The sequence below is a fragment of the Orcinus orca genome, chromosome 13, assembly GCF_937001465.1.
Source record: "Orcinus orca chromosome 13, mOrcOrc1.1, whole genome shotgun sequence".
NCBI classification, from domain to species: domain Eukaryota; kingdom Metazoa; phylum Chordata; class Mammalia; order Artiodactyla; family Delphinidae; genus Orcinus; species Orcinus orca.
The window spans coordinates 79,507,067-79,651,245 of NC_064571.1; the positions used below are offsets into that span (position 1 = coordinate 79,507,067).

The window sequence follows — 144,179 nt, forward strand, 5'->3', positions numbered from 1 at the left end:
GCCACAGGCAAGGATTTTCAGCCATTACCAAGTTTCTCTACAAAGTTTGGGCTGTGACGTTTTGCAACAAGGAAGTGTGCAGTGTGTCAGCCATGAAAATTGGCCCAATATTCATCATCAAATCTACTATGCTCCCTCTGAAGTCTAGGCCACGTTTCTGTAGAAACCTTTAGTTACATACAGGAACCCTGGCCTGTAATTGGCAAGAAAACCCACCAGCTTTGGAAGCCATTATAGTAATGCCAAAGGGAAAGCACTATAGAATTCCTGGGGAACCAAGTGAAGTGGAAGGGCAAAATAAAGACTCCTTCCCGTGGAGTAGCAAGCAGAGAGAACTGTAGGGGTTCAGCCTCCACTCGAAGTCCTCATCTATGAATCAACCCACCAACCACCAAGTCTGAAATGAGCACTTACTGTATGGCCAGCATTATTCAAGGCACTAGGAGGCAACACACACACACACACGCACACAGGCACACAACTATTCTTTCTTTCACAGCTACAAAGAGTTGACATCAGCCCTCACATCAACCTTCTGAGGTAAGTTTTATTAGTATAATTTTAGAGATGAGAAAACTGAAACTCTAAAGGCCTAAGTAACTTGGGTTCACACAGCTAGTGAGTGACAGAATCAGAATTTATGCTCAGCTTTGACTCCAAATAAAATGGGGGTTTTATCTGTGTCTCAGATAAGGTCCTTGTCCTCAAGAAACTTGCATATGTGATGAATTGAGGAGTAAGTGGCTCAGATTGTCAACTTTATAGGAATTCAGAAGAAAGAAGTGTGAGCCTGTACTCCACCACTGTCCTGAAGGCATCATTAGCATTGGAACCAGTGGTCTTCAGTAGCTGGAGATGGAGGAGGGAGACATCCGAGGTACGTATATATTTATACACATGAGCAAAGGTTCAGAAGCAGAAATGTCTTTCGAAGGAAGAAGAGGAGCTATGCTGCGAAAGGGAAATCTAATTTGTCCAGGGATTTAGAAGGAATGTTCCACCTGTCCTAGGATGGATCTCAGTGGATGGAGAGGAGCCCTGGATGGGATCAGCCCTTGTTGTTTTGTCTCCAGAGGGGATGCCCATCATTTGCAACCTTATTGTTCATTCAGTAAATATTACTGTGTACCAGTTTGTGCCAAGTATCATTCTCAGCACTGCAGATGCTTCAGAGAATGTGTTTCCAAATGTGAAGGAGCGGAACCTGGTGCATGGAGAGCGGCGCTCAGCCCCTGGTTCATGATGGTAGTTCTCTCCTGATCATTCTCACTGCTGCCTCCTTTTCTTCCTCCAGCCCCCTACCAGTCTCTTTACTTGTGGCTCCAGTCAAGGCTGTCTGGGCCCCGGGAGCTCCCAGGGTCAAGTGCAGCCTTCTCAGGCTGCTGTTCAGGGGCTCTACTCTCAGCCTCACTTTGTCCAGCCCTTGGTACTGTGACCACACCGGACCTCTTCCCACCTGAGCGCCTCCTTTGTCCCTCTACCTGGAGTGCCCTTGACCCCATTTCCTGCCTACTGAAGTCTTATCATCCCTCAAGGTTCAGCTTAAAAGAATCTGAACCCAACTTTCCCCAATCACAATGAACTCCTTCTTGTCCTGAGCCCACAGAGCAAATACCTCTATCTTAGCCTGTTTCCTATTCTGCCTTGTCATAAACTGGGCTGGCAACCAGTCTGTCTACTCCTCAGGCCAGGGACATGTGTCCTGATACCATCGTTTAGCACTGTGCCTGACACTTTGTCCAAGCTCAAGACATCTCTTTAAAACAATAAATACATGACAAGGATGTCCTTGAAATTAGAACAGTTGGGTTTAAATTTAGTTTAATTAAGACATTAAGGTTCATTTTAAAAAATGTATATTGTGAATAAAAACCACTGAAATTTAGTCTCAACCTACTTGCCCCCTCATTGACAGTTTAATTTCACTGTCATCTTTATCATGTATGGTGGTGTAGCAAGAAGGATTTTTCCACAGAGCCACCCAAAGTAAAAATGGATCGTCTTTGCGGGGATTCACAACAGGGTCTGGTCCAGGTACCGGCACCTTGATTGACACAAATAAAAAATGGGGACGTGTTCATTCTGACCCGAAAGACCCCTACCCATTGGGAGACTGTTTCATTCTAACTAGACCATGCCCTCCTGGCCCTTGTCTGAATTCTTGCCAAAACTCAGAGCATGAGCTGTGCTGAGCAGCTCATGGAAGCTCTTCAGACTGATTGTCAGAGTCTGGAGGAGGCTGGGATGGCATCAAGTCCTGCAGGGGACCCTGGAACTCAGAAAGTAAAAGGACTTGGCCAAGGTCTCCTGAAGCTTTCTGCACTCCAGGACCTGGGCGTCTTATGTTGCAACCCGCACATTCCTGCAGCAACTGACACAGCCCCCAGCATATGGCTTGGCCCATTGTAGGGGTTTGATAAAGTTTCATGATTGACTGGGAAAGGAAGCAGGAGAGGCCTGGGCCTGCAGAAGGGCCCCCTCAACAAGAGCTCTGACTCACAACCTGTTTGGCACTGCGCAGCCCTCTCTGGTTTCCTGAATCTCTCTCTCTAATGGCAGATGTTTTAAAACAATGATCATGACAATGACACTGTAATCCCCTACTTTCCCTTGCCTCATAGAATTTTTTCAAGTGTTTTTGCAGACTTGCTCTTAAGGGTAATTACATTTTTTGGACTAAGTATTTGCAAAAACTTTTTTTGGTGGTCCCATCAGATAACGGAGGCCCCCAGGGCTGGGAATCTGTTAATAGTACGTGCGGGGAGGACAGGGCAGAAAGCTGGGATCAGGAGTCAGGCTAATTAGGGAGTGGGGTGGAGTTTGGGACGGCTTGACTGGGTGCATGAGCAGTAATGTGAGGGCGGGTGTGCGTCCAGGGGTGGATCAAAGGGCCTTTCTCCCGTCTTTTTTTTTTTTTAGAGGAAGAGTGGGTACGGAGGGATTCCGTGTGTAGAAGCAGCAGGGGCACATCCGGGCTTCCTCCTGGAGGGCAAAGCCAGCGGCCAAGGCCTAGAAAAGGGCAGGGGTTTCTGCGTGCGGAGATGGTCTGCGCAAGGGATCTGGCGCGGGTCTGCGGACCCTGCCTGGAGACGGCGGGGGTGGGGCTCCCCGGGGGCCGGGGCGGGGCGGCCGCAGCCGGCGGGGCTGGAGGCGGGGCTGGAGGCGGGGCGGGGCGAGGCGGGGCGGGGCGGGGCTCTGGGGCCGTCTCGCAGGCTGCGGCGGCCGCGGGAGAGGCGTCCACAGCGGTGGCGGCTGGGGCAGCGGCAGACCGGCGGCCGAGCAGGGCGGCGGCGGCACGGGGTGAGCGGGGCGCGGGCCCGGCAGGGACGCGGCGGGGAGCGCGGCCGGGGGCCTGCAGGGAAGCGGGCTCGGGAGGCGCCCGGCGAGCACTGCCATCCTTCCCCAGCTCCGGACGCAGCCTTCGGGGGAGGGCGGGAGGGAGAGCCGAGGACCCAGTCCCTTAGCTCTTCTCCAGAGATCGCCGTCCAGATGTCCGACTAGGCGCCCCACTGCCCCTTCTCCCGAGGACAGCCTCCTGCTTGTGTTCCAGGTCACCTCCCTCGCCCCTCAGCCACTCAACCTCCTGCCCCAACCCCCAACGCCAGGTATCTTCAGCTCCAAAGCCATTCTTCCAGGAGAGCCCCGACGCTGCTTCCCCATGCCCACCACCAGAGGCCCGGCTCCCCAGCACTCTCTACAGCCCCAGAGGCAGAGATGACCCCCGTCCCTAGGGCCTGCACACCTGGACTCTAATGCTGCCACCTGCCAGGGACTCTTCCTAGCCAGCCAGCCAGCTGCTGTGCACCGCACCCAGGCCTCCTTGCCATCACTCTCCTCCATCTCAGAATCCCAGTCTGAAGAAAGGGACTTGACGGATCCTGAGCTTTGGGAACAATTTGACCCACTTCCCAAAGGCTGATTCCGGGCCAGCCCGGCTGTTTGGTGGAGACACCTGTCTTGCCTGCCAGCCGAAGGACCGACCGGTCTCTGGCAAGACGGGCCAGCGGGTCCCTGGGTCCTCCTCCAAGCTGTCCTGACTTGCTGACCAGTGACCCCAGAGACCAGGACCAAGAGCTTTGTCATTTAAGACCTCCAGGTCTCTTTGCTGACCCCACCCCCAGTTCCCCAGAATTCCGCCCCTGCTGGTGGGAGTGCAGGGTCCACCATCCTGGCCCTGGCCTCCCCTCCCATGCCCTTGTTTCCCGGCTGCCTGCTCCCCGGGGAACCCAGGGCAGAGTAGTGGAGCTGGGATTCAGGGCCTCGGTCTCCCCCCCAGCCCTCTGGCCTTCCTTCCTTTCCCTGTTAGAAACTTTTCCCCTCTTTTGCTGGTCACCATCACTCCGGTTGGGCCTGGGCCATCTGCACAGTGCTGTGTCCCCAGGGCACAGAAAGCTGGGCTGGGACCACGGAGGGCTGGGACGTGTGCTGGGCCAGCACGAGGAGGGTGGCTGCTAGCCAGGTCGGGCTGGGCGTCTGGGCCCGGGGGCCAGAGCTTTAGGGTGGGTCGTTGGCTTTCACTGAGCCCCAAAGGGGGTCCGAGGGCTTGCTTTGCTGTGAAGAGAGAGGGCAGAGCAGGGGCTGTTTTTCCTGCCTGCTTCTGTCTTGTGTTGCTATGGTGACAGTTTTGCCTCTCTTCCTTCTTCTGACTCTTCTGGGAGCTGGTTTTTATTGGTCTGTTGTTCTGTCTTTTATGGCTCTAATTTCTCCTTTCTATTTGCTCTGAAATAAACAGTCATAAACATGGGCGCTGGGCCCAGGCTGGGGGCTGGCAGAACTTCACCTCTTCCTGGCCCCAGGCTCCTGTGAGAGGAGAGTCGGGGAAAGAGGTGGGGACAGACCTGGCCACACTCCCTCCTGCCCCCAGCTCTGGGAGGGCGGCAGAGGCATCACAGTCTCAGGCACACAGTGGGTAGCCCGCTGCCTCGGTGCTAATAATAGACCCAAGTGTGATGCAGAAGCCCGCTAATGTTGATTTCCTTTCATCTTCAAGGCAGCTCTGTGGGGTAGGGGCCGTCCCCACTCTGCAGATGACAAAACTAAGCTCAAAGTGAGCTATTTCCCTCAGGTCACTCTGCTTTTAGCACATCGTCCGTGCTGAGATTTTGTTGAATGGATGGAAAAGTGATGGAGCTGGCGCACAAAAGCCCAGCTCGCTGCCTGGCCACCCCGAGGGCTTCCAGGTCCTGCTCCCAGAGGACCAACAGAGCTCCCCCAAACCCATGTGCTGGGAGACTCATTGAAGGGTTTTCCCCCGTTTCCCCACTGGACTCCCATGGAGGCCACTGCCAGAGAGCGGCCTGTCAGGTCCCTTGCGCACCTTTGACCCCACTGTTGGGGACTCAAGTTGGGAGGAGAGTCAAGGCACTTGTGACTTCCTGTTTTTGCTCAGCACCCAGAAGCGTTCAGTTTGCTTTTACTCTCAGGGCTTAGATGCAGCCGGGTGAGCCGGGGACACTGAGAACCCAGGAGACCTTCCCAAGTCAGCCCTGGGCGAGGAGTTCAGAGCTGTCCGGCCCTGGGTCACCGGCGGTCAGCTGTCAGCGACACCCTCCAGAGAAGCTGCCCCCCTTTTCCCTTTTATTTTTCCCTTCACTACACACTCTTTTCTTTCCCATCCCTCCCCTTTCTCCCTTCACATTGCCAGTGCTCTAGGCCTGTTAGTAATGAGCTGGAAAAGCACCGTGGTAGCATGAAAAAACCAGGGAGTCAGCAACCTCATTGTCAAATTCCAGCCCTGGGGCAGTCAGTTCACTCACATGGGCCTCAGTTTCAACCTTTCAAATGGGGTTGATAGCATCTGTCTGAATGGTTACATTTGCTTGTTTTTGTAGGATTGAATGGAGTAGTTTACAGGGATTGCTTTACAAAGTTGAAAGCCTGAAGGGCGCATAATGTTCTTCTCCTGTTGGGAGGTGTCAGTGTTAAAGAGACCCCAGACCACTGCCCGGAGATCAAGAACTGATTTAGGAATAATTAAACTATAAAATCTCAGGAGCAGAGGCATGCTCTAGTCATCTTGTCCAGAGTCGATGCTGAATCAATCCATTTCTTTATTATGCACCTTCCATTAACTGAGCATCTACTCTGTACCAAATACACTTTGGGGAACTGGGGATTTAAAAAACATGAACACTATTCCTACTTTCAAAGAAGGTAGTCTGGGGGTAAAGACAGTCATGAAAAGAGATCCTTATGATGCCTTCGAAGAAGTGGTGTGATCGGGAAAAAGGCAGGGAGATGTGAAGCCCAGAGATGATGACTTGACTAGCCACCCACCCCTTTATGGTTGAATCAGGCAGCCTGTACTTTGCGGCTGAAATACATCTCTCTTAGCACCGCCCACCTGGCAAGCCCTCGGTCAGGCCCTCGCAGCGAAGGATGGGTGATGACTCCCGAGCCCCTCAGTTCTGTGAGCAGTGTCGGGGGAGAGAGGCATGTGGCAGGAGCCAGCCAGCCCTGCCTTCCTTGCTGAGTCTTTTTTTTTTTTTTTTTTTTTTTAATTTATTGGCTGCGTCGGGTCTTCGTTGCTGCTCACGGGCTTTCTCTAGTTGCAGCAAGCAGGGGCTGCTCTTCATTGCAGTGCGCGGGCTTCTCATTGAAGTGGCTTCTCTGGTTGCAGAGCACGGGCTCTAGGCGCAGGGGCTTCAGTAGTTGTGGCGTGCGGGCTCTAGAGCGCAGGCTCAGTAGTTGTGGTGCGCGGGCTTAGTTGCTCCGCAGCACGTGGGATCTTCCCGGACCAGAGCTCGTACCCATGACCCCTGCAGTGGCAGGTGGGTTCCCATCCACTGCACCACCAGGGAAGCCCCCTTGCTGAGTCTTCACTCATCCACTCATAGTAGCCTCTGGCTCCTATTTCATCTTGGTCAAAATCCTTTCGCAAAGGCTACATGAATTACCTGACAAGGCAACATGGTGTTTGGGAAGAAAGCGGACTTTGGGAACCAGCCATGAGCTCAAACTGTACTACTACTGTGTCCTAAGTGTGGGATCCTGAGGGAGTATCTAAGCTCTCTGAGCCTCAGTTCTTGTACCTGTAAAATGGCAATAATGAGACTTGCCTTCTAGGAAGTGAATGATCTTATGTATTTATAGGGTCTGGCATGGGGCCCACTTCACACTTGCTGTTATTTAGTTATACTGATTAGGAAAGAGTTCTCAGTTACTGGGCCTCTGGGTCCTCTTAGAACCATGGTGGGGCGCTCTTTGGACTAATTCTGGCCTTCAGAGATCCATTCATTATCTGGGAAGGTTAAAGATTGCCCACGCTCAGGTTCTAAGCACTGCTGGTTAATCTTTGAGTTATCTCTCACCAGATAAAACAATGTTCTACAACATGGCGATACTGCAAATCAGCAACACTTTGATTTCCTCAAAGGGGAACAAATTTGAAATGGCAACAAACACGCTGAGTTTCAAAAACATGTTACTCTGAGAATACTTTAATTTGATGTAATCCCACTTGCTTATTTTTGCTTTTGTTTTCTTTGCTTTTGGTGTCAAATCCAAAAAAATCATTGCCAAGACCTACATCAAGGAGATTACCACCTGCGTCTTCTTCTAGAAGTTTTATGGTTTTAGGCCTTGCATTCAGTCTATGTTTTGAGTTACTTTTTGTGTATGGTGTAAGATAGTGGCCCAGTTTGGTTCTTTTGCATGTGGCTGTCGTTTTCCCAACACCATTTATTGAAGAGACTGACCTTTCCCCGTTGCATGTTCTGGCTCCTCTGTCAGGCAATACTTTAACATGAATGCTTCACATTTTTTATTCTGGGCATGTTTAGCTTCCTGTTCTTTTTTTTAAGTTACCCTGTCTATGGATAGACATTTTCTCAAACCATCACTGCAACTCTGTGACATTGGTATTATCATGCCCTTTTGACAGTAAAGGAAACTGGGAAAGGTCCCTTGCACAGAGTCTGGCGGCTAGCAAGTGGCAGGGCCAGAATTTAAAACTGGGCCCGACTTGCTCTTCATGCTGGCGTACACAGCCTTGTCATCTCCTTGGCTGGCATGTCAGTGATTTAAAATAATTGCGTTTGGAGTATGCAAGCAGATTCTAACGGCGGTGGAACCGGTCAGGGCTGTGACTCGGACCCATAGTAAATATTTAGAGACTTTATTAGGGTTTTGTTCTCAGCACAGCATGAACGAGGCTTTCGGCAGTTGGCTGAGGCTTGGTTCCTAGAAGTGGTGAAGAGAAGAGGAGTTCGGCGTGTCCTAGTTCAGAAAACATGTTTGGTGATGCTCAAAGTAGCTTCCTTTGCCCAAGAACAGGTTGCCAGTTTGTCGCTGAAATAAATTCAGTTGATCTTAGAACTGAACGTATGAACGGAAAGCATGACAGGTGCACCCCAGGGATCTAGGAACAGAAGCAAGAAGGTCAGAAAATGTGGGTCAGTGGCCCTACAGATGCAGGGGTGGTTGGGATTCCGTCTGTCAGTGTAAGTCATGTCTAGGAAGATGGAGGTAGAAAAGCGATTACAGAATGGCTCACTCCTAGCCTTTCCTGGGTAATTTAGAAGCCGAATTTCCCTGGTCTGAGAACCCATTGTCCTGAAAACAGTGCCATGTTTGCCAGCAACACGCTTACCTGGTCCAGCTTAGCTCTGCAGACAGATCCGTTTCTATTGGCAGTTATCTCAGGGCCTGAGTCTGGTGTCCGCTTATTTAATGACTTCATTGAATGAAACTGGGGATATGGGGATATATGTATACGTATAGCTGATTCACTTTGTTATACAGCAGAAACTAACACACCACTGTAAAGCAATTATACTCCACTAAAGATGTTAAAAAAATAAATAAACTGGGGAAATGGGATGCCCCCAAAGAGCTGAATTGCAGTTTTATGATGGATCAAGCATAAAAATAAGATCATTCACTCATTTGCTTAGCAGATGTGTACAGGACAGGCTCCTGCCTTGTGCTGAGCTAGATGGAACACAGTGATCGAGATGGCTTTGTCCCTGGCCTCAGGTAGCTCTCACTCCAGGCAGGAAACACACACCTAAAATGGAGCTTGGAGAGTGTCGGAGAGAGTGCGGAGGGCGGGGAGGAAGGGGGAAGTCATTGTTTCACCTCTTACGGCAACACCGCCCCCTGCCTCCCCATGGGTGTTGTCTGTGGTGCACCTGAATCGCACCTGACACGTTGCAGGGAGAGGAAGCCTGAAAGAGAAAAGTACAAGCCTGGACGGCGAAAAGCAGGCTCTGCTCTCAGCCCTGTCCTCGCTGCCTGCGTGGAGGAGGAGGGGCAGGCACGGTGGTCCCCCCACCGCCCCGGGTTTAGGTACCCACGGTCAACTTCGGTCTGAAAATATTAAGTGGAAAATTCCAAAAATAAACAACTCAACAGTTTTTTGTTTGTTTTTTGCGGTACGCGGGCCTCTCACTGTTGTGGCTTCTCCCGTTGCGGAGCACAGGCTCCGGACGCGCAGGCTCAGCGGCCGCGGCTCACGGGCCCAGCCGCTCCGCAGCATGTGGGATCCTCCCGGACCGGGGCACGAACCCGCGTCCCCTTCATCGGCAGGCGGACTCTCAACCACTGCGCCACCAGGGAAGCCCAACTCATCAGTTTTAAATTGTGCACCGTTCTGAGGAGCGTGATGAAATCGAGCACCTTCCCGCTCCGTCCCCTCGGGATGTGAATCATCCCTTTGTCCAGCGCACCCCTCCTGTGAGTCACTTAGTACCCATCTTGGTTATCAGATAGACTGTGGCCGTATCACGTTGCTTGGGTTCAAGGAACCGTTGTTTTACTTAATAATGGGCAAGAGTAGTGATGCTGGCAATTCGGATGCGCCGAAGAGAAGCAGTAAAGTGCTTCCTTTCAGTGAAAAGGTGAGAATTCTCAACATAATAAAGAAAGAAAAAAAATCTTTGCTGAGGTTGGTAAGATCTAGAGTAAGAAATTCATGCTGGTTTTGCTGTCACACCTCATACGGCAAAAGTCACGGCTACATAAGGAGTGTTTAGTGAAGATGGAAAAGACATTAAATTTATATAATAAGATACTTTAAGAGAGAGGCCACATTTACATAACTTTTATTACAGCATATTGTTATAATAGGTCTATTTTTTATTAGTTACTGGTGTTATCTCTGTGCCTAATTTATAAAGTAAACTTCATCACAGGCATGTGTGTATAGGAAAAACCATAGTATATGTAAGGTTCAGCACTATCTGTAGTTTCCACTGGCGGTCTTGGAACATATTCCCTGAGGATAAGAGGAGACCACTGTACTTCACTTTCACTGTAGGTAATATGGGAAGGTTGGATTTGGTAACTTAGAAGGGTGCTTCCAACACCTAGCCGATGATTCTAATAAACCCTTGGGCTTCTGTCCCAAAGTGACAGGTGCAGAAGCAAAACCTGGCAGCCTTAGTCAGCAAGGTTTCAGAGACAGAGCTGGGATGGGGAGAGCCGAGGGTGTTTTCAAAAAACAGAGAAACCTTGCGCCCCCTCGTAGAAAGGGAGCCAAGTCTGATTGAGCATCCGAATAAATAGTTGAAAGTCAAGGCTATCGACAAAAGGGAGAGCCAGGAGGGATGCAGGAGCTCAGCAGCGGTGGGAAGGACCGTCACCAGCTCACTCCCACGTTCCAGGATCTCCACCGCCTGGGATGTGGAGGGTTGACCTCAGAGATGCTTTGGTCACTGCAGAATGCCCTTCTGTTTTAAGTTAATGTCTGTTTTAAAAAATCATTTGGTTTGATGATTTCCGGGTTTTAGAATAAATTAAAATGCATAATCGTTTTAGGACCGTGAGGAACAGTGCCAGACACACAACTATCTCAACACACCGTCAAGCTGTGTCATTCCCAGTGGCATCCAAACTCAGGCTCTTCCAGTAGCAACGGTGAGGCCAGATGCCTGGCACCTGGAGTAGAGAGACAGAGAAAACCCACTTGAAGCAGCCTGGGCTTTCTCAAGTTATGCCATCTCTGAGTCTTGTGTTTCCTTGTGTAAAATGTGGGTGGCAGCAAAACCTTCCGAATAATGAGCATTTAATATCCACTTTTAGCAATCCCCTAAAGAGCTTTAAAAAACAGATATCCCCATTCTGTGGATGGGGAAACTGAGGTCCACAGGTGTTAAGAAACTTGCATAATGTCACATCATGAGGAAGGTTGCACAGCTGGCACCTGAAACCATGTCTGTGTGCTTTCAAAGCGTGGTCTCTCCTTACCACCCACCCTAGGAAGGAGAGGATGCCAACGCTTTGAGATCCAGAGAGGTGACATGTGCACCTAGAAGTTCCGTGAGACCATCCCAGGGCTGCCGGGTGAGTGCATCTGAAGTCCACAGACCTGGCTGGAACCCTGGCTTTTCCCGTGGGCAGATGTCTTAGGCTTACTGAGTTTTCTAATTTTGGAACTGAAGTTAATAATATTTGTGACCCAGGAATATTGCAAAGAATACAGGCATACCTCATTTTACTGTACTTCACAGATATTGCGTTTTTTTTACAAATTGAAAGTTTGTGGCAAGCCTCAGTCCATCAAGTCTGAGCCATTTTTCCAACAGAATTTGCTCACTTCATGTCTCCGTGTCACATTTTGGTAATTCTGGCAATATTTCAAGCTCTTTCATTTTTATTAGATTTGTTTTGGTCATCTGTGATCAATGATCTTTGATGTGACTGCTATAACTTGCTGAAGGCTCAGATGATGGTTAGCATTTTTTAGCAATAAAATTTAAATTTTAAAAATTAAGGTATGTACATTTTTAGACACAGTGCTCGTGCACACTTAACAGTCTACAGTTTAGTGTAAACATAACTTTTATATGCACTGGGAAACCAATTCATGTGACTCGCTTTATTGCGGTGATCTGAAAACGAACCCACGTGATCTCCGAGGTGTGCCCGTAAATGAATTAAACATTGTCAGTCTCCCTTTTTGCCTGATCTTTTAAGAAAACGTGTTTGAAAAGTTCTCGATCTACTTCCTTGAGGCTCCTTTTTATTTGTTGTTTTAAGTTGGAAACAACAGGGAACTTCTTTCTCTGACAGACGCATTCCGGAATTGCCCCGACAAAGCCCCCCAAATCCACTCTTCTGGACCTATACTTCTAGCTCGTAAGCCTTCATTTTAAACTTGAAATGAACCTGGCCGTGTTGCTTACTGGAGTGTAATAAGGATAAGAATTCCAGTCGGCATCCAGCATTGCACCTACTGTATGATCTGTCTCCCATCCTGTCTTTCCTATATTTTGTAAATGCACGTGTATGTTTTTTTTCCCCTGAACTGTTGAGGTTTGAAATCTGCGCCCTTGAGTACTTTCAGAAGTAATCAATGGAGCCGTAAGCTATTTTCTGACATTCCCTTATTTGCAATTCCAAAATCCAAAATGCTCTGAAAATGCAGTGGTTGTTTTTTTTTCATATCTCATCTGGAGGCAAAAGCTGGCCTGATGGTACCTGAGACTATTTTTAGTTTGTATTTATCCCACTCAGGATGAACAAGTTTTTCATCAGAAGGATGAGTGCTCCAGACTGGGGGTACATATAACATGCTATTAGCTGTACTCTATTACCTTTCTAAAATCTGAAAAATTCTGAATTTGGAAGCACATCTGAGCAAGGAGTTTCAAAGAAGCATTTGTGAATCTCCCTTTCTAAAAGCCCAAAGGAACTCACAGCACCCCTGGGATTGGGGCGTTGGGGAGGCACCAGAGGGACCCTCCAATGTCTACCTGATACCAAATGCTGTGGTGACATGATTCATCGTGTACTCATCAGAAGCCTTCATGGCCAGTTTTCTATTTCCTCAATTTAAATAATAGGAAATAAATGAGCAGGCTTGGCACAAAAACAAAACAAAAACAACAATAACAAAACCTTTTAAAAGCGTGGGTTCCAAAGTTTCATTGGGACAAAGTAGTTTTTAAAAAATTCCATAGAACTAAAATAAGCTGGGAATTTTTGATCTAGCGTGGCTTATAATCGAGTTTCACAACTGGCCTTTGGGGGGAAGATAGAAGGGAATTTTTAAATCCTACTCATCATTTTAGCCTTGGGAGGAGGAAGCAGGGCTTGGAGAGCGAGCAGGAGGAAGTAAAAAGGCCCGAGTAGGAGTGAGAAGGTCTTGGTTCTTATCTTGGGTCTGTTCTTGACTTGTTGAGTGATTTGGGCATGTTGCCTCCCTTCTCTGGGCTCTAGGAACTCCGTTTTGAAGTCATTTAATTCTTTCTGTCTCTCAGAGTCTAGGAGTAGAGGCTGGGGCCCCCAAAGGGAGTGAAAAGCACTGAGCTGCCCCCCTGGGTGCATTCTCGCAGCTTCCATCCATCTGGCCTCCAGCCAGACTGGAGGGAGGTGAACAGCTTCCTCGTGCTCTTCGTTGGTCTCCCCCAGGTCTTTCCTTTCTCCTGCTCTCACAGCACGACCCTCTGACACTGTAGGCTGGTTTGTGTGGGATTCACTTTGTCCCCAGCACCTCCCCTGATGCCCAGGGAGGGCTCACGGGATGTTTAACCGAGCACTGCAGGTGAAACTGCCCCGCTGGTGATGGCCAGCGCCGAGGGTTGCACTGGGGCTATGGTCAAGGCCATGCTAGGCACTGCTGAGGGGGTGTTGGGAAGGAGAGTGGCAGTTCCCAGTTGCAGAGCACAGGACCAGTGCAAGTTCTGCCCATGGAGATGGAATAGGTCCCCGCAATGGCCTGTGTGGGCGAGGGGTTGGCATGTAGCGCATTTAGGTAAAGGGTGTTGGGGACCCATCTACCTCCCTCTCATTTTCTCCCTCTCTCCCTCCCTTCCTTCCTTCTTTCCTTCCTTCCTTCCTCCTGCCCTGCCTCTCTCTCTCTCTCTCTCTCTCTCTTTCTCTTTGGAATTTACTCTTAACCTATCATAAGTCTGACTTTTGCCGGGTTGAAAGTTTCTGGAGAATCTAACGAGGTTTAAAAAGTTGGTGATTCTGTCTGTCTCAGAGCCCCTGCCCTGCCCACCCAGGAGATGCTCACTTAGCAGTAACCCACGATAGGAACCGGGCCCCTGACCTTGGATGGGGGTTTGCACGATGGAGAAATGACCTTGACTTTTAGGGTCCTGAAGCCCTTCAGGTCGCACAGACTGTGGGATCCACCGGGCAGCTGTAAATCTGGTTGACACCAGGGCACACTGAGAGGAGGGCACCTCTGGGGGTGGCTCGTCCTTATAAATTAGCGAGGCCTGGACTCCTGTGTGTGCGCGTGTGAGTGTGAGTGTATGCCTGCTGTGTGGGTGCGTGAGCGTGCACGATGTGTGGTGTGTGCGCGGCATAGGTTGTGTATGTGTGAGCAGGTGTGAGTGCGTGGATTCCCGGGTCCTTACAGATCCTGGGAGGCGCTACCAAGGCCCGGGCCTGGCGTTGTCCGGTCGCGGCTCCCTGCAGCCCGACCCGCGGCCTCTGTGTAGCTCCAAATGGAACTGACCACCTAGCGGCTCCCTAGGGCCTGAAGGACCTTTAATCTTTCAGAGACCAGTGACCACCGACAAAGGCAATTCGGAGGTTAACTGGCAGGAAACAACTAAATTATGTTTTCTTAGGGAGAAATATCTAATCCTTCTGCTTTGGAAACCCAGAACCCTGTCAAAGCTGATTTTATACATATTTGAAAAGACACAAGTCATTTGAGCATGAGACTTTAAAAGTAAAGATAAACAAGAGAAAAGCCTAATATGGGTTTTAAAAAATAAAGGACTAGGGATACGGTCAGTTTCATTTGACAGCCGGGTGGAGGAAGGTAGGAAAGGATTATGAAAGCGAAAAGGAATGGAAGGAGAAAGAGAAACACAGAAGAGAAACCGTTTGAGCTGCCTTTGCCCTGTGACAGGCGCCGGGCCTGTCTCCTCGTCCGGACTCTTCCAGTCCAAACCCAGGCCGGGCTTAGCAGAGTCGGGAGGCTGGAGGGGAGGGAAGCGGATGGATAGAAGAAGGGGGCTGAGGATCCTTGCACGGTTTGCTTACTAAGCTCCCGAGATCAAGAAGACCTCTCGGGGTGGTGGACAGCACCCTGTCCAGGGAGTCCCCTGGGAGCTGAGGTCTCTCACTGACCCACCTAACCTTCTGTAATCCCGTCCCTCTCTGCGCCTCAGTTTCTTGGCCTGCAGTTGCTGTGGCTGAGAACTCTCTTGTCCGTGTGTGCAAATCGGGGGCTTCCTCCCACGTAACTGGGGGCGAGTGTGCACGTTCCCGCTGGTGGGGATGAAATGCTCTGTGCATCTCCCCTATTGTTTCCTCCTTTTAAACCACCTGTGTGTGAAGTCCCCTTTCACGCTGTCCACTCAGTAATCTGCTAGTAAGGCTGTGGGTTGTACAGATATATCTGTTCCACCTCAAATTCAGGAAATGATTTGGTAGCTCCTATCAGCTAAAATAGCAACTGTGTGCTCACGATTTCGTCGTATGTGCGCTTGAGTTGGTTTTTTCTACATAGTTATTTCCAGGTTACCCAATACCGACATGGCCCCTGATTTTTCAAAGTGTACCACATTTTCAGTTGTGTTCATGACACTGAATTGTGATCTGCAGCATGCTTTTAATACCTGTCAGTTCTCTTTTGCTAGTCTGTTTGTACACATCCCTCACCCTACAGACAACCTTGCAAGGTAGAGATATATTTTTTTCTCTTTTGCAGATAAAGACTGAAGCTAAGACAGTTTTAAAAACTTGCTTTAAGGACATAGGATTGAAAATGGGGCACCAGGATTTTGAGTCAAGTCTGTCTGGCTCTCAAAGCCCTACCGTTTCCCACACCACATAGTTCCCACTGCTTCCAGGCCACAGTTTTATTTCTTTTAGGAAAATCAAATCTTTTTTTTTTTCCTGCGATGGTTCTACTTAAGCCTCAGAAAATGCAATCATAGCTGGAGTTCTTCGCCTCCTTGCAGAGTGGAGTCCCATGGTTCTCCCTCCCATGATGTAAACTTCATGCAAATAATATATGCCACATAACACACTTTTGCCATGCACTCCTCAAGTGCCACACACTGTTCTAGAAACTTTCATGTTTCATTGAATGGGAGATGTTGTGGACTTTATTTTATAGAGGTCAAAACTAAGTCTCAGGGCTTCCCTGGTGGCGCAGTGGTTGAGAGTCCGCCTGCCGATGCAGGGGACGCGGGTTCGTGCCCCGGTCCGGGAAGATCCCACATGCCGCGGAGCGGCTGGGCCCGTGAGCCATGGCCGCTGAGCCTGTGCTCCGCAACGGGAGAGGCCGCGGCAGTGAGAGGCCCGCGTACCGCAAAAAAAAAAAAAAAAAAAAAAAAGAATGTTAATGAAAGTTTATTTGTGATTCTTTTGATAACATGGGGAGTTTGAAGGCATGCCACTTCTAAACTCCAATTAGCAAGTTCCTTTTTGGACAACCTTCAAAGGGTTGCTAGGGAAAGAATGAGGGGCCAGGAAAAAGCTGGAAGTGGAAGCTGTGGCGAGGAGGGTGTTAAGTGGAGGAAGAGGGCTTCACCAGAAAGCCCGGGATTAGGGGGGCTGCCAGGACCCCTGCTGGGGACCAGTGTTTACAAAGAGTGGCCAAGGCTGGAGCAAGGAGCTCTCGGGAAACCCTCAGAGTGTGTCGGGAGTCCAGCCAGGACTTTCCACTCACCACTTTGCTGACTCAGAGGGACCTGGAAGGCCTTGTCTCTAGAGACCTTTCAGGAAAGAAAAGAGCATTCTCCCTGCTGGGGAGTTTCCCTCACAGAGCTGAATACTGGTCTCAGAGGACTGGGCTTCTTCTGAGGCAGGGAAAGAACCTAGGAAATGCAGATCAGCTAAAACGGGGTGAGAAGAGGGCTGAGCAGACACACTTGACCTCCGTGTGACTCGTCAAGGTCAGGGACCTCCTCTGGCTGTCAGCTCCCACCTTCACGTCTGCTCCCCGTCCCAATCCTGCATCCTCAGGACAAATGGAGGCTCACACCTTCTGTCCCAACTCGGAGCGGTTGGTCCAAGTAGCTCAGTAGGGTCGGAGCCCTGGGGGAAGGGGTAGCGATTAGCGGATATTGAGGCTGGAAAACATTCTGAAGTCCTTGGGAAGCCATTAGGGCATTTCAACGAGGCAGTGATGAAACTGGGTTCCCAGCCAGAGGTATGTGTGTGTCAGAGTGTGTATGACATAGTTATAAAATGATGGAGCGTCCATCATGGAGAGATGGGGAGGGAAGCGATTCCTTTTCCACTGGTGTGTCAGGTGATGGGTTGGTTTAAAAATAAAAAAAAAGAAAAAGCAAAGATTCGTCTTGCCATTATTCAACAACTCTCTTGACGATGGGCTGTGCACAGGTACCGAGCTGGATGCTTGTATAGACACAGCAGATCAACACAGCCCTTATGAAAAACCATACTTCAGAGCACATGGGATAAGATCCCTTGAATGACCTGGCTGCAAATGCATGTTGCAAAGATTTAAAGGTGGGGAAATAAAAAGTCACAGTACCTGATTTTTAAAGGATGGAGAGTTACTTCTGTACCTGCCAATGATCTGTGTAAAGCAAGTGACAGTCTCTCTGGACCTTCGTCTCCTCACCCACCAATGGACTTGATCTTCAGTCCTCCCAGGGATATTAGAACACAACAAGCTTTGTCAACAAGTAAAAAGCTCTGTACGAGTTGCAAGGTGTTGCTTACATGGCCGTGAGGGTTTCTGTTAGCAATGTGGTACCTACCGGTAAGAGGTTTGGATGAAGTCTAACATTCATTCACAACTTAATTTTTCTAAACTTTGCTTCTCCTGGTATGTCTCTGACTGCCTGTTTGGGCTTTCTTCCAGCTTTCAGAATTGTTTTTCCTGATTTTTTTATTAGTGTCTGGTTTCTGCAGTTCAGTGCAATGCTTTAAAAATGTATACGTGTACGTGTTTACCTAAACACTATGGGGCCGATGGTTTTCTTTGGCTGATATTACACTAATGGAAGAAAAAGGCCAGGATAGTTGCTCAGGATATGAAAGGCCTTGGGTGCTGTATGAAAACAGCATCTGTGGGTAAGATAGGAGGAGGGTGTCAGAAGTTGGCCTTGCATGGGTCAGGGTAGGAAACCGGCAGTGTGAATTACCATGAAAAAGCATGCAGGGTGCCAGCTCTGTCAGACCCCCCCCACCCCACAAAAAATAGCTGTTGAAAATTGAGCTGTCTCGTGAAAAGATCAGCTGCTGCAGAATGTAGAATGCTTTCCTTATATGTCAACAAGCTGGGACAGAGCTTTGAGCCAGCCTGAAATGTGTCTAAATAAATGATTAAGGTGACTCACTCATTCGCATTGAAAGGAGCTTTTTTAAAAAGTGAAAGTAAGAGGGAAAGAAGGGAATAAAGCAGAGGCAAAGAACAATAGGATTTGAATTTAAAACAATAGGAACAAGAAAATGGAATTAGTCACTTATGTCAGATCCTGTGAGCCTCTGTCCTGAATGAATACCTCCCCATAAAGGTTTTAAGGTCAGGGTCTCTTTATGTTTGAATTTCCTGGTGAAATAACACACCATTCCCTGGGCAGGTTCCAGGCCTGTGATGGGCATTCTGGGGATATTTGTCACGTAGCTGCTGCAGAGCTACACTGTCCAGCTCAGGAAGCCTTCCTACAGCCAGGGAACAGCCTCTCAGCCACCGGCAGAAGGTCTGAGGCTAGGATCCCTGTCAGTTCAACGGAGATGGAAGCCCTGCCCTTCAGTTCTGCATTTATTTTATTAAGTGTCTCAAGTACTTTTGCTACATCATCCCTGATACCAGGAACTGACCCAGAGACCGATGAAATCTTTATGATTGGCTAGTGTTTGAATTGATCTGTAGTTTGCAAAAAAAAAAAAAGAGAGATTTTTTACACTAAAGATGAGCCAGTCCTGTTTTTAATTATAATCAGGTGTGATAAAGTATATAGTTTTGTTTCCATGGCTTTCATCTCTTTGCTGTTTGATTCTGGACCATCACTTAACCGCCCTTAGGTCTTCGGGACCTTAGTCATGGAATGGATGTGATTTCTTCTTTGCTGACCTCAACATAATATCTGTGAATATGAAATGACTTAATATGGCATCAGGTGGTGTATTAGTCAGTTTTGCCGCAGTAAGAAATAACCCCCAAATTTCAGTGGTTGGTAGCAATAAGTCTCTCACTTATGTCACATGTCAGGGGCTACTGGTTGGCTTCATGGTACTGCCCCACATTTCTTTTTTTTTTTTTTTTTTTTGCGGTACGCGGGCCTCTAGCTGTTGTGGCCTCTCTGGTTGCGGAGCACAGGCTCTGGATGTGCAGGCTCAGCAGCCATGGCTCACGGGCCCAGCCACTCCACAGCATGTGGGATCTTCCCGGACCGGGGCATGAACCCGTGTCCCCTGCATCTTCAGGCAGACTCTCAACCACTGCGCCACCAGGGAAGCCCCCCACATTTCTTATTCTGAGACCTGGGCTGAAGGGGCAGCTGCTTCTTGGAAAGTGTCCTCCTCATGACAGGGAAGAGAGTGACCGAGGTGGCAGAAACTTGAGCTGCTTCTTGAAACTTCTGCTTTATTCTACTCACATTCCATTTGCTAAACAGGGCCAATGGCCAAGTCCTATATCAATTGTGACCGCCTGCCACGGGAGGGGAGGAGGTACATACAAGTCACATGGCAGCCAGAAATATATTCTTGTTACAACCCATATACTGTAAACATGTTAAACAGGATGTGAATGTTCTTAGTAAAATAATATTTGATGGCCTAGTAGGAACTGAGCTCATATCTGATGTTGATATTTAAGTCAACTAGACTACACTGCACCAGCCAACATTCAATTACATTCGAACATAGCTTCTCCAGGATGGAAGAAATTTGGGGTCATTTGCCTACGCTAGGGGTAAAACCTAGCAGTGTACCTGGCAAATAGTAGGCATTGGATCCATGCTGGCTGTTCTGAGTAACTCCATGAGGTCACAGCTGCTCCAGTGCTCTGGGAGCCCAAGAGTCAAATAGAATTAAGGTTTCCAGTCTGTTTAAGATGGGAACATTTGACAAAGCATGTATTTTAACTGTATGCTAGATAAACAGGTTTATCAATTTAGTTCTTAAATTCAAATATAATTACATTTCTGAAGCCTTTTTGCCCCTCACACTGGAACTCATATCATGACATCAAAGAACTCTCAGGGTGCAAACGTAACTCAGGGTCCCCAGTATTGTTGATGATCACCGTACTTGTGAGGGACAGTAATAACCGCACTTTTGACTGTTGTTGTGTCTCTCTTTGGAGCTTTCCAAAACATTTTATTTTGTTGTTGTTATTGTACCTTCCTGTCTTGCTGGGAGCAATGGTAGTCTCTTAAATTTAAAGAAACAAAAACCAAGGCACGAAAATGTGAGGGCAGGGCCAGAGGCCAAGCAGGAGGCGTGGACCACCACTCCTCCCCTCCACAGCTGTGTGACCTTGAGCTAGTTACTCAGCCTCTCTGTGCCTCGTTCACATCTGCAAAATATGGATGGTAATAACTCCATCTTCCTCCTGGAGGTGCTGTGACAATTTAATGGGGTGATGCCTGTGGTGTGTTCGGAGGCACGCTTGGCACACAGTGGGGGCTCAGGATCCGTCTTCGTTGTTAGCTCTGGGCACAGGAGGGAGAGCGGCACGCAAAGAGCAGCCGTCTGCTCCTCGGGCACCGTCCTCCGTGTCGCTGGTCTTTGAGAAGGGAGAGCACAGGTAGCGGGGAGGCCTTGGATTGAGGCTGGGGTGTGGGACTCCAGGGATGGTGAGAAGGAAGGGACGACATGGCCGCGCTCCTGTCCTGATGTGGTGCAGAGAGTGGAAAAGTCTTCAGGGCCCTTGCCCCTGCTGTACCTGAGCCTGAGTGGTCAGGGGCCCGCTGGGCTTCCTGGTGGGCAGGACTTCTCGTCAGTTCCAGCCTCAACCTGCTGCGGTGCTGACTCAGGCAGGAACTTCCCAAAGCAATGCTCACTGGAGACACAAGGGACATTCATAGGGACGTTTGTCCGGGGCCCCTGATCGTGTCTCGCTGACGCCGTGCCGGGCCAGCCTGTCGAAGGCATGGGGTCTCTATGCATGAAATGCAGCTCAGGAAACACACTGCAAGCCAATCGCAGGCAAGAGGGGACCCACCGGACCCCAGGGGGCGGTTAAAACACAGGTGAGCGCCCACACAGCAGGCGGCGCTTCTCACGTGTATAACATCCTCTGGGGGTCCTGGCAAACCATCATCGTCTATTTTCCCCTCAGACCTCGAGAAGGCACCTTGTGAGAGGCCAGTGTAAACTGCATTTTTAACTTGCAAATAATGAAACGTCGTTTTGCTTTTTATTCTGTAATTGAAATTTACCTTTTCTCTAATGCCTTTAATGTAAATAATTTCATCCTGAGTGTCCAGGAATTTCACAATCCACTTCAGCATCTAACCCTTTCGTCACCAGCATTAACAGGTTTTTGCAAGACAAAACAGCTCGTTTAGAATGCTGTGTTCTAGTAATAATGGGGAAAATATAGGCCTTATTGACATCTTAATCGTTTTCCTTTCTGGGCATTAGTGGGGGAAGACGTTCTGTGTGCAGCTCCGATATGTGTCATTCAAGTTAAAGGACATGGATTTTCGGTTTCCCACCTGCATGGTCTCCCTTACTCTTCCTAGAAAGCACACCTTATTACTTATGCCCATTTTATGGAAGAGGAAACTAAGGCTCAGGGCCTCATAGGAGCACTTGGCTCAGGTTATGATAACTGGTAAATGGAGCGGCCAGGACTTGAACCCAGGTGTGTCTGACTCAGAGCGTGTGTTTTCGGCACCACATAGGATAGTGGTCAGTTGTGTGATGACTGGACCAAGCTTTCTGAGGACACATTATCTCCCTGGCTGCTTAGGCCAAGGAGGGTGAGGATGTGTGTGTATGAAAACCTTTCCAGTGTGGCTCCAAGTGCTTGTGTGAGGGTGGTCCTCGTGCTCAGGAGAGGTGGTCCCCCGTACAGAGGCCCTCTGCACCCAGCCGTGGAGAGCAAGGAGAGCTCAGCGTTAATTAAGCCAGCTGGGGCTCCCCGGTGGGTGAGTTCCTCCCATCCACACCCTGTCATCAGCTTCGATCCAAGACTGAACACCTTGCTTTTGTACTTCTGCACATGTGCGGTGGCAGCGGGCTGTGATGACTGAGCCTGACTCCTTCATTCCCTCATTCCATTCTGTCAACAGACATTTATTGAGCACCTACTATGTTGCTGGACTGAACAGTACAAAGGCCCTGCTGTTAGCTTGCATGCATGCATACACACACACACACACACACACACACACACACATACACACACACACACACACACACACACACTGTTAGGCGGTGGTGAGAGTTACGAGGAGAAGTAAATCCGGGTAAAGGGGGTAGAGAGTGAAGAGGTTCATGTTGATATGGGTGGTTCAGAGAAGGCAGTCTGATTAGCAGATGCCTGAGAGAAGTGGGAGGGGAGGCACATCCACACCTGCAGGAAGAGCGTGGATCGTACAGGCAGAAGACAGGGAAAGGGGGGCCACCCCGAGGTGAGAGTGTGCTTTGCCTCATCAGAGAAAAGAGCCTGCGGTCTGTCTGGGAGAATAAGTGAAGCGGGCAGCGGGGAGGGGTGAGGTGGAGGCCAGACTGCATCCGTAGGGCCTTGTAGGATGATGGGTTTTTAACGGGAGACAGGAAGCTGACATTTACTGACACCCATTGTGCACTAACCTCTGAACTGCCTCTAAGCTTTATAATAACGTGACAAGAGTATCTGGTACTGGTGGTACAGGTGAGAAAACTGAGATGCTTACTTACCTGCAGTCAGACAGCTCACAAATGTCAGAACCAGCGTTTAGACAAGGTCTTTTGGATTTCAGAGCACATCCCAGACCTACTTCAGATTTAGACATTTGTTAATGATTTATGACATTTGACATTTATTTAGACATTTGTGAATGTATTCGAATGTGTGTGTTCATTTCTCTGCTTCATATCAACTGTGATGACACAGGAAGGCTCAATGTCTAGTCACTCATTGACGTTAATACATTTAATAACTATAAAACATCTTTTTGGAAGGGAAATTGTACCAGATGTAATTTCATTTCTTGAGCAAATTAGCATGCCCTGTTACCTGGTATGTGTTAGCGTGAGTTCTCCAGAAAAACAGGACCACTCGATGTATATTATATATAAATGTATAATATATATCTCCAAGAAGTCCGAGACCTGCAGTCTAAAGGCTGGAGACCCAGAAGAGCCGATGGTATAGTTTTAGTCTGAGTCCAAAGGCCTGAGAACCAGGGGAGTTGATGATGCAAGTCAGAAGGCAGGAGGAAAGCAATGCACAGCTCAGAGACAGAGAGTGGATTCTCCTCTGCTCAGTCTCCTGCTCCATCCAGGCCTTTAATGGATTGGATGAGATGCACCCACACTGGAGAGGGCAGTCTGCTTTACTCAGCCTACAGAATCAGATGCGCATCTCAGCCAGAAACGTCCTCAAAGACACACCCAGGATAATGTTTAACCAAATATTTGGGCACTCTGTCATCCAGCACGTTGACACACAATATTAACCATCACAGAGACCATTTTTAAAAATATAAAACCAATGAAAGAAAACGGAACATTACAATGAGGAGGCTTCAGGACTTTATGTGCCTTACTTGGTCTTCAAGGGAGGCCAGAGCTCACCTGCCAGGGCTATGCCCAGAGCCCTAGCTCCCCTTGCATAGACCAGTTTGGCTTCTGCTTTTAGCCATTTCAAAACCTCTCCATTTTCAGGGCCATACTCAAGCTCTGCGTGATAGGTTGACCAGACAAGCAGGATTCTTTGACATCATCTAGACTAGGGATTTTCAAAATGTTCTGTTTCATAGCCACATGGGAAATGGTAATATTTGTACAGCACAAATTTTAAAGGATGGATGAGGAAATGGATGAAGCTGCTTGTGGCCCCAGGGGCGTGGCCTGGCCACCCTAAGCCCATCAGCTGTCCCCCTAGACTAAGGACGTAAATTAGCACGTGTTTGCCACATGGTTGGATCTGTTTTACAGATGGGAATACTGGCACCCAGGAAGGAGAAACCAGAGCTCCCCGGTTACTACTTGAGACCTTCTTGCACACTAGTGACTGCACTCCATGGCCTTCCTTGCCATTTCAGTCACTCCAGATTTCTGAATTATCCATCAGCCATTTGTTACAAATTGTCAGGGACAGCTGACTTGTGTATGTGTGTATACACGACTTCTTCCCAACTGGGTTATTAATTATCTAGAGACAGGGTTTTTGTCATGTTCTCTTCCTTTTCTTATACCTTCCAAATAACCAAGCATAATGGCTTGGACTTTTCTATGTACTAAAGTATAAATAAACCGTCCTCCATCCTTATCCTTTAAAATAAACTGTGACATCCTGTTCCGTTGAGTATCCATTCTTCCAGAAAGCATTTCCGAATGTCCCTGGCTGTAAATAATGTCTGCCTTCTCTGACCCTCCAGAGCATTTTCTTTGTGATGTCTTAGAGCTTTCACTAGTTTCTCTCTCCCGTTAGAGTTGTTGGTGCGTGTATTCCAATCTCCCTTTCCAATAATATAGACCACTTTGAAGTCAGAAGTACATGTGGTTCAAGTAACAGAGTAGCATTTACTTAACAGGCATTCAATTCAGATTCAGTGTTGCTCCAGGGCCTGTGACATATCAGATGCTGTGCTAGGTCTGTAAGACAGGAGCTCGTGTAAATTTCAGCAGCCACGTGACGTGGGGGTGGCGCTTAGCTTCATTTTACTATATGAAGAAACTGAGACTCCAAGAGAGGAGGTGCCTGTTTTAAGACTGTTTAAGTTGAAGCCAAGGCCCCTAGGCTCCAAATCCCACACCCTTTGCACCACCCAGAACATGTCCTTGCTCACCTCAGCTAATGTTTGTTGAATAGATATACAAGCCAAGAAGAGGGAAGTTCATTAGTTTAGAGGCTCATAAATGCCGGGCATAAGGCTTGTGTGATTTTTCTTAGTGGCCGTAAGAGTACCCTTGTATTGGAAAACAAATGAAAGGAATGTTGGTTCTCATGAATGTGTTCCACTCTCCTGCCAGTGGCCCCCAGAACATTTGCAAGTTCAGTTGAAATATGACTTTCAGATGAAAGAATGTTCTGACCTAGGTCTTCCTCCCTTGATTTCTACCACAGTGAAAATGGGAATTTATACTTTTTCATTCTGCTGTTAATCAGCTTCCTTGATAATCAGTTTCTTTGGTAGATGAGGTGAATCTGGTCAGCTGCGACCTCCAGGAGACTTAGTGGCTGTGTGTGTGTGTGTGTGTGTGTGTGTGTGTGTGTGTGTGTGTGTATGGGTAGCAGGGCTGTGAACATCCTGCTTTAATTTTTCTGCTCTACTTTCCCCTTATTTTCCATGGCAATCATTGACCCCCTTCCATGTTAAAGACCCCCCAAAGGTAGAAGAAAGCTTGCACAGCAATGCCAGATTGATCTTCCATGTGATTATCTAAGTGTGGTCTCCAAGGAAGTCACTTCTTCAGCCCCGTTAATTCCTGACTCTATTCAGAGCCCAGAAGCCCCTAATCATGTTTCTGAGTTTGGTAACGGCAAGTGTCTTCACAAACATCAGCGAAGAAAACATGCCTCGAGGAAGCTTCTGTTGGACAACAGTAGTTAAGCCACAGCATCTGCTGGACAGAGGCATCTTGAATAGCAGGAAAAGCCCCATCTCCCTGGGGGACATGGCAGGGAGCCCCCGGAGAGGAAATGGTCATCCAAGGCTACAACTCAGTGAGGTCAATCTTCCAAGGGGCTTACCAATCCTCACGTGACCTACTGGTGTGGTAATTCCCTTTTTACAGATGCAAACACTGAGGCTTCTGTGACTCAGCCCATCCACTAAAAGGACTCCTTGTAGAGTAGAGCCTTCCTGATTCCAGCCATAACCTCCCTGGATGACAGGGTGGACACCACGCCCAAGTGCTTCACACCAGCTCTCTACCCTGGATCAAATCCCAGCAACAGAGTAGAGATGCTGAGATGCTAGCACAGGGTCAAGAAGATGTACATTAGCACCCTTTCCCACTTCCAGGTCTGCATGTACAGTAAGTCCCCTACATGCAAAGGAATTCCGTTCTGAGAACACTTTCGTAAGTCCAATTTGTCCGTAAGTCCAACAGAGTTAGCCTAGGTACCCAACTCACACAATCGGCTATAGAGTACCATACTCTAATAGGTTTATAACACTTTTCACACAAATAATACATAAAAACAAACAAACACAAAAAATAAAACAGTTTTAATCTTACAGTACATACCTTGAAAAGTACAGTAGTACCAGCTACATCATGCTATTATGCTTGTTTCCAGACATCCTGGGCTTGAAATAAAGACACTGTACTACTGTACTCTATACAGTACTGTACAGTAAAGTACACAAAAACACAACCACTTGTAGAGGATGTACTTACGTGATTGGACATGTGAACGCACATTCGCATCTTTGAAAGTTTAAAACTGGAAGGTTCATATGTAGAGGACTTACTGTAGATGAACTTGACTTCTAGGCACTGAATCCTTCTTGAATGTCTGCTGGAAACCAGGCCCTGGGTAAGGCGCTGGGTGGAAGTGAGGGCTGGTGTATTTTCTGCCTTGAGGACAAGTCTCAAGGCGCATTCCATTCTTTCTCAGAATATATTCTTACATCGTGGAACTGGTCCTGGCAGGAGACAGTCAGAAGGCATTTATTCATGTCTTCATTCATTGAACAAATAATTTTAAAACACTTACTATGCCTGGGTGGGCACAGAGGGTATGACAGGGAGCAGAATTGACATGGGCCTGGCCCTGAACGTGTACTTACAGGATGTCTAATTATGGGTGAAAATGGATAGAACCAGGGCTAATGTCTTTGTAATATTTTAGTGGGAAAAAAAGTGAGAAAAACGTGTAATGTAAATAAAATTGTACAGGGGGTGTTTCTACACAATTATTTACCAACTTTCGTGTCTTCCATTTCCATTTTGATTGTATGTCTTTTTCACAAAGAAAACATAGCTGTCCATTGAAGTCCCTTGAAAACGTTCTTGGCTGGTACAGACAAGCTGAAAACTGCTCAAGTCTGGCTTCTTTCATGGTTTTGCATCCTGCAGGCAGGCTTTCGCGACACCATTGCGTCTGAAGAGGTTGAAGAAGGTTCTCTCTATCTCTAGGGCCTTGCTCCTCCAGTCGCCCTACCTACAGATGCCTTTCAGCTGTGGTTGCCTTTCTTGAGGCTAAATGCTACTTATTGTTTAAGCTACAGTTCAGAGGTCATCAGCTAAAGTCATTCGTTCATGCATTTGACAAATATTTGTTGAATGCCTACTTTGTGCCATGCATTGCTCTAGGCACCAGGCATATGAGACATTAGTGAGAAAAAGCAGATAATAAAGTTATTATAACTCAGGCAAAGGTAATAAAATAATGTTTATTGCTTTCTAGTTTACTAGGAGGTCAAAAGAGCATGGGACAAAATGAAGCAGAGTAAGGGGGTACATTTGGATGTGTGCTGGATATATTTTAAGGGTAAGGCCAAAAGAATTTCCTGAAGGATTTGATGTGGGATATGAAATAAAGAGGAGGCTAAGATGACTCAATATTTTGTGCTAAGAAACTGGAAGGCTGGAATTGTCATTAGCTGAGATGAGAAACACTGTGGATGAAGTAGGATTGGCAGCAGAGACGAGGGAGGAGTTCAGTTTGGGGCCACTTTAAGTTTGAGCTCGGCATCCAAGTGTGGGTTTTGAGCAGGCTGTGATTAGCGCAAGCAAGGGAGAGTTCAAAGCTAGAAATAGGCATTTGAGATTTATGAAAATATAGGTGATATTACAGCCATGAAACCGGGTGAGATCACCAAAGGTGTAAGTCCTGATAGGGAAGAGAGAGACGGAAGATCTGAGCCCTAAGGAATGCCAATGTCAAGAGTTTTGGAAAAAAAGAAAAGGAACCAGCTAAGGAGACTGGGAGGGAGCAGACATTAACTAGGAGGAAAAATAAGAGACTGTGCTCTCCTAAGACTCTCTAGAAGGGATGAGGACTCAATTCTGCACAATTGCTGATGGTCTAGTAAAGACGGAGACTGAGAATTGACCATTGGATTTATCATGATGGAGGTCATTAACATCATCCACCTCTGACCCCAGCCCACCCAGCTTGCCTCCCCTGCATACCTTAGGGTCCTTCAATGATGCGTGTCTACACTGCACTCATTTGATCTCTTTAGATAGCTGTGCTCCCACAAAAGAGCCAGACGTCTGCAATCTTGCAGCCTTCCTCACCACATGTGAGTCACTTATTTAACATAAATGAGCATCTCCTATGTGCCAGGACCGATCGAGACAGGATAAACCTGCTAAGTCAATCGAGCAGTCCTCTGCCCTCATCTTACCGCCTAAGGAGTGAAGCAACACTTACAGAATCTGTTTTCTTCGCAAAAGAATGCGATTGAGATCGTAAAATTATGGGAGGTCAGAGAACAGAGAAATTTTCCCTGGGGGTCAAGTTTGAGACCACGGTGAAAGTAGCCTTTGAATTCGGTCTTGAAGGATGAATAGGATTCAGGAGATGGAATAGAGAGAAAACTATTTTAGAGGGAAATGTAAGAGCAAGGGCATGCAGGTGGGACAGCTGGAAAGGTGACACTGAGCTGGAGGGTAGGGTATGGGAAGGAGAAAAAGCAGGTGAGGCTAGAATTTTGGCCGGGACCTACTGAAGAAGGCCTCAAAAATTAGAAGCTGGGCTTTGTTTCTTAGTCAATGGAGAAATCGTTAAAGGTTTTTGAGCCATGGAGTGACGCAACGATAGCTGTGCTGCTTCAGGAAGAGTCATCTGGCTGCATGTGCAAAACCATCCAGCAGAAAGATAATAAGCACCTAAATCAGGGCAGCAGCAGTGGGAAGAGGGGGCAGGGGGCGACGTGAGACACCACAGAAGCGGAATCCCCAGGACCTAGCGTTGGAGACTGCAGGGTGCATGGGCTCTGGGCCCTCCCTAGAGACCACTAAGCCTCTGCAAGTGCAGTGGCCTCGGCGATCACTGTGCTTATCACCTCCACCCCCATCCTCTTCCGATCTGTGCCGTGCTCGAGCTCCGCCTCATTAATGAGATGAAGCTTACTTATTTTTGGAACTCTGTGATTCACACGGTTTCTGAAGAGACAAAAGAACTCTGTGCATTTCAGGACTCTCCACTGCACGGTGCCCACTTGAAAGAGGTCACTGTGGACGTATGAGCAGTGCGAGCTCTGGCGAGGGCCCATCCAGGTCACCTCCAGCCTCCAATCTTTGATCTATTGCATCTGATCTGATCAGATGCATACAGCGTTTTCAGGAATTGTCGAGCAGAAGCAGTTTCCAAAGCCTCAAGAGGATGGGGCTTCCCTGGCAGTCCAGTGGTTAAGCACTCTGCGCTCCCACTGCAGGGGACAGGCGAGGGTTCGATCCCCGGTCTGGGAACTAAGATCCCCACATACAGTGCGGCACAACCAAAAAATAAAGAAAGATTAAAAAAGAAAAGCCTAGAGAAGGTAATCCACAGTGCCACCCTCACCAGCAGTGCCCTAGGAAATGCCAAGCGACCAGATGGGGTCCAGGCAGCCTGCCTGCTCCTTTTCCCCGGAAAATCCAGCCACGGGAGCATGGCCTTTGCACCAGAGGGTGGAAACCCTCCCTCTGCCCTGCGACTCTTTTAGCATCAGCTCGAGTGCGCTGAGACATGGCAGGTAATGGTGCCCAGGGGGATCGTCGCTGAGTTTGATGAGGTTGGAACCCCAGGCTATAGGGGAAGGGCCTGGCCCGCAGCCAGTCGCAGGATCCCAATTCATGTGGCGGCGTAGGGGGAGCAGCCTTTGTGGCAAGGCTGGCTTCCTCCTGAATCTGCCCATAAAAGGATAAAAGTGCTGCTATCTAGTCGGCATTGGGTAGCATTGCTGATGATAAATTTTTTTAAAGTGTGGATTTTTTTCTCCCTTTTCGCAAGGATTGTGTGTGTGTGTGTGTGTGCGCGCGCTCTTTCACACAGTTTGCAGCCTGTCTGTATGTGTTAACAGATGGATTCAGCCTCATCTTTATCTAGTGTTACAGAAGATAAAACTGAAACTGGATGATATGCTGCCTCTTCTATTTAAGAGAAAAAAAAAAAAAAAAAAAAGCTCTTTAAGGGAAGCCCTTATGGTAGAAAAGAGTCGTCCAAAATATGGTCTGGCTTTACTCAAAAGGCGAAGCACAGCTGAACCATTTAAAAGTGATTTTTCTCCTTCTCCCTGCCCTCCACCTGACGGATCCAAAATATATGATCTCTGTGTCAGAAGTAGGCCAAGCTTTAAGGCTATCATGAATTATATATCAAGAGACATCATTACCCAGGAGTCTTGAACAAATGCCCCATGGTTTAAATTTTACAGACTTTTTTCCCCCAGTAGCAGCGATTTCTCTTGTTGCATTCCTCCTGAGATGGAAAAAGAAAGTGTTTTACAAAACGCAGGACACGACGTTATGCTAATAAAGGTAATCGTGGACCGGTTGGAAACGACTCCCCTCTGAAGGAAGCTTTCTACCCCTACGCACTGGCCCTGGCTCCAGGTACTGGGGCGGGCAGTCTGCTTTGTCTTTGTCTTGCCTGATTTCAGCAGCAGTCAGACATCCCAAGAGCCAGGGCTGATGGAGAGGAGAAACAAATCAACTGGGCGGTTCTCTGCCCACCTTTTATGGCAAGGACTTGCCATTTCATCTGAATAGCAAATATGCTCTACCCACCTATGTATTCTCTAGGATTCAAGCAGGGCTTTGTGAAAATAATTATTTTCTCTCAAAACGGGAACATTAACTGGATAAATAAGACAGGTGGGTGTTTGGTGTTTAGTTTTTTGTCTCCTTATATCTGTCCTGCGAATCGGAAAGTGAGTCCTGAACACAGGCGCCCAGTGCAAGCTGCTGCCTGGATGCGGCAAGGGGCAGGGCCTTCCAGACGAGAATACCTACGGCTGCAGGAAGTGATCTCCTCTGCTGTGTGTGCCGTGATCTCCTCCCAGGTCATTCTTCTGGGGTGCATGTTTTCATATTAGAGTGCCTTGAGAGAAGCCAGTGATCATTCTTCATATAGGCTTCTCATCTTTTTTTCATCTTTAATAGACCTTTTATTAAATATCTCATTCATATAACACTTTTGGGATGTGGAGCACATCATGTTTTCCCCATTTTAGAGATAAAATAATTGACAGCCAGGATGGAATAGTACGTATGCTCACACACACACACACACACACACACACACACACACACACACACATATGACATAAGATATAAACCTGACAACAGCACCCTGTCCCTGCCAAATAGTGAAAGGGGAACACTGTGATCCAGCTCCCATTTGGAGGATGGATTCGTTGACAAGGCTTTGCTGGCCGCCTGTGGTCCAGCTCAGCCCCGGCCTCCAGGTTCAGTCCAGGCTTCCCTCCCACCTGACCCATCATTTTCTCACAGTCCGGCCATACCCATTCCTTACATCAGGAATGCCATCACTCCTGTCCATTTTTATTGCCTTGTGACCTCTGCCCTCCTTCCCCACACTCTCCTTCTCATATCCCCCATTAGCCTGGCTAAGTCCTGTGTGGATTCCAGACTTAGCTCAGACATTGACCCCTCCACGAAGCCTTAACCGACCAGATCCCCACCACGTGGGTGGAGTTAGATGCCCATCGTTGGTGCTTGCACCTCAGCCTATGCTTCCCGTTACGGCAACAGCCAGACTGTATTCTAATTGTTGTTTCATGTGTTTATATTTTCTGGTAGCTCATGAGCTACCAGAAAACACAAGAGAGGTGCCGCACTGTATTCTCAGAATCTTCGTCCCCGAAATGGAAGAAATACAGGAAGCTAGTGATAGGCTGCAGGGTGGGCCTCAGTGGGATCCTTCCTCCTCATTGCTGTCCGTCTGTCTGGATGCACCCCAAACAAGGGTTCAACCCGCCAGGTAGGGTTTTATCCTACCTGGTTTTGTCCGGTGTGTGGCTGCATTCAGACCCCAAGATGAGGTCACGATGGCCATCTTACTTATCACCTCCACTGACCCAGGCCCTTGACACCACATCTAGAAATATTGACCATTTTAGTATGAGAAAAAGTCAAGCTTGCCATCCAATAATTCTGGAGATTATTAGTAATTATTATTATTATTAAATAAAATATATTTATATTATGTATTATTAAAACATAATAATATATATAAGTAATGTAGCAAAATGATTTTGCCATTCCTGAGGAAGTTATCGTATTGTTGCTTTCAATATTAGGACTTTATAATGAAAAAGAAAAGAATTTGTTTAAGGCAAGAGCATCAGAATCAAAGGGATTCACTAGCTGCTTGGGCGTCAGCACTTTCTTTACTTCTCTTAGCCTGGGTCCCCTTCCCTCCATTGTGGGCAGAATAAGACCCGTGTTTCCGGGTCATGGACATGAAGAATGAATGAGAGATGAGGATGGAAGGGGCCAAGTTCATCCAATGATGGGGCCAAGTTCTCACCAAGTAGTTACTTTAGAAATTTCTTCCCCTGAAGCTGTCTTACATCCATCCTGTGGCCCCAGGTCCTACCTGGATTGTAACTAGCTTATTCCTGAGCTCCAAATGAGCTTTAAGGTTTAGAGTTCAGAGACCTGAACAAAAAAGAGTCACTGAGCGCTCAGAAAACTACACTCGACTAAGAGCCAGTAAGAAACGCCACAGCAGGTCTGGGCAGTGTGCCGCTTCCCCTGGCCCAGGGGCCCACATCCCTGAAGCAGAGTAGGGGAGGAGAGGCAGGCGCTCAGGTGGCCTCCAGCTCCGGCATCCTGTGAGTCTAATTTGTAGTTGAGTGAGTTGTCATCATTCATAGACCAGGAGGGGCAAAATTACCCTCATTAGTCTGCTAACAGGTCTGGTGCCAGAGAAGCTGCTGGCTTCTGCTACATCTAGAATTAGCTCTGAACCCTTAGGCTTTTAACTAAAGGGCTTTGTGAGTCAGATGGTTTACGGTCAGGGAGACACGGAGGGAGGTCCTGTCCTGTCATCTACTCCCTGAGAAATGGACTGCCTCTCCCAGTCCAGTGCAGGGCCGGGGGGCTGAGAGTCTCACGGGGGGTCTTCCAGGAAAGGCTTGTGGCGAAGCTTCGCCCCACAGCCCTGCTGACTCCAGGCCCCAGAGGCGTGGGACAGTCGGTGGGTGGCGTGTCATCGCTTTTTCCTTGTGTCTGGGCCGTGCCAACCTGGTTCCCTGTGGTTGCCGCAGTGCCTGGAGTGTTTCTTAACCAACACCATTTCCACTTCGGGTGGTTTGTGCTAAATGCATTTGCAGTCCCAAGTGGTACAGGGAGAAAAGGATTGTCTAAAAAAAGGTTTCTGAATGTGTGGAAAGCAAGACTGCCTGCTGTGTGTTTTTAACAGTTGACTCCCCAGAGAGGGTTTGAAAACCTCACCTTTCAAGATTTTTCAACTCATATTAGAAAGTGACTTAAATAAAATTGCTCTCTGACCGCTGCTGCTGTGATTGCCAGGCCAGTGATTATTTGTCTGACCCGAGTCCCCAGGGCTGGGATTTCACACCATTTCTTCACATCTCCCTCCCAGAGGAGGTGAAATCCCTCTTGTCAGTTTCTTCTACCTGGAGTCACTGTGAGGGGGAGTGTGCCCACACCGGAGTGTGGATCTGCTAGAGAGAGTACATTGTGGTTCCAGCTAGACTCATTGCTTTTCCCACAAACCATTACTGAGCACCTGCTCTGTGCCAGGCACCGTGTTAGTGCAGGAACTCTGTTGCATCCTTGTGCTGTCGCCCTGCAGCACATATCACAGTGTTCTGCACCCACTGACCATCCAGGGTTCCTGCGAATTGACCCAAGTTGCCTTTAGTTCTCTCCTGGATGCTGTTGTGTTCAGGGAACTTGAACGGGCCACCGTGTTGCAATATCTTTGGATCAGGGCTTCTCAACCTTGGCACTGCTGACATTTGGGGCAGAAGAAGTCTTTGTTGTGGGGCTTCTCCTGTGCGATGTAGGATGTTTAGCAGCATCCCTGGCCTCTACACATGAGGTGCTAGTAGCAGCACACACACTCCAGTTGTGACAACCAAAAATGTCCGCAGACATTGCCAAATATGTCCTCATAGCTTTACATTTACCAAAATGCCCTTACGTCCACTGTCCTACTTTATAAAATCGTACGTCAGGAAAGCAAGGATTTTTTGCTCCCCTTTTACAGTTAAGGTCATTGAGGGCCAGGAAGGGAAGATACTTGCCCAGGTCAGACAGTGAGTCGGGGGTACAGCTATGGCTACAGTTTAAATCCCCCATCATCCCAACTCTGGCTTCTCACGGATCCATTGAGTGGTGGCTGGTAAATGTTTAATAACTGATTCTCTGGGAAAAACGAAAACAAAACAAACCTGACTAGGAGTGTTTGCCAATTTCCATGGTGTAAACATTCCCACGTGGCTGGTTTCTAATTACAAGACCTCACTGAATATGAAGTTGGGAAGACATACGTATAATTGGCTCTGGTGGGCTGGTGCCAGCTGGCTCCAGGCTCCCATTGGTTCCATGCGTGCTTCTGTCCAAATATTAGTCTTGCTCTCTTCTGGACCTTGTTCTTCTACCCTTTCCCCCATAAACACACACAATTATTACTAGGAAGTGTGATGGAGGAAGCATTAGCCTGGTTAGGGTTTTTGATCACGTCTTTGGATAAGTATAGAACAGAGTGGAATTTTCTCCCTCTTCTGTTAAAGGAACATCCAGTTTTCACAGTCTTTCCATCTAAGGAGTTGCAGGAGCTCATCAGTAGGGTCGCCTGGACAGAATGAACTCTTTGGAGCTAAGTGCTACTGTTCGGCACCAGACATGTTGAGTGTAAGGTGCTTCGAGGTACCATGTAGTAATGGCCACTGGGCTATGGGATATACCATTCTGGAACATCAAAGTCAGATCTTGGCTGGCGTTTTAGTCCAGATATGAGCTGTGACTTCTGTTAGCCTCAGTTTCCACAGCTTTGAAAATGTCGTCATCCCTGTTGTTGTAAAGAACAAATGAACTATCTTATGTCTGAGTCTCAGATGCCTACTCTCCCACTTGGTTGGTGGGTGGATTGGCTGACTGCCATAATATTGTAAGCTTACCAAGACTAAGGACTTCGTTGGTCTTGATTTCTTTCACCTTGGCCATGGTTCAATGCCATTTGCTCCTAGCCATCTTCTCTGTGGTCCAGCATTAGACCTGGGAGAACCTGGGACTGTGGGAAGAGCCCTCAGCTGAGTTCTTGTCCCACTTTTGGTACCACCTCATTCTATAACCTCAGGAGTACTTCGGGGTGACTGGAGTGTGGGCAGCCTCAGGGAAGGGGTGGGAGTACGCTGTGGCATTTGGATTTGACCTTAGAAGTGGTGGGAAGTGCTTGCAGAGTTTTCAGCAGGGAAGACACATCATCAGATGTGCTTTAGAGAGCTCTTCCTGCAGAGCATGGGGACAGAGCCCAGGCAGGATGAAGCCAGTTAGGAGGTTGATGGAAGAGTCCAGTCAAAAAGTGATGAAGCAACCCACTGGCACTAAACGCTGAGTGGTGCAGACAGAAAGTGCTATGAGCGTTCAGACAAAAGAGAGGTCAGTGTGGACTGGGTATCAGTGTGGACTGGGTATCAGAAGAGTAACAGAGAAGACTTCATGGAGGAGGTGAGGCCACTGCTGCTTGGATGGATTGTAGAAAGGATGGAGGTATATGAAGGGGTAAGTCTAGGCTGCGGAACAGGGCAAGAAAACACAAAGCTGCAGTAAACCACACTGGGCTTAAATTGAGAGCTTATATAAGGATGGTTCTCAATCAGTGTGGACGTGTTTGTGGAGAGACCTGAACACTAAGGAATATGGGTTTTGTTGGATGTTAGTGGGTCTCGCAGAGAAAGTGCATTTTCCTGTAGTCGGTTTCTATGAGCATCTCATCCCAGGCATTTTTCTGTCCGCAGTTCCCACTTCTCTTTTCCCCATCGCAAGGTATAGGGACCCCAGGACCCTGATGGGGGTGTGCGTGTGCATTCGCCCCCTGCATCCCTGTGCCACTGGAAAAGGCAGAATCCCTTTGCATCTTGACGATGAATGTTGATCAAATGACTCCTAATTTGCCTGGCAGCAGGGGGCCCAGGAACCGGAGCAGCTGTGCTATTGTCTGAGGATCCCCAGTGTTTGTCTGCCTGGGCCAGAGTGACCCTCGTCTTGTCATCAGTGCAGATAAGCCGGCTGCCAGCTGTCACCACAGGTAGTTCTCAGTCGCTCTTCCCCACGTTGACTGGGCCCCTCTCCTCTTACTGCAAATAATGGAAGGCGCTTGTTTTCTCCCATCGCTGCTTTGTGAAGGTGTGTCTGGCTCTGTCCTGGAAGGTAAAGGCTGACTAGCCTTGTCGCGTCCGAGAGAAATGAGATTTGTACTTTCTGTGATGTTTTAGAAAACAGAGTTTGCTGGGAAGTGGCATGAGCTAAGTATCATTATCTCTGAGGCTCACATGAGGAAGTTGAGGCTCAGAGGGGTAAAGTGACTCACCCAAGGTTGCACAGCAGGAATCGGTGGGGTGAAAACTAGAACCTGCTGGATTTGACCTGGGGTGTCTGCAGGAGGGCCTCCACTTGCACGGTGCTTTTAGCAGAGGCCTGGCTTGTCGGAAAATCACTCTCTCAAAGGGCAGTATATATCACAGGCTGAGCTCTTCCAGAAACGCTCCACTGAAGGACTGTTCTAGACGTTGAGAGCCCTAAGTTCCAAAGACCATTTCATTCATGATACAGGGGGCGGTGAGTGATGTGCCCCGGGTCTGAGAGAGATTTAGGGTCGGAGCAGAAACTGGAGCCCAGATCTCCTGCTTCTTGACCTCCAGTGCCTCGCCTCCCACCGAGCCTTGTGGCGTGAGCAGGGTCTCTAGAACACCCAACGCAAGCCACTTAACACCCAGCACAAGCCGATGGCCAGGGGCTGCTGGGAGTTCACAGGTGGTTTGTGGTCCTTGGGTGGTATTTGCCGTGTGAGACCCTCATGGCTTTGGGGTGCATGAGTGCCGCCACTATTTGCACGAGGTGCTGGAGTGCACCAGAGTCCTTGGGAACTTGGCCAACAAATCCCTCCAGCCAGACTGCCTCTCAGGCTGTGCTCAGTGCAGTATGGCCATGGTACCATTTCTTAGTTACTTCCAGGCAGCACTGACCTTGAACTTCCATAACAATCATTGACTCTGACAGCCCAAGTCAGTTTTGTCCCACTTATTTAGGGGGCCAGTTGTATTTGCTGAAGTTCAGTTAGGTGCCAGGTACTGCACTGGTCACTTTTAATCTTGGGTGACCCAGATGCCTGCAAGGGAGTGATCGTTCCCATCGTAGAGACAGGGCAGCCAAGGCTCCAAGAAGTTACAGTTCACGACTGTTGGGCGCGAGACCCCAGGCTCTTTCCACAGCCCCATCCTCCTACTGACACTTACAAAAGCATCTGATAGACTAGCTTGCTGTCTGATGTCACAAAAAGCATGGACGCAGGGAAAGTCCACCATAGCCTGACACCAGCCTATTTCTGCTGTATCTCTGCTGCCTCTCCCTCCCTCCCCAGCCACACTGAGCCGTTCGCTGCCCTCAGGGGAGCTGACTCGTACCAGTTCAACCACCAGTATTTGTCATCTGTGCAGGGCTTCGGGCCTATTACAATAGCTTGTGAAAATCAGTAAGAGGTGGGCCCCTCCTCTTAAGGACCTTTCCATCCAATGGCAGAGATAATGCATGAACATAAATAGCTATGGTACTGTAGAAGCAAAGGCTCGTTTGATCTTCAGAGTAGCCCAAAGAGGCTTGCTGGTGCATAGGGCTGTAAGTCTGCATTGAGCGGACTTTGCATCTGAAGATCAGAGAGAAGTAGTGAGGGACTAAAGGTCACACAGCCCAGCCAAGGCCAAGTTCAGCGTACACCACGGTTTCCTTGACCCACCATAAAGCATTCGTGCTACATCAAGGCGTCCAGGCTTGTGTCACCTGTGATGGTCACGCACGCAAACCTGTCAAGTTGTGCCCTTTTCCCTCCAGAAAAGCGACACTCCTGTAGTTGTGATGGTCCCATCCCCCTCATCCTCTGTTGCCCCCTGACGGTCTAGGATTGCCTGAGCCCAGGCTCACTCACTGTCTGTCTGTGGCTGCTTCCTGCTCCGTTCTTGCCTTCGCACCCTGGGCCGCTAGCCTGAGAGGCCGCATGCTGAGGAAGAAGACACAGGAGTCAGTTGGGAGAAGTATGTTCTAGTCCTGGCTTTTCCACCTACTTGCTGGGTGGCGGTGCCTTACCACCCCCAGGTTTCAGGCGTCCCCCGAATAGCATTCATAATAATATTAATAATAGTAATAACAATAATAACGACAGCAGTAGTGGGTTGAATAGTGGTCCCCAAAAAGATAAGTCCATGCCCTAACCCCCAACAACCTGTGAATGTGGCCTAATTTGGAAAAAAAAAAGAGGTCTTCCTCATTACCAAAAACTATCACTGGCAAAATCTTCTATGCAAAAGAAGGGTGGCAGGCTGTGTTATTGCAGGGTCGGAGCCCTGAGCCCCTTCAGGGGTGTCTGGGCTCCCCAGCATCACAAAGCTTCCCTGAGCTGTCAGAAAATCGCAGGACCAGAAGTCCTGGGATGCCACTGATTAAATAAATGCAGGAAACGCCTCTTCAGAGAGTGGACGAACGCCTGTTGCTTTCTTGTTAGCATTTCACTTTACTTGTATTCATGTGTGAGTCTGATTCAAGACTGATTTCCTGGTTTCAAAAGAAGAGCAGATTCTTTTTCCTCTCTACCAGAGATTCTTAAAAAGGCAGATTCTTAAGAAACAAAAAGCAATCTTTAAGTGCAGCCTCCATCCTCCCCAGGCCTGTGGGATCAAAGGGGAGATCCCTGGCCAGAGGGCTACAGCCCCACACCCTCCAGGGCTGCGGGAGGTCAGTGCCTGCTGGGAATGGAGACAGGCCACCTGTCCCAGCCGCGTGCTGCCCCCCGAGGAAGCGGGGTCTTGCGTCCTGTCAGTGGACGACAGTTTCTCCAGAGGGCCGGGCAGCCCAGCTCACACTGGTTGCCCGTCCCATTACCTTAGGCCACAGGAGATGGGGGAGCCACCAGGCCCTCGGGATTGGGGGACTGGCTGATGATCAGAATAGCTGCACGTTCAGGTTCTGGGCGCAAGGGCACAGGACACCCAGCAGTCCTTTCAAAATATATCGCCAAACTAGTCACACCCTTGCTTCCCGAACCATAGCATGCCTGCTTTAGGATCAGCTCGCGTAAGGCCTGCCAGTCCAGTGGACCTAGAAGACGTTCTGGCGAGCAGAGGGAGAGTGAATTGTTGCCAAGGAGTGTTTGGGTGGATTGAAAAGCAGGGGATCGTTCAGGAGATTTTCCCTCCAACACAGCGAGACGTAAAAGAACTCAGCCCGGGACTGTGGGTTATAGCAGGATGACCCTATGTCCTCGTGTGCCTGGGACAGGCCTGGTTTATGCCTTGTCCCGGCAGCATTAGTAATAGACCCTTTTCACTCTCAGGAGTACCCAGGTTTGGATGGTAAATCACACGGTCACCTTAATTGTGTGTAACCATGTGTGTGCACTTAGTGTAGTTGGAGTGTGGATAACATAGTTAAGTTTAAAGACCTGTACCTGTGTGCTTTAACAGCTCAGAAGTTGGCTGTTAGCACCATCAGTCATGGGCAGAGCCTGTCACCATTTCACGGCACATGTGGCTTAGAGGTGACACCATGGGCCAAAATGTCAGACAGCAGTTCAAATGCTTCCTCCTAGCCAACTAGCTTTTTGACCTTTAGGATATTATTTAGCTTATCTCAACTATGAATTAGGAATAATGTTACGGCCCTCACAGAGTTGATGTTTACTGAGTAACCCATGGAAAGCATCTAGTTCATTTCCTGATGCATGACAGCCTCCAACAAATGGTGGTTGCCATGACGATGACGCTGGTGATAATGATGCTGACGCCGATGATGTCATGACTGTTATTATTGCGGCTCTAGTCTCCCCGTCTGTGAAATGCTGAGGGGTGGTCCCTGTCCTGCCCTGCTCTCTGGGCCTCTGTGAGGCTGAACTCACCCAGCATCCCCAGAACCGGGTGGCCCTGGGAGTGTGTGCACTCACCGTTTGAGGTGGGGACTCTCGGCAGGATCTTGCTAGCCAGCCTGCCCAGTGGGTCCCGCCCTCTGTGACATGGGAGCTGGGTTCCCAAAACATCATCCCTTCCACCCACCCTGATGACTCTCCCATCTTGGGCCCTCCCTCCATCCCCTCCCCAGCTCACTCCACTTACCCCTCCCACGGGTGATGCTGTGTCAGCACCAAGGCCAGGAAGTCATTTACTGGTGCTGGCTGACACCGGGGGGCTGCCACCCAAAAAGGGCTGGGGGCCAGAATCCTGGTCCTGCCTGTTCAGCACCTTTCAATCAATATTTCCCGCCTGGAGAGCTTCCTCCTTTCCTCTGCCTTTGGAATGAAGGTGTTATCTGTTCCTAGTGCCCTTCCTTTATCCCTGTTTCTTTCCACTGATTGACTGTTGTGCATGACTCTCCCTTTCTTTCCTTTTTTCTTTTTTTTTTAATGTAACTGCTTTGAGATGGAGTGTTAACCACATAGCGGTTAAGAGCAGGAACTGGAGCCAGACTGCAGGAATTCAAATCTTGGCTCTGCCACTCAAAAGCCAGATCCCTTGGGCAAGTGCCTCAGTTTCCTCCTCTGTAAAAGTGGGCAAGAATAACGCCTGTCTGTCTAGTATGGCTGCTGAGAGGTTTCAGGGAGTCACCAGGTGTCCAGCATTAAATGATGCCTGATGCACCACAGGTCCCTAAAGAACAAGAGTCATATTTGTTATCTAAAAACCTACCCGTTTGGGAGAGACCTTCAAGATGGTAGAGGACTGAGACGTGGAGATCACCTTCCTCCCCACAAATACATCAGAAATACATCTATATGTGGAACAACTCCTACAGAACACCTATTGAGTGCTGGCAGAAGACTTCAAACTTCCCAAAAGATATATATATTTTTTTCCTTTTTCTCTTTTTGTGAGTGTGAATGCGTATGCTTCTTTGTGTGGTTTTGTCTGTATAGCTTTGCTTTTACCATTTGTCCTAGGGTTCTGTCTATCCCTTTTTGGTTTTTTTTAGTATAGTTTTTAGTGCTAGTTATCATTGGTGGATTTGTTTTTTGGTTTGGTTGTTATCTTCTTTCTTTCTTTTTTTTTTATTACTTTTAAAATTTTTTTATTTTTAATAATTTTTTAAAATTTTTTATTTTAACAACTTTTAAATTTTCTTTCTTTCTTTCTCTCTCTCTCTCTCTCTTTCTCTCTCTCTCTCGCTCTCTCTTACTATCTTTCTTTCATTTGTTTGTTCTTTCTTTTTTTCTCCCTTTTCTTCTGAGCCATGTGGCTGACGGGATCTTGGTGCTCCAGCCAGGTGTCAGGCCTGTGCCTCTGAGGTGGGAGAGCCGAAGTTAGGACATTGGTCCACCAGAGACCCCCTGGCCCCATGTAATATTCAAATGGCGAAAGCTCTCCCAGAGCTCTCCATCTCAATGCTAAGACCCAGCTCCACTCAACAACCAGCAAGCTACAGTGCTGGACACCCTATGCCAAACAACTAGCAAGACAGGAACACAACCCCACCCATTAGCAGAGAGGCTGCCCAAAATCATAATAAGGTCAAAGACACCCCAAAACACACCATCGGACATGGCCCTGCCCACCAGAAAGACAAGATCCAGCTTCATCCACCAGAACACAGGCACCAGTCCCCTCCACCAGGAAGCCTACACAACCCACTGAACCAACCTTAGCCACTGGGGGCAGACACCAAAAACAATGGGAACTATGAACCTGCAGCCTGCAAAAAGAAGACCCCAAACACAGTAAGTAAAGCAAAATGAGAAGACAGAGAAGTACACAGCAGATGAAGGAGCAAGGTAAAAACCCGCTAGACCAAACAAATGAAGAGGAAATAGGCAGTCTACCTGAAAAAGAATTCAGAGTAATGATAGTAAAGATGATCCAAAATCTTGGAAATAGAATAGAGAAAATACAAGAAACGTTTAACAAGGACCTAGAAGAAATAAAGAGCAAACAAACAATGATGAACAACACAATAAATGAAATTAAAAGTTCTCTATAAGGAATCAATAGCAGAAGAACGGATAAGTGACCTGGAAGATAAAATAGTGGAAATAACTACTGCAGAGCAGAATAAAGAAAAAAGAATGAAAAGAACTGAGGACAGTCTTATAGACCTCTGGAACAACATTAAATGCACCAACATTCGAATTATAAGGGTCCCAGAAGAAGAATAGAAAAAGAAAGGGACTGAGAAAATATTTGAAGAGATTATAGTTGAAAACTTCCCTAATATGGGAAAGGAAATAGTCAATCAAGTCCAGATAGCACAGAGAGTCCCATACAGGATAAATCCAAGGAGAAACACACCAAGACATATATTAATCAAGCTATCAAAATTTAAACACAAAGAAAAAATATTAAAAGCAGCAAGGGAAAAAAAACAAATAACATACAGTGGAATCCCCATAATGTTAACTGCTGATCTTTCAGCAGAAATTCTGCAAGACAGAAGGGAGTGGCAGGACATATTTAAAGTAATGAAAGGGAAAAAACCTACAGCCAATATTACTTTACCCAGCAAGGATCTCATTCAGATTCTACGGAGAAATTAAAACCTTTACAGACAAGCAAAAGTTAACAAAATTCAGCACCACCAAACCAGCTTTACAACAACAGCTAAAGGAAACACAAGAGAAGGAAAAGGCCTACAATAACAAACTCAAAACAATTAAGAAAATGGTAATAGGAACATACATATTGATAACTACCTTAAGGTAGGATTAAATGCTCCAACCAAAAGACAGACTGGCTGAATGGATACAAAAAGAAGACCCATGAATATGCTGTCTACAAGAGACCCACTTCAGACCTAGGGGCACATACAGACTGAAAGAGAGGGGATGGAAAAAGATATTCCATGCAAATGGAAATCAGAAGAAAGCTGGAGTAGCAATTCTCATATCAGACAAAATAGACTTTAAAATAAAGACTATTACAAGAGACAAGGACACTACATAATGATCAAGGGATCAATCCAAGAAGAAGATATAACAATTGTAAATATTTATGCACCCAGAGGAGCACCTCAATACATAACGCAAATGCTAACAGCCATAAAAAGGGAAATCAACAGTAACACAATCATAGTAGGGGATTTTTAACACCCCACTTTCACCAATGGATAGATCATCCAAAATGAAAGTAAATAAGGAAACACAGGCTTTTTTTTTTTTTTTTTTTTTGCGGTACGTGGGCCTCTCACTGTTGTGGCCTCTCCTGTTGCGGAGCACAGGCTCCGGACGCTCAGGCTCAGCAGCCATGGCTCACGGGCCCAGCTGCTCTGTGGCATGTGAGATCCTCCCAGACTGGGGCACGAACCCCTGTCCCCTGCATCGGCAGGTGGACTCTCAACCACTGTGCCACCATGGAAGCCCTGGAAACACAGGCTTTAAATGATACATTAAGCAAGATGGACTTAATTGATATTTATAGGAAATTCCATTCAAAAACAACAGACACTTTCTTCTTAAGTGCTCATGGAACATTCTCCAGGAGAGATCATATCTTGGGTCACAAATCAAGCCTTGATAAATTTAAGAAAATTGAAATTGTATCAAGTATCTTTTCTGACCACGATGCTATGAGACTAGATATCAATTACAGGAAAAGATCTGTAAAAAATACAAACACATGGAGGCTAAACAATACACTACTAAGTAACCAAGAGATCACTGAAGAAATCAAAGGGGAAATCAAAAAATACCTAGAAACAAATGACAATGAAAACACAACGACCCAAAACCTATGGGATGCAGGAAAAGCAGTTCTAAGAGGGAAGATTATAGCAATACAATCCTACCTCAAGAAACAAGAAACATCTCAAATAAACAACCTGACCTTACACCTAAAGCAATTAGAGAAAGAAGAACAAAAAAACGCCAAAGTTAGCAGAAGGAAAGAAATCATAAAGATCAGATCAGAAGTAAATGAAAAAGAAATGAAGGAAACGATAGCAAAGATCAATAAAAGTATAAGGTGGTTCTTTGAGAAGATAAACAAAATTGATAAACTATTAGCCAGTCTCATCAAGAAAAAAAGAGAAAAGACTCAGATCAATAGAATTAGAAATGAAAAAGGAGAAGTAGCAACTGACATGCAGAAATAGAAAGGATCATGAGAGATTATTACAAGCAACTATATGCAAATAAAATGGACAACCAGGAAGAAATGGACAAATTCTTAGAAAACCACAACCTTCAGAGACTGAACCAGGAAGAAATAGAAAATATAAACAAACCAATCACAAGCACTGAAATTGAGGCTGTGATTAAAAGTCTTCCGCAAACAAAAGCCCAGGACCAGATGGTTTCACAGGCAAATCCTATCAAACATTTAGAGAAGAGCTAACACCTATCCTTCTCAAACTCTTCCAAACTATAGCAGAGGAAGGAACACTCCCAAACTCATTCTATGAGGCCACCATCACCCTGATACCAAAACCAGACAAAGATGTCACAAAGAAAGAAAACTACAGGCCAATATCACTGATGAACATAGATGCAAAAATCCTCAACAAAATACTAGCAAACAGAATCCAACAGCACATTAAAAGGATCATACACCATGATCAAGTGGGTTTATCCCAGGAATGCATCAATTCTTCAGTATACACAAATCTATCAATGTGATAAACCATATTAACAAATTGAAGGAGAAAAACCATATGATCATCTCAAAAGATGCAGAAAAAGCTTTCTACAAAATTCAACACCCATTTATGGTAAAAACCCTCCAGAAAGTAGGCATAGAGGGAACTTACCTCAACATAATGATGGCCATATATGACAAACCCACAGCCAACATCATTCTCAATGGTGAAAAACTGAAACCATTTCCTCTAAGATCAGGAACAAGACAAGGTTGTCCACTCTCACCATTATTACTCAACATAGTTTTGGAAGTTTTAGCCACAGCAATCAGAAAAGATAAAGAAATAAAAGGAATCTGAATCAGAAAAGAAGTAAAGCTGTCACTGTTTGCAGATGACATGATACTATACATAGAGAATCCTAAAAATGCTACCAGAAAACTACTAGAGCTAATCAATGAAGTTGGTAAAGTAGCAGGATACAAAATTAATGCACAGTAATCTCTTGCATTTCTATACACTAATGATGAAAACTCTGAAAGAGAAATTAAGGAAACACTCCCATTTACCACTGCAACCAAAAGAATAAAATACCTAGGAATAAGCCTACCTAAGGAGAAAAAAGACCTGTATGCAGAAAACTGTAAGATACTGATGAAAGAAATTAAAGATGATACAAACAGATGGTGAGATATACCATGTTCTTGGATTGGAAGAATCAACATTGTGAAAATGACTATACTACCCAAAGCAATCTACAGATTCAATGCAATCCCTTTTAAACTACCAATGGCATTTTTCACAGAACTAGAACAAAAAATTTCACAACTTGTATGGAAACACAAAAGACCCCGAATAGCCAAATCAGTCTTGAGAAAGAAAAACAGAGCTGGAGGGATCAGGCTACCAGACTTCAGACTATACTACAAACCTACAGTAATCAAGACAGTATGGTACTGGCACAAAAACAGAAATATAGATCAATGGAACAGGATAGAAAGCCCAGAGATAAACCCACGCACATATGGTCATCTTATTTTTGATTAAGGAGGCAAGAATATACAATGGAGAAAAGACAGCCTCTTCAATAAGTTGTGCTGGCAAAACTGGACAGCTACATGTAAAAGAATGAAATTAGAACACTCCCTGACACCATACACAAAAATAAACTAAAATGGATTAAAGACCTAAATGTAAGGCCAGACACTATAAAACTCTTAAAGGAGAGAACATAGGCAGAACAGTCTATGACATAAATCACAGCAAGATCCTTTTTGACCCACCTCCTAGAGAAATGCAAATAAAAAAATAAAATAAACAAATTGGACCTAATGAAACTTAAAAGGCTTTGCACAGCAAAGGAAACCATAAAAAGAATGGGAGAAAATATTTGCAAGTGAAGCAACTGACAGAGGATTAATCTCCAAAACTTATAAGCAGCTCATGCAGCTCAATATCAAGAAAACAAACAACCCAATCCAAAAATGGGCACAAGACCTAAATAGACTTTTCTCCAAAGAAGATATACAGATGGCCAACAAACACATGAAAGGATGCTTAACATCACTAAATCATTAGAGAAATGCAAATCAAAACTACAATGAGGTATCACCTCACACCGGTCAGAAAGGCCATCATCAAAAAATATACAAACAATAAATGCTGGAGAGCGTGTGGAGAGAAGGGAACCTTCTTCCACTGTTGGTGGGAATGTAAATTGATACAGCCACTATGGAGAGCAGTATGGAGGGTCCTTAGAAAAATAAAAATAGAACTACCATCTGACCCAGCAATCCCACTACTGGGCATATACCCTGAGAAAACCATAATTCAAGAAGAGTCATGTACCACAATGTTCACTGCGGCTCTATTTACAATAGCCAGGACATGGAAGCAACCTAAGTGTCCATCGACAGATGAATGGATAAAGAAGATGTGGCACATATATACAATGGAATATTACTCAGCCATAAAAAGAAACAAAATTGAGTTATTTGTACTGAGGTGGATGGACCTAGAGTCTGTCATACAGAGTGAAGTAAGTCAGAAGAGAAAAACAAATACCGTATGCTAACACACGTATATGGAATCTAAAAAAAAAAAAGATGGTTCTGAAGAGCCTTGGGGCAGGGCAGGAATAAAGACGCAGACATAGAGAATGGACTTGAGGACACGGGGAGGGGGAAGGGTAAGCTGGGACGAAGCGAGAGAGCGGCATGGACATATATACACTACCAAATGTAAAATAGATAGCTAGTGGGAAGCAGCCGCATAGCACAGGGAGATCAGCTCGGTGCTTTGTGTCCACCTAGAGGGGTGGGATAGGGTGGGTGGGAGGGAGACGTAAGAGGGAGGAGATATGGGGATGTATTTATATGTATAGCCGATTCACTTTGTTATGAAGCAGAAACTAACACACCATTGTAAAGCAATTATACTCTAATAAAGATATTAAAAAACAAACAAACGAACAAAAAACCTACCCGTTTGTAATTCTTCTCATTGGCCAGGGCTCCTGGTCCTGTGGGAGAGGCCATAATGAGGTTCCTTGACTCGGGATAGGCTCCGCTGCTGGTTAACTTGGGGCTTGAACAAGCAGGCTCCCACCCGGGCTTTAGATTCCGTGTCTGCTCAGCCTGGAGGGCAGGAGGGTGGTCTTCCAGGCCCTCCAGTCCCCTCACCATCTGTTTGCATCGCCCTCTCTCAGTTTGCCCCTCGCCCAGCCCTGTCACTTCCAGAACCATGCAAAAGCGGAAGACACACAGCTGTTGTCAGCTGTGAATGGGGGCGTGGGGGGTAAGGGGAGCACAGGAGGTAGTGGTAAGGTCACAGGTCACTGGACTGGAGGTTAGCAGCAGGCTGTTCTAGTTTCGGTTCTGTTGTGTGACCTGGGAGAAGTCATTTTATGTCTCTAGATTTCAGCTTCCCCATTTTTAAAATGTGCTAACGACCCCATGCTTTGTCCCTCTCTTAAAATGACCAAAGAAGAGAAGAAGCTGAAAAGTGTTTCTGGCTGCCAGGTGTGCACCTCCTGACGGTCCCAGGTGGTGTCAGTCTCCTTCACGAAGCAGAGGGACGCTGGCAGCATCTCTGGTCATTCATAACCACTGGCGACGGAAGCGGACTTGTGGATGTTGTGTGAGGTTGGGCTTCTGGTGGGGACCTAGACGGGGGTTGTAAGTGTCTTTCCCTACTCGATCTCTGTCCTCCCTGAGGGACCTCTGGCCTGTGAGTGACTCACACAGGAAACCACCAGCCATCTCTTCAAAAAGCTTGGAATCCTCTCAAGGATAGGCTTACTTTTTATTGCTCTGTGTTTATTTGGATGGTGGGGGGAGTAGTTTAGAGAGTCAAGGACAGATCCCTGGAGCGAGCTCCTCCATGGTAGGGTCTCCGTGATTGAATCAGTAAGATGGCAGGAGGTGGGACCTGGTGAGGGCTGGGTTCGGATCCAAAGTATCTAAATGCTGGTCCGTGGACCAGAGCCAGTTGGTGACACAAAACTCTCCAGAAGCTTGGCCCCTACTCCAGGTTGGGATGGTACTTTTTGCTTTGTAGCTTCTCCAGTTGCACAGCCAGTCTGGGAAACCACTGGAGTGGGTGGAATTGGTATCTGAGGGCTTGCCTGTTAGGGGGCTCTGTGTCCCCTGCCCACCTGCTAGCACCCATTGGGAAACTGTAGAGTATTATTAGTATTTGTGTTACAGTGTGATTGGATTATTTTTAGGGTTGTCTATTTGTGTGGTTGTTCAGCTTACCAGGTGACTGCCAGCCTTCGTGATGAGCATGGGGAGCTGGGGAACTTTTGTAGTGTCTATAATTAAGTAGAGTGGACAAAATGGTAGGGAAAGATTCTGGAAGTATCTTATTAGAGTCATGGCCTGGAGGAGACTCATCGTTCTGCTGGCCTGACCCTCTTAGTTTTGCGGTAGAAGAAAGCGGGATTCTTCCTGGCCCACTGGGGGAATCAAGTCCTAATCAAATACACTGAAAATGGGTTATAATTTTGAGGGCATTTGAGAAGGAAAGTGGTGGGGATGGGATAGCGCCCCTGATGCCTGATCACCTCGAAAGCTTTTCTTTTTCCAGGTCCTTCTATGACTCATCTGGCCTCAGCTCCAGCCAAGAGGTCAGAGAGGTGGTCTCACCTGGGGATTCGTTTTTAGAAATTCACCTTCTCCAGTATCTACACTCAGGTGCCCCTGGGAAACAGCACCTGTGGCAGGCACCCTTTTCCTCAGGCTGTGCTCTGATGGGAATTCACAGGCACAACCCCAAATTCAGAGGAAACAAACTCCTCTCCGCCACTACCACTGTGACCTGGTTTCCCAAAATGCAGGGCTCAGAAATCACTTTCTCATCAGGCTAAAGTCACTGTGTTTTCTCTATCATTTCCTTCCCTTCCCCCCAACTTCCTGTTTTCTCTTCCTCTTTTCTCCATCCCCACCCCATCTCTCCAGCCCTGTCCCAGAACAGGAACAGAGACCGAGCGTTGATCATCACGATTTCCTGATGGGCCCTCTGGTTGCTCAGAGCCAGGGCCGGCCTGGCTTCTCTGGGGCACATGAGCCCTGGCTGGCAGCATACAGGAAGCCAGGGCCTTTAGAGCCTCCTGTCTGAATGAGAATCTAACGAGAATAACCCTTCACGTCCTTGCAACGTTAACACCTGCCAAAGAACTTTCTCCTGCCTTCCAGCTAACACACTGGAAAAATAAGACAACTAGTGTTTTGGCCTAATAGCTCTAGTCCAGTTAAGATGGACAAAACATCGATTTGGGAGTTAGATATGAGTTCATGCCTGGTTCTGCACCGAACTCTCTTTATGACTCTTCAGGGCACTCTAGTTCTCTCTAGCTCGGTTCCCTAACCCTTTGGAAAAATGGAGTTCCTGGTACCTTTAGCAGAATTTTTGAGGACAAATTAGGAAAATGTAAGGTTCACCTGATGTGCCTGTTAGATATTATTTGCTTAACAAATGTGAGATCCCTTCTTTGGTTTTGGTTTTCGGCCCAGAGGAGTGGCTGTTCAAATGTTTGGTGTTCAGAAAAATCACATAATAAAACAACAAGGTCCTACTGTGTAGCACAGGGAACTGTATTCAATATCCTGTAATAAACCATAATGGAAAAGAATCTGAAAAAGAACATATATGTGTGTGTGTGTGCATGTATAACTGAATCACTTTGCTGTACACCAGAAAGTAATACAATATTGTAAATCAACTAGACTTTAATAAAAAAAACAAGAAAAATCACATAATAAATGATACTCATGGGAGGAAAATCCATGTCTGTTCCTGTGTTTTCGTGAAACATGGAGAGAGAGACAGACAGACAGAAAGAGACAGAGAGATAGAGACAGAGACAGAGAGAGACCAGGAGACCTAGAGGCTGGGTGCACATACGTCTATCATTAAAAAACCAAGTCCACCCACTGCTGTGCCCACAGGTCCCACTATTCCGTAACAATATTTTTCTAATGAGAAAAAGGGAGAATCGTCCCAACCCCATGCCTGAGGTGGACTGTTTTACTCAGTTAGCTCCCAGGAGTAAAACTACAGAAACAGCAATGTGGAGAAAAGTGCCACCTCTCGTCTTGAACATCCGTTAAATAAAAGAAAAGACTTCTCTTCAGGGTCAGTGACCACTTGTTTGAGAAGCCAGCCCAATCACGTGGCTGCTTTTTTAAAAAATTCCAGAGACCAGAGAGTCAGAGACACATTCTAATCTGGAATCTCATCCCAAGCGGCTGAGTGAAGCTCTTTTCTTCTCTGAGCCTCAGTTTCCCCAACTACAGAAGCATTAGACAAGGTTATTGCATTTCTTCCAGCCCTAGGAATCTGTGATTCTGGGATTCTCTCTGCTCTCCTTAAAAGAACGTGTTATGATGAGAGGAGAAGAGGAAACGGCCTCTCCTTAGTAACGTCACTTGCATTCCCTTTCTGCAGGTTATCCCTCACCAAGGACAGAGAAACCACAGGACTCTGGAGGACCACAGCCCTGATTTAGGGAGCCAGACTTGTCTTGGCCAAACAGCTGCTCATCTGGTTCGTTCCATCAGCCTGGATTGGTGAATCTGAGTCACAAGGGAGATCTCCAGGTAAGAATCAACTGTCTCTGCTCATGGCCAGCAGCACGGTGATGACCAGCATTGTAGTGCAGAGAATCTGCGATATGCAGGCTTACAGGATACCTGCAAGTATTGAGGATGGTCCTTCCACCAGATTTGTCATCTCTGATTGGAAGCCATGCTTCCTAACACCACATACATGTACAAGGAAAAAAACCGAAAAGCAAAAAAAAAACAAGGACATAATGAAGAATTGATGTGCACTTCAAAGTAGCTGTAATTTTGAAGTGCTTAAATGTCCCTGGGTTCTATAACTGCCTTCTGAGTGGGAGCTGTTGCTATCTTGAGTCTTTTTAGTGTTTAGGCAGGAAACAGTCGCTTGGAACTACATGCAGGGGGAGAGCAGATTAGAGTTGTTGCTGGAGGTCGCTTTGTCCCTGCAGAATGCATCTGAGGGCTTCTTTCCGGCCATCCAGACTGAGAACAGCAGGGAGAGAAGTAGCCCACCTGGCATGGAATTTAGGTCTCATGCCGGAAGTCTGGCTGGCATCTCACTGTAACGTTTTTAGAGGTAAATGCAGTTGAATTTAGAGGTAAATTCGGCACTGCGGTGCACCAGCCTCAGATCACCACTCCCCTTGCCCTCTTCCCTCACCGCCAGCACGTTGGTTCTCTCCCTCTTTCACCTTCTCCCAGTTATGGGTACTTTTCTTCTTATCTGGAAGGAGAGGGCCACACCTACTTGAACTTCATCATTGAACTTGGACCTGACATGGGCTGACATCCCTCTCCAATGACTCAAGATCTGCTGATTTCAGCTCCTTGGACTTTGTTGTATTAGCACATCTCCTCTAAGCTGGTCCAGGGCACCCACACATCCAAGGTCAGGAGTCACGAAGGAAGTGACAGTACACTGAGATGAGCTCACACCTGTTACTCTTTCAGCAGTTGCTGCTGTGACCTGCTCTCCTCTCCTAAAGCTCTTCCTTTGCATTTAGATGTCCTGATTTTCCCTCAAAACTAAAACCAGAAGCATTTCATAAAGCTGAGAAGGTAAGACCAGGTGATTTCTCAGGTATTTTCCAATTCTGAGTTCCTGGGATTATTTTATCCCAGACTTGGTCCTTAGACCAGATTCTCATTCTTGAGGGGAACAGATTTATCTTGTGCTCCCTTCCTTTCTTCCTCTTATGGTTTCTTTCTCCAGAGGGGTCCCTGAGCTGTAGCATACTTCAGAGGAAGGAGAAGAGCTTTTTTTTTTTTTTTTTGGTACGCGGGCCTCTCACCGTTGTGGCCTCTCCCGTTGCAGAGCACAGGCTCCGGACGCGCAGGCTCAGCGGCCATGGCTCACGGGCCCAGCCGCTCCACGGCATGTGGGATCTTCCCGGACCGGGGCACGAACCCGTGTCCCCTGCATCGGCAGGCGGACTCTCAACCACTGCGCCACCAGGGAAGCCCAGAGCTGTTAATCTTGATTTCAGAGTTCCTCTTCAATAGCGGCCCGCCCTCACCTCGCCTTGGCCAGATCGCCCTCTGTGGTTCGGCCATTTGAAGGTTTGCCCTGTTACATCCAACCTCAGGTCTCACCACCCTCCCGGCCTGTTGAGTCCATCCTTTGTCCCATCGGATAGTAGCTGAAAACTAACTCACCCCCAGCAGCCTTTTCACTTCAAACCAGTGTACTTCCAAGACCCAGAGGAATGTCCTCACAGTTGGAGCCAGCTGACTCGGGAGCAGGTGTCCTGGCCCCTCAGCGAGACAGTTAGGTTTCAAGCACGTGTTCGTCCAGGCCCACAGCACTGGCTGTCTTCCTTGACTGTGGACTGTTAGCTCTTGTGGGGCATTCATTTATCCAGCCATCCGTGCATTCCACAAATCTGTATGGATCATGTCCCACGCAGCAGGGGTATTCTTGGTGTTAGGGATCCACACGAAACAAAACAAAGCAAAAAACAAACAAAATTCCTGTTCTCTTCAAGCTTGCATTCTAGTGGGATCAGGGGAGTGTCAATAAATAAATAAGCATATATTATACCAGGTAGTATTAAGTGTTATGGAAAAAATAAAGCAGAAATAATGATAATAAAGCCAAGTCAGAGTGAGAGGAAGTCGGGGGAACAGGCATTGCTGTTTTAGGCAGGATACCAGGGAAGGCCCCCCTGATTGGGTGTCATTGGAGCAGGACCCGAACAAAGCGAGGGAGGGAGGCTTGAAGGAAAAAGGGAACAAAGGCTCTCAGGTGGGAATGTTCTTGGGCTTCAAGGAACTGCAAGAGGATTGGAGCGGAAGGAACGAGGGACAGTGGAAGGAGGTGAGGACAGAGAGAAGTGGTCAGATGGTGCAGGCCTCATGAGCCACCGTGAAGACTTGGGCTTGTGTGTTCTGGTTGGCTTTTCCAGAGAATCCTGTACCCTTCCTCCCTCTTCCCCAGAGAGTCTCAAAGGCTTCATCCCTAAAACATCCTGAAATAGAAATAAAGATGGATGTTCTTGACCAGTAGAGTATTTGCCATTCATTCCAAAACCCGTATTGGATACTGGGTACCGACACTCTGGAGGTAAATGAGACTTGGCCACCCTGTCTTAGGAGCCCGTGGCCCGGCACTGGTTCAAGGCTGCTTGGAGAAGATGCATGGATAAATCAGGTCCCAGTGAGCAGTTGTCCTAATTTGGTCATTGTGATACCAATTTGCTAGAGTAGGAATTTCCCCTGGGACCTCCCACAGGTCACTGGTACGAGTTCTCTTGGAATTCATCCACCTAGACTATTGCCAAGTCTGGCCTTCTGGGTAGAGGGAGGACCAATCCATTCAACAAACATGTGAGTGCCTATTCTGTATCAGCGCCAGTGCTAGACACCAGGGAAAAGGATGCTGAGATTCAGCTCCTGCCCTCAAGTTGTTTATGGTTTCACTAGGAGGCCTGCTAGTGACTAGACAGCACCCCAGTTATCAGTGTTCTGATCAGAGTGGGTGTGAGGGACCAAGAGGTGGGGCGCTTGAGGTAGTGAGCTCCCCGTCCTTGGAAGCATGTGAGCAGAGTGAGGGGCAGAGCCGGAGAAGCTTCCTGGGGACACGCTGTCTCCACTCCATCCTAGAGATGAGGGGTGGTCTGCTAGGTGAATATCGGGGAGGGTGAGAAACTTCAGGGAAGGTCTCCAGGTAGAGGAGAAGCATGCACGAGGGCTGCCTCTTGGAGGGACTCGCTGTGGCTGTGCAGGTGAGGTGAGGTGAGTCAGAGAGGGACTCACTCAGAGACGGAAGCCGGGAGGATTAACCAGGGACCTTGAGTGTCGAGCTGAGAGAGTTGAGTCCATTCTGAGGACAGCTCAGAGCTGGTAAGAGAGCTTTAAGCAAAGATGGATGGCACTTGCAGTCTTACAAAGCGAAGGGCCGAATTTTATTTGACCCCCTGTTCTCTAAAGTGCATATTTTATATCTGCTCCCTGTAATGTTATAAGATAACAGTTTCCTCAGCTGTACAATGGGTTCACACAGATCAGCCGGATGGGAGGTTGTGAGGGTAGATACGTGGCCTTTCCGCCCCAGGGCCCTGGGGGGTGGTAAGTGCTGACAGCACTTCATGTACAACTTGTTGCACAAATTGCTGGTGAATGGTCAGAACAGGAGCCTTTTTTCTGATGAGAGAAAGTGGCTGGCAGCAGTCCATGCTATTCTAGTAGAAATGATGGCATTTAGATCTTGATCTGTTTTTTTCTGGTCAGAAAACAGATACGCATTTCTGAAACCCTCTCTCTGCTGAACACTAAAATAAGAGTGTTCTCTTTAAAATGTGCACATTCATTAAACAGATAATACCTGAGCCCTCACCGTGCCCCAGACACTGTGCTAGGCCTGGAAGCATCAAGACAAATCAAGCCCAGTCAGCCCCTCGAGGAGTTCATAAGCTCATGACGAAGACAGAGGAGCCAACAGTCATGGGAGCAGGTGGTGGGCAAGAGCCCCGGCATGAACAAAGTGATGTGGGTGCAGAGAGGGAGCCTGCCCTCTGCCCAGGCAAGTCAGGGAAGGCTTCCAACAGGGGCCATGTGAGCTGGGCACTAAAGGATGAGTAGGAGTTGGGATCTGGGAGAGAGTACAGAACAACACTGTCATCAACTCAGTTCTCTGTGATGGTGGTGGGGAGGAAATAGCCAGAGGCATCGTCATGCACAGATAATGCCTCAGCTCTCCTTTTAAAACTCCGCCAGTCGCCATCCTCCCACCTCGTTCCCAGCGGTGACTGAAAATAATGAAATTGACTAATTTGAGTTCATCTCTTCTCCGACGCTGTGGAGGTGTTAGTGAGCAGAATAGGATAAGGGTTGGGGGGCCAGAAAAGAAGTAGAACAAGGAGAAGGAGGAATCCATTTCCATCATCCAGAAACACTGATTGAACAGCATAGCTGTCTGGTGGCAAAATTCAACTTTACAGAGACCTGGGTCTGCTTCTTCGCAATGAAAACTACAAGAGATTTTTAAAACTGTATCTGTCCTTCTACCTTTCTCTTAGAAAAAAAATATATAGGTGTGTGTGTATATATATATGTGTGTGTGTGTGTGTGTGTGTTATGTATGTGCACATTCTCATGTGTATATGTGTGTGATATATGTGTAAGTGCGTATATACATGTATATGCCCATTTATATTATATAGAATTTATTCTAACCTAGCACAGAGCCTGGTGCCCATGACCTCCAGTCACACTTGCTGGTTGGAGATGGATGTGTGGTTTAGAACTGACCTTGCTGACCTGCACACATCCCCAGATGTGCCAGAGTCTCTAAAGGCCATGGCATTGGATGCTCACAGGCACAGCAGAAGGGAGTCTTGGTGTCAGCTACAGAAGAGGAGCCTGCAGCTCAGAATGACGAAGCATCTTGCCCAAGGCCCACAGCTATTAGGTGGTCAGGATTCAAACCCTCTTCTAACTGTCCCTCTTCCACTGTATATGCCATGCATCCCCCTATCTATGAATGGGTGAAGCTTCCAGTAAACCAAGGAGGAGATTCTACAACTAAGACTTGCCCTTGGAAGGGTCCCTCAACTAGGGCTTCAAACTGCAGAGCTGGGAGGGCCAGTGGCAACTCACCAGAGTCAGGGATGCACGTGTCCGGAGATGCTCTGTGGATCCCTCCAGCGCTGGCAAGCACTCTATAGCTCGGCCTGCAGGGGAGGGAGAAGGGAGGAAAGAAGGAAGGCAGGGAGGGAGGGATGGAATGACAGGCATCAGGGTTAACTTGGGTTCTAGTCCAGGCCTGGCACTGACTCACCTTTGACCTTGGACACCCCTTCCCTTCCCGTCATCGCTAGGAGGGTGTTGGGCTTGATCGTCCAACTTCCACTTCTGAACTCGTCCCCAAGGAGAGTCCTTGAATCCTGCTGACTCCCCACGTCGTGCCGGGGGACCCCAGTGTAGGACTCGAATTTGCATCATCACCACCAGGAAGCTCTCAAAGGTGAGAAACCAAGGCCCTCACCTCCTCATGGACGGCCGGGCCTCCACCAGCCCTGGAAACAGAACAGCTGAGCCAGTACAGAGTAAAAGGATGGCTCGGCTGTACCTCATCCTCCCAGCCTTCTGCTGGGAGCCCCCGGTGTAGCTGCTGCCCTTGTTCAATCCCCTCTTCCAGCCCTCCGGCCTCCTTGCAGCTCTGTCTTCCAACCCAGAGAAGGGTTGGAAAAGAGGAGAATCAGCTTGGAGTGTTGGGCTCCGCCCTGATGGCAAGCTTCCTTTCTCTCTTGGGGACCTGTAAGCTGCCAGTCCAGGAGTCCCAGGAGGGAGACTGCACCTGACCTGGAGAGCAGGAAGGAAGCCGGGGGTCAGGAGCACGCTGCACACTGGCAGAGAGAAGAGTCCTGCAGAATCGTTCATGTGACCGCAGGCTTGGCCATCAGTGCCCCGCAGGACCCCTTTCCCCACGTGTCAGCTCTTTCCGCCCTGACCTGGCTGCTAGCCAAGCAAGTAGGGCAACGGCAATCTACCAATTTTCTTCAGTTACCATAACGTGGATACAAGGAGCTGGACATGTGATGACATTTGCAAAGGCCCATGTCCCTAGTTCTAAGGGAGGCCACATGGCATGGTGTACATCAGAGTGGGCTTTGGGTGAGATTTGCTTTCACTGGGGTAGTTGTGAGATGCTGTGTCCTGCCGTGGTTAGTAGCACAGACTGCAGCTGGACAGCCCGGGCTGGGACCCTCCTCTGCTGCTTCCAGCTGGTGAGCTTGGGCTGACCGGACGTCTCATCCAGCTTGTCCTCATCTGCAGAACGAGAGCCCACAGGACCTGCCACACGAGGCTGCTGTGATCAGGGATGTGAGTTCATGCACGTAAGGGTGCAGAGTGGTACCTGGCCTATAGTCAGGGCTCAGTGAGTGTTCGCCCATTTTATTTTGATCTAAAGCCTCTAGAATCGAATATTCTATTCCGTTTCTGGGCTGTGCTGTGGGTTCAATCGTTTACTGGCTGTTTATTAAGCATCTCCTGGGTGCAGATCTCGTCCTAGATGATGGCATTTCAAAGCCGGAGTCGGCAACATGATAAACACAGTGAGACATCACTCCTTCTTTGCCATTGGGACAAGTGAAGCCTTGTAGGAGACCTGAGGCTGGAGAGTTCCCTGAGCCAGGCGGCTCCTCAGAGGAGCTGGGGGCCTGGAGTGAAGGTGGGGGGGGCCTGGAGTGAAGGGGGGGAGACGGAGGCCTGAGCCGAGGGCTGGACAGTGGGTTGAGAGAAGGAGGGAGGAGTTGACTAAGGATGATTAGGGAGGGGTTCCATTCTGAGTGGGAGACTGGGGGAAGAGCTAAGGAGGGTGGAATTCTTGAGAGTGGTTTTCTGGTGTTGGTATGGGCGGTAGGCTCTGCTTGAAGCCTTTCTGGTGTGAAATGCCTGGGGCCCCCAGGTGGAGATCCATCCCCTTTGCCCAGCTCCGGTGTCAGTCGAGGAAGAGGGCTCAGGATACGCCAGCAAAGGGCCCCCATCGCACAGGATGGAGCAGGGCCCCTCTGCTCCCGGCAGAGCGAGCACAGGCCCCTCTGTGTGCGGCCCGAGAGCCCTGGCCGGGCCTCCTCCTTGAAGGGCCTGACAAAGACTGGCTTGTTCTCCCCTGACATCAGACCTCGCCCTCAGGATTTCTCTGTTCTTCTGGGGCAAGATCTCACACAGTGATAATAGAGTGAACGGGAAGAGGGAGGAATCAAGTGAAAGCTGTCTCAGGCGTCACCATGCCAACCCGCTCCCCTGGCTGAGGGTAGGAAGAGGGCGCCTGCCGCGTGTGCCCTGCGCATCTTCCAGGTCACACCCCGGCAGGGACAGCCCTGAGCTGCGGGCGTTCTGGTTGGAGCCGAAGGGGAGCTGCTTGTATTGGTTCCGAGAGATGCTAGCTGCCTGGTCAGTGACGGACAAAATATTAGTGAGTCACATTACTTAATTGCTGCCTACAATGGGTGGATTGTTTTCTGTGTGTGTGTGTGTGTGTGCGTGTGTGTGTGTGTGTGTTTTAGCTTAAGTATTGCATTTAAACACCTGGGTTTTCTATTTTAACAAAGATTTATAGTGAGTTCTGCCTTGGAAATTTCATAAAAGCTTACTGTTTAGCGGGATCTGTGAGATCACCTGGTCTTGAGTCTGTCTGACCCTCTTTTCAGATGAGTGAACGGAACCCGGGAGAATGGGAGACAGGAGTAAAGCTTTTATAGGCACCCAGGATTCGGACCCTGTGTGACAAGTACTCAGCATAAGACCCCTAGTGAGGGCTTACTCTGCTATCCCTGCTTACTTTTTGAGCTTTGACTTGTGCCAGATGGGGTCAATACATGAACTCACTCGTAAAACAAAATGAATATGAAACCAGTCCAAGGGGAACCGCTAGTTTCATTTATCTTAAAATAATCCTAAAACAACCGTTTACTTGTGAGATACAGGAAGAAAAGGGGATTTGACACCGGAACTTCACATCCTTAGTCCAGTGCAGTGGTTCTCAAGCTCATGGCCAAGGCCATAGGCTAGTAAGTGAAAGGGAAGCCCGTGTCTCCACTGTCTCTTCAGTGTGTTTCCCACACTCCATACTCCATTTCATCAAATGACCTGGGATTGCTTTCTTTAGCTGAGTTCTCAGCTGGTAGGAACTGCGGAGCAGTCCCAGACCTGGTGCTTGAGTAACAATGTGCTGTCTTCAAGTGGAAGTTAGAAGTAGCCTGAACAGTACTTGATCTGTCTGTGAGGACTGAGAGCCCTCTAGCAGATGCAGGGCACAGCTTTCAAATTTAGTCATTTGTGGCCACAGACACCAGCCGGGGAACCCCGGCTGCAGGGTAAAGTTTAAACCAGGGTAGTGCACGGTTGAGTCATCAAGAGCACGGCCAGGTTTGAACATCAATCTGGAGATAAACTTGGGAAGGTTGTTTGTTTGGTTTAACTGTGGTCTTGCTGGATCCATCCAAACAGGGAAGTTCCACTGTGACTCTGCTGCCTTCTCTATGTATGTTGAGTTTCCTGCAGGCGCATCCTCTGCGAAAGCAGTGCTGTACTTCTGCACGCCTCTCTGTCTCTAAATACAGGGTGGGGTTACCGATCGCTAACGGAGGATCTCCCGCTCTCCTAATTTACACTTCCAGAGTGTTTTCCAGATCCAAAATATAATTTTAAGTGGACGTTTCACCAAAATGAGCTGTCGTAATTCATTTTGATAAGCTTGGATAAGATTTCAGCATCTTCTTTCTTTCTTTTACTCTTTACATTTTGCAACTGAAGTCAGGTTGATTCAGCCACCAGACGGATGTTTCCCTGGTTGGAACACGTGATTTAGGACATTAGGGGAAGAGGCAGGGGAAGATGATTACTAAGCCAACTGGCTGAATCTATTAATTTTTCTTTCCCAAATGTCATGGCTCCGTTTCCAGCAAAGTGGTCAAGATCAATGCTTTTGAAATGACCTTGAACAGGAATGAAGTGAGTTAGTGTGTTAAGTAAGCACTGGGTACCACAGCTGCGAATCTGAACCCTTTTTACTACTAAGAATAAATATATTCAGGGCATTGAAATGGATCCCCCTGCTTTGTCCCTTTTCCAAACTTCTGCTTTTGTACTAAGTACCTACCCTGACCAGGTCTGGCGTTTTTAACGTGAGATGAGCACGCCCCTTAGTGGAGAAAGTACTTAACTGCAAGCTCTTAACATTTGCCCAAAGAAAAGCTCTCGGTTTTTACAGAAATATATCGCTTTAGTAACTCTTAAAGCCAAACTACTTGTCTACGTTGGAGGGTTATCGTGAGAATTAAATGAGATAATTTGTGGGCAGCACTTAAAATGGCACTGAGTACAGGAATGACAGTCAGCAACTGCTATTATCACGCTTATCTGAGAATGAGGATTTGGGAAGCAGGGGGTCGAGTGACGTCATTTTTGGAGTCTTAAGGATTTCAGCTTCAGCGCCCTCTGTGCCCACACTGTTATGTATTAGGAAAGGTGAGTGAAGAGTAGTGGACAGGATTTACCCGGGGCAGGACCCACTGCCCCGCGGCGGAAAGCAGTGCCGGCCACTTCAGAATACAGGCCTCCCCACCGTGCAGGGATTTGGATTGAAAAGAGCATCCATGCAATGCGATTCCACCTGCACTTGACGGGGAGGCACTGTTCCTTTGCCACGCCTGTCCCTGACCTTGGACTTCTCCCGGCTCAGCCTCCGGACGCTCAGAAGTCTCCACAGGCCACCCTTTGTGAAAATGACTCCTAGCGGCGGGAGATGTCTTTTTCGGAAGTTAACGTGGGCATCGTTGAGGCCGTATTTTGCTTTTCTGATGACTCAGGTTTTCTTTCTTTTAATTGGCAAGCATAGGATGAGACGCCTACGAGTCTGTTTCTTCATGCGCCTGAAGCTGGTTACATCTTTATCCAACGGGATGTGAAAGTGGGGAAACGATTTGTCTTCCCTCTCTCCTTTCTTTCTTCCTTCATCCCTTTCTTCCTTCCTTTCATTCCTCCTTCTCTCTCACTTTTTCCTCCTCTCCCACCAGCCCCTCCTCTTTCCTTCCCTCTTGCTCTAAGTGGATGATTGACAGGAGGTCCTTGGGTCTAGATTTTGGCATCCACGCCATCTCTGGTCCACTCACGTTTTCATTTATTCGGAAACATATTCCCTGAACAGCCTACTCTGAATTCAAACAATCCAGTCCCAGTTCCGGTGCTGGGGGTATTCATCCTTTAAGAGGAGAGGCAGGCAGGTAAGCAGGGGTGACAGGACCATGGGGAGGTGCTGAGAGAGGGCTCCCGGGGCCGTGGGGAGAGGAGCGGAGGGCAGCGCGTCCCCCCAGGACTGGCACCGGGAGCACGGCAGGCCCCAGGCTGGTGGTGGATGTAAGTTTGCCTGGCAGAGAACCACCTTTATAGTGGGTTTAAAAGCCACCTAGGAGGGGCTTCCCTGGTGGCGCAGTGGTTGAGAGTCCGCCTGCCGATGCAGGGGACACGGGTTCGTGCCCCGGTCCGGGAAGATCCCACATGCCGCGGAGCAGCTGGGCCCGTGAGCCATGGCCGCTGAGCCTGCGTGTCCGGAGCCTGTGCTCCGCAACGGGAGAGGCCACGACAGTGAGAGGCCCGCGTACCAAAAAAAAAAAAAAAAAAGCCACCTAGGAAAACCGGGTCCCACCACTTCATCATAACCAGGAGACTGGGATCTGCCGACAGGTCTCAGGGCCAGGCCTGTGACAGCTGTCCCTCCAAAGGCCTCTCAACTCCAGCCACCGAGAGTGTGATCTCAGCTGTGGGGGGCCTGGGGTTCCCTTTGTCCCAGCCCCAGGCCTCACTGACAGTTTCTCCCTGGCCTCCTTCCCACTCCACAGCCCCCTCCTGCATGAAACCCTCCCAGATCCTTCCGGCTGGAGGATTCCTCTCCTCTCTTCCACCCTCTTCCCAGATACCAGTCCTCACTAGAATCTTCCACTCGTTACAGCTGTCTTTAAACATAGCCTCTCACCCTCCCTGGATGGTGCAGGGACCGTAGCTCTAGTTTCTAAAAAGAGCAAATGTTCACGCAGTTGCCCCTTTGACCATGCACCCACTTTCCTGGACTCTGTCAAGGACTGTGCTGGGTGTGGAGGCCGGACCAATGATTAAGACCTGCGTTGAGGAAACTGAGCAGACACATATGAATATTATATTTTTGTTAGAAATATATGCAGGATACACGGGGTGTATATATTAGGGCCATAAGAAGGAAGAGGCCAGTTCTAACTTGGGAGCTAGTGGCAAGGGAGAGGAGGGGTGTTGGATTTGGGTGGAGGTGGGGATCAACTGGATCAAATCACACATAAAGGGAAATGTAGGTGGATAGATCACCCGGCAGAGCCAACAGAGTTTTGCCAACTAAACAGAATCTTCAGTGTTACTGGTAATTTCTAGAAATGTTGAAAGAATTTATGACTTATTTCAACTGAATGCTGCCATTTCCTGGGCAGAGTAAGTAGACTTCCAAAGCCTTGGGAATTAACAGCATCATTTCACCATCTCTTGGAATTGTTTTGAAAGCCAGTGGACATAGCTTTGGTGTTTGCCAATTATCCCTAACCTAGTGCCTTAATGTTACAATTATATTATTATCGTAACTGCAGTGAGATCTGATTTGGGCTCTGAGGGCTGGGACTGTGGCAGCTTTTCAATTGCTTCTGGAATTCCAGAGGAAAAGAGTCTGAATTAGAGAACGTCATATTAGACCTCTGAATACACGGGATAGATGAAAGCTGGCCGCCCAAGCGTTGCCTAATACAGGTGCTTTGGGACCCGCTTTATCAAATATATGAAAATTAGTTGTAGTTAGCCTGTCTGCGTATTTCATGATGTTTGCTGCTTCGGAAGTACAAAAGGGCTCGAGAACAATTTCTCTTTAGTAGTTTAAGTGTTCTACCTGGTTTCTGAATTACTGCTTTTTCACAGAGGTAAACTCTGGAGTACTCCCTGAGTGCAGCAGTGGCCAATTTTGAGATAGCATGGTGCTGGGAATCTATCACCACCGTCCTTCCCAAATAGCTGGAAATCCAAAGGGCTTCAAGGAACAAGCCAGGGATGCTCTGTGGAAGTGCTGTCAAGGCGCAGTTCTGTTTCTTAAATGGAAATCTCATCCCATTTCTAATTACCTTAGCTCCTGGTGTGGCTTTAAGTTGCCTGAATACATTTCTGGAAATTGTTGGACATTCTCATTGCATTAAAACCTCAGGATGTTGGAACGAAGAGGAGTTTCCCAGGTCATCTAGCCAGTCCTGGTGGGTTACAGATGTGATAAGGATGAGACTCAGACGGAGGGAGTGACCTTCTCCAAGGTCTTGTAGCAAACAAGTGGCTGAAAACAGATGAGGACAAGAGACAGTGACTCCCGTGCATTTGGTGGCATGACAGAGGCCTTGCAGTCGCGGTAGCTTCCATGACCTTCAGGCCCCAGGGTTACATAACAACTGCCTGACCCGCCCCAGGCACCGAGCTGCATTTCTGCCCTGGAGTTTCCTTGCTTCTGCTTTCTGAATTCAAAGTTCCTATATAATCAGTCTTCAGTAGATTCTCCTGACCGTCTCTCCCTCTACTTTCCCCCCAAAACACACTTTCTATTTTAGAGGTTCGTGCTGTACCTCATTTGGACCAGGCTCACTGACCATGCACTCTCCCATCCCGTGAAAGGACTACTTCTCCCCTTTTCTTACCCAAATAAGAGTGTCTGACCAAAATAACAGATGGCCTGAGAGCCTCTCCTCCCACGGGCCTGGAGGAAGAATCTCATGTTTGGGTGGAAGAGAAGCTCCAGGGGATCATGGGAGTCATGTTTATGAACAGATGACTTCATTCATTCCACCTGTATTTATGGAATTCCTACTGTGTGTCAGGCCCTAGTCTGGGATCTGGGGGTATATATGTTAATGGCGATAGAGATTCAAAAGAAAAATAAAGACAGTGAGTGGGGAGTAGGGTGAAGTATGATGTTGGAGAGGGTGGTTAGGTTGGGCTCTGCTGAAAAGTAAACCCTGGACAGAGGCCTAAAGAAAAACCATGCAGATATATTGGGGGAAAGCATTCTAGGACTAAGGACTAGCAACGGTCCTGTGGCAGAAACACATGTGATAAGTTCAAGAATGAAGAAGGGGGAGAGGCCAGAAGCCGTGAGTAGCCCAGCGATGGAGGGGAGTTGTACGAGATGAACTACCTTGGGGTAACATCACCTCGGGCCTTGTTGACTGTGATAAGAATCTTGTAGTTTACTCTAAGTGACACAGGAAACCATTGAAGGGATTTAACCAGAGGAGTGACATGCTGAAACTTTTGAAACATCATTAGAGCTGCCAGATAGGTAATTGACTGAGTGATTGGGAACTGGGGAATCTGTTTAGGAAGTGAGTATGATAGTGTTGGCAAGAGATGGGATGCCTTGTGGGTATCTAGGCCTCCATGTCCGAGAAACGATCAAATTCAAGCTGCGTCCTGAAAGGAGAGCTGAAGGGTTTGTTAGCTTAGATATGGAGTGTGAGAGAAAGGAAAGCCGAGGATGACACTGACGTTTTTAGTCGGAGTGTCTGGAAACATGGAATTGCCATTTACAGAGAGAAGAAAGACTGAAGAAGGGGCAGATTTCTAGGAAAAAAGAACAAAACTTGAATTTTGGATACGTGAAGTGTGAGGTATCTATTAGAAGTCAACAGTCAGTGGGATAAATGAGTCTGGAGTTCAAGTGAGGGGAACAAGGAGACAGTTATAAATTTGGAAGTCATCAGCATACATCCTCTAAGATGGTATTTAATAGATATTAATAGTTGTGTCAGAAAGGGGACTCGGGGGGGGGGAAGGATAAGCTGGGACAAAGTGAGAGAGTGGCATGGACATATATACACTACCAAACGTAAAATAGATAGCTAGTGGGAAGCAGGCGCATAGCACAGGGAGATCAGCTCCGTGCTTTGTGACCACCTAGAGGGCTGGGATAGGGAGGGTGGGAGGGAGGGAGACGCAAGAGGGAGGGGATATGGGGATACATGTGTATGTATAGCTGATTCACTTTGTTATACAGCAGAGACTAACACACCATTGTAAAGCAATTATACTCCAATAAAGCCGTTAAAAAGAAAATACTGCCTGCACTCAAGTCACGTCTGTATATTTCTGTGTGCATCTCTTGTTGATGGTTTTGAGTTTCCATATATCTTCTTGGCCATGTTAGAAATAAAAAGTTAATTTTCAAAAAAAAGAAAGGGAGGGCTGGGACTGCGGCGGTGTCTCAGTTGTTTCCGGAATGCCACAGAGCACCTCCACCTTCTTCATGGCCAGGAGGGCAGAACTAAGACCAGTGAGTGGAACAAGAAAAATGACAGTAGTGATCGTGACCATGGCCACTACCATTTATGCCTCTGGCTCCTTACATGTGTGGTGTCGTTGTCTCTACAAACCAGCCTTGAAGAGGTTGAATTCATCTCTGTTTTACTCATATTGAAACTCGGACTCTGGGAGGTTAAGTAAATGTTGTTAAATACGTTGATTGAGACCACCCAGCTAATAAATAGCTAAGCTGTGATCCAAACCCAAGTTCATGTTCTTGTTGCTACGCTAGACATCACAGCTCAGTTTAAGAAGTTCAATAGGGTGGTCTTTCTTTCATCTCTGAGAAAGACAGCTTAGCTGAGAATGTTTGCGAGCTCACCCTCCACCTTCAGCTGAGCCTGTCCTGAAGGTCGGGCGTTTCAGATGCTGGGTGGAATACTGCATGTCGGGGCTGCCCTTGCCGACACAGAACACACACTGTAAAGCAAGGGAGAACAATTTGAAAAAAGGAGATGACACAGGAAGATAAAGTCATACATGCGCTCTGAACACTGGCTACAGTTTAAACCAACACATTACCCATAGGTGCTGGTTGGTTTCCTTTCCTAGTTTCAGAGGGCAGATGACAAACCCCACCCTACCGGAGACAGGTGGAGAAGGGGAATGCAGGGATTTATTCCACATTGGCCGAGGGGCAGGCCCTGGGTGGTGTAGCTGTCATCTCCTTCAGGGCATGCCGCAAACAAATGAGTGCTGGGGGTTCCGCCTAGGAAAGTAAGACCTGAGGGGTGACATGGCTTGTCCAAGGACCTGCGGCCAACACATGTTACAGGCTTTCCAGACCCCAGAGCTCAAGCCTGTTGCACCGCTTTCCTTTAGAAGGGGAGGGAGAGAGGAGGCTGGGATGCTGAGAGCGGCTGCCGTTATCCTCCGCCCATCCCCGCCTGCGATCTGGAGACGGCCGGTAGAGGGCGCCGCGCCCCTGGGTCTCGCATCCCGCGGCCCGAAGCCATGTTGAATGAGCAAATGTCTGCAGCCGCCTCCGCGAGATGGAAATGTCTCCCTGGCAGGAAATCCGCGAGGAGCACCGCGGGGTTGTGCAAACAGCCTCACAATGTCCGCTTGTGTGTGTGCACTCGGCTTCGCCCGCGTCGCCCACAATGCTCTGTTTTTTTTGGATAATGGGCCTCTGTGGACCCATAGGGCTTGTCATGCAAAGGGAGTGACCTGTGTTTGTCATAAATGGGCTCTTGTATGATTAATAGCCACGCGAACGCGCCCGCAGTAGCCGCGCGGCACCGGCTTCACCTCTTCGCCGAGGCGGTGGTCTCAGTCGCTTTCTTCCCTCGCTCCAGAGCGGCCGTGCAGAATTTATTGCTAAAAGGGAAATGACTTGTTTGCATTGTGGTTGCGAGACAGGAGGTGCAGAAAACTAGCATTTGTTGCTGGAGGCTGACTGCATGCCAGATATTATACTAGGTGCTTTCCCTGCATTATTTTATTTACTCACTAACGGCACTGCTAAGGAAGTATTATGATTCGCATTTCACAGACGAGGAAAACCCAAATTCAGAAGAGTAGACTTACCCAAGGTCTCCTCAGCCTGTGCTGTTGCCACTAAAGAACTCCTTTTCTCCTTCAGCGTGGTCCACGGTCCACACACTTGGAAGTGCCTCCCTCATCCTGCCTGGCTGTCCATACACTCAATTAGCGATTTTAAAATAAATGAGGGATTTCCATTCTTGGGTGTCAGTGTGTGTATTGTACCTCCTGGAATTATACGCAAAAACATGTGGGTCTGTTCATGGGTGCGTTTTTCTAAGAAGGCCGATATTCATCAGATTCTCAAGGTCATCTATGATCATAAAACAACAAGAATATCTCTATTTTGGGAAATGTTTATTTTCTCCAACCTATTTCTCTTCCCAACGACCCTTCCTCTGTTCGACTTGTTTGCAGTTGACAATCTTATTGTCATTGCTATGCAGTGACTGCTTACCGAATCTTCCATCCCATTTCAGTGGCCATCAGTGCTGGACTGGACTGCATGCTGGACCTGTGCTTGGAGCTTGGCTGGGGAGGGGTGGGGGGTAGTTGAAATGGGTAACATTCTGGAAACGAAGAAGACATAGCCCTTTAAAGAATCCACAGTAAGGAAGAAAGGTTGTTCATTCAGCCTGGGGGTCAGGGAGGAGGTTTCTGGAAGGAAGTGCAATCTGATTTGAGCCTTGAAAGATAGGCCATTCAGAGGCAGAGGAGAGGGGGAGGGCATTCCAAGCAAAGGGAGCAGCATATGAGCACAAAAACAAAGGCAAGAACCAGGCCAGAGCTGTTGGCACGGTCCATACGCTGGTGTGACCAAAGCACAGAGTGTTCACAGGAGCTGAAACTTGAAAGAGAGCTTCGGGTCAGGTTCTAGGATCTGAATACCATGTGAAAAATTGCACCCATCTTAATTTGACAGCCAGTTTGGGGAGCGTTTACACTGAAACATGCCTTTTTCCTTCCACCCAGCAGCTCCACATCGCGCTGGGCCGGGGAGTTGCCTCAGAAAGGCAGGAGAGCCGGCCTCCCAGGCACTCAGCACACTTCCCCCCCCCCCCCCCCCCCCCCCCCCCCCGCCTTTCCTGTCCCAGCTTACAGTGACGGTCTTCAGTGCTTGCTTGGGGTTCACGCTAGGGGTTTTATTTTAAAGCGTTCCTTTGGTTTGCGATTAAGCGTACTTTGAAATCAAGGCATTTGCTCCTTTCAGAAACTGGAGACCAAAGCAAAGCCCCTCCTGCCTCTGAGATTTCAAGGGATGTTTTCCGCCCTTTGGCCGACCTTGACACTTGAGATGTAATGGACCGCGCCAACCTCCCTTGGCTTCAAATTCTTTAGGTTTTCAGTATGTGACATGGCTTTTGGTGGTCTTTTTGGTACTTCTATAATTTTGACATTCCCCCCCCAAATAAATTTGAACTGGGAAGTAATATACCTAATGCTTTGACACCTCCATCAATTCCAAAGCCTCCTTTGTTGCACAGGTGGACCTCCGTTTAAGAAAACTCAGTGTCTGAAAACCTAGACTTACAAATCAAGTCAGTCCCTGGCACTGGGGCAGGTGGGGTTCTTCAGGGGGCTTTCGCTTCCCAGAAGCACTGCATCCGCGGGCACTGTGCCTCCCGGTGCCTTGACCTGCGAGGTCATATTTCACCACTTGACAGTGATCTCTGGAGGCAGAGAGACCTCAGGCACAGATGTGTGGAACAGCTGCCGGGGACCGAGAGCCAGGCAGGGAAGGGGGTGGGGTGGGGGGGGAAAGCCTTTTTCTTTTTTTTCCTCTCTCTTTTTTTTTAGGTTATATTGTGAGATAACATATAGAAGAGATTTAATTCACCAGAATTCACTTTACACAGGACATTTCCTGTAACGTGCGCTCAGAGTCTCCTGTGTGATCCGAGGTGCTCGGGGTATCTGGTGTTGGATTGGGGGAGGCGAGAGAGAGCCCAAGATAATGGCTGGAGATGATGGGGAGAGACTGCAGCCAGGAGAAGGGCTTAGAGAGAAGTCACGACCAGGGGAGACGTGGAAGGTACCTGGATAGAGTTTGGTGAGACACCAGGTCTAAGAGGGGGCAGCAGGTGCAGAAATCTCGGGGGACACAGGTTTCCGGCTCATAATTTAATGGACGATGATGCCTTTCTGTGAACAAAGAAGGAGGAGGACATTTGGGAAGGGCAGAACTTAAGGCTATTAAGATCTTCCCCAAATTGCTATGCTTGCAGGAAATTCACTTAGAGTTACCGGCCAGGAGTTGAGGAGGCAGGTCCAGTTTGGGGCTAGAGCGGGACGGGGAGACAAGGTGTGAAGAACGAGCATTGGAGACAGACACTTAAAGGTTAGATGGAGGAAGCGGAGACTTAAGAAGGCCCGTTCAGAGAGATGAGGGGGCAGCAAGGGGGCGCTCCAGCATCTCGGCGGGGGAGGGCTTGGCCAGCAGCACGCAGGGCAAGATTCCTCTGCAGCCCCTCACTCAGAGCAAAGAGGACCCCGGCTGCTGTCGGTTGAAATACCCGAGAATCAATTCTGGAAGAAGGAGATCTGTCATCCAAGAGAAATGAGAGTCTGTTTAATCTAAATCACTGATGGTCAGAACAGCCCAAACTTTGGGCGACTTCTCCGTGTTCCCTTTCAGGTTCTAGACTGAAGCGAAGCCATCGGAGACAGGTGGAATAAACAGCTTTCCCAACACTGCTCCGTAAGCGGAAGCGGAAGGCATTTCCGAGACTGCTGCCCTGCAGGGGTCACTCTCCCTTTGATATCGGGCAGAAGTGGCCTGGGTGGGCTGTGACGGTCAGCCCTCCTTCTAGGGAAGGGGCAAGCTTATCAAGCAGTTTCCTCCTCACCGTGTTCTTGATGTCACAAGTGGAAGGGAACAAATTCACTAATGATTTCCCAGCGGTGGGCTGGTCCAGAACAAAGTCCCAGTTTGATGGTTTCCATATTCACTGGTATTGGAAATTGGGGCGGGGGGCACATTGACTTTCATTCCCTAAAAAAGAATCTAATTTCACTCTCATTTCTTGTGGAGACTTTTTGCTGCTGTAATATTGATGTTTATGGGGAAATTAGCTGTGATGAGGTAATAGTCTATTTTAGAAAACTGAACTCAGATATTGAAAGGACTATTTTAAACCTGCACTTAATCGTTCAGCTCTGTAATGGTCTCTCGGTATTTTTTTGAGAATTCCCATGGACTGTCTTACAACTCGACTCTAGCAGCTTGTATTCCACCGGGAACACCCAGCCCTTTTGAGGGACACCGTGGTATTAATGATGGATGAGGGTATTCAAGGCATTTTCCCATTTGAGTGCCATTACTTGTAGTGTTAAAACGTTTTGAAAACACATTTTAGCCATTAACTCATTTTTATTGTCAGATGAAAGTGCTTAATAGACTCACTCTAGTTTCCCTCCTTCGTCTTGGAATGAAATCATCTGTTGGATTCTTGGCACGACTTTCGGCAACGGAACAGAGAACCTTATGACTTCATTGCAGAAGCGGCAGCTGGGGCAGGGAATTCCAGCCCAGCCCAACTATCTAAAATCGCTCACCTGGTTTTGCTCCCGGAATTTATAGGCTGAGCTACTTCATTCCATCCATGAATTTCCCGCGCCCCCCACCGCCAAAGAAAAGCAGGTGCTTCTGTCATTTAAGGAACGTACCCTTCCTTTTGTTGAGAAGTAGTTTTTTAAGCCACCTATTTTGTATCTGATACATTACAGGCTGATGGTCAACCGGTTTTGCTTATCATTGTAAGCAATCAAGGAGTATAAATGAGGTATGATGGGTTGTATGATTACTAGGAGAAAGTGTCTCTGGGTAGTGTGAATACCAGATGTATCAGGGTTGTACTCTCCCTGCTCGGACAACTCCCTGGTTGGTTCATGGGAGGCAAGCCAGAGGGGTCACTTGCTTTTGGGGGACGGTGTGGGGAGCCTGCAAGCCTCTTTCGTCGCTGACAGCAGCGGCCAACCTGGCTGCCATCAGGATTTCTCCAAATCTGAACCTTGTTGATCAGGTTGAAGGGCAGATTGTCTGAATAGCCCTCCTACAATCACATCCAGTCGCCAGAAACACTCCTGAAGCCAGAACTGGACTTCTTTCCTCCACTCTGTTGGGGAAATCTCAGGGCTCCATTGTAGTTAGGAGATCAGACTTATCATAAAACTAAATGAGACACAGGCCACAGTGTGCAGCTGGAGGCGCCAGCTTCAGAGCAGAGACCAGCAGCTCTGCTCCCAAGCTGGTGCCTAGTAACTGACCAGGGTAGTGACTCCTAGACTTTGGAATTTCATAAAACGGTAAAATATCAAAATAAACTTCGGGGACTTAGGATGCAGCTATCACTATCATTTTGTAAAATAAATAAAAGACACTGTAGCATAGAGATGTTTGCATAACTCTAGCAGAAATGCAAGGCTCATGCCATAGCCTTAATTTCTCATTTTGCCTTGGACTGGTTGATGCTTTGGTACCACTGGACAGAACAATCTTAAGGATTTCTTTGCCAGTGCTAACTGGGTACCAGGCCCTGTGCTAAGTGCTGGGAATACAAGGAGGTGTAAAAACAGCCCTGCCCAAGAAGACCTTATATTCAGAGATGGGGGGAAAGTGTGTAATTATGGTCCACACTGTAGGCACTAACACACAGTAAACACAGCAAGTTAGGTGAGCAAAGAGAAGCCGAGCTTACCCAAGGGAGTGGGTTTTGTTTTATTTGAGGTAGAGTCAAAGAGGAGGGAAGATTTAGGGGGGTTCTTCTGAAGGTCCTGATTTCCAAACTCATACTTGAAAGGAGGTTCTGGGGAGACAATGGCCGAGAGCCAGCGCTTAGAGTTCAGATGGAATTGACTTCCAGACCCAGCTCTGCCACTTGTGGGCTTGAGAAACTTTTAAAACCTCTAAGATTATTTCTTTATCTCTAAAGTTGGGATAAGAAGAGTTCCTACCTCATAAGGCGGTTGTGAAAATTAAAATATGATAATACATGAAAAGCTCTCATCCCTATGGCCTGCAGATCATTACAAAATGTTAGCTGTCATTTTAATTGTAAACAGAAGGAGCCACATGTGCAAGGGCCCTGAGGCAACAAAGAGCAGGCTGCTTTAGAGAAGTGTAGCGTGTGATGAGCGGAGGGCCCAGGGGTGCAGAGGAAGAGAGGGGACAGAGGAGACGGGCAGGGGCTGGAGGCCAGGTTTTCTGGATCCAGTGCACTCACTGGTATGTGCTACATCCTGTGGGCCCTGGAGAGCCATGGAAGCATATTAAGCAAGGAAGTCACATTGTTACTTTTGTAACAATGATTTGTGTTTGGAAAGCTGGAAACGAATGGGCAGGAGACAAAACTGGAATCAGGAGGATCAGTTTGGGGGCTCCTTGCAGGGTGCTGGAAGCTCTGCTGAGGGTCTGAATTAGGATAATCATGGTAGGGAAGGAGAGGAGTGCACACAGTGTTATGAACCACCAGTGGGGATGTCCTGTTTAACACGCTGTTTAGCTTGTTCTAGGGAGACCCTACTACCATGGAGCAGAAACCCTCCACTGGCAGTGATACATCGCCCCTTATGTTTTTTTTTATTATTATTATTTAATAAATCTTTATTGGAGTATAATTGCTTCACAATACCGTGTTAGTTTCTGTTGCACAACAAAGCAAATCAGCCATATGCATACATATGTCCCCACGTCCCCTCCCTCTTGAGCCTCCCTCCCATCCTCCCTATCCCATCCCTCTAGGTCATCGCAAAGCTCCTAGCCGATCTCCCTGTGCTGTGCTGCTGCTTCCCACCAGCCAACTATTTTACATTCGGTAGTGTGTATGTGTCGATGCTGCTCTCACTTCACCCCACCTTCGCCCTCCCGCCCCATGTCATCAAGTCCATTTTCTATGTCTACCTCTTTATTATTGCCCTGCAGCTAGGTTCATCAGTACCATTTTTCTTTTCTTAGATTGCATATATATGCGTTAGCATACGGTATTTGTTTTTCTCTTTCTGACCTACTTCACTCTGTAGGACAGACTCTAAGTCCATGCACCTCACTACAAATATCGCAATTTCGTTTCTTTTTATGGCTGAGTAATATTCCATTGTATATATGTGCCACATCTTCTTTATCCATTCATCTGTCGATGGACATTTAGGTTGGTTCCATGTCCTGGCTGTTATAAATAGTGCTGCAATGAACATTGTGGTGCATGTCTCTTTCTGAACTATGGTTTTCTCAGGGTATATATGCCCAGTAGTGGGATTGCTAGGAAAACTGGACAGCTACATGTAAAGGAATGAAATCAGAGCCCTACCTAACACCATACACAAAAATAAATTCCAAATGGATTAAAGACTTAAATGTAAGACCAGACACTATAAAACTTTTAGAGGAAAACATAGGAAAAACACTCTTTGACATAAACCACAGTAATATCTTTTTTGACCCACTTCCTAGAGTAACAGAAATAAAAACAAAAATAAACAAATGGGACTTAATTAAACTTAAACGCTTCTGCACAGCAAAGTAAACCATAAACAAGACAAAAAAACGACCCTCAGAATGGGAGAAAATATTTGCAAATGAAACAACAGACAAAGGATTAATCTCCAAAATATATAAATGGCTCATGGAGCTCAATATCAAAAAACCAAACAATCCAGTTAAAAAGTGGGTGGAAGACCTAAATAGACATTTCACCAAGAAAGACATACAGGTGGCCAAGAGGCACATGAAAAGATGCTCAGCATCACTAATTATTAGAGAAATGCAAATCAAAACTACAGTGAGGTATCACCTCACACAGGTCAGAATAGCCATCATCAGAAAATCTACAAACAACAAATGCTGGAGAGGGTGTAGAGAAAAGGGAACCCTCTTGCACTGTTGGTGGGAATGTAAATTGATACAGCCACTATGGAGAACAGTATGGAGGGTCCTTAAAAAACTAAAAATAGAACTACCATATGCATCTCATGTTTTTTTTTTTGAATTTATGTATTTTATTTATTTATTTTTGGCTGCGTTGGGTCTTCATTGCTGCGCGCGGGCTTTCTCTAGCTGCGGCAAGCGGGGGCTACTCTTTGTTGTGGTGCGCAGGCTTCTCATTGCGGTGGCTTCTCGTTGCAGAGCATGGGCTCTAGGCACGCGGGCTTCAGTAGTGTGGCACGTGGGCTCAGTAGTTGTGGCTCACGGGCTCTAGAGTGCAGGCTCAGTAGTTGTGGCACACGGGCTTAGTTGCTCAGCGGCACATGGGATCTTCCCGGACCAGGGCTCAAACCCATGTCCCTTGCATCGGCAGGCAGATTCTCAACCACTGTGCCACAGGGAAGCCCCAACCTTATGTTTTAATGTCTTTTAAAAAATGAATTTGTCCCATTTACTTTTTGTGTTAATGGACAGAGCAAGAGATTGACAGCCAGGACACCTTCCTTCTGGCTCCTTCTTTGGCCCTAATGTATTTTGGGTCCTTGGACAAGTGCTTTTTTGTAAATAAGAGCTTTAAAAAGATGACCCCAGTTCTAATATGGAATGTATTCTGAGAACATTTGGGACTTCCATCTGGAAGACCCTGGGAAGGACACTGACTATATCTGACCCACATGTTCTGATCTGTAAAATGTGTCCAATATCACCTTCCCTACCTTTGACACATGATCGTGTTGAGGATAAATGAGGCCAGACACATCTTTGACAAAGATGTGATGTTATATAAATATACATCATTGTTGTATTCGTGATTGGTCTGGGGCTTATATGCTAACTATGTGGCAGAAAAATATTAGGCTCAACCAGGACTTCTTAATCTCCAAAATACGGAGTTATAGATTAAAAAATCTAAGTCTTTGATTTCTAAAGTCTTTGTGCCAGGGATGCTAAACATTTTAGATTCTGAAAGGTATTGTCTCATTCAGAGTGCTAAGAAAACCCATCCCTTCTGGTAAAGGCATTGAGTATTTATCATCTTAGACCTTAAGAAAAATATTAGCAATAGAACCATGTGGGGCTGCTGTTCTATTTTTTCTCACTTTCTGTTCTGTATTGATAAAAGGTGGTATTGGCTTAGAAAGTCTCCTTTCCGATAGTTATAGCTACAAAAGAAATTTTCTAAGTGCTTGTTCTCTAATCATGAAAATTGGGCATGGAAATCTTGTCGTACACAGGCAAAGGTCGGAATTCACAATGCCCACACCCTGGGCCTGAGTCCTTTGTTATGTCTTACTTAGAGTAAACAAATAAATTTCCTCACCAACTATGGCCACATCTTTTCAAAGTCACTTCTAGTTGATTTTATTTGGTTTTACACTCTGGGAATACAACTAATCTTATTATTTTTTTTCTTCCAGACAAGAACCGAGTTCTAAATAGGAAAAAAAAAAAATGGGCATGTGCATGTCTGTGTGTGTGTGTGTGTGTGTGTGTGTGTGTGTGTGTGCAGCGCACTTTTATCCCCTTCTCTTTTTTGGAACTGAAATGTTAGCAGAGGGCGATTTCTTTAGGAGGGTCATCACTTTCTACTGGGCAGCCTTAGAGCCAGCTCCCATGGAAGTGATTTTGAGCTCAGAGCCAAGAAAGTAGAAATACCATGCATACATCCCAAATCGTCACCCCTGGGAGATGAGAGCCTCCCTTGGCAGGGACATGCGGGCAGTCTTTAAAGGCACTATTAACACTCCTACAGTGACTAGAGAAACGCCCTCTTTCTAGACAATTTGGGAGAACGTGAAAGAATCCATTTCAAAATTGTATTGCTGTACACGAGCCTTGAGGAATAAGCCTTCTGTATTGGGGAGACTCCACCAGTCACCCAACTAGTGTCTTTTGTTCCCTTCTCACTCTAGATCCCCCAGCTGGAGGTGTCCTTTCTGCCAGTACAGATTCCCAGGGTCCTTCATGCCTGGGTGGAGTTCACTTCTTCTATGATGCTAACTTTTCTGGAAGATTCCACCCCACATAGTTTTCTGTCTTCTCTAAATTCCTGGAGAAATATGTCTTTCACTGTCCATGCCTTTGGGGGGCTACTAGTGTAGAGCAGGCTGCTTTGGAATCTAACAGAAACTATAGACTCTCTCCCCAGAGAAAGGAGCATATATGTACAATAATACATTATCTAGCATGCACTTTCCACAGACCACGGACTCTCAGAGTCCCCAAACAGGGGCCTCCTAGGGGTCTGGAATCCCAGGTCTCCTCCTGTGGGGAAAAGTGCATGGACTTTGAGTTCCTAGATGCTCAAGCTATATCTTTTATTTTCCTGTAGTCTTCAGAAAGATGCTTAACCAACTAAATTTCTTCTTCTTCCAATACATGACGAGACTTATAACTACCTGAAGGATTGCTGTAAGGTTTGAGTGAACTTAAGTGTGTGAAAGCTCCAAGCACAGTGCCTGGCATACAGCGGACCCTCAATAAAATGTGCATGTTCTTGTCCCTCTCATATATCATCATCATCTTCAACATCATCATCATCACTCTGGTTGGTACTTACTGTGTACATACTACTACTTTTATTATACTACTACATATAGTAGTATGTACTGTGTACATACTACTACTACTACTACTTTCACATTCAGTTAACGTTTTTGAGCCCTTACCACTTATCAGAAGCTTGTTATGTGCTTCCAGGTCGATTACATTCTTAATTTGAACTTGTGCTGTCTCCCTAAATAGCATGTGTATCACTTGAGCACTGCAGCCATGGCTTCTGTCATTGAAAACCCCACTCCCACAGGCCGCAGGTATTCAGGGTGTTCAACCAGTGATTGACTACTTCCCTCGGGGCAGTTATCCAAGGTGGTGTTTTTATTAGAAAACCAAAGGGAAAAGAAGAAACTTCCCATCAAACTGTTACCAGATTCCCTTTAGGGAGGATAGGAGTTTGATTTTTCCTTTTATTTAGATAGATCACTGTCACCAAGAGAGCCAGAGTTGAGGAAGATAAACTAGGTCTCCTGGGACCTGAGTGGGCAGTGATCCTGACTGACCCCCTCTTTTGACTGTTGGAAAATCTGTGTTGCCCCTTTGCCCTTTAGCATTTCATTCCTTTTCAGTAGAGATATTTCATGAGTCCCTTTGGCAGGATTTTCTTCATTAGATATATGTGCTGTATGCTATATTTATGAAAAGGGGTAAACATAGACACAACCATTTGGTTAAAAATTGAAGTTTTTGATGATTTTTTTGAGTATTTATTAAAAGGGTGATCTCCTTACTGCTATCTTCAAAAGCATTTGTTTCTGCTTGGGATTTTCGTGTTGGAAATGGGAATTAACTTACATAGAGTTATCTGAAGACCCCAGCCTCTAACTGTCACACACTTATATAAATATTGTTCTCTTGAAAATTTAGTTTTCTTTCATAAAGATTTATATTTTTAAAATTAGCTTCTGTACTTAATTTTAATACCTTTAAGTTTTCTCATCCCTAAACAACATATCTTCCTCTTAGATATATTTTGAAGATAAAGTAAGAAAAGGTATCTAAAATACAGTCTTTGGCATGTAGGAAAATCTCTTACGGTGCTAGCTATTCATACCTTTAAATATTTACCTGATTATAGCTTGACATTAAAGCAGTTTACATAAAGAGTCATGGATTTTGGGAGACCAAACCTGAAATATCAAGAAACACGCAACTTGTATGATTCTGAGGATGTAATACTTCTTTGATTCCATGAATAACTTAAACCATGAAACGAGTTGTAATGCTGAATAATTATAGCTAATATTTGCGCAGTATTTTATAGTATTTTACGCAGCAGTTTTACACACATTTCAATAGTCTTTGCAAGAACCTCATGTAGGAGAGATTATTATACTACTGTTGTAGGTGAAGAACTGAGACTCAGAGCTGCAATGACTTGCTCTAGCATAATGGGGGAGTGAGACAGGGCTTCATATTTGTGCAGCTCTTTCAAACTCTTCTCTAGGAGCTCATCATTTACCGCTTACACTATGCATCTTCTGATACTATCAGTAGGCCACATTTTTATCTTAGCCTCCTCTGTGCTACAGATCCTCCAGACTGTGTCTTAATCTTTATCAGTAAGTCCCAACCTGCAATGCTCTGGGAGAACAACCCCAGCAAATAGCCGAAGCCGTCATGGCAGACGCCCACACACCTTCACTTTGGTAGAGAAGAGACAGTCCTGGAGAACCCGGTCATGGAGGAAGACAGGTGTCTCTAAGAGCAAAAGGCCATCCAGAGTGGCCACAGACGGAAAGAGGACCACCTTCCAATGCCAGTCTCCAAAGCAGGAAACATCCCAAGTAAGAGCCAGAAAGAAAGTTTGCAAGGCCCATCGCCTCATGAGTACTTATCCAACTGGCATCTCCCCTCTGTCTTCATCTGAGAGACCAAATCTTGTCATCTTCCCTTGCTCTGCCCCTACCAGACCCTCCTGGAGGGGATGAATTCAGATCTCACAACACTCACAGGCACCACTGCAAACTATCACGTGTCCCAGGGAGGTTTCACTTTGAGATGATCTCTGAAGTTGTCAAGGGAGACATTGTGTGTTTGTGTGTGTGTGTGTGTGTGTTAAAATAAGCCTAAACTTTATAATATAGACAGCATACTAGTTTTAAATAATAAACATGCTTTGTAAATTATTGCTTGAGCTCCCTTAGGCCTGGAATCCTTCTTAGCACCCTCCTTTATGAATTCTATTCCTAGTATTTTAGTACTTTCACATCTGTATTTTTTGCTGTACTTCCCTCTTCCTTCACATTGGTTCTCCATCTCCTCCTTTATCACTGGGGAGACCTTTCCTATCCCTTGAACTTAATAAGCAGCTTCTTTACCTGTAGAAACTGCCTAGAATCATCACCTGCTGGATTGCCGTATTCTCTCTGATATGAGCTCCCAATCCATAGTGGAGAGTGGCAAGAATCTGGCAAGTTCCTTAGGGCTGACCCAGCAGCAGGTCACATTAGGAGTGTAGGCATGGAGTTACCAGACAGAACATGGAAACCAGAGTCCCCGGCTTCCCTAAATACAGTCCTGGACTGCCAGCCAAGCTTCTCTCCCCGCCTTTTAGCTGTGAAAACACTGCTGTGCCCATGGGAGCTCTAAGAGGAGATTTCTCTTTGTCTCAACTCTCTCTTAGCCAGATCACTATTTCATTTAAAAAAAAAAAACGCTGTACTTCTCCAGTGTCACCAGTTTGTCTTTATTTTCTGAACACCAAATCTTGAAAGAGACTTTTTTTTCCCTTTGCTTTGGCACTCAGAAGCTTAGATCCTGATTGATCTCCAGCAGATGTGAAGATCTTATTGCCTGGACGACCTATAGTTCATGTACTACCTGCCTCTCTACCTTCATCTTATGATTCTCTTTTTATTTTCCTCTTCCCCTCACTTTCATTATGTAAGCATTTGCATTTTCTGATAGTGTATAATAACTTATCTGAAATTCTTTTTTTTTTTGCTGTACGTGGGCCTCTCACTGTTGTGGCCTGTCTCGCTGTGGAGCACAGGCTCCGGACGTGCAGGCTTAGTGGCCATGGCTCATGGGCCCAGCCGTTCCGTGGCATGTGGGATCCTCCCGGACCAGGGCACGAACCCGTGTCCCCTGCATCGGCAGTCGGACTCCCAACCACTGCGCCACCAGGGAAGCCCTATCTTAAATTCTTTTATTGAACAAGATCAAATATTAAAAAATAATCCTCACAGTGACTAACTAAGCCATCTCATTAGTAACATGGTTCATAGAAATGTGTTTTGTACGCACTTAGGAGCTGTTTGAAAAGATTGGAGAGGCTCTGTCATGAAGAATGTAGCTGGGGGTGTAGTAAAAGCTCTTTGGGTGAGGATCTTCCCAAGTGGAGCCCGAGGTCTAATAAAAAACAACCATGGTCTCTACCCAGTGCCCATCTGTGTGATGCTAACTCACATTGCAGACCTTGAACCAGAATATACTTCCATGAATTCTTGTCCCATTGGAGGGGAGCGATAAGCATCATTTTTTTTTTCCATGAAGGAGATGAACTATTTCTGTGTTTATTCAAGGAGCTTGTATTGAAATGCATGTCTTCTAGGTTCCATGGGACTGGACTTGACCCCTAATACTACATAATATCCCATAATTATCAGTTATTGTTCCAGACAGTTCCTGTTTGGGATGTGAGACATCTAGAGTACATCTAGAATATTTCCAGTTAGTTGACCTGGGTTGTTGTTAGAATCATGCTTCAAAATATTGGGCTGCATCAGCCAACCAGCTTAAGTCACGTTTTGAACAGAACTCTGCAGCCAGCTAGTATCTGGATGTATTTCCACGTGTGTTTATTTCAGTCTGTTACTAATTTTAAAGGCTTAATGTATTTCCCACCCAGGCACTCTGACAGTAAAATCCTACACAAGTCAGACTTTTAGCAGGAAGCTAAATCCATTCAGGTCTCTTGTGACATGTTAATAGCACAAAGCCAGGGAAATTAAGAATATTTAACTTCCATTAAGGCATTTTATATGAAAGTCAGGGCTGCTACCAAACAATAGAATCATCTTCCTACACGAAGTGCCTCGGGGTCTGAGTTGGAATTGTTCATTAAATTGGAAACAGATTATTTCCTAGAGACCCAGGAGGATTTGCGAATGTTGCCCAGTGGCAGGGATGGGCTAGACCAGTTCTGAGTGTTAATCTGGCAGAACCTGTCTCATACAGGGCTTTGCTCAAAAATACCGTAAAAGAAAATGTGCATAAAGGCAAGGGAGGAAGAAAATGACAGAAAGAATAGGGACGATCCTTTTGGAACAGAGAAGCATGGTGTTTGCCTCCTATTGTGTGTGTGTGTGTGTGTGTCTGTGTGTGTGTACATGTCATACATGCCCACACATTCATATATTCCAAGATAGGCAAGGTCTAAGAGGTATCTATTCCAACCTTCTGCCCAACTCATTTTTATAATATTTTTCAGGAGTAATATACCATATTTCTACTTAAACACCACCAGTGACAGGAAACACTATTTCACAGGGCAAATCACCCAATATGCTGACAGCCCTAATGGTTAGAAATTTTCTCACAACACTGAATGAAGATCTTCCTCGTTATTTCCTCGTTGGTTCTGGTTCTCTTCCCTAGAGCCACATATAACCGACCTCATTCGTTTTCTATAAGAGAATTCTAAGTAAGTATTTGAAGGCTGTTAAGATAATTATCACGATGATGATGGTGGTAATTATCCTGTAATGTGCCTTGAGCACTTCCTATAGGTACGGTGCTAAACACTTTCTATTTTTATTAATATTCGTGATTGATGAAATAGATACATTTCAAAAATTCTTTTTACAGATGAGAAAACTGAGGCTTAGAGAGTAAAGGACCTTGCCTCGGATAACAGAGCTAACAGGAAACAGAGCTAGGATTGCAAACAGCCCTCCCTGAGCAGACTCTTTTCTACCTTCACGTTAGTGACTTATACCGTGAATGATGTCTGCAAGTGTATGAGTTATTTTCTCAGAAGGGGGGATTATGGAGACTAGATTATACCACCTTCTGCACTTAAGGGAACTGCTTGCTATGTATTTTCATGCACAACATCATCCTTTTCGTATATTCCTCTTTGACCACATCTTTCTTAGAGTGGCTTATCTTTTTAAATGCCTATAGCAACATAAATACTGTCAGAAGCCATGTGGATAGAAAATTACATGCCTGCAGTTCCCTTTTACTGGTCCAGTGATTTTTCAAGTTGATCCTTCACAAGCTGAGGTGTCTGAATCATGAGTTAGAAAAATGCCTTCCAAAGAGCACAGTACCCAGCATCAAATCACGGCTCCGTAAATATGTGTAGAATAAATGAATGGACAACGGCCTCCTGAAGAAGATGGTTTAATGTCTAGAGCTGAGAGCCGTAGAAATTGTGCTATTTACTTAAATAATAACTACATTTCCCCTATTTTTTCAGGTTGGGATTGCAGATATGTAACAAATTTGTATTTCTCTGTAGACTTGATTCACCCTTGCAAATGCCTCAGGCTGCAGTTTCATTGAGAAAACTTTTTGGTTATTATACCTTTCCGTTTCTACACTTCATGAAGTACCTAATTTCGTTACCATTGAAATGTCAAATTGCAAGAGCTTCTGACTTGCCTGGGAAACATGACCTCCCGTACAGGCTAAGAGGGGTTCCTGGGAGTATAAATCTGTTTTCTAAACTCTTTTCCTCAGGAACTTTAAGAAACTTACCTTTTTGGATAGGTATTTTAATAATGCCCTCTCTGTTCTGCTTGTCCATTGACATGGTATGTTCCCACATCAATGGAACAGAAACAAAGTGAAGCTGAAATATTAACCGTAAGGATTCAGGGGATTAGTGAAGGGGAAAGGGAAGAAATTTGTAGAATATACGTAAACTCTGCCTCCTATGACTAAAATACCTAATTCTTTGAATAAAAAATAGTTGCTAAGTTATCACTCATCACCTGGTATAAAGATACTTTCTATTGGGCCTTCTGATGTTGTTATAGGGGTTCAGTGGTATTTATGCAAGTTATTAAAAAATGTCCAATCTTTTAAGAAGCTTGTTTTTTATACTGCTAATGGTATTTGGTTTTGTGTTGCCTCTCCTAGGTTTGCTGGGATGGGAAACCTGCTCAAAGTCCTTACCAGGGAAATTGAAAACTACCCACATTTTTTCCTGGATTTTGAAAGTAAGTTCCAAAACTTAAAAGATTATGGTGAAAACTTTTCACTTTCTTTATAGCTTGTTGATAGGGAAGCTATAAGATAAAGATTGTGTGTGATACTTAAACCACATCCAAATGTCACTCTGCATTTCTCTGAGTCTTCAAAGATCATTTCCTTCTTTCTTTTCATACATTTTCAAAACACCCCAAAGAATATCTTTTTAATACGCCCAGGCTTTTCTTTGATTTTGGAAGCAAACAGTTATTGTAGGCCTAACATAAATCATCAACATGTATTTTCCTAATAATTTTCAAGGTTTTTTATGTCATGTTCCAAAGAAAACTAGTATACATAGTAATTGACACAGATTAATAAAGAACAAATATCACTAGACGTGAAAGAAAAAGTGATATATACAAGAAATGAGGCTTACAGATTTTGTATTTTTGAGTCATCTCTATTCTTTTATATTATTTGATCATTCAAAACTGTTTCAGGAGTTTAAGATATAACTTTCATTTGAAAGGTTATTTTTTTTTTGTCAAAAACTTTAAATTTTTTCCTGAGGCAAAATGGCTTATGAATCATGACTAAATACATACAGAGATTCTTTCTTATCTTGTTATTTTTTGATTGACTATATTTATAAATGAAAGACACATTCATGTTTAATCAACTAGCCTCACATTTCTACACTCACTCTTGTGTTCTCCTCTTTTTGAATTGCAGTTCCACAATGCTAAGCATAGTTAAATGTCCTTTGTCCAGTAGTCATCTGTTCCAAACTTTAATCTGCTTTAAACTGTAATATTTCAAGTATTTTATTTATATTAAAAATAAGTTGGAACTTCCTTACATATACATTAAACCTTCTAACAGAGATTTTCTAAGTAAATGCTAGAAGACCCTTCTAAGATACAGCAAACCAAATGATGAAAGCTCCTTGGATGTATCTTTTTAAAATCTTTGGTATGTCTAAAATACTACTTGAAAAGGAAAAGTGTCCCCAAAGCTCTTGCATTCTGAAAAAGATTTTTACTGTAGATTATGTTCAACGAAAGAGATCTCACTTCTGATTTAACTCAGTTTGCTGTTGTTCTTGATATTTGACTGGGTTTGGCTGGATTTGATTGGGTGTGGTTGGTTTTGGTTGGGTTTGGTTGGGTTTGGTTGGGTTTGGTTGGGTTTGGTTGGATTTGGTTGGGTTTGGTTGCGTTTGGTTGGGTTTGGTTGGGTTTGGCTGGGTTCGGTTGGGTTTGGTAAGAGGTACAGCTGGGAACTCAAGAGCCAGATTGATTTGATACTTCAAAAAGAATGGGCTTTTTTTACTTGTGTGACTTTTGCTACGCCTCTGTAATATACATATATCTTTGTTGTTACAGGAAGATTTATTAATAACTTTAACGAATTGTTATAAAATAAATTACCCCTTATGCCAACACCCTAATTTTACTACTTGCATTTTTAATTGACCCCTTCCACTTCTTGTCAAATGCACTTTACACTGTTTCATTCAGCATGCACAGAGGCCCAAATGGTGGTAAAACACCCCATTCACTCACAACTTCAGGGACATATAAACACCTAGGGGAGTTACATGCCTGTTCTTTTTTGGAAGCCCTAAAGTCCACATGCATGTGTGTGTGCTTCTCACAACGACTACCAGAGTGACCCCATTTGCCTATTTTGCTGTTCTTGAATTTTGGCTTTCCATGCTCCCACATAGAATAGGGTTGAGTCCTTTGTCAAGTCTAATATCAAAATCCTTTAAAGTGATAAAAGTAAAATCTACAGGAATTTAAAGCAGTAGTTTTCAACTGATGTTTTCTGGAGCAGCAGTGTTCTGAGGCGACATCTCAGGGGATCCCCTTCCCCACCACCATAGCAAAGGGGCTTCACTTCCTCTCTGCTACAACCCAAGGACTCTGATCTGCTCAGTCTTGTACCTTGCACATTTTCTTAATAGGTTATTTATGGGAAGGTCATGGTGGCTGAAGAGAACATTTAAATATCTTGAATTTTGATAACAGCTTATGGTACCAAAATTCCATTTGTAGATATGCTATAATTTCTCTAACAGGGGGAAGTGTGGAATGGATTTCCATGTCTGGTGGCTCACTACTAGGACTAGAACTATAGTATTTAAGGAAAATATAAAACTATAAATTTATAGAAATATATAAAATCTTGTTTATTTCCCCCTCAAGACCAAGAAGAGTAACATTATTTCACTGAGACTGAGAAGATAAATTACTGGGCTGAAGTCTCACAGGGAATGATTGGGGAACTGAGATGGGAACACAGATGTCTTTGGCTTTCTTCCTCCCTCTGCTTTGATTCCCTTAAGTGCTCATCACAGACAGCTTCCAGGAAGTGCTACAGCCATCATTCTGTTCCTGATTAGAGAGAGAAGTCTTAATCATCTACAAACTAAGATGTCTCATGAAAAAAAAAAATTGGTTTCTTGATCCTGCAAATCGTATTTCCTAAAGTTGGCTTTCAAGAAAAAAGGGTGATGGACTGGAAGGGTGGGGAAGATGGGCTGTGGTCATGATTTTTCCTTGAGTATATAGATTTCAGCTCAGTACGGTAACAGTATACTGAGAATGGTTATGAGCCTTCATGTAAGCCACAGTGCCATCAGGGAGACAGAGCTAGACAAGAGCAGCCTTTGCCTAATGAAGCCCCAGGCAGGTGTGGAGGACAATACAGGCACACAGTTCAAGACAAAGTAAAGTAAGGGGCTTAGGAGAGGCACAGTGTGGCCTGGGAGTAGAGGGAGAAAGCATACATCAAGTTTCAGGAAATGGATGACTACAGAAGGGATTGGGGAAGTCTTCTTGCAAAGGTGGCATTTGGAATGGACTTAAAACAATGAGTGTTTTTTCTACAGATCTAGAAAACTTTTCCAAAGAGAATAGTTGAAATCCCTGTGGGAAAACTAGAGCAGGCAAGAGCTTGAGGGGATGGGAACTTCAGGTGTGCTTATACTTAAAGGGAGTTGAGTAGTTAGAGGATCCAGGAGAGAAAGGCCACACTGAGGAGGAACCTCATCTTACTCAGTTGAGATTCCTGATGGCAGGGCTTGGGCCCCACCCAGTTTGGCGACCCAACACTCAGCCTGCATTGAGCCTGGACTGTTGGACAGTGAATGAGCCTGAGTAACAGATGCTGGCCATGTGAAGAAACAGAATAGAACAGGCTAGATCAGGCAGCCAGGAGACACAGACATTCAAGTAGGAGGGAGTGTAAATGGATTCAAATGCTAAGAGTGGTCAAGAAGGAAAAAGCTTGAAAAGGGGATGACAGATTGGGCAGTTAACTGCCCAACAGATTCAGGATTTATCACTTTGAGTACAGAGGCTGTATTACAAAAGAGTTAAGGAGGAAGAAGTAGAAGGAGGAAGGAAGGCTGAACAGTATACGGCAACAACTCAAAGGCCTTTGGCACCTCTACTTTGAGTGTTGAATATTCTTTTTGAAGTCACTGATGGAATATAATTGAACTGGGTCAAATAGATATAATTAGGTTGGGTCAAAATATAATACAAAATTAGACACATCGGTCCTTAGGTTTTCCAGTTGTGTGGATCTGATTTAAATTTTTTGCCCTTTGCAGCAGGTTTTACAGTTTATGGTCACATTTCTACACAATCACTTAACGTCTTTTTATTGTTGTTTTTTCATCCCACTACTGTTTTCTTTCCATGAACAGAAGTTTTACATTTTGATGAAGTGTTATTTCTTTCCTTTTTTACTAAGTTCATGCTGTATCTTCTTTAAGAAATCATGCCTATTCCACGGTCATAAAGATATCCTACTACATTTCCTTATGAAAGTTTTAGAATTTTAAGCTTTACATTAGGTCAATGGTCAATCCTTAACTAATTTTTGTGTATGTTATGAGAGAGGTGTTGGGTTTATTTTTTTTTCATGTGATATAAAATTATTCTAGCACAGGGAGATTGCTTTAGTGCCCTTATCATAACTTAGTTAACTATAATATGTATCGGGCTACTTCTGGACCTTTTATTCTCTCTCATTGCTTGATTGATCCCTTTCACCAGTGAATACCAAAACGTAACAACTAATAAATCTTACAGTCAGGAAGAGTAAGTCCTTCAACTTTGTTCTTTCTCAAGATGTTTTGAGTATTCTAGCTCCTCTACTTTTCTAAATAATTTTATTTATCTTTTATAAGCCTTTAATGTCTACAGAAAATCTTGCTGGGATATTGATTATAATTACATAAAATCTAGGGATCAATTTGGAGAGAATTGACATCTAGGTAGTATTGATTCCTCCCACCTATGAATATGGTCTATGTTTTCATTTGTTTAGATATTCTTTAATTTCATTCAGCAGTGTTTTATAGTTTTTCGAGGTCCCACATAACTTTTGTTAAATGTACCTTCAAGCCTGCCATATTTTGACCATAACAGCTTTCTTGTGCTTAGTGTTTGCAATGGTATATATTTCCCCATTCTGTCTGCCTTTATCTTTATAGCATGTTTCTCATAAACAACACATAGTTGGCCCAGTTTTTTTCATCCAAGCTGATAATATCTACCTTTTTATTGGCATGTTCAGCCCATGTACATTTAATTACTGTTCGTATTTGAGTGTATCTTGGTGTTGTTTCCATTTGTTCCATTTCTGCTCTTGGTGTCTCAATGTTTTCCTGCCTTTCGATTAAATCAAATAATTTTTAGTATTCTCTTTTGTCTTTTATGTTGACGTTTTAGTTATGCTTCTTGGTGCTTACTTTAGAGATTATTATATACATCTTTAACTTATTGCCATCTGTCTTCAAAGTGTATTCTTTACGTCATGAAGAATTTAAGAAACTTATCACGGTACACATCCAATCACCACCCTTCCACCCTTTGTGCTCTTGCTATATGTTTTGCTTCTATGTACATATGTTATAAACTCCTCATTACAATATCTTTTTTTAACTTTAAACTTGCAATAGTCTCTTAAACGTGTATATGTTTGTATTTGTAATCTTAATAGATCTTTTATATTTTCTCACACATTTTCTTATTCCTGTGTTCTCCATTCCTTCTGACATAACTAGGTCTCTTTGGTATTATTTCACTTCCCTGTGGAAAGGATTTGGATGGCATCTTGTGCTTATATCGTACATGACTTATTCAGTATCTGGCATAGACCTGGGCATGAAGTATAAGCTTAGGAATTTTGATTTCTTCACTGATGCTAATCCAGTAACTATCTGCAGAACATCTCCTGCATCCTAGCATTAGGAAGGACCAGCAGAAGTGGGGGTGGTGTCTTCGTGGAGCAGAGAGGCATGGGGGGAAAGACATAGAGCACATAAATATAGGAACATTAGAAGAACATGAACTTTTTTTCAAGGAGTATATAACTTTATTGGGGAGATCAGATGCAAACACATTGAAGAGACAGTAGGGCAGGTAGCAGAGAAGTCTGTAATAGAAAGAGTAAGTGATGGGCTGGCCAAAAGAAGTACAGGTTCTAGGCTGGGCCGAAGATGTGTTTCTTAGAACATAGCAACTGAAAAATGATTTTCTTATAAGAAAAACCAACCTTTATGAGCATAATAGGAATGCCAAAAACAATAATGGTGGTTGGTGGGGAAGGAGGTGGGGTTAAGAGGGAAATTCTAAAGCTTCCAAACCACTGTCCTCTCAGGAAGGCTCTGAATATTTTGACCTGTTAGGACTACAGTCTCCTACTCTTTAAAGCAAGGGAGGGGGCGCTGTCAGAGTAGGCGATCATCTGGGCTTTCTTTGTTGACTCAGGCCACTTCCTGCTGCTACTGATCTCTTCTTTCATCTCTCCCTCTCCGGTACCCTCACATCTGCTGAGGTTGTTCACAGGAGGCTAGATAATCTTAGAAGAGTAAAGGAGGAAAATAAAGAATGTTTTTGGTCACTTTACAAATGAAACAACACAAACAAAGAGCAAAGGAACAGAGCAGACCGGGGAAGGAATTTGTTTATGCCATCGTAGGGATTCATTCACAAAGATTCTTGCAGTTTCTAGCACTTTTGCTTTTTAAGCGCTTTTCATCTGTCAACATCCTCATTACGATCCTACATGTCATAGACCCCACAGGAACATACAGGGAGGAGACGGGGCTCTTGTTAGCTTCCCTCCCTTTACCAGGAATTAATATGAGACCCAGAGAGATTAATAGGGTTTCCCTGAGGTCTCATGTTTAGTGAGTGGTAAAACTGATGGTAGGATCTGGGTCTCCAAAACTACATCCTTGGAACTCCCCCTTCCCCCATGACATCACAGGGATCTCACAGCATGTGAATGAAATAAACAGGCCCTCAAGTATCTTAACCCTCCCTGTTCTTTGCAGTCCCTCATCTGATTGTTCCTTGGGAAGGGGCTCTGGCATGTGATGGCTAATGCTCCTGTACAAATAAATACGTCAACCAGTCACACTTACTTACATCTTCCAATGGACCTTCACAATTTTACGTTGTTTCTGTAAGCGGTTAGTATTGTGCTATAAATCATTTCCATTTTACATGCCCAAATTTTAATATTAGATTGTTATGTTTCTTAGTTTATCCTGAAGGGGCGAGGTGTGGAGAAGTGAGGAAGTGGGTGGGGAGGAAGGGCCATAGATTTAATTTATGGCTTTGGCAAACTCTTTCTGCTGTACCTTTCTTCTGTGTTTATACAACAACCAGTGGGGTACAGAGATAGGGATGTATCCTATTGATGAAATGCCAGGGCTTCCTTCCAAGCCAAAGACAGCTCCAAATAAATGGTGTCTTCTTCTCACATTATCTTTGGTTAATTTGTTTGATTCTCTGTCAGCTTTTCCACACAGTACTGAATAGGTTGTTAGGAAAAGGTGTGTGGGTTCCCGGTGCTTGTAGAGACAGGGCTCGTCCTTGGCTGATTTGCAGAGATAAGAACCCTTTGATTTGACAGCCCTGCTCTGGGTTGAACCCTCCTGCCTTGCCCTGGGGTATGTTCACCAAAGATGTCCATTCCTGACAAACAAAGCCCATGGCCACCTTCCTCTCCATCAGCACAGTGGAATGCCAAGCATTCTGCTTTCAGTAAATACCACAATCCTCCACTGTGAAACCTCTACCTGACCCTGGTGACTCCAAAATGCTGGCAGGGAGTATCCACTGTCACTAGCAAATTGAGCTAAAGGAGGATAAATAGATCCCCTGTAAACAGAATGAATACTGTTTAACTTTCTTAATTGATAAGATGGTACTTTTCCATTAAAAATTCTAGGCACTTGGAATTCAGCAAGTTCTTAACAATAAATATATGTGTTCAAGGTCACAGTGCACATGATACATTTTCATACTTTCTACAATAGCACGTCCGGAAGAGGGGGTTTAAATCATCACCCGGGGAAAAGCCTGGATAGGCTCGTTCCAGGGCTCCTAGAATTGTTGGTTTCTGAAATTGCCTGTGTAAATCACAGGGGTTTTTAACAGCTTCATCATGAGACAGGAACAGCCCAGCTTTCTGTAACCATCCTCCTTAATTTTGATGAAATAACTGGTGATGATTAGAAATTTAGAATGTGATTCTTAGAAAAAATATCACCAAATAATTCACTGACTGCAACTGGGAATAATGACCCATTTCCATCATTAATATTATTGGGGGGCATTTGTGTGTGCCTGTGTGTGTGTATACCTTTGACTAAAGGTCAATCTTTGTGTTAAAAATAGAAAAACAAAACCCATAATTCAGAGTTCCTGTTCACTCAGCAAATGCTTTAGGAGGTTGCTGACAGGTTAAATATAGTAACCTTTTCAATCACTAATTCTTCAAGGTCTTTTCCAAGATGTCTCTCCTTGACATCCGAAGAGACAGTACATTTTAAAAACATGGTGACCAACTGAATCTGAATCTGGAGAATGCCAAAAGTATAGACCCCAGAGCCTCTCAAAGGACTACTCCAAAATGATAACAGCCTTAGAATTGGGAGAATAAACATTAAACGCAGTTTTTCACTCATCAAATATTCTATTAATGTGTTAACCACACTGAGGAAACGTTGACGCTGTAAATAAATGATGGAAGATTTAAAAACACAATGTTAATGAAGATGTGAACAGCCAATCTGATTGTAGGTGAGTGCATATTATCTTCATGGTAATAGAGAGACAGGCAGCACTGTTAGAGAGACAAGACAGAAGAGAGGATCTGGAAGTAATAGGATCTTCATTTCTTTTGCTGCTTCCCACAGCCCACGTTCTCTGTCACCTGGTCAATTTCCTCATTTATTCATTGAGTCATGACATGTTTAGTGAGTGTCTCCAGTGGGTAGGGCATATGGGAGCACTAAGGACAAGAATACAGACCCTGTCTCCAGAGATCTCAGAATTCAAAGCCAAGCAGAAAAACCATCACAAAACAATGTGAGAAGTATATTTAAATCATATGTTTCAACTATTCAGCACATTTTTCTACCAGCATCTACTGCGTGCCAGGCACTGTGTTAGGTCCTGGAGATACGATATCAAATGAAACAAATAAGGCCTGAGTCTTACAGGCTCAGAGATCAGATTCTCACTAATGAGTCCTAAGTGTCTGATCATGTAGCTGGGGGATCAAAGTGGGATGAATCATGAACTTAGGGATTTGGGCCAATACCAAATGTCACTTAGGGTTACACAGTCCTTTTCCCATTTGAAAAAAGAAGAAGACAGACAGATTAGGGCTTCTTCCAGTTGGGACTCTCTGCCTCAGAAGTTGATGCCACTTGTGATTTGAGTCCCCTGAGACTCTTAGAGCTGCCTGGCCCAGAAGACAGGGACTGTGCTGCTGGCCCCAAGGGCTTAATTATTAGCTGGAAGAAAAGGTGACTTAAGTTCCTTGACAGAGGAGAGCGGAAAAAACTAGGGCTTGCAATAAGCCTAGCAAATTATGGAAGAAAATGAGCCAGTGCATTTCTAAGTCAGAATCATTCCCAAAGAAGGAATGATGGCTTGGATTTCTCCCACCCCTCCCTACCCCATCCCTGTCGAACAGGTCCACATGAGAAACATTTCCAATAGGACACTAGGATATCTGCCAAAAGAAATGTTTTCCCAGAGAGGGAGGCTGGGGACTGAGGGTCCTGTTTCACAGATCACTCTGGCTAGCAGGAGGGAGTTACTGCAGGCCGGAAGTGATTCACCATAGCCCCCAACTCTGCCACCTCTGGGAGAGAAGTGGTGTCGTCCTCCATGTCACTCGTCCAGCTCTTTGTGGTCACATCAACGTCAATGTGAATTTGTATTAGAAAGTGTCACTTCGCCTGGGATGGAGAGATGCTTGCCTGTCTGTGGCCAGTACCACTTTTAGGCCACTCTCCTGGAAACTGTCTTACTTTTGAAGCACTTAAGAAAGGCCTCTGTTTTTAAAAACTGAGTTTGAAATCTTTCTCCTTTGGTGTTTCAGTAAGCATCAAAAGAATGGGGGCTTTTTGTTTTTGTTTTTCCAATGCTCCTCTTCTAGACCACTTGGCTTTAATTCTGTTTTGTTTAAAACTGATCAAGTGGTGACTTGCTAAGACGGAGTCATATGACAGCCAAGATTAGGAGCCTTTTCTGTTCTCCAAGTGCCTTCCTCTCCCATACTTCTTTGTATTGATATTCAAATAGACTTACCTCTCAGAATCTTGGTCCCCTACTCTCTTTTCCTTTTCCTTCTCAAATATAAATCTCTATAGGAAATTGTCTTTGTGTTTAGCTTGTGAGTTTTCGATACTTTCATCCAAAGGCGAAAGGATTTGAGTCAAGAGTATTTGATTTTTTGTTCTCTAGGATCTTTGCATTTTTGTCATATGTTTTCTTCCCTGACTTTCTTCTTACTTGGGAATTGCCAGCCTTACCCTGGAATTCTGTTCATTGAAATGTGTCCCTCAGTTACAGGCTTCCTAGCTTGTGGGTTTTAGGTTTCTGTTTAAGACGCCATATTGCTTTTAGAAAAGTTTGGGAAAACAGGAAAAGATGAAATATATAGTATATTGTGACAAACATTTTACCTGAGACAACTTACCAGGTGTTTGGGGGAAGCAGGAGAAGGATAGCAAAGGATAAAGGGGAAACATGTTTCTTTCTCTCCTCTGCTTCCCAGGCTGGATTCAACAATGTAACCTGGCAGGTCCCTTTCCTCTTTCAAGTCCAGCCATTCTTGGGCCACCTGCCAAGTCTTCCTCCTGCTTTTCATGGGCGCCCTCCCTTGGGGCTTCCAGCCAGCCAGCTCCAGTCCCAGCCCTTACATGGAGCAGTTTCCGCTTCTCCCAGACCACACTCATCTCTCCCTTCTCTGCACCCCGGTGCACGTGTACTTTAGGCCCTCCTCATCCGCTAGTTGAAATCCGTCTCATTTGTAGAAGGAACAGGTTGCAGGGTTTCTGAGTAATCTCTGAGGGCCTATGATTTCTTTTCTTTTAAAGAGAATTACTATGCACTGGTGAATTTCACCCTTCATTTCCCAGGTAACTCCACCAATTTCTTAGGCCTTAACAGGACCTGAGAAATAAAATGATCTAAAAATCTCCATGGGCATCACTTCTCGGAGGTCTGGCCTTGCATTAGTATAGGTCCAGCAGATGGTGACTGAAGCAGGAGCAACCACATCTGGCCCACGTCTACTCTGATACTCAGCCTTTCTGAAGACCCAGTTGGCATGGTCAATGCCTCACTTAAAAATTACCTATTTTATGAATTCTGTTTTTTCTGACCCCCACCAAGATTAGTCAAAACTGGGATTTGATCTGGGCAATGTTCGACCAGGTATGACTCCATCCCACCTTTCATTAGTGAGGTCCGCTGGGAGAATTCAGAGCCTTAGGACTTGGATTTTTGAAAACAGATTTTTAGGAGATGACATCTATCCCCTTTCTCTGTTAGCAGTGCCTTCGTTTTAGATGCAGATTAACTTCCTAACTAGCCTGGGCAAGAAACCTATTTTGTAGGCATCGTGAGATAAATAACACCCAATCTTTACCACCATTCAACTTCCACCCACTAGCCCCCCACAAAATACTCCTGCAGACAAGAGCAAACACTGGCTCCAGGAATGTAAACAAGTAGGAATTCACTGAGGGGCTCAGGGGACATTTCTGTGGCTGTTTGAATGCGTTCTTCATTATTTAAGCTTAAATGTGTTACTTATTTTTGTGGATAAATCTCACGGTTAATACCAAAGATGAACAGTACAAGGAGCCTCTAAAACGAACTCCTGGCACTCCTTGAGTTCATGTTCAAAGAGAAACCCCAAAGCTTTCTACAAATCATTGTGTTCCAGAAAGACACATCTCTGTCATGGCTCTGAAGGATTCATTATCTAATATTTTAAGCTTTTGTAGTACGGAAATATAAGGGAGACTATTTTCCTATCTATACTCAGATTCACAGACTTTCAATCATAACAGAAATATTCAATAGCTTCTATTAAAAGTGGATCCCAAAAGATAATGTTGATTCTTCTTATCACCCACTGTACCACTTGGCATGTAGTAGGTGTGCAAAAAACGTGACCCATACAAATAAAGGAGTGCCTGCGATGATTCCAACATGCTTTGCTTAATGTGTGTGAAATATTGATGACTATTTTGAACTGAGTAATGGGCAGAATTTCTGTTAGTTTTCCTTTCTTAGCACCTTGTTATGTTAAAGAGTAAATACTAAGCCTGCAGGAGTTAAAATAGGGTTGTCTAGCAGGTAGAACTGAATGCCGAGCCTCTTCTCGGGCTGTTTATAAACACAAGCCCTCTGTGTCTTTTGGTTTCCCATCTGCTTAGATGCCCAGCCCACAGAAGGAGAGAGGGAAATATGGAACCAGATCAGCGCCGTCCTCCAGGATTCCGAGAGCATCCTCGCAGACCTGCAGGCTTACAAGGGCGCGGGGCCAGAGATCCGAGACGTATGCCAATAATAATACTGAGCTGACAGCACCCTTGGTGGAGAAAGGAAACCCGTGCACGCACACACACAGCAAGATTAAGTAATAGCCCTAGTGTTTCCTAGCGTACTAGGAAGAACAAGGAGGGTAATGTGTCCTTAAAAAGTGTATGAATGGTCCTTTTGATTCTAGTACGCTGATCTGAGCACACAGTGCTGTAGACTGTGTAAAGTGTCAGCCATTCTCTTCTCCAGCATACATTTGATATTGCAGGACTCACATTTAAACAATAATTTGTCACCGTGTTACTTCATATAAGGGAAATATACATATGAAATCTACGAACAACAATTGAAGTAGGATTCGTAGTCTGGCTTTATATGAACTTTACAAAAATTTGTAATAATTTTGGCAGGTTCTACTAGTATCATAAACAAGAGTCATAAAAGATCTCGTTTTAAGTAGTCTGCTCGTCTGTCATCTTGAAATGACATGTGAGATTTTAAAAATAAATGCAGGGAAAACAAAACAACAAACAAAACAAAAAAGATTGTCAGTGTGACTTCTGAGACTCCATAATGCCTTCAAGGCAAGAAACTTCACACTCCTTTTGTTTGAAATAATTAGTTTTGTGGAAGTATCAGCACACACACACATACTACCACCACCATTTTCTAAAAACAAAACAAACCATAACAACAAAAACAACAAAAACACTGCTAGTGTCATAGTCCTCCAGCTGCTGAAACCCAGACAAAACAGCATTTCGAAGAAACTAGCCTATTAAGAGGTTATTTTTCTACTTAGGGGTCACCGTTTAATTTAGGTAATTTAGGTGCCATCACAGACTGGCAGGAATGTAATACATATTATAAAGAAAGGAAAGTACCGCAGAATCTGCATTTCCCAATGAGCACTAGCTCTACTTTAGAAGAATCAAACGGTGATGGAGGAGGACTGAATTGCTTCCAATTAAACATGCATTTGTTTTGCATTGAAGATAAGAGAAACAAGTAAGATGACGTGTCTAATTGCCGAGCCATTTACATTATGTTCAAGGGCTAAAATCGCCATCCTAATTGAGCATCTTGGACGACACTCCGATGAACTGATGTCCATTGAGGAAATACACATTAGCAAAGTACAGCAGGAATCCTATCTTTTAAACTCAAATTCTTTCTCAATCTCAAGTCGTTTTGATGGGGAGCTTACTGCTTCTTTTTAAACAGACAATTCCATAATGTTTTGGCAGGCCATTCAAAATCCCAATGACATTCAGCTTCAAGAAAAAGCGTGGAATGCAGTGTGTCCTTTGGTCGTGAGGCTAAAGAGATTTTATGAGTTTTCGATCAGGCTAGGTGAGTATGCGTTTACGGTTTTCATGTCTTGCGTGTGAAATTCTGTTACGGCGTTTGAGAAAGTAGCAGGAAAGGTTCAGGGCGTTGGAAACTACCCCAGGTCCGTCACTGTGCATCGTCAGAGGCCCCTTGTACAAAAACACCTGCCATGTCTACTTCTGTCAATCCACTTCAGAGTTTCTTCCCCTGCATTTATTGGTGCATTTAGAGTGTCTTTACTAGTGAGTGTCCCTTTAGTTTTGTTCTCAGCTAAGTCTGACTCTTAACAGGTTTACCATGTCCGATCACATTTCCGAAGGACAGAGAAAATACAGGTTACCTGCTAACCCAAAAAGAAGTTGGTTGGCTGGAATCATGTGTTAAGTTTAATATAGTAAAATACAAGAAAGACAAACATAACATTCTATCCTTAAGCTTAAAAGAATCTGTGCAGGCACAGGATGGCTTTGCAGGAGCAAGAAGAAAATCAAGTCTGGTTGACAGTAGGCTCTACGTGACCACCGATATGATACAACCCCTCCCCGAACAGTAAAGCTGTCTGAGGTTTCCCTGGTTAATATAATACATCTAGAACGAGGAAGCGTGTGGTCATGTTTTACTCTACTTCTGCCATAAGTGCGCGCCACATTTTAAGAGTTAAACAGAGAAACTGAAGTAGGCTGGGGGAATAATAGCCATGATGTTGAGAGAACTTGAAGCTAAGACTCAAAGGAAATAGTTCAATGAACTGAACCAGTTTTTCAAGAAGAGGGAGCTTCTGAAGACACTCAGGTTGAAGAGGAATCGATTTCTCTGTTTCTTCCAAGTGTGTGTCTAGACCCAATGAACTGACATCCTAAGGAGCCAACACTCAGCTCAGCAGACAGGAAAAATCCACCTATCAGAGCATTCCAAGGTCAAGCGAGCTGCCTCAGAAGACAGTTTGTTCCCACAGACAGAAAATGCTAGCGGTGTCCTTGGAAAGAAACTGTAAAAGGACTCTAGGGATGATAGAGCAGGTGCGGTGGACTCTTCTGTAAAGAGCCAGCTCATAAATATTTTAGGCTTGTGGGCCATCCTATGTTATTTGCAACCACTCAACCCTGCCATTGTAGCACAAAAGTAGCCACAGTCAATCCCTAGGGGAATGAAAATAAAGCATGGCTGTGTTTTGATAAAACTTTATTTGCAAAAATTGACTGTGGGCCAGATTTAGCCTGTGGGCCATAGTTTTCCTACCCCTGCTCTAGAGGATTGGTTAAGTGACTTGGTACTAGGAGAAATACGTGGAAGGAAAAACTGGAAGGAAATTTTAGAAACAGAGAAGTGGGAGCAATGAGACTCTTTTCAGGACAGTAATGGAGGTAGATATGGCAGTGGGTTTGTAGAAAAATATTCCTGGGATTTGATGAGAGTGTAAATGCAGAGAAGAGCTGGAACGACCCAGAAGCAGGTTATTTAACCCACGCAATCAGGGCCACCTCATCTCATCCTGGCTTCTGAATGGCTATCTCGTGCACATGCTCCAAAGTCACCTCTTTGTGGTTTTCTAACAGTGTGAGGAATTGGGATGACAGAACATGTGAGGGTCCGGCTGAGCTCTGGGAGACATTTACAAGACTGTGTGGCCCCGGGGCTCTTCTCCAGTGGAGGCGGAGCATGGGGGGTTCCTTTTCCTCCTTACCTACCCATGTCACGTCTCACACAGTTCTGGGGGGAAGGTGGAGTGGAAAGACTCAAGCAGGTTATCTCTGAGAATGTCAACTGGGGCTTCAAATTGTGCTTTTTGAAAAGATCTCTGTGGGCCACCTCAAATACGTCTGTATCCCTTTGACTTCCAGAAAAAGCTCTTCAGAGTTTGTTGGAATCTCTGACCTGTCCACCCTACACACCAACGCAACACCTGGAGCGGCAGCAGGCCCTGGCAAAGGAGTTTGCGGAAATTCTGCATTTCACCCTTCGATTTGATGAACTGAAGGTTAGGCCGCGTGCGCTTGGACAATTTAACAAATGCCTACTGAGCACCTAGGTGTCCAGGTGCTCTGCAGTGCTGTGGGGCAAGAGAGATGAGTGAGCTGTAGCTCCTTCCCTAGAGAGGTGTGTCATGTGGTGAGAATTTGAACTCCTTGTGGTCAAAGTGATTGAAGATGGTGGTTTCTACATGGAAATTCAAAATCTGCCCAATGCAACCAGAAAAAACCATTTCAAATGTCTCTTCCTCTTTGGGAACAAGTATACTTTCCCTGAAATCTAGACTAGGGTAAAACCAGGGCATATTTTTATTTTTTTTATTATTATTATTATTTTTTTGCGGTACGCGGGCCTCTCACTCTTGTGGCCTCTCCCGTTGCGGAGCACAGGCTCCGGACGCGCAGGCTCAGCGGCCATGGCTCACGGGCCCAGCCCCTCCGCGGCATGTGGGATCTTCCCGGACCGGGGCATGAACCCGTGTCCCCTGCATCGGCAGGCGGACTCTCAACCACTGCGTCACCAGGGAAGCCCCGAGTATTTATTTTTAACCGGAAGTTGCTTTGACTCTTGGGTAACAAAGAGAAGTCCTGGTATCTGTGCGGAATCTGGTGTCCAGGCTTCTGATGCATGTCCTGCACCTGATGCTGAGAGATGACCTGCTTTCCTCCCTTCTGAATTTCAGATGAGGAACCCGGCTATTCAGAATGACTTCAGCTACTACAGAAGGACCATCAGTCGTAATCGCATCAACAACATGCACGTGAGTCCCTGGAACTCCCAGGTTGACACACGCATGCTCCAGGCATCGGGAGGGGCACAGGGAGAAGACAGAGCCTTTGTCTGTGATTCCATTTCCAGAGGACACTGTTTTGAGATGTTGACCATCTCTTTATCAACCGCATCCTCTCGTCTTCTTTTCATCAGCTAGACATTGAGAACGAAGTCAACAATGAGATGGCCAACCGAATGTCCCTCTTCTATGCAGAAGCCACGCCCATGCTGAAAACCCTCAGCAACGCCACCATGCACTTTGTCTCCGAAGTAAGCGACATCAAGCAACGAGGTGCCTTTTGCCCGATTGCATGTAAAAGCTGCTAACAGGGCTAATACCCATTTGTGTCTCCCGTTTAGAACAAAACGCTGCCAATAGAGAATACCACAGACTGCCTCAGTACGATGACGAGCGTTTGTAAAGTCATGCTGGAAACTCCGTAAGTTAAATCAGAGGTGTATTCGTGGTCAAGAGTTCACCTGTCTTTGTGATGATGGTGACGGTGGTGACAACATCTCACATGTGGGTCAGCATATTAACATCTACTTATATATTAACTGAATTAATTTCATAAAGAATTCTGGGTGCGAGGTGTAGTATCCCCATTTTAGAGCTGAGGAAGATGAGGCGTAAATTGATTAACTGACTTCTTCCCAAAGATTGCATAGCTTGTTAGATGGCAGAATCAAACGTCAAATCAAAGATGCAGGAGAAGTTGTATAAGGATCAAATGGAAGATTGGGTTAAATGACTGGGTATGTTATAAATATATTGGAGAAAGGATTTGAGAGAAGATGTCGAACCAAGAGTGGAAGTGGTAAGGCTATTGCAAAAATGATAATGAAGATCTCTCTTTCTCTCGCTCTCTCTCTCTCTCGTGCATGCAACAGTTTCCTTGCACTTAAATTACTTGCTAGATTTAAAAAATGGTTGAGTTTGTTGAGGTTGAGGCAGTATGGTAATGAGAAAACCTACACTCCAATGTCAGGGTTCCACGTATTCCACGTATGTCTCTAGCCCCTTTTGTGCCCATAAACAAGTGGTCTGACCTGCCTGGACCTTGGTTTCCTCATCTGATGAGGTTCCCATAATACCATCTATGTTGCAGAGAGTTTGGGAGGCCCAGAGGCATCAAGAGTGCCTTATAAAATTTGGTGCTCTGTTCAAATGTAAGGTGGTGTTAATTTCAGATAGTTCACTTATATCTAAGATTTATTCCAAGATGGAAATAGTAATCATCATCACTGTGGGGACAAACCGTAATGAAGTAGATGTTAAGAAAGCCTCTAGAATTGGCTTGAATTACCTGAATCATCAGTGACCCTGTCAAGGTAGGTGAACAAAATTCAAACTCCACGAATACTCTCAGCCCAATGAATGGTATGTAATTTCTGGTAGGTACCTTTGCCAATGTAATTCAATCTGCAGCCTGTATCTTTACAAAGGAAGTTACCCAGACTGGAGACACGGTAGCTGCTCTATAGAAATTAACTTGATTCGTTTTCTCCATAATGAAGCCATTATTCTCTATAATCTAGGACAGCCAGAGAGACCTGCTATAAAATATTCAAGATTGATGGGCGGGGGACTTATGTACGTGACGAGCTGGCTCGCTGAGGGCAGAAGAGAATTTACTGCCCTCTAATTTACCTTGTTTTCACAATGGTCAGATAGACTCAAGGAGAATTACCATCGCTGGTTTCTTTAAGAGCTTATTAACCTGGTTCTGCAGGTCTGGAATTGTTCTCCAGGGAGGATAGGAGGAGGCTAACGTAGCCATTTGTGGAGCCAGAGATGAACGTGCTCTGTCACGGAGGTAATATCTCTGCCACTTGTCCTCTCTTCCAGGGAGTACAGGAGTAGGTTTACAAGCGAAGAAACGCTGATGTTCTGCATGAGGGTGATGGTGGGGGTCATCATCCTCTACGACCACGTCCACCCCGTGGGAGCTTTCTGCAAGACATCCAAGATCGATGTAAGAATAGTTACGAACTGTGATTTCCCAATAAGAGCTCATAAATGTTGTCAAACAGACCTTGCTTCCCTCTCTCCCTCCCCTCCACACTCCCTACCCCCCGCCGCGGGAGTGGACTCTCCCAGATGCAGGCCCCATCGTGGCAGCTCTCCTCGTAGCAAGAAGTCCAGTCCTGTTCATATGTGTGCAGCAAACACATCCAACCTCAGAGACACAGCGGAATGTGGAGGTGCTGATTCCCTCAGCCTGTAGAGGAGCTGAGAGGCAAACAGTCCCCTAGCTGCAGGCTGCCCCTTCAGCTTACCCAGTGTGCCATATAAACATATATTATATGTTATATGTCTCATCCTAGATTACAAGACACCGCGGTCAAATCCCACACAACGTTCCAGCTTCCTCTCCCACCATCCCTGCAGGTGGCTCTGCCTGATTCCCATGCCTTTTCTTGTCCTTGGAATATGCTTGAGCCCTTTTCTCTGCCCAGAATGCCCTCCCTCTTCTCTGATGGGGGGATTCTTTTAAGACACTCCTCACATGTCACCCCGTTTGGAGCACATCTCCTGTGCCCCGCATGGAGCAGAGCCTTGCTTCTCCTCCAGGCCCAGAGCGCCTACCATTTTGGGTTTTCTGACTCCCTCATGGACTCTGAGTTTGTTGACAAGGGCAGAGACCAAGATCTGTATACCTAATGTCTGCTTCATTGCCTGGCAGTGTCCTCGGTACATACAGCACGGCGCTCAATAGATACTCCATATAGCTTTTGCTGAATGAATGGATATGATTGGAAAACAAATGATTGTGGTGTGCAGGTGATTTCCTGTTGATTGTGGGATAAAACAGGCTCCTCTCAGCCCAGTGTTTGCCTGCAGTGACACCCAGTAGCGTATCCCTGTATTAATTTAAAGCCTTTTCAGTACGGAATAGGACCTCTTGGTACCAACTGATTCTGACGCGGCTCAGTCGGGGCGTGCGCACTCTATGCTCGTTCATCCATACAGAACAGCATCTCTGATGCTCTAGTTCTGTGCAGACAAAGGTCCATGTGCCCAGAGGGGCCGTGAATCTAAAGATTGCAAGAAAATGTATCCATTAATAATGCAACTTGGAGTACTCATTTTGAGGTTCTGGCTCCCTAGCATAGCTAGCCATGGTTCTTCAGAGAGTCTTCATTATTTTTAACGTAATTATTTCTATTTATCAAGAAAATAAATACTTATATAACTTATATTTTGGGAAAATACAGGAAATCAAAATACAGAAAATTGGGACTTCCTGGTGCCCCAGTGCTTAAGACTCCATGCTTCTACTTCAGGGGGAGCGGGTTCGATCCCTGGTCAGGGAACTAAGACCCCGCACGCTGCACGGGGCAGCCAGAAAAAACAAACGAACCCAAAACACAGAAAATTACATTTATCAGTGGTAACCTCACCATGGACAGATGACCACCGTCAATATGTATGTCACATATATATGTCCCTTCATTTTGTATAGATGTTTGTGTGTGTATATACTTAACAGATGAGCACCCTGCCATAACTTCTATTTTAAAACATATTTAATTTGCGTAACAGTATATTATGGAAGTTTTTTCATACCAATAAATATTTTTACTGTATTCTATGTGAGGCTTTAACGTTTTTATGCTATAGATTAAGTATAAATAGCTCTGTTAATAACCCGTGAATATCATTTGAATATGGATTGAATTGATTACCTAGTACTCATAGGACATTCTCATTTACCACAGTCTTTTGTTAACTTGTCACAGAGTCAGTAATTAAAAATACACTGGGTACCATTATGTCCTGTAGCCCTAACCTTTAAAAAGCTTGTCCTTGCTTGTTATTTACTAAGTCTTTCTGCTGAGGCTATAAACGTTATATAATATTAGATCTATCCCTACCCAGTCTTGATGACGTCCATTTGTTCACGTGTGTCTCACTAAGAAGGTTTTCTCGTAGAAGATTGTATGTGTCTCTAGGAAAGTTTCAGGTTTACGGAGCACAACATGTACATGACGGGCCATTTTTCTTTGATGACATAAGGGTTTCTTTCCAGATACCAGTCTGCTTCTAAGCCAGTAGCTACTCGCACTGTTTTATAAATCCTTAGGGTATCCGCATCAACTGTGCAAAAGCAAATATTGAAATAGACCCTGTTACCTGCACTTACAAAGAATGTGTTCTATAGTCCAAAATGGAGGTCCTGAGTTCTAGAAACCCAGGTGAGGGAGAAACTCATTCTGCATAGAGGCAGAGGCAGAGGGTGACGTTTCAGGTGGGTCTTGAGGATTTTTACCAAATGGACAGGGAGAAGGAAGAGTACTCCAGGCGGAGGGAATCATCAGCGCAAAGTCATCGAGGCCCAGAGGGTTATGCATCATTTAGAGAACTGATGCTAATCGTGGGTGTCAGGAAAGCAGGCTGGAGTGACATGACATTTTCAACTGATTTCCTTAAACTTGTATGGAATGATCCAATACAGAATCGCCCCTAAACCGTGGTCCCCAGCCCAAGCCTCACCCAGAATTCCAGACACCCCCTCCTTTGGACACCTGAGGCATGGCCGGCCTCAAATCAAAGGTTATCCTTTCCCCCACAGACCTGCTTCTCCTCCTCCCGGGTTCCTGTCTCAGGTATTTCACCTTCCTCCAACTCAGTCTCAAAGCCAGAAACCTGCAATTGTCCCTCAGAACCTAGGAACTGTCTTCTTCCCTCTTCACCTTCACGCCTTCTCCATCACCGCGTCCTGTGACCTGGACCTCAGATGCATCCTCCCATCTTGCCCTGACCTCCGTGCCCACTGCTGCTCTCACACCCTGCCCCTCAGGGGCTCCCACTGGCCCTCCCGTCTCCAGTCATGCTCCCTCCGATCCCTTTCAGTATGAATCACAGTACTGGATTGTTTAGCACCCATCACGGGTGTTTTCCACAGGTAAAGGCCCCCAACTCGCGAACATGCTGTTAAACCCACACTGAATCTGGCCCTGACTACACCTCTGGCTGCATCCTGTTATTCACACTCAAGGCTTTCATCAGCCTGAAATAGAACTCGAAATTCCCAAAGAGTATCCACTGCTCTTCTGCCTCTTCTCTCATCTATGGCCCCGTTCCTCCCTGGGCACTTTTTACAGGAACACATATCACAGGATGATAATGAGCGATTTGTCTCTCTTCTCCCACTAGACTATGAGCTGTTTCGGGAGAGGGACCAAATCTCTTCATTCTGAGCTTGACCCCATCCTGCACCTATGACAGGCATCTCTGATCGACCACGACATTCTTTCTGGATGAGCCTAAACATGGCCCCAAATGATTCTCAACCCTGGGCTTCTGGCTGCCCCCATCAATCCAACAGCGTTTATCAGGGCTTTAGGAAAAAACTTGCAACATACAAGAACATTTTTATAAGCAACCTTTATAAAAGAGGCCCTTAGTACAGTATACCCAAATCAGTGCATGAACATCTGAGCTTAAAATGAGTGATAGTGTTCTTTCCAGATTCTTCCTTCGCAAAAAAAAAAAAAAGAAAAAAGAAAAAATTCGTTAAGTTGTTGAGTTTACCAGTCAAACAGCTGAAGGAGGAAAAGCATTCTGGGCAGAGAGATGACATAAAACGATCAGGTTTGCAATTCATTCAGTCAGTCTCAACTGAGCACAGGCTAGAGGAGGAGCTCTCCCCTTGGCTGTGGAGTCCAAGACAAGAAAATCAAAATCAGGTCGTTGTCCCCAGAAGTCAGACACATAGAGTGTTCGATTGCAGTATAATATGAAAACTGGCACAGAACCTTCTAGAAGCCCAGAGAAACAACTCACTGGCCTGAGGGGGGTAGGAAGGTGTGTTGGACATTTCTGAGTTTGATTTCTATGGGAAGAAATAATGTGATATTATTATGAACAGATGTGATGGACAGGTACTACGGTGGAATTACTGGGGTATTAACAAACTCTCGTGCTTTCTTCTAGATGAAAGGCTGTATAAAGGTGTTGAAGGAACAGGCCCCAGACAGTGTGGAGGGGCTGCTGAACGCCCTCAGGTGAGCCTCAGCCCTGTGGGGCAGCCAACCCTTCTGAACCATTGCAAATGTAGGTGCTGTTTGGGTCCGAGGGCTAGAACGCCAGGCTTAACCCCTTTGCATCTGTTAATACATGTCATCTTCCCAACTGCCTGTTGAGGTCAGCCCCATTTTTATCATCCCCTTTTTACAGATGGAAGAAACTGAAATTTAGAGAAGTCAACTCACTCGGCCAAAGTCACACAGCAGATGGCTGAGCCAGGATCTAAACCCAGGCCTGGGTGACCCCGCAGGTCAAAGGCCTAACTCCCAGCCACAGTGCTTTGTGGTTGGTGGGGACTTGCAGAAGAAGAAGCTTCCCCGGTCTCACTTCCCCCTGCACCTGTGGTTCCCAAACCTGGCTGCACAGGAGAATTATGTGGGTAGCTTTTGAAAACACTGATGCTTAGGGTCCAATCCAGGTCAAATGAGTTGGAATCGCTGGGCTAGGGCCTCAGGCGTCCATTTTGTGTGTGTGGGTTTGCTCTGAAGGTCCCTGGGTGAGTCGTACGTGCAGCTGCCAAAGCTGAGAACCCTGCTGTCCCCTGTCTGGATGCCCTTGTAGCTGGCGAGTGTTCCTGACGTCTCCTCACTGCTAACGCGTCATGCCCGCGCACCTGCTCTCTTCCCGAGGACACGTGCGCTTAATCCACTTCAGGGGAGGTATTCTCGTTTCTTAGCTGTGACATAGCCACAGGAGTTTGCTGAATCATGACAGTCGGGATTGTAATCTGGAAAGTTTATGGTCCCTGCTGTCTCATTCATCTGAATGATTCATCATCACCATTCGACTGATTTCCCTCAGTTCCTCTCAACTTCACGCATGTAGTCAATGTTCAATAGGTATAAGTGAGATGGAGCAGTGATCCTCTACGCACGTACAACACACAGGTTTCCTGCTCTCATTTAATCATCACAAGTCAGAGTGATAAGATCTGTTACCCCATCTAATAAATGAAGAAACTGAGATGCACATGAAATGCATAATTACACACTGAGGCTAATCCTTTTTCATGAAGTTGCTAAGTCATCATTTCAGAAGAGATTGTAGCTTTAACCCAAGAGCCTTCCAGATTCTGTGGGTAAACCGAGGTTTTCTCCATTGGTGCCCATTTCACAGAAGGCTGGCTTTCCACACTCAGTAAGAAGACTCTGGCTTCTGTTGTCTGTTTGTTTGTTTTGCTTTCCAGCATCATTCAGTCAAGCAGAGCTTCGAGAGCAGGGCACTACGGTAGGCTGTGAGTTCCATCCGAACCTCGGCATTTGGTGTCTCCTGTAGCCACTGTGAGGAAGTCAAAGAACACAGGTTTTTGAGGCAGGCAGACCTGGATCCAAAGCAGAAATCACAAATTGTTTACAAATCATACATCGTTGTATTTGTCATCTGGAATGGGTCTTTTAACGTCTCCAAATCTCAGTTTGCACAGCTGTAAAATGGAGGCAATAACCTGTCCTACAAAGAGTTAGTGTGAGTGGAAAACTTCCATGGAGTGCTTGGGACGCGGTCAAGATTTTATTACATGTTACTTGTCTTTTCCTTTCTTTTCATGAACTATTTCTACACCAGTTAATGTGAGGAGACAAACTACACCACTTTTCTTCAGTATATGGACCTGCCATCGTGCCCCCTTGTGGTGGCAAGGAGGACAAGTATTCCCATAAAAGTAGAAAACCCTAACAGTTTAAGTGTTGGGTAATGTTGTTATATGCAAACCCATATTTTAATATTTGTGTCTCAGCGGGGGTGGCCTAGATGGCCAAGATCCTGCGCTCAAGCACGTGAAGTCTGCCTCCCTGGAAAATGATATTGCTTGTGTCTCCTCCATGAAATTATTTGATTAGGTGGAAGATCTACTTGTTTAATAACCATAACATAAAACTCCTTTGGAAGGAAGGATCAAATGTTAAATCTGAGACTGCTCTGGGCATTGAAGTGTGGCTCTTTGTCTAAAGAACCAATGCCAAGTTTGATTTCTAAATATCAGTTATGTCTCCCAAGGTAAAGATGAGCTGGAGAGTCACGATCGAAGCTTTCTCAGAGTGCTGTTTGCACACTGACCGCCATCATTTTCTCTCCATCCAGGTTCACTACAAAACACTTGAATGATGAATCGACTTCCAAACAGATTCGAGCCATGCTTCAGTAAAGCTTTGCTCAGTGAAGAGGATCTTTGAACTGACCTCAGAAGATGTATATGTTTACATAATTTAATACAGATTGATGTTAATACTCGTGTATTTACATAACCGTTTCCTTCTTGTCCCTGAAATATATGGACCTTAATTTGTATCCCGACTGACTCAACCCAGCAGAGCATAAATTGACTGGAGAGCCTTATCTTCGATGGCTAAAAGGAAAACTGCTTCTCCAAAAGGAAAATTTTGGAGACATTGATCTTTGCTACTGGAGTTCCTTACACCTTTAACAATCAGAAATTCCTAATAGCTTGTGGTCATGTTTTAATTCTAGATGTGTAATCTCTCTGGGAAGTATAGTTATAGAAACACGAAGTATTTGATTTCCTGGGTCAGCTCAACTACAAGAAACACAGCTGTTATCCTGACAGAGAGAGAGGGATCCCAGAAAAGACAAATGCACGTGGAGACAGAAAGCCAAGTGTTTGGAATTCAGCACACCCCCTCTCTTTCCTCAGACAGCGCAGCACACGTGCAACTTTTTTGTTGCATGTATTTTATTTAGCAGCATACTCTCTTCCTGTTTTGATTTATACCCCCTAATGTTCCCTTTCCATTTTGCAAGAGGAAAAATCAGTGTGTTTGCATCAGTTCATGGGAGGGAAGCAAGGATAGATAGATGTGCTGTTGTGGATGGGTTGGTGGCTGTCGTGGAAGTGGGGCACAGGTGGGGAGGAAGGGCACCCAGGCGACAGGACAGTCATCTCTCTGCTTCAACCTTCTGTCTCCAGGGACAGGGAAATGGAGCTCTGGCTAAAATTGTGGGTAAGGTTGCTAACATTCCTGTTGTCTGTGGAGCACTGCGTACACACCCCCTCCTAATAGGAGCCCCGTCCTCTGGGGACCATCCATGTGGCAGCAGAGACCTAGACACTTAATTAGTTACCAGAAAACTAGAGGAACTTAGAGGGGAGATTTTCGTTTTCTGGTTATCTAATATTTAAATGGCAGCTCCTTTATGACCCAACTGCTAGCTTGTTGCAATGTATAAACTCTGGCTTGAGTACCTGGATTAAGTCCTCGCCCTGTTGATTCACAGAGTGATCTTGGGAAATTCACTTAAGTTCTCTGTGTCTCACTTTCCTCCTCTATAAAATGGGCAAATAAAACAGATAATCTCCAGTAGTCCTACAAGACTATGAGCCACTAAAAAGACTGACTCTCACATCCTTCCTTTGTAAGTAGAGTCCAGTAAGCATCACCCCACCTTGTCTTGATGCTTAGCAGTATGACAAGGGTCATTGTGTCTGCAGACAGAGCTTAGAATGGAATCTTGGAGATCTTCTATTCTGGTCTCCAAGTGGAAAAACGAGACAGAGGATGAAGTCTAACAGGATCACCCCCATGTAGGACTAGAACCCAGGATGCCTCGTTCCTGACTCCACGCCCTTTCTTTTTCACCACGTGGCCTATGCATACGTACTATGGGGGTGATACTGGACGCTTTTAAATAACCCCTCGGCCTGAACCATCTAATTGCTTGCCTATTTCTGATGGAAGGAAAGAGTTGCCCAGGGAACGGTAATTCCCAAAGTTGGGTTTGGTTATATCAGGGTTTGGTGTCATTCACAATGTCCCAAGGAATGAGCTGTCACACCATTACCTTCCTGACTTTGGTGGCCAGCTGGCATGCCCTTGAGTCCTCCAAGAAGAGGAGAGACATACTTTGGTTTTGTGTATGTTTCACAAAGAAATCCATTCAAGTGACAGAACAGATTACCCAGCCTGTATCTAAATGTCAGTCAACAAGGAGAGGAAAGGCCCTTTTCCTTGGAGCTTTTCCAGCTGAACAAGTACAGCTGCTTGGGTGAGGGTCCTCTCATCAGAACAGAAATGCACTAGATGGCTTTCAAGACCTTTCCAAACCTAGGCATTCTAAAACCCTAGAGGAAGCCAGCAATTAGGATAACACTGGGTAAACAAATTCATTAAATATTCAGCATAAGAAACGTTCTTTTACTTGGCAGGCCCATGTTGTCTTTGGGAAACAACTGTCGAGACTAGAGGTATAGATGCACTCAATGTTTATCGTCACTGGGTTTACTTTCCTCCCATATCAGGGAAGGAGATGAAGTCTTGGAGAGGGGAAAGGACTTGCAGAGTAAATAGTTGAGCACGTTTATAATTTTTAATTAGACTTTCTATCAAATGGGACCAAACATAGGGGAGAGGCTGCCGGTCTGCCCCGATTTAGCCAAGCTACCTTGTTTCAAAGCCAAGATTCACTAGTACGTGGATTCTCAAACGCCCAGGACCTGAACTATTGCCTCTGACTATCAGGGGGACGGTTAACTGAATGTCTGTGATCACTAACAGGTGATGGGCCTTGGGTCCACACCGGAGCTATTGTGGGAGACAAATTCTTTTAACAGACCGTCCACCAGGCATCAGACATCTTTGAAAAATCACAGCTTTCTGTGCTGCATGCACATGTGTCCACAGCCTGTGAGTGGTTCAGGGGAAAGTGCTAGCCACAGTATCCATGTCCATGTTAACTATATTTCATATTTCATGTCTCATCATTTTCGAATAAAAGTGTTTTCCATTACTCAGATATTTATTTTGGGGCAAGCAACAAGGTGAAAATTACATTTCTCAGATGCACTGCTACTTTGGCATTATAACTTTGTTCTTGGAAACCTTTTATGTGCCACTAGGAATTAGGAAAACAAAGTGACAATGAATGTTTTGAATTGTGGTGGCCCATTGGGGCTGGAGTATTAATTAACAACCAGAAAGGGAATCCTGGATACTATCCTTTAACTATTAGTTAACATCATGCTTCATCGGTGTTTGCTCCTAGCCATCACCATTGTATCAAGTTATTAATGGTAAACTGAGGTTTTTAATACATCATCACATTTAAATAACAGTAATTTCATGCTTTCTCAAAAGAAAAATGAAGCTCTCTCAATCTTGGAATCTAATGGTGCAGTAGACATCAGAAACTTCTCATTCAGTCTTGTATCCCAGACAGATACAAATTTTTCTAGATGTTAATAATAAACATTGGAATTTTATCTTAAAGAAGCAAAAACTTTGGAACCCAATTTCCCCACTACATCTATAAAGGCTGCTGCATACACAAAGCTGTTTAAAAGTTGTTGTATATTGTTTGCTGAAGTCCCTGTAATTTTTTTTGCCTGCTTTGCCTCTTTTTGTACAGAAGTTTTGAGTGTGAAATGAAAATTAAAGTTTGGTACATATATTTAAAAATACACCTCTTTTATATGATGTTCAAGGGTAAGTGGGTAGGAAGCACATGATCACAGATACTTACTAAACATAGATATTTGCTAAACACCTGCTCTGCGGACCAGGAAGTCACACCAGCTGCCCTTCACCTCTCTCTGCCTCAATTACTTCATATACCCAAAATCTGAAATACCCAAAATGAACTAGTCTTGGTACCAGCTGTATTTATTCATTTCAGCAAAGACCCCCATTATTTTTTTTAAAAGGCATAAAATACGGAGATACTTGACTGATATCTAGAGTTGCATGAGACCTACTTATTCAAGGATGCCAAGAAATACAAGAGCATTTGTTTGCTCTTTTATTTTTTCTCTTGAGTACAGTAGCACTTTATGGATTTGGCAAAATTAGCAAATAGCCTATTCCACAAGCGTTCATTTTTCAGGCAACGTAAACTCTACAGCAATTCTCTTAACTATTAAACACTGAAACTTTTCTAGAGCATTACTTTTAATCCCTGAACCTTTCAAGCTAATCACCTAAGACCTAAGTGTGTGTGCTCTCAGTGGGTTAGAGTCCCCAGGAGAGACCTTCCATGATACCATATACAAAACACCAAGGGAAATGAATAGGAATGGTAAATTTTCTGTAAATTGACACAAAGTATAAACGGACAAAAGCTGGAAAGAGAGAAAATGAAAGGGGCCTTGGAGAGAGAGAGGAGAGAGAGAGAAGAAGGGGAGAGAGAGACCCTAATTAAATAAGTGATGAGAGTCAAAAGACATGAAAAAGAAATGAGTAAGCATAAGTGTGTCAAGAGGAGCACAGCTGGTGCGGAACTGAATATCCTTCACACCAACCAGAAATTTGGTTGTTAATCAGAGTTCTCTTGGAAGGATGGTAAAGAAGAGCTCAGATGGTACATTCCTGAAACCTGGTGAATGTTTGCCATCTGTAGTCACCCCTGATTTCGTGCTTTAAGTTAGCAGCAAGCAGACAGAATTTCTAGATGTTTGCTGTTTGAAAGGTGTGTAGGATAATTAGTCATCACAATGTAAATGACCAATTAAATAACACTGTATAATGTTGATTATTTAAACTAGTCATATTCATTAAGCACATTAATCTATCCAGCACCAAAATCCTGGTTGCTACTAGTAACCTCCACCCTGACTGAGTACATCCTACATGTACCTCTTACTCAGTAAACAGAAAGGTCTTGGCCATTCTGTCTGCTCCAGCTCACAGGTCAGACTTCAAAGAAGGGAATTTTTCTGCCCTGGTCACATCAGGTTCCTGGGACTGCGTTTTTATTACTCTAGCTCTTCCCTTGCCTGATGTCCCAGAATTTAGTTTAGAAAGTGCCTTTTAGGCTGAAAGTTCTTGTAAACTCAAAATAGTCTTTTCTCTACAAGATCTTCCAGTTTTCACTATCAAATTGCATATTTCCAGATTCCTCTTTCTCTCTGCCTGCACTTTCTGTTCATTTTAAATTGTCCTTGTTTGCCCCATAACAGGCTTTTTCTCAAGTCAGAAGCTATATTTTATTAACATTCCTAAGCCACCCAAGAGCTATAGTTGTCAGTGTTGTGACTCGAGGACTGGTAGTTCTAAAAGGCTTCTTACACCTTGAAGAAGCTTGTCTCTAGAAAATATCAAAAGTACTTGGAGGAGGCTATAAAATTATCTCCCTCCAAATTTCAATAGATTTGAAAGGATTTTTTTATCCCTTTTGTATGATAGAAATAATGCTATCACTATGGGGAGAAGTTATAAAGGTGGTGGTGTTACATGTGAATATGGGTGGGGAGGATGAAAGGATAGGGAGCTCTAGGCTGAACCAGGTGAGTATTTACTGTCTCCAAAATGTTGCATGGGCATTTCCACTGCCGTGATGCTGTCTTTAACGCAAACCCTCTTCCTCACTGTCTATCTGAAGTTTACTTGGGCTTCAAGTAAACTTGATGATCCACTTCCTCCATGAAGCTTTACCTAACTAACCCAGTCCATGCTAATCCTCTCCTTTTGCCTCCTAATGCATTTAATGTATTTGATGTTAACTATAGGCCACTGCACAGTACTTTAAATCATGTGTTTGGTTTGCCCATTAGATTTGTAAGTTCCTGTGGGCAGAAAATGTGACCTACAGAGTGTCAAGATCAACATAGGCCAGTGGCCAATAGGAGCTACCTGCAGAGAGAAAATTTCAGGGTCCTGACACTTGAGTGTGCCGAAATGAGACCCTGATGATTAATTTCTACAGCTCACAGCCATCCGCAGCCACAAACTACCAGCTCCTCTGACTGGTCAACTTCATTCGTGGAGGAAATGTTTACCTACCTGTCAGGGTATTTTTAGCCTCTGTGGACACAGAGTTTGCAGCTTGCAGCAGATCTGCCAGGAGTCCAACTGAGAAATCAAGCTGTTGTCTTGATCACAAGTCTGAGTCAGCTAGTTCTGGCAAGGGCAGACATGCTAGTTGGATGAAGTTTTGCTTGGTCTGGTGCTAGGCTGCTACTCCATCAGAGAGTTGACCTTGAGGCAGAGGCAGAAACGCAAGTGAAGCAATTTCCAATAACTTGACCAATCAATTCAGCACCTTGGACAGCAATCTAGGCCTGTTGCCCTGACCGTCCACCGCCATGTACCCTGGAATCCATAAGTCCTATGCGTTGGTTCAACTTTGTCTCTAGAACGCTGGTTATCAAGACAATATGTTCCTTATAAAATTAAAGTTTCACGGTAGCTGGAAAAGCATTTTTCTTTGTATTGGGACTTCTGAATATCACATAAGATGGGCAGGAAGTAGTTTTGGAAAGGCCCGTATATCATCTTGCATTTTCATATTCACAATATTTTAAAATTCAAACTCATAAAAATAAATCTCTCCTCTTCTTTACCCCTATTCCTCCAGCTGATTATTAAGACCTAATAAATATCCTTTTTAAAGAGCTCTCAAAATCTGTCAAATTCTCCTCAGTTCATTTTGCTTTATTTACTCCAAGCTTTACCATCTCTTCTTTAGAAGGTCACTCAGCCTCTCCTTTCTCCCTCCTCTAGTCCATTCTGCATACAGCTAACACATCTTTCTGTGACATATGTTTGACAATGTTGTGCCGTACTATTGCCTTTAGCAAGTTCCCTGAACTATGGTCTCGGAGATGTTAATTGGTGTTCCATGAAAAGAAAATCAATTTTCAAGTACTTGTGAAACAGGTTAAACAGATTATTTTATTTACTTATTCTTTTTTCTACTAGAATTTTTTATTCATTGTAAATCTCCACAGGAGGCTAGAGCATATGATATGTAGCAATTCTTAAATGTATTTGTCTACAGAATTCATATTTCACAGAACATCTATGATTTCTCATGGACATTAGCATTCTGCAGAAACGCTGCTTAATCAAACCTAACAACTTAATTTTCCCATCTCGCTTACCTTCTATCAAGCATACATCCCATTTTTCCATGCTATAAAAAACATTCACAGTTTTCTGATATAACATCTATTTTCTTCATATTTATAACATTGCTAATAACATTGTTCCTTCTGCCTGAAATTCTACTTCCCCTAACTTGTCTTGTGAAATCCTGTTCATCCTTTAAGACATTGCTCAAATGGCTCTTCTTCTTTGACTCTTTCCATGCTTTACCCAAACGAAGTTAGTTACTCTTTCCTGCATGTTACCATGTTCCCATCTCCATTATACCATTCTCAGATTTAGGTGGTACCAGAGAGATTAGTGGTGAACAGCTGTGCTTAGGTCTCATTTTTTTTCTTGCCCAAATATGTCATAGAAATAGTAATCCACATCTGAGACTTCTTTAAAAGAATCTTTGTTTTTCAATCAACTCTGTAATTTAAAAAATAATAATTATGTACCATTTGAAGATCTAACACTAGTCACTTAAGAAACCATCTCAACTGACATTTTTAGGCAGGTATTCTCAGTAAGTAGTGTTGAATTTTTCCATATTTGTGAGGTTTGTTCATGTAGTCTATACATTTCTTTTTTTTTTTTTTTTTCGGTATGTGGGCCTATCACTGTTGTGGCCTCTCCCGTTGCGGAGCACAGGCTCCAGACGCGCAGGCTCAGCGGCTATGGCTCACGGGCCCAGCCGCTCCGCAGCATGTGGGATCTTCCCGGACCAGGGCACGAGCCCGTGTCCCCTGCATCGGCAGGCGGACTCTCAACCACTGCGCCACCAGGGAAGCCCTATACATTTCTTTTGATTTAAGTAGTTTACATTTTCATAGAAAATGGTACATTTTATCCACATTTAAAAATAGCAAAACCTTTTAGAAATTATTCATTATTTTATTATTTTCTTTTTACCTGTGGTTACATCTACTTCCTTAGAATTAACATTTTTGAATTTGTGTTTCTTTTTTTTTACCTTGACCAGACAAAAACATAATTTATCTGTTCGTGTTTGTATATACATGTATGCACACGTGCATGTGTGTGTATGTTGTAAGAAGTAGCTATTGAAGAGCAGTTCATGATTTAAGAGAGGGAAGGTACTCAAAGTCCAAACAGCAGCCTAGGTTTTCATTCAGGTCACGTAACTTACTAAATGTGTAATCTTGGGCAACTTTATTTGTGCCTCAATTTTATCATCTGTGAAATTATGTTAATTATAAAAATGTGACAAAAGGCCTTGCACCTAGTGACCAATCGTTAGTCATATTTATTGTCTATTGTAGTAATTTTTTATCTTCATTATTTCCCACTTTGTTAAAGTTCCTTATTGTATTTTTTACCTTTCTTATTTTTATTTTGTCTTATGTGGAATATTTAGTGTTTTTTTTTCCTTTGTTCATGAAAAAACTCTTTTAGGAAATGCATTTTTCTATAACACCTTTAGCTTCACCTCATTATCATTTTTACTAGGTTATTTTATACTCTGAGTGTAATTTTTCTTCCATTTATGCATAATTTAGGTGTAATTTTAAATATCTAAAGAGTTAAGGATTTTCTTGGGCTTTGTACTCCAGTTTGTGTCATTAATGTTAGTAGTATTGTATCATGATCAGAATGTGTGACCTATACCATTGCTATCATTTTGGAATTAATCAAGGTTTTCTTTGTAGCCTGATATCTTAGTTTGAATTCCCCCCAGAAGTAGAGCCTAATGCTAGGACTTAGTCACAAGTAGTTTATTTAGGAGATGAACCCAGGGAGCAGGGGCAGGAGAACAGAGAGAAAGAGACAGGGCAGGAGGAGGACCTAATAACAGATGCACTGTTAAGCAAGTTACTTCTGAGGACAAGAAGGGCCCAGTCCTTCTGAAAACTCTCTAAGGAGCTGTACAGAAACTCCTAAATATCATCTCCTTGAAGACTGGATGCTGGAGCACCCATGCACAGTTTGCCAGCCCCCTGGGCTGCACTTGTGAATGGACTGAGCAACCTTCCTTCATTTCAGAGAAAGTCAGGAAACAGAAAAGTGGAGAGAGAAAGTCCAGCCTCCGGCAGGCCACTGACAGTGCGTATGGGAACTGCCTACTGAAGCCGCCCCTGGCATCTTGGATAGGCCTCGGGGATCTGGTGTGGGAACCCATCTTGTACGTTACACACAAAATCATCTCCATCCATTTGTAAAGTGTGCCAATGATAAGCTTTTATTTTTTTAAGGCTCTTTGGGGTATAATTTCCAGCCTTTGCTTCTAAATTTGTGTCAAACAGTAGCTCAGTACTTCACAAGGCAGACAATGCTATTCAGGAATATGAGATCGTGTTACCATTACAAAAGACACAGAGATGCAGAGGTGTAGAACCTTCTTATTTATGAGACGGTAAATAATAGCTCATATTTATTTGACTAAGAGTTTCTTTATGTCAAAGTGTAACTTGAAGAGTAAATAACTCTCTCATGCAGATGAAGAACAGAATAGATGCAATCTGAAATCATTAGCGTTAATAGTTTACTGGAAGTGTATTTTTTCCTTTTATTACCAATAATAAGACAAATTTTATAGAGTAACTTCTTATCTAGATAGAAATAATAACCCTGTAGGAAATTATATGTGTAATACTTTATGGTGGGAGGAGAAAACTTGAATGCCTCTTTTTAATTAAGAGACTTGGAAGTTTTTCTTTGGTTTCAATATAACTTGTTTTTATACCTTATACTACTTCTGAAAAATCATCCCAAAGGATTTTGGATTGTCCCATGATATGATAAAGTCAGCATAAAATTAATTGTGGCAAGTAAAGCACATACATTTATAAAAGCAGAAAGGGGAGCTAAGTAGAGTGTATAAGGAACATCTAAAAATATTTAGGACAGATGCCGGATTAACACTGCTACTGGTAATTTGGGATCTTATGTAACATAAGATGTTACAGATGGTAGGAATTATGGATATGAAAGGTCTCACTCTGACAGACTTTGCCAGTGTTTTTGATAAATGTCCCCTTCTAGCCTTAGACAGAGTTGGGCTGTTTGAGAAGCAGCCATGCATGGTATGTTGATTTAAACTACCTGTTATTAGCTCATTTTGTAACCTCAAGATAACTAAACTGTACCTGTGGAATTATAGTTTCACATGTACAGTTTTTTCAAAGGGGTGTCAAATTAGCATCTCTGAATTCTTGTGGTGATAAGTGAAGATCATTGACCCAGGGATAAAAGGGAGGAAGTTCTCTATGAAAATATCCTTTATTTATTGCCCAGAACTCGGTCCCCCTTTTTTTTTTTTTATTTCTCACTTACTGACTTAGTTACATTGAGTATAAAACCCATGTGCTAATTGCCAATGATATGGTTATGAAAGTCAGAAAATTCACATTCTACTGGGGGGATATAAATATGATTCAATTCGATAAGTATTATGATACAGATAAACAGAAAGTCACGTGACAGGAAGGACATGGGAAACCTAACCTAGCCTGGTTGCGGGGAAGTCAAGGAGGTTATCTTGGCAAAGGCAGCTGAGCTTTGAAGACTCAAAGGGCTTTGATACCCCCCAGAGGGGCAAGGGATAGAGGGCAACTGTTTCAGATAGAAATAGCATCACGTGCAAAGGCAAGAGGCCATAACACCATCAGGGGCTTTATATGGATGGGGCATATGGGTTCTGTTTTTCCTGGAGGTGGGAGATAAAAGATGGAAACCCAACGAGAGGTGAGGCCAAACAAGAAAGTGAAAGGCTATGAGGGTGATAGGAAGATATGGAAAGACTTTAAACTGAAACATGACACGGTCAAATTTCTGCCTTTCAGAGATTATTCTGACTGATGTGTGGGAGGATGCCTTGGAAAATATAGACTGAAGAGAGAAAACCAGCAATTAGCAGTAAGGGTACAAATAAATATAAATGCTTATGCATTGTACCAGGAGCTAGACCGTAAGTTAATTATGCATATTAACCTCTCTACACGATCCCTACCATTTAATAAATCCCATTTTTACAGAGGAGAAAATTGAGGCACAAAGAAGTAAAGTAAATGCTCCAGGTTCTCAGAGCTGTAAGTGGCAGGTCTGGGATTCTAAACCAGGCAGCCGAGTTCCAGAGTTCACGCTGTCAATCACTGTGCTACAGAAACTTGCCCGATTATGGGCTCTCACTGTGTGTATGTATAGGCAGTGGGTTCAGCACTTAGCATACTTTATCCCAATTACTCTTCACAGCAATAGCTGAGGGTAGGTGATAGTACTATCCCCATTTTACAGATGAGAAAACTGAGGCACAGGGAGGTTGGATAAGTTTCCCAAGGGCACACAGCTAATAAAGATCAGATGGAAGATTAGGACCCAAGCTGTCTCATTCCAGAGCCTGTGCCTTTAATTGCCGTGGTCCTCCCCATCAGCAGGTGATTGCTGGAGTTCCATAGCGGCTCTAACTATTGAAGCAGAAACTTACCTGATATAAAGCGCTCGTGGATGTTAGAAACTGAAGGACTCAGAATGAATTAAAATCAGTCTGCCAAGATCGGAATCTCTTTACTTCTTTTGACGTGACTGGACTTGCTGATTTCCCTGACTAAAATCTTCCTCACTAGATTCTGAGTTTTTTGAAGAAAGGAACCCTAATTTGTTTATCCATATATTCCAGATACATATTAAATAGGAGATAAGCAAATTAATTAATGCAACCCAACCCGAAAATGTTTCGTCGTAGGCAAAGAGGTCTTTGAAAAAAGAAATGTATGTCTAACCGTTAAGGATGTTACAAGGCAGACGTTTTCACAGGGAGAACATCAGTATTGTACCATCCATGTGGTAGCTACTTATCACATGTAACTACTTAAATTTAAATTAGGTAAAATTAAGTAAATTTTAAAATTTAGTTCCTCAGTCTTACTAGCCACATTTCAAATGTTCGGTAGCCACATGTAATGACTAATGTAGTGACACAGAGAGAGCATTTCCATCATGGCAGAAAGTTCTATTGAAGAGGAATTACATGGCTGAAAGTTCTATGGAAGAGGGCTTGCAAGCTCCCCAGTCCTTGAAACGTCAGTGTCAAAACCTCCTGGACAATTTTCTGCAAAGCAGTTTTCTGGCTTCTATTTCAGACGTACTGAATCAGAATTTCTTTGCAAGAAGCCAAGAAATCCTCATTTTCCATATGCATCGATGTGATTTATTTTAAGAAACACTGATTTAGACCTTTGGATTTCCATATTTTTGCCTAAAAACCCCTTTGTTCAAATAAAAACTTAACTAGAATCCCAGCCGGTAAACAAGCATACGTCGCGCTTGTTGACACGGTGGAGGTGATGGGTCGGGACACCTACCTGAGCAGGTGTGATCTCTGCCTGATCTCTGTGAAGCACTATAGAACAAAGACACTGAACTTCACACTTTGAAAACTACTGGTTCAGAGGTTATGGAAGCTTCCCAGGAGCTCTATGGTTTTGACTCCCTAAAGAATGGGGATATAGGTTGTGAAGATGGAGTTTTATCAGGGCCATCTCCCTAGCGCCTGTGATCCATAAACTGGGCCTGGAAACGTGGGCAATATTTTGAACATGGGTGTCTGCACAGCTAATATGTATGAAGGTTTAAAGGTTGAAGCGTCCTGCAGGAAGCCAGGCTCAGTGATAAATCGCCATGGTGTAGATGAGAAGTGAGAGATTGGGTCACACTGCTTCTCCATCAGCGTGCGTGGCTCTCGTCATCTTGTGGGATTCTTCTCTACATGCTAGCTTTTGCCAGTTGCTATGGCCCTAAGTAAAGTCAAAGTTGGATCTTGGGCCTTGGGGACTCCACAGTCTAGGGACTGATATGTTTCAGAGCTAGGGAAGACACAGCTTCATGAGGTGGTGAGGGGATATGAATGGAGGGTTGAGAAATGATGATGTCAGTCAATCTCTGAAGACTAGATCTAGATCCAGGATCGATTTCAGCTCAGGTGGTGTGCATGACTGTCACTCAATCAAAGTAGAGGTGTGATGGGAGGGGAAAGGGAATCCTTTACCAAGTGGATCCGGACACACCAGCTGGTTAACACAGCCCATGTCCTAAGGTCGGAATAATGCCACCTGCTGGGTCCTTGGGGTTGGTCCACCTTTGCACCGGGGCCGATGTTATTGCATTTGCCTACAGCAAGTCCTGTGCTGGGACTTTTACCAGTTAATGGAGTTTCTAAACTCACTTTGAGATCTGTGAGGAATGAGTGCCATGCAGTCGTGGGAGAGACAGGCATCCAATCGTCCTCATTCTTTCACCCCATGTTCAATTTAACACAGTCACTGGCATCTACACTGAGCAGTTCCCCCAGTGAGGACAGATAATGACTGTAATGCTGCCATTAAAGCAAGATCCTTGCAGATGAAATGTTTTATCCCTAATAAAGTGCAAGTGCTTTTGGTCCCCAGTGTTTCTTCCTCTGAATGAGCCCTGGTTGAGCATTGACAATCATCTGTGCATGTAGATATGTTTACTGAGTCTCACGCATTGCCGTGGGTCCTTCCGGCTCTGACATTTGACAGCTCGTGTGTTGCGGTAACTATAGTGAGGGCATGGAATGAATGAATGTTGTGTGAATGAATGAATGAGCGAAACACAGACAGAGTGTTATTCTTTTGAACCGTTTTTATTTTCAGGGTTTCATTTGTAAACTACAGAGCAAACCATATTTATTTAACTTTATCAGGATGACGCTTCATTAAATTAAGAAATTTTAATTAACTAATGAAGATTTCATTGTCTACTCTTTTTATGTTCACATTAGGGTAGGCCATTTTGATGACAACGTTTATAGCTGCAATTAAATATTTCTAATAGATTTAGTGAAAATTTTCAAATAATAAGGCATATTTCATCTTTATTTTATTACTCATGGCATATCCAATTTAGCCTTGTGGCAGTCACCCAGCTCTCTGTGTCTTCTCATGTTTCTTTTTACAGGTCTGTGCTTTACTTAAGAGAAAAGCTTGAGATACTGACCAATCAGGGTTGTTAACATGCATGAATTTAGCAATGGATCCATGAACAAGGGAAGCCCTCCTTTCCCTGCTGTGGTCTGTGGAGTCTGGCAATCCCAAGTGACTGCCTCACCTGTGTATCTCACAGCTTGACCAGCATAAATCCAGAGGGCGACAGCTTGGCCTGTGTCCCTGGGTGCTATGCCGTTCAGAACGCCTTTTCATGGCACTCCTAGGAATGGGCCATTCTGCTGATGCCTACACACCCCAGTGGTGGGGAGGTTATACCTCCAAAGGAACACTGCTCAGTTAGCTCTTTGACGTTGATTTTTAATGCATTCTTTATATTCAACTAAAATATATCTTGGTTTTACCTTACATTCACTTGATTCTGGATCTACTTTTTGGATCTTCATTCATTATTCAAACATTTATTTACTCTCCATTACAGTCCTTTGGAAGGAGGGGAATGGGTAGAAACTGAAACCAAGCAAAGTGCGTTTACCCCCAGTTCCCAGAGGTCCGGAGACACTGACTACGCCCTGTCTACATTTCTCTTCTTCCCCCCATTTCTTCGGCTCTCCTTCATGCGCCCTGTTGTCCAGCTCCTTCACTTCCCAGTCCTTCTCCTTCAGTTTGTGATGGTGACCAACCTACTGGTGAAGGCTAGATCCCTGCCTGCTCTCTGCTGTCTCCAACGCAACATGCCTATATCAGGAACTGCCTTCAATATCAAAGATATAAATCAGATCATCCCAGACAAGAATGGAAGGAGAATCTCCTTGTGGGGAAGGTCAGCTAGACTTTCTGACCCCACCTGGCCCACTGAGTGACTCTCCCATTGCGCTGATTCGACTGTCTCCAGCTGGAGAGCAGCTCAGCTTCCAGAGAGAAGATCCAGCATCCGACCGTAACAGGTTTTAAACACACCCCAATCTGGAGCCAGATACAACGCATATCCTCCTCTTGGCCATGCACCTTGCCCTGGGAGGGCTATAGTTCCTTTAGCAGCACTTTTGACTAACCAACCATGACAAATGGTCAGAAGGCTAAAGTAAGACAATACCATGGACATCAACGTCCAAAAGGCAGAACGAAGAAAGTCCACTGATTTTTTTTTTTTCCGTGCTGATGATACGTGGGTAACCTCTTCTGAGAGGTCTACTGTATCTTGTCAAAATCCAGTTACTGTGATTGTCAGCCATTGGTATGCATGTCGGCCACACTTCTAGGGTAGGAGCAGCATCTCTCCTAAAAAGAGCAGACTTTCCATCCAGCCACCTCAGGAAAGAGGTCTATTTCTCAGACAAGAAACTAGAATCAACAAGGAGGTTAACACGCAGCTGTGGTGATTCCTACTCTTCAGAGCCCAGATGCTCTTGGATCAGACAGTGATGATAGTAAATGCCCGGATGTATGGGCTCCGGGAGGAAAGTGTAAAGTTCATGCCTAACGTGTTAGGATCTGGAAAGGAGGCATTACAGCCCTGGGCACAGGTTGAAGATGCTGAGCTCAGGGGGTGTGATTTACACATTAGGAGTCAGTGCCCCGTTGGGGCCTTGAGTTGCCCTAAGCATCTGTGGGATAATTGTTGAGCTCCACAGATCTCATGAGCCCTGGTCCGTGGCCACACTTTCAGTCTTGATCTAAAAACCTGCCTCTCGCTCTCACTTACCACTATTCTCCTGGGCTCCTCAAACCTAGGCATCTCCAGCTCCCAGAAAAGCCCTTTCCTCCCTTCCACGGAACAGTCCTCCAGCCTGTAAGAGTTTCTCTTCCCCGAGCGCCACAGTTCTGACTGTTTATGCTGCTTATTTTCCTGCTGTTTCAAGGTGGCTGCCTTCCTGAGAGATTATTTTTGATTCGTTTTCACATGGATCTATGTGGTTTTTTTCCCAAGCAGAGTCATGGACTTTTGCAGGGTGGAGATGAGACCAGAAATTCTCTGTATCTCTTCACTGTACAAACCCCACCTCTCCTGCCGGCTCACAGCTCCCAAGTGAGCTGTTAGAGCCACCCCTGGATGCTTGAGTTAACATGTTATGTGGAGCTTCTAGTAATACCAATGAATTTGGTCCAATCTATTGTTATAGTCTACCCTCCCTGGCTGAACGCCCATAAAATCCATTCTTACTCACGTTCCCCAAGTTTCTGCCAATATAGTAGCACAATTTCCATTCTTCTGGGTGTAAGCTATTTCCACCTGGGCCTTAATATGTACTTATCTCTGGAGCATAAAATGATGTGACTCTAACTGTGGGTCTGTTGGCAACAGAGGGCGATTGTGGTAGATCTTAAAGAGACTGATTGTCCACTATTAAGTCATCTACCCCAGGTAGAATTAAATAATAAGGTTTTCAGGTACAGGAATGTGGGTCTAACTCCAGTGTACAGGAGAACAAGCTAATTTCAGTGCCAAGGGAAATCCAGAGTGATTTGGAAGCTTAAGATTGTCAGTTTCATCTGTGGCCAACCAGATGTTCTCAATCCTAGTTTTAGTCTCCTAATCTTTCCTAATAAGTGTCCTCGCTTTCGCATGAGAAACTTGGCAAGACTCTGAATTCAACTGTTATTGTAACTCAGTAACTTGCGGAATAAATTTTTTGTTGATTTTTTCCACAATATCAGCCCTGAAGCTGTAAGAAATGAGAACATATTTTAGGACCGTCTTGGAAGCTCTCTGCTCCTCAATCTGTGATTTGAGCTGACAGTGAAAGGACTAGCGTTTGTCACTTTCTTTCAGTAATGGCTCAAGTGCACTTTGAAGACCCCTCCCACACCACAGTCCCATTGTCATCATTACTGCTGCAAAGGCCACGGGCTTCCAAGGCATGTCTTCAGTTGGCATTTTATCACCTTCAACCACAGGTGACAGCTGGACTAATGGCGATGCCATTGCATGCCATGGATTGCTAGCACCTCATTTCCTATTGGCAAAAAATAGCACTACGCTCGAGTTCAGAGACACAACCAAGCCAATCCCTGAATCCCAACTTTGTGTGTCTATCTCCTGAGACCATTCCCGATAACAATTCTGTCTCAGTCAAGGTTGAATCAGGAGAGAGATGGCATACAGTTATTTGAACAGAAAAAAATATAAGGAATTATTAACTATAACAGTTATAATTAATCTATAAAGGAGTAAAGAGTACTCTAAAGAATTCCCTAAGGTTGACGGAGAGCACCTAAGGAAGAAATAAACTTGGAAGGCAGAGGCCCTCTCCAAGGATGGGCGTCACCTCGCTGGGGAAGGTGCCATTTGTACTCTGCTGGATGGCAGGGAAGTTCACTGTGTTACCCCAAGCCAACGCTGGTCCACAGACACTAGGCTGAGGCTGGTGGGTAGGGAACTTCAGCTGAAAGTGGCCGAAAGGAAATACCCCGTCTAGGAACAGGTAGGTTGAGACAGATGGGTGGGGACCCACAGCCATGAATGGCAAGCTGGGAACCTACTGTGTGCAGGCCAGGCTGGGAAGCTGGCCACTGGACTGCCTGGGGGACTCAGTGGGGATCTGCCCACGGAGCTACCACTGAAAATCAAAGGGAAATTGTCCGTAGAGGTACAACCGAAACTTGCCGGGAGTAAGCACTGGTGAGTGTCCCCGAATGTGATGCTGGCAGCAGAATGACAGGAGCAAGAAGCAGCACAGCAGCAAGAGGAGGAGCCCCTTCCTTCTGAGGTGTCTCCTGAGCGCCCTGTACCGAAATGCTGTGTGAACTGGCAAAGAGAAAATATGTACAGGGTCCCTCTCCATTATCACAGAGCAAGCAATGAAAGGTGCTTGGGAGCTGAGAGGTGATAAATTGACATTTGGCACAATAATGTAAATTATTATGACAGTAATTAATATTTTATACGGTCTTTACATTTTGCTAAGTCATCTTTGTATTTATCACCTTATTGCATCCTTCCAATTACTAATTTCACTTAAAGGATAATAGGTTTGAGGTTCAAAGACAATGACTTATCCAGAGTCCCACAGCTAGTAAACAGCAGAGTTCAAATTTGGAGTTCAAATGAGATTTTGGATGCAGCGTGAAGTCTTCCTACTAAACTTCTTGCCTCCCCCTGGGGGGAGCTAGAAGGAAGAAAGAATCCATTGATCATTTCAGGACACCAATATTTATTGAACATCGACTACACGCCAGGCACTGGGTCAGGTACTGGATATGCAGAGTAGACATCCAGTCTCTGCTGTAATGGGCTCACGGTCTGGAACAGGTTAGCAAACTTCATCTTAAAAGATAAATATAAATGAAAATATTTCAGGTTTTGCAAGGTGAAGAAGCAAAATCAAAGATACTCTGCAGGTGCTTATATAGCCATTTGCAATGTCAAACTATTTTTTTTAACTCGTAGGCCATGTGGGCTGTAATTAAAAGTTTATGACAGTAATAGAGAGTTTGTAGATCCCTGGTCTAAATAAAGAGGTAGATTTTAAAAATACATGCCTGAGTGCAAAGGGTAAGAAGGGCGCAAAGGGAAAGAAATGGTTCTGTGAGAGAAGTACGGAGATGTTGGGGGAGATAAGACTGAGGAGCATGGAAGTTGTGTCTGAGGAGAGCTGTTTGGACCAGGATCAGAAGGGTGAAGCGTGGGGTGTGGGACATTCTGGGCAGACGTAACAGCCCCTAGGTGGGGGGAGAACTTGATGCATTCAAGAACTGGTCACACACACACACACACACACACACACACACCCACAGACCCCCCAGAGGGCGAAAGGGAGAGGAAGGTGGAGATTAAAGAGGAAGTTGGGGGCCAGGTCATCAGATCATCCCAGAATCCAGGGGCTTGTGAAGAGGCAAGCCAGGAGGTAGTCAGGCCTGGGAGCAATAAATCGAAATGAAAGAGGAAGAGGGGAGGGGAGCAAACGCAAGGGCAGAGCGCGATTCGGCAACCACGGTGTGTGTGTGTGTGTGTGTGTGTGTGTGCGCGTGTGTGTGGCGGGGGGGGAGCCCTCCTTCAGGAAAGGCCCGCCTCTCGAACTCCCAGCCCTCACCAGCACACATGCCTTTCAGGTCTGTACTCAGATGCATGCAAAGAGAATTCAAACCATCTTTCCATGTCATCATTTAATCTGTTGCCCCAGGCCTGAGAGAAAGGGTAGGAAAGTAGCCTGACCACCTCCCCCTCCAGAAGCTGGGGCAGTTCAGGGTCCTGTAAAGGCCACGGAGCAGGAAGCAGGAATCCTGGTGTTTCACCTTTGCATCTGGGCTCGGAGTTAATAGGTCCCAGAGACCCACTGGTTGGAGTCAAGAGCACAGGCTCTGGGGTGGGACGCTCTAGGCTCAAATCAAGCCTCTATCATCCCCCAGCGACGTAACCTTGCTCATGTAACTGAACTTCTCTGAGGCTCACTCAGCTCCCTCATCCCCAGGATGGGCAGCACTCTGGTATCTAACTGGTGGGGTTGCTGTGAGTGGTAAGTGGGTTTTGTGAAGGCTTAGAACAGTGCAGAGCACGTAGAAAGCACTCGGTAAATATTTGCTATACTAGCTGGGTCTTCTTTGGATCGTCCGTAGCGGTATGATACAAACAAGACAGAAATTATTATCCCATTTTACAGTCAGTCAGTAGACTGGAGCCACAATAAAGCCAAGTCTCTTGCCTAAGATCACGGGGCAGAGCTGGCCCTCAAGCTCATGCCGTCTGAGCTCTGGCCTAAGACCCAACCCCGTTAATACCATACCTCAGTGGAGTTACCTTGGGCAAGTCACTGCCACCTTGTGGGCCTCCGTTTATCCAACAGTAAGATAATGGGCACAAAGACTGCTGTGTTATTGCGAAGCTGTCTTCCTGATCTGACCATCGTTATGCCTACAATCCAATCCGGGAGCTTTGCCATTTTGGAAGTACTGAGGTTCTGCCTGTGCATGGTTCCCGGTTTGCCTGGGGGTGGGAGGTGCCGGGTGGGATCATGCCCAGCCTTCTAAGTATCACTCCTTTCCCAGGCAAGGCCTGTGTCAGCTGCTAGCTGTCATTCTGTGCTCCGAATGTTCCCTTGTCACATAAAATTCTCTTTCTGACACTGTTTCCCTTTAGAAAGAAAGTAAATCATAACTTTTCATTTAGGCATTTCTGCTTCTAGTCAGACCTGCTTTAGCCTGAAGTTGAAAAAGAGTATGTTTGGATGGCTCACGTTTCAACTCGGTCTAATAGATATTTGCTTAAGGGGGAAAAAGGTTGAAGAAAAAAGGGAAATGTCAAAACGGAATAATAAAATGGTCTATAAACAGAAGCAGGTTTTCTGCGATACGTTACCCAGATAAACCCGATAATGGTTCCCAAATGCACTGTCCTGGGTTGAAGCCAGCCCGGGCGGCGGGGGGTTCTGGGTTATTTTTAATTTTACTGTAGCCAAACCATGACCTCATCCCGAAGGAATTCTCTCCCACCAAAGAGCTGTATCGAGTTATTTGTCGACCGAAATTCACTTGAATGTGGATTCATCGGAAACATGTGTGACCACAGAAGCAGCCGAGAGGGAAATCTGGGAAGAAGTGGGATTTTCAAGGAAACCCTTCTCTTTGTTTTAATGAAACAAGCTGGTCCTTCTGGGGCCTCAGGCCTTTGATAGCGTGAGCCCTGAGCCTGCTGTTCTCTGCGACAGCTCTGTACCCTCAGCAGCCCCAGAGCAGACACCGCCCCCCCCGCTATGTCCCCAGCAGTTCATCACCCACCAGGCGGGCCCTGGGACAGCCACCCCTCGCCCCTTGAGAAGCACTCAGGTCTCGGGCGGGAGCCTTGGCCAATACCCCCATAACTTAAAGAGAGCGAGTGCATAATTATGGCCTCGAATAATAATAATACCCACCCTTTATCAAACCCCTACTAATGGACGTCGCACTAAGTGTTTTGCATATGTCATCTCTCACCCTCACAACAAATGTAGGAAGCATGAGGCTTCTCCATTTCATGGATGAAAAAACTGAGGCTTAGAGAGGTTAACCCCCTAAGAGCACCTGCTTATTCCGTGGCTTAATCAAATTTCCAGCCCAAGCTCGTTTTATCTCAAGCTTCTGCTCTAGTTACAAAGCTTCTGCAAACAGTTGTCACCAAACATAGGTTTGTGTACCTGACACACAGTGAGGCCAACAAAATGAAATGGCAGAGTCTGGAGCAGAGAAAGGGTTATTGCAGGACCAAGCAAGGAGAAGGGGTGGCTCATGTTCGGAAAAAAACCCAACTCCCTGAAGGTTTTCAGGGAGAAGTTTTTGTAGGCAAAATTTGGGGTGAGGGCTGCAGGATGTGTGACTTTCTTCTGACTGGTTGGCGGTGAGGTAACAGGGTTGTGCTCCAAGGATCTTGTGCTCAACTTGAAGTTGCCATCCTCCACCTGGGTGGGGGGGGCCTTAGTTCCTGCAGAAGAACTCAAAGGTATTATGTATATTCCCTGAGAAGGAACCAGGATCCTGCTTTAATCGCTGCACTATAGTTTCTTAATCATTCCTCCTTTGTTTCTGTGTTCCCTCCCTTCCCTGATTAGCAACTGTTTGACTCTGCTCTTTGGAACTCAGGGAAGGTCTAGGAGGTTGAAGCCTTTATCGTATAATTAAGAAACAGGGGACACGGAAAGGCTTTCGTACCCGGGAGGGCCTCACAAGGTCCTGCTCGGTTTCAAAGTCTTCAAGAGATTTGGAGGAGAGAAAGATGCCCTCGTATTGGAAGATCAGGGAAGGCTTCCTGTAGGAAGTGGCATTTGAGCTAGGTGTGACAGGTAGTATTTGGGCAAAAAGAGATACATTCTAGACAGGATGAAAGTCACCAAAGAAAGCGGGAGGCATTGGGAAAGCGAACTGAATCCTGGAGGGTGTAAAGAACCTGCTTTGACTCCCAAAAGAGAAGAGGGAGAAATGAGATGGGAAATGTCCCATGGGGCTGCATCATGGAGGTCACCTGGTTTTCAGATGCCTGGACATGCTTGACCCAGAAAGATATGGAAAGTCACTGGCAAGTTTTTTAAAGGAAATTTGTCATGAGCTGTCATGTAGAAGGGATGGCATGGGAGATTCAGGGAGATCAAAGAAATGGCTGGACGGAGGCAGAGCTCATAAGATGGAAAAGGAGGAACAGAAAAAGAATCTAGAGAATTTAGGATCATTTTTGGGGGGGAAGAGAGAGGAAAAAATCCAGGATGAACGTCAGGTTTCTGGTATGAGTGAGTGACTGGGTCAGGGGGCGGGATCATTTACAAAATAGGAGTGAGTTTGTAGGCAAAACAAATGCATCTTGCTTTTGAACATGTTCAGCCTGAGTTATGTTATTTCTGTCACCCCCAGCTCGCGTGTGGGGGGACACAGTCGTGTCCCTCTCTGTTCCCCTCAGGCTCCTGGCACAAGCCTCAGTGCATAGAATGCGCTCGGGGAAAAGCACTGAAGTGACAGACTGGTCCAATCACCCCCTTCCCTGTCGCTGAGCAGACTTGACCCATCAACACAGCTGGGTTTGACCACGCTCAACATTCAGATTGGACAGACAGTAGAAGCGCCACGTCAGCAGCTGAAACCAGTCTCTAAATCTAGACAGAACAAGAGGAACAACTTTCTGAGACGTTACATGGCAGCATTTGGGGTAGGAAAAGATCTGGCATCAGCATAGGAACTTGCCTTTCGCCATTCCCAGCGTGGAGATGGACCCTTGCTACCAAGAAGCCATCCTGGCCAAAGATTCCAAAGGACCGGGAAGAAAAGCCTGCTCAGAGCAGATGGGAGATGGAATCATCTGCTCTGGTTTTCAATCAAGTTCTTTTTCCTGTGCAGCCTTGCAGGCAATTGATTATTCTACTGCTTTCTCAGGAACAGAGACTCTGATAGATACTAGGGAGAAGGGTTTCCTGCAAGACCAAAGAACAATAATCTATGTGTCTGGGAGCATCAGAATTTTGCCTAGTGTCTTTTAAAGCTATCATCATAAATAGTGCATTGTTAATTAACTATACTCCAATAGAAAATAAACAGTTAAAAAAATAGCGCATGTATCATGGAAGGCTTGGAAAACAAAGGAAGGTGCCCCCAAGATGCCCCATATCTACCCATGGCAGAGCAGTGCATGTCCAAAAACGTCCTCTGTGCTGAGAGAAAGCCCAAGGGCTTGACGATGTGTGCCCCCGGGCACTGTCCCTGTCTTCCTATATCTCCCATCTCAGCCATGCAGGGTCCTTCTGTCCCTTCCCTGTCATCCCTTCAGAACTTGCTCCCTGGAGGGTGTCTGGAGAAGGTGCCACACTGGAGTGCAAAAGATGCCCAGCCCTAGAGGATCCAGGGAGGGGGACGCGCATTCCCTTCCATCTGGTCTGTGTCAGGTCCCAGACATAAACAGTGAGAACGTGGTGGGGTCGAAAGTATGGCAGAACTTAGCCTGGTGAAAGGTGGCTGCAGACAGACAGAAATGGCCAGTGTACTCACAGTTGAGAAGACTTCTCCAGGAGGGTGAGGGCAATTACGCTGCGTCTTAAGCGATGAGGAAATGTTTACCCGGTAAATACAGCAAGGGAGGATCTACTTTCAAAAGTGCTAACACCCTTCCATTTGATTAGCCCATGGGTTAAACTGTACTTTTAAAGTCAGAGGATTTGTAAATTGCATGCACCTCTCCCCTGTTGCCTGATAAGGACAGCAGTGCCCCTATACCATGACCTCAAATTCTTTTCCTTACTGTCCACTCCAGCCTTGGACACCCCAAAGGTGTTCCCCTCATTGTACAGAGGCAACAACTGAGCTCTGGGCTCAGTTTCATTACCTTGAAAGACTACAGCTTCTGAGGTTCCAGCTCACTGTTGGCCTCTGATTTGTCTTTCGGGCGTCCCTCCATGAAGCAGCCGCTGGATCCAGACCTGGGACCTTCACGTGGCACTGGGTGGAATTGGGTAGAATTACCTGTGACGTGTCACCCATTCCTCTAGCCTGCCAGTTCCTTCATGGTGGGACTTGTTCATTTCTCTATTGAAAAGATTAAAAAAAAAAAAAAGGCAAAAAGCTGGAGTAAACAAACATTTGTTGAACTTAAAGTAACTGAACCTTAACAAGGATGAAGAGTGAAACAGCAACAGTCCCCAGATGGTCTGTGTTCTGTTAGCATGTGAAGAACCCCCAGACATGTGGTCTGGCTTCTGCATATTCCATCCAGATGTTTGGCTTCAGGTAGAAGCAGACGAGGAAATCCTTAATGAAGAGACTAGTGTTTCTGAACACGTCCAAACTCCAGACCGCCCTGCTGTCTCCTGTGCTGAGGCTGCAGGGAACGCAGCATTCTGAAATAGACTGCACATCAAGGGCACTGAATTGGGATTGCAAGAAAAGAGTGAAGGGGTGGCAGTGCACAGCACCCCCAGACGTACACCCGAGGTGATGGAGGGTGAGCGAAGGGCCACATGGCTGGAGTGGGTGTGCGTGCGGATAGTGACCAGAGAGCTAAGAGCCGTCCTGGGGCAGGGCAAGATCCAGTGACCTGCCAGGTCATCATAAGGATTGGGGCTTCCACCCTGAGCGAAATGATGAGTCGCTGTAGAATTCTGAGCAAGGAAGCGACATACTTTAAATTGCATTTCAAAAAGAGCATTCTGAAACTAACAACATTTTAAGTTAACTATACTTCAATTTTCAAAAATGGTTACAAAAAAAGGGCGCTCTGACTTTTTTTGAGACTGGCCCACGAGGTGGGCAGGAGGAAAGGAGAGAATGGAGAGAGGAGTTAGCGGGCTACCGCGGTCAACCAGAGAAGAGGTGGCAGTGGCTGGGACCAGGGGAAGTGTGGTGGCGGTGCCGAGGGATGGGCAGATTCCGGCTGTATGTTGCTGTCTACTTCCCAACTGCCTGGCCTCTGACTTCAGGCAAGTGTCTGTCCAAGAAAGCTGCCCTCTGCAAGGTATGGTAACATTTGCTTATTCTCAATAAATGAATGAATGAGTAAACAAGCAACAAACAAATGAACCAGATCTGGAGGATCTAAATACCGGTTCTCAGAGAAATCCTTCCAGATATCTCACAGTGGCCTTAACCCGCCACTGTGAGGGACATAGAAGCTCAAAGAACAGAAGCTGTGAATTACACCACTACCTGTGGTATGGGACCGGAAGAGCTTTTTGTTTATTTATTTATTTTTTTGCGGTACGCGGGCCTCTCACTGTTGTGGCCTCTCCCATTGCGGAGCACAGGCTCCGGACGCGCAGGCTCAGCGGCCATGGCTCACGCGCCCAGCCGCTCCGTGGCACGCGGGATCTTCCCGGACCGGGGCACGAACCCGTGTCCCCTGCATCGGCAGGTGGACTCCCAACCACTGCGCCACCAGGGAAGCCCCAGAAGCGCTATTTTTGAAGAGAAAGGAAGAGCTGTTTGATTGGTGGATTTCTTTTTCTTTTCTTTCTTTTTTTTTGATGCCTTTTCCAATTTGTGCAAAAGAAATCACCAGAGGGGATAAAAGTGGGAATGTTGGTCCTCCTGGATGGCATTTAAAAGAGACGCCAGTACCTCTAAGGAATGCAGATGGCAGTGAAGGACCAGGAAGGCTGGCTGACTAGCACAGAAACCACCACTGGTCAGTTTCCTGGAGGAAATGGACAGGCACAGGGGTCTCACAGGCGGAGGGGTAGGCGGGGAGGAGCTGATCTCAGTACAGTCCCCAGGTGAGCTCAGTCTGTCCTGTCCGCTTCCCACACTCGGGTGCATGTGAAGCGCTCTCTTTCCTCCTCCACGAAGCTGACTTCTGGTGGTGTGGGTACTTCATCTGGTCCAGAGCATAGAAAGTCTCCATCCCCACTCTCTGCTTCAAACCTCACAGCTCCCTGTCAGGCAGGAGTCATTATCTTCATTTTACAAAAGAAATGGAAACCCAGAGTTTCGAAGTGACATAGGCATGATCATGATGGTAAACCAAGTTAAAGAGACCCCAGCCTGCCTGTCACCTCGGAGCCTTCCCTCTTCAAAATTGTCTGGACCTCCCAGCAGGGCTGCAGACTCATCTGGATGAGGGGCTCATGAGGGCCCTTGGATGGTTGGATATGAGTACGATGCAATGGGAAGGTCCAAGTGCTGAACCCCTTAGCCCCTGGGGTACCAGGGCCAAACAGTGATTCCCTACCACAGCAGTAGAAAGCGGGTGGCCTGCTTTCTCACCTGCTTCCCTTTCTGAAGACTAGAGCTTTAGCGACTTTAACAAGCCATTTTGATGACTATATAACTTCTAGAAGAATGGCTCTTAACCTTGGCTACACAATGAGAATCACTAGGGCAACTTAAGAAAAAAAGACTAGGGCTTCCCTGGTGGCACAGTGTTTGGGAGTCCGCCTGCCAATGCAGGGGACACGGGTTCGTGCCCCGGTCCGGGAAGATCCCACCTGCCGCGGAGCGGCTGGGCCCGTGAGCCATGGCCACTGAGCCTGCCTGTCTGGAGCCTGTGCTCCACAACGGGAGAGGCCACAGCAGTGAGAGGCCAGCATACCGCAAAAAAAAAAAAAAAAAAAGGCTAATGTCTGGATTTATTCCTAAAGTTTCTCATTTAATTGGTCTGGGACATTCTAGTGAGGAATTATGGTGAAGAACCATTCCTCTCATAAGTCATCTTTCAGGATCTACACGCCATGCTGTCTGAGTAAGAGTTAAGATCACTGAGATCCTTAATTATTGCGTGTATTCGTTAAACTATTATAAATAATATAATGCTGACATCTAAAACTACAACAGTTCTTCCACCATCTTGGTTTCTTTTGGTAATGTGAATTTCGAGGAAGAAAATTAGCTGATTGAATTAGAATCAGCAGATTGAAAAGAAAGAACAATTTTAAAGTTCTTGATACCTATTGATAAATTGTACTTAGAAAGTGTGTACCAACTTGTGTTCCTTTATTTTTTTATACAAATGCCTATGTCCTGTGTCGAATCATTATCTTGCACACCTAAAACTAACACAATGTTGTATGTCCATTATATATCAATTAAAAAAAGAAGAAGAAATGCTTATATACAATCTCCAAATCACCAGAGCTTTTCAATAATTGAATGGGCTTCCTTGGAAGGTAGTGAGCTTCTTGTTACTGGAGGCAATCAAGTGTATCTAAAGAGCACTTTGCTGAGTGTAACTGATATGCAGCCACTCCGTGGGTTTGGGGAGAAAGTGCAGGACACAGAAAGCATCTCTGCTCTATCCCGCCTGTGGTCCTGGCTAAGTATGACCGCAGGGAGATACTAGAGCCACAGGACCGCTTTCAGGCAATTGGTGGGCTGATCTAGGGTGGGAAGGCAGGTTTACAATGTAAAATGCTCACAAATAGCTGGAGCAGGGGTGGTGCGCAGGAGACGCTAATGGAACAAAGCTGGAGTCCGTGCCTATGAGAATAGCAACAATCAGGACGAGGGTGATGAAATGGGGAGGGTGATCGTCACCTTCCAAGGGACTTCTCTAGGCTTGCATTGTCTTTCAGAAAGGAGGATCAGCCTGTCTTTCAGGTGGTCTTACAGTTGACATATATTTAGAGGGGGAAACATACCAACCTGAAATAATTCTAAAATGCGTTGTCCGTCTCTTCAAAACAGGGAGCACGAGACGGCAGGAAAAGCAAGGTGTGTGGAGTCAGACAGATCTGGCTTTGAACCAGTGCTCCTCCAAATAGACCCTGTGGACTGTCTACAAGATGCCTGACTTCCCCAAGCCTCAGTAAAATGATGCTCATAATGTCGTTGTCTCCGGGTCTCTGCAATAACTAAAATGTTAATTTGTATGCAAAGCACCTAGGGTAGGACTTGGCACATAGTTTACAATCAATAAGAGGTATCCATTATTACATTATTAATTAAAACATACTTACACCCTTCACTTTATACAGAGGTAATTAAATGGTGCGAATGATGGAGATCGTGATAATTATAATAACAATTATAAGAGCAACCACCTATTAAGGGCTGATGAGCTAGACATTGTATAAATATAACCCCTTGTATCTACCTGACACTTTATAGTTGTCTAAGCAGCTTTACCTTCATCAAAAAGAAAAGCAAATTAACCAAAGTTTACAGAGTATATATTACAAGTACTAAGTAGATGGATTACATATTATAAATGAAGAATCAAGAAGTTCTAATGATTTGAGGACATTGGGAGATAAATGTTGCTTTTAGTAAGGTCAGGTAAACAGAATCCCACTCTAGTCCCTATCATTCAAAGTATTCCTATAGCAAATGCTTCTGTGATATATTTCCATTCCTTCTATATCATCATTTTAAGCATTTAAGATTATTTGAATTTTTTTGATAAGGTTCACCTATTCATGCTTTAATTCCATCTTTCCAACTTTTGGAATAAGATCTGATGTTGAAGACACTGTCGGAGCTCTTGGCATGTCCGGTTTCTGGGTCCTCCCCCTATGCTCCAGGAAGTTTCCGTACTGACTCCAGACTCTTGGCAAATCCCTGGAGCCTGGGCATTTTCATGTCTGTGGTAGGGAGAGACCAAGAGCCTGCTTCCCAGGCCAGGTTCTGTTTACACTTCCTTGATCAGGGATAATGATGTGTTTACAGGAGACATTCTGTCTTCATTAAACTCACTTCTGGACAATCAATAGAGGGACTAAGATGATGGGCACGTGTCCATCTGTGGCTCATATATCCTGCCTCGCCCAAGAGGGACCAGGGCTCAGTTAGTATGTTAGGTTGTCATACTAACAACCTAGGATCAAGATATCAAACTTTCTACCTGAATTAAAGAAGGATGACCCTTCCCCAAGGAAACATGAATATAGGCTCAATAAATGAATTGCCAATTATTCTTCTCTGATTCCTGACACCCAGCCTGGGACAGGCCCTGTCTAGTGTATTTCATATACAGTTGAATCTGCCTTTCATCCCCATTAAAAAATCATATTTGAAGATGTTTAATAAACAAACTAGTGACATTTCTGTAATTAACTTAGGTGCTTATCTTTGCAGCCTCAATATAAAAAGGCAACCACGAACCTCAATTGCCTGATATACCTTATAAACTACAAGGTTCGTGCTTTAATTTGAGATTTAGATCAGAACAAGAAGTAAGTCAGAAAGAGAAAAACAAATACCGTATGTTAACACATATATATGGAATCAAAAAAAATGGTTCTGAAGAACCTAGGGGCAGGACAGCAATAAAGACGCAGACAGATGTAGAGAATGGACTTGAGGACATGGGGAAGGGGAAGGGTAAGCTGGGATGAAGTGAGAGAGTGGCGTGGACATATATACACTACCAAACGTAAAATAGATAGCTAGTGGGAAGCAGCTGCATAGCGCAGGGAGATCAGCTTGGTGCTTTGTGACCACCTAGAGGGGTGGGATAGGGAGGGTGGGAGGGAGGGAGACGCAAGAGGGAAGAGATACGAGGATGTATGTATACATATAGCTGATTCACTTTGTTGTAAAGTAGAAACTAACACACCATTGTAAAGCAATTATACTCCAATAAAGATGTTAAAAAAAAAAGAATTTACACTTGTCTTTCCTTTAAAAAAATGTGGAATATTTTTAGTTAGCTACATATAACATTTTGAAAGCCTCATGTTTGAAGATACCTTAAAGTGCAAGGTTAAAAAACTTGTGTCCAATACAGTTCATTTATGAATAATCATTAGTTCTCATTAGATTCTTTGGTTCACTCTACTTTCTGCAAGCTAAAGTATAGTTCTTCCTTCTAATTTGCCTGAAATCTCTTTATTTTCTGGCTAATGCATAAGCTCAACCCTTGTACTGACGAAGGTCTGAGAAACAAATTTTAAAAAAGATGTTTGGAGGGATGGGTGACCTAGCACTGAGTGAGCAACCTGTGGTCGCCCTCAACCCCACCTGGGTATAGTCTCCAGGTAGGTCAGAGTCTAGAAGGCCCCAAAGGTCAATGGCAAGAACTGCAGCCATGGACAAGGTGGTAGCTTTTATTGCTGAGCAGCCATCTTAAGTCTGGACCAAAAGGGTTGCCTTACAGGGAACAACTAATAGGCCTCTTTTGATCTGGAAGTTAACAAAGGCCTGGTCCACTCATTGGCAACCAGGACTGAGAGACTCCTATGTTCAGTGAAACTCAGACAGAACAATGGCAACTGGGGTTCTGTGCCCGCTGGGCCCAAAGCTTTACACCAAAGCTTCCAGAGGAAGGCCCCTTGGGGCTTCGGAACAAACCCCAGGCCTAGATACAGATACTGAAATTTCAGCACACAGACGTGAACAATGCAACTAGCATCAAGCAGCAAAGGTCAAGAAACAAAGACATTTGTTAGCTTCTGGGAACCGGAAATGACACTCTGGTTCGAAGAATGGTGGCTAAGATCACTCGAATGGTAAGAAATAGAGTCGGGATTTTCATTTCAGTTTTTATGACTCCAACCCTGAGTCCCTTCCCCCTTTGCCGCAATCTATAGTCAAAGGCAAGTGGGTAAGGGCAGTGGGGAAAGTGGGTTCTTGCTGAGCCTGTTCCCAGAAGTCTTGTCTCCTTTGAAATGGTACTAAAATATCACTCTTTTCCCTCCACAAAGAAAGAGTTGGAAAGCAGCCTCACCTGCAAGGTTAACGACCTTCTTAGTGCTTCACTCCCGGCCAGGAGAAGCAACAGGAATGAACACCTCCCTGTTACAAGATCTGAATCCCATTTCTGGCTCCACTACCAGCCAAGTGACCCTGATCAGGACATTTCACCTACCTGGGGCCCAGCACTTTATTCACAAGTTAGTAAAATTAATTTGTACCCTATGTACTTTTCAGTGATAATATCTTTAAAAGACAATAACTGGAGAGAGTGATGCTGAATCAAAGAAGCTCTATGATACATGTCATCTCTTTGTTCTAATCCCAGCTCCATCAACACCTCTGTGTGGCCACAGGAAATCATCTCCCCTCCGCAAGCCCCAGTCTTTTAACCTGTATAGTGGATTGAGCGATCCAAGCTCCTGGCTGGGACTCATTTAGCTCTGATAGTTTATGACCCTTCGTCTCTGCTGGGTCTTGGTTTCTTGGCAAGACCCAGCACATTTTGCCCATTCACCCCACAGTGAGATGGACATCCTCCAAAGAAGAGATTGGACAAGTTCCCCCATTGGACCTGTCAGTGCACAGAGGCGGAAGGTCCAGGGTCACAGCAGATTCTCTGGGCTACCCTACTGTGCTGGCGCAGGTCTGACTAAGGGCACCATTTTGGTCTATCTGATCAGCCAGTGTGATGTGATGACAATCAGAGACCACAGACTTCACTCGGGGATCAGAGAGAAAAAAGAAGTCCCATTGGTTGCAACGTACTTTTACTAGAGTTTGGGAGGAATGGGGTAGGACAGGGATCTGTCCTTTAAATAGTATTAGCAATAAAAATACCAGATATCCGATAGGCTGCAAGTGTGAGTCACCTTTGAGATGCCTAAATACCCTCACCAGAAAGAATAATAATGGAAAAAATCCAGGTTTTAGGGACAGGCAGACATGGATTTGAACGCCAGCTCTCCCACTAAGTATGTGACCTCGTGCAAAACATTCAGCCTGGCGGCCTTGCAGCTCCCCCGTGTGCCGTGGCAGGGTGTCTGGAGAAGCTGAGCTCATTATTTGTACATTTGTTTCTTTATGGTGGTGAGAGGAATGGCAGGTCATCTCATTTAGATGGCCTGGCAGATCTTCTCTGCTCAGTCAGTGAAGCAGCTGCCTTTGGTTAGGTAAAAAAATAAATTGTCATCCACTGCTCTGGGGGGAGAAGGGAGTTATGGGACATTTTCTGGCCTTGTTTAACAAAGCCGGTTTTTCAAAAACTTTGGTTAGTAAAGTGAATCAATGGGAAAGCAGTGCGCACATTTTCACAGGGGCCGAGGAATTTTCTAGAAAGGAAAAGTCTGGGCTCTTAACCCTTCTTTGGAGGTTTTCTGTTATTGGATCATCTCTGGAAGAATGAGGTCACACCTGCCTCTATCCACTGTCAAGAGGGTAGAGGGGTCCAGATGGACCAGACTCAAGCTAGGTGCCTTGCGAGGAAAAGGCGGGACCCTGCACTGCATGTGGCTGAAGATGGACGGTAACCCCTACAGACCCGGCTTGGTGGCCCAGAAAGTGGCATTTCATCACAATGACTGAGAGTGTGAGTAGAAACTGTAAAAGCTGTAACCTTGCGAGCACTGGGCTGGGGCAGGATGCAGATGGCAAGGGCACCGTAGAAACAGTGGACAGCAACTCGTCAGTCTGTCAAGGACCGGTTTTCTGCTGAGGTCCACTATGGTATGGACTTAACTCCAACTCTCTCTTACTGGCATCTGGAAGGAGGAACGATCCCCCTGGCCTGGCTAAGACCTAAAGCTCCTTGATACGCTGGTGGACAGCTGGAGATGGGGTAGGCATTGGCCTCAAGAGGGAAATAGAGACCTTCCCACTAAATTGGGCAAATGGACTTGGGAGATTAACTGGAAAAATGAGAAATATGTGACTGTATCCACTCCTAAACTGATGAAATAGTTCCTACCAGTCACATGTGCAATGGGGTTAATGAACCTGCCTGGACAGATGTGTCAGGGGACTTGGCCAGTGTGTCAGCTGGGTCTGGCAGAGCGCCTGGTGCACAGCAGATCCTCAACCGACATCTGCGACAAGAAGGCCCTGGAGTGACTATAGGGGGCAGGAAGGGGTAAAGTGCTGTCACTTCAACGGTGTTTCTAGAAAACTCCTCTCTCATTGTCAGCATTGTGCTGGGGTAGGAGTGGGGAAGGCAGGGCAGAAAATGAACAGTCCAGAACTTCCAGAGGTCCCAGTGCCTGGAGAACAAGGCTCACACCCAGGCCACGGCTCTGAGAAAGGGCACATCGCTGTGAGGTACGTGTCAGGCTCTTGAGTTGTAAGAGACACACTCTCTGGTCACCTGAAGTGACAGGGATTGTTCAGAGCTGACGGGAGTTGGGAAGCCTGTACAAATGACAGGGCCCGGTAGTTCCCAGGGAGGCCTGGGCTACCCTGCACATCAGAACAAACCTGCCCTCACAGGAGAGGCGTCAAACTCCTCTCGTAAGTCCTGCACCTGCTTTTGTCAGCCACAGGCTATAGTCAGGACACCTTTGAGAATAAGGTATACAGGGATGTCAGAGGAGCCAGGCATAGTGGGCTGTGGCCTCAGGAAGACAGGATGGGCTCCAGGAAGCTTTGGGGAGAAGGTTCCCACACAGGCCAGAGAGGTCACGTGGCTTGGCCAAGATCACACAGGAAGTAGCCGGCAGAAGACAAGGAACGAGCAACAGAAGCTTTCCCGTCGTAGCCGCAGATATCAGGGGAAACCGCCCTCGCGCCCTGAGATGCAGTAGAGGAGGTCAATGCACACATCTGGGGCTCAGATGAGCCTGCCTTTGATTCTTGGTTCTGCTCCGGCCTGCTGTGCCCTTTGGGGTTACTCAACCTCTCAGAGCCTCAGCTTCCCTCCTTGCCTGACAGTGGCTGCTGGGATGATCAAACGCGATCAGGGGAGTGAAATGGCATCACACCTTTGGGCGCTCCCAAAGGGGTGGGTCTGATTATCACCTCTACCCCAAGCAGGGGAACAGAGGCCTCGCTGGGGCAGCGACTTGCCCGAGGCGCGCGGTGATCCACGGCTGCTGGCGGAGCGCTCTTCCCCCTTTCCGGGCGCCACCTGTGCGACCCCGATCGCCCCTAGATGGTGCTGGTGCACCGGGCAGCGCGCGGCCGCCCCGCCTGCAGGCAAGCTCAGCTGCTGCCGCAGACGCGCCGGGACAAAGGAAGAGCCGGCGGGGGCGCGGCGACCCGGGGCCCGCAGGGACCCCTGCAATGCGGAGCTCCGGCTTCCTCGAAGAGGGAGGCGCGACTCGAGCCCGGACCCGGCGAGACGGAGCGGGCGGGGCTGGGGAGGGGGGTGGGTGGGAAATCGGGGCTGCTCCAGTCCTCCCACCAGCCCCCCACCCCCGCCCGCCTGTCACCCACCCCTGCAGGGAAGCAGGTGAATTGAGCTGGCCAGAGGGTCTTTGGAGAGCAGTGACATGAGCCCCTCCTTCATGCAAGGCCCTGGCGGTGGCTGCGTTTTGGAAAGCCCCGCTTCGTGCCACTCGCCATCCCTTCATGCCTCTGGCTGCCACCCGTTCATTGATTATTGAGCCACAGATTCTGGACTGCAAAGGACGTGCCTGGGCACATCCCTTCAACGCCATGAGCTTAAGTCTCCCCATCTGCGAAATGGGGGCACGAATGTCTTTCTCCCACCCCCACCTTGTTCGATTCTGCAGTCAGCAAACCTTACTCGCTCTCCTGCCCACGCCCACAAGCAGCGCTGGGTTCCGGGACCTCCCTGATGAGTGAGACAGCCCTGCCCCAGGAGAGGCCCGAGGATGCGCCAAACAGGGACAGACGCGCGCCCAGAGCTCTAGAGGGTTGTGAGAGGAGGGACTCTAGGGAGGATAAAGCGGGTGGGAATGCCCGGAAACCGCACGGCAGCAGTGCACATTGTTATTACCTCTTAAAGGAGGGCCACCGAGCTTGGATTTAAAGCCCCTTCCACAACACATTATTTTACTTTAAGTTTATAGGGTTGGTATCTCGGGCAAAGTGGGGCTGGTTAATAAAACAGCCCTGAGTCAGACTGGATTTGAACCTCAGGTCTGCTCTACTTTCTAACTCGGTGACCTTGAGCAGGCTAGTTCATTTCCCATGACTCCCTTCCCCCATCTGTGAAAGAGGAGCTTTACAAAAGCTATGTTGCTGGGGTACCTGCAGCTTTGTAGTGCTGTAGGTTACATATGGTTATAGTGTGTTTAGCAGCCAGGCTAAACGGTGCAGCGGAGAGACATGGGAATCAGGAAACATGAACCCTAATCTTGTTGAGGGACCTTGGGGAAGCCTCTTCTCCTAACAATTCCGTTTACCCATCCATTCAAGCTGGACGGAAAGGACCTGGGAACACCTGGTGGCCTGTGTCCCCTCCAGCCCAGCCCCACAGTCTGTTTCTCACCACTACTCTCTTCTAGTCCATAAGGGGATGTATAGTGAGATGATCAACAGCGTGAACTCTGGGATGAAGTGAGAGAGTGGCACGGACATACGTATATGACCAAATGTAAAATAGATAGCTAGTGGGAAGCAGCCGCGTAGCACACGGGGATCAGCTCGGTGCTTTGTGGCCACCTAGAGGGGTGGTGTAGGGAGGGTGGGAGGGAGACGCAAGAGGGAAGAGATATGGGGATATATGTATATGTATAGCTGATTCACTTTGTTATACAGCAGAAACTAACACACCATTGTAAAGCAATTATACTCCAATAAAGATGTTAAAAAAAACAATTTAAAATAACAGCATGAACTCTGGAGCCAGACTGCCTGGGTTTAAATTCCACCTGTACCACGGTCTAGATGTGTCACCTGTTGTGTGACCTTGGGCAAGTGACTTGTGCTTCAGTTTCCTCATCTGTAAAATGGAGATGACGATAATCATAGTATGAAGTTTCATTAGAGTCAACTAGGTGGTAGTAAGAAATATACTCACACTTGCAGTAGCTCAACGTAAAAGAAGTTTATTTCTCACTCACAAAAATAGTCCAGAGAAGTTTCAGATGAGCAGGGAATTCTGTTCCAGTGATTCAGAGGACTCAGGCTAATGGTTGGTTTCCAAAGACCCCGTGAGGGGGAGGAACTGGGGGGTGGGGACCCAAGGAACTCCATGGCCTGGCTGTGAAGAGGCCCTAGTCCCTTCCACTCACACTCCATTGACCAGCGCTGAGAGGCGTGCCACACCTGACCCAGGGGAGGCTGGGAGTCCAGTCTTAGCTGTTGCCCAGGAAGTAGAGGAGAATGGATCAGGGCCAGCAGTCTCTGTCACAACGACCTATGTTGTAGGGTGTCCTGAGGATGAACTTCGTTTAATGTCAGTCAAGCACTTAGAATATCGCCTGGCACTTGTGTCAACGCCATATAAATATCTGTGTTATTAATTTTTATTCTGGTCCCTCAGAGAGTTCACTGAAGATGCAAACTAGGAAGCACCCCTAGTCTTTCCAGCCAGTGCTGCAGTGGATTGTTCAGGAGGCCTCTGGACACCTCCCGTGTCAGAGCCCAACAAATTCCGGCACATCAGGGTCATGTGAGCTTCTCTGAGAGCTTCCGTTTCTGTGCAGACAGAGAAGCTTCCTGGAAACCAGTTCCTCCCAGAGATTCTCTAAGTCATTCTGATGCTTCGAGAAGAGTCTCTAGCGGTGCCAACTCTAATCTTCACCTTCACATGCAGACCACAGGGCATGGATACACAGGCACATCCTTCCCTCCTTGTGCACCAGCTCTCACCTCCCTACCTCCATCACGATGGTATGAGGCAAGAAGACAGGTACTGGAATCAGAGAGGCCAGTAAACAAAGACCAGCTAATAATGGATCTGCCAAATATTAGTTAAAAGTTATCTAGCATCCTTGACCCTCAGTTTACTTACCTGTAAAATGGAATCAGATAATAATAATAGCTGTGGAGAGCTATTTAAAGGTGAAAGTTAATGGCTATAAAGCACCAAGCACTGAGTGAGACGTAGAGCATGCTTTTAATAAATAATAGCTACTTTTGATTGATATGTCTTGTGTTAACTCATTGTGGACTCTGCATTTATAGAGCGCTTAGTGTATACCCAGGTAAAGGTAAAATAGGTTTGTGTCAGTGGGTTGCCAGGAGGCCTGCCTTTTAAAAATGTCCACCGCTTGTTCTCGCGTGGAATCTCACTCCCGGGACCCCAAGTTCTCAAGGGAGAGTCCTCCTAGCCTGCTCCTTCTTTCTGAGCTCCACCCCTGGCTCCAAACACGTGCCATTTTTCTATCCTGCTGGGAGTCCTCAGTGTCAAAGACGACTGTCAGAAATTTTTTTTTTTTTTTTTTTTTTTTGCGGTACGCAGGCCTCTCACTGTTGTGGCCTCTCCCGTTGCGGAGCACGGGCTCTGGACGCGCAGGCTCAGCGGCCATGGCTCATGGGCCCAGCCGCTCCGCGGCATGTGGTATCCTCCTAGACCAGGGCACGAACCTGCGTCCCCTGCATCGGCAGGCAGACTCTCAACCACTGCGCCACCAGGGAAGCCCTGTGAGAAATTTTTATTTGGAGATAAGGAGTGAATGACTGTGTTAGGAAGTCAGTAGAAAACATTGTAGATAAAAATGATAGAGTACTTTAATATGATCTAATAGCATTATGGAATCTTGATGTAGTCTCCAAGTCACTTAACCAGAGTATCTACTCTGGGCCCAATGCTGTCTGTACCCAATGTCACAAACAGTGACATTTAATACAAACCTCTATTTTCCTGTCAGTCAAATGATGACCCCAAGAGCCAATGGTATGCTGGTGACAATTTACCAACCAGCTCTCTGACAGGAGGAGTATATATTGAGAACATATATAATATATATGTTGCATATATATTTGTACATAGTTGATTATAAATTTTACTAATTTAAAGTATGTGTAGTACACAGTTCACAAATGATAATAAAATATAAATACATTCTTTATTGTAAATTCCATGTAGCCAATTGATTCTCACAGAACACTTCATTGATTTTTGCCAAACTCTCGCATCTGTTGCCTACCTATAATGCTATGGATGAACAATGCATGTAGTTTAGACATGAATGTTAGTTGATATTTTCATTTTAGTTAACAAGGAAGATGAAAGTGAAATAATGAAGGTGTGTGTTGGAATCTCACTTGTCAATGACATGAGCAACTTCTTTGCTGATTCAGATAATTGTTTTTGGAAACTAAAATAGCATTCCTCAATATTTGTATGTTATTCACAATGTAATGGCTACAGACATGGCACAATTTTACGTTGTTACATTATTAACATTTTATCCGTCACTCTCTTATGTCAAGGCAATCAAATTAATAAATCAAGCCCTGATTTGCGATGTTTGCAGATTTCCATGGTGTAAATACGACCAACCATGACCACTTTCTAGCTACCACGATAAGCTCATCGAATACGGAATTACAAAAATATTTACACACCGTTGTATAGTATTTTCACTGCACAGATATGATGGAAAGTAAGTAACCTCAAGAGCATAGATAAACATAAAATGTAGTAAAATAATTAGGAAGTGATAATTTTGAGTATTTATTACTGTTGTTTTCACTATAATTTATTTAATTGTAAGTTCTATAATTTAATTTTTAATAATGGCTGTGTTTAACAACCAACTTGAAA

The 144,179-nt window shown here is 45.6% G+C and overlaps 1 protein-coding gene across 2 annotated transcripts; it reads left to right on the forward strand.

The window, feature by feature from the left end:
* Positions 1-3,186: 3,186 nt before the first annotated feature.
* CYRIA (CYFIP related Rac1 interactor A) lies at positions 3,187-109,673 on the forward strand. 2 transcript variants are annotated; one of them, XM_004274865.4, is made up of 12 exons: positions 3,187-3,300; positions 50,701-50,852; positions 82,222-82,301; positions 94,052-94,173; positions 95,405-95,510; positions 97,331-97,467; positions 98,143-98,220; positions 98,385-98,501; positions 98,592-98,671; positions 100,081-100,207; positions 104,173-104,243; positions 106,345-109,673. In XM_004274865.4, exons 3-12 carry the CDS (start codon positions 82,232-82,234, stop codon positions 106,406-106,408), a joined length of 972 nt encoding a protein of 323 aa, XP_004274913.1. In that variant the 5' UTR covers positions 3,187-3,300; positions 50,701-50,852; positions 82,222-82,231; the 3' UTR covers positions 106,409-109,673. The 2 variants fall into 2 exon arrangements, with proteins under 2 accessions (XP_004274913.1, XP_033293308.1); XM_033437417.2 differs by lacking the exons at positions 3,187-3,300; positions 50,701-50,852; positions 94,052-94,173.
* The last annotated feature ends 34,506 nt before the right edge of the window (positions 109,674-144,179 follow it).

What these genes read in the sequence shown, in the direction of transcription:
- CYRIA (XM_004274865.4), top strand. Translation starts at nt 82,232, where the DNA reads ATGGGAAACCTGCTCAAAGTCCTTACCAGGGAAATTGAAAACTACCCA. An exon ending in TTTTTTCCTGGATTTTGAAA is followed by an intron (nt 82,302 to 94,051) that starts GTAAGTTCCAAA and finishes CCATCTGCTTAG; the next exon opens with ATGCCCAGCCCACAGAAGGA. An exon ending in TTCGATTTGATGAACTGAAG is followed by an intron (nt 97,468 to 98,142) that starts GTTAGGCCGCGT and finishes TCTGAATTTCAG; the next exon opens with ATGAGGAACCCGGCTATTCA.